The sequence below is a fragment of the Dermacentor albipictus genome, chromosome 8, assembly GCF_038994185.2.
Source record: "Dermacentor albipictus isolate Rhodes 1998 colony chromosome 8, USDA_Dalb.pri_finalv2, whole genome shotgun sequence".
NCBI lineage: Eukaryota > Metazoa > Arthropoda > Arachnida > Ixodida > Ixodidae > Dermacentor > Dermacentor albipictus.
This window is the reverse complement of record NC_091828.1, coordinates 97,362,385-97,504,090: the sequence shown is the minus strand read 5'-3', so window position 1 is coordinate 97,504,090 and position 141,706 is coordinate 97,362,385. Positions and strand designations below refer to the sequence as shown.

At 45.0% G+C, this 141,706-nt stretch overlaps 8 protein-coding genes across 12 annotated transcripts; 4 read left to right on the top strand and 4 right to left on the bottom strand.

Moving 5' to 3' along the window:
- The first annotated feature begins 2,449 nt into the window (after positions 1-2,449).
- Positions 2,450-4,968, top strand: aft (cap methyltransferase 2). Its single transcript, XM_065445535.1, has one exon. It carries the CDS (start codon positions 2,637-2,639, stop codon positions 4,635-4,637), a length of 2,001 nt encoding a protein of 666 aa, XP_065301607.1. The 5' UTR covers positions 2,450-2,636; the 3' UTR covers positions 4,638-4,968.
- Positions 4,969-6,025: 1,057 nt separating this feature from the next.
- Positions 6,026-22,951, bottom strand: Blm (Bloom syndrome helicase). Its single transcript, XM_065445534.1, has 7 exons — positions 21,086-22,951; positions 20,234-20,875; positions 17,559-17,855; positions 16,307-16,489; positions 12,421-12,570; positions 9,045-9,413; positions 6,026-6,725 (listed from the first exon to the last, which is right to left on the bottom strand). The coding sequence occupies exons 1-7, from the start codon at positions 22,802-22,804 to the stop codon at positions 6,264-6,266; spliced, it is 3,822 nt and encodes a 1,273-aa protein (XP_065301606.1). The 5' UTR covers positions 22,805-22,951; the 3' UTR covers positions 6,026-6,263.
- A 1,431-nt stretch (positions 22,952-24,382) lies between these two features.
- On the top strand, positions 24,383-36,828 carry frj (membrane bound O-acyltransferase domain containing farjavit). Of its 3 annotated transcripts, none has more exons than XM_065445538.1 (8): positions 24,383-24,487; positions 26,558-26,811; positions 27,891-28,017; positions 29,270-29,417; positions 30,805-30,956; positions 32,319-32,527; positions 33,354-33,539; positions 36,392-36,828. In XM_065445538.1, exons 2-8 carry the CDS (start codon positions 26,594-26,596, stop codon positions 36,738-36,740), a joined length of 1,389 nt encoding a protein of 462 aa, XP_065301610.1. In that variant the 5' UTR covers positions 24,383-24,487; positions 26,558-26,593; the 3' UTR covers positions 36,741-36,828. The 3 variants fall into 3 exon arrangements, with proteins under 3 accessions (XP_065301610.1, XP_065301609.1, XP_065301608.1); XM_065445537.2 differs by lacking the exon at positions 24,383-24,487 and adding an exon at positions 24,533-24,730; XM_065445536.2 differs by lacking the exon at positions 24,383-24,487 and adding an exon at positions 25,294-25,437.
- Positions 36,829-42,603: 5,775 nt separating this feature from the next.
- On the bottom strand, positions 42,604-56,151 carry Hap40 (Huntingtin-associated protein 40 kDa). Its single transcript, XM_065445539.1, has 11 exons — positions 56,002-56,151; positions 55,780-55,826; positions 55,586-55,658; positions 54,707-54,998; positions 52,738-52,795; positions 50,000-50,059; positions 49,782-49,870; positions 47,178-47,265; positions 45,184-45,230; positions 45,038-45,093; positions 42,604-43,331 (listed from the first exon to the last, which is right to left on the bottom strand). Exons 1-11 carry the CDS (start codon positions 56,061-56,063, stop codon positions 43,268-43,270), a joined length of 936 nt encoding a protein of 311 aa, XP_065301611.1. The 5' UTR covers positions 56,064-56,151; the 3' UTR covers positions 42,604-43,267.
- A 1,093-nt stretch (positions 56,152-57,244) lies between these two features.
- Positions 57,245-64,986, bottom strand: LOC135912924 (centrosomal protein 20). Its single transcript, XM_065445533.1, has 4 exons — positions 64,792-64,986; positions 64,453-64,653; positions 57,536-57,620; positions 57,245-57,420 (listed from the first exon to the last, which is right to left on the bottom strand). Exons 1-4 carry the CDS (start codon positions 64,817-64,819, stop codon positions 57,339-57,341), a joined length of 396 nt encoding a protein of 131 aa, XP_065301605.1. The 5' UTR covers positions 64,820-64,986; the 3' UTR covers positions 57,245-57,338.
- A 162-nt stretch (positions 64,987-65,148) lies between these two features.
- On the top strand, positions 65,149-78,128 carry LOC135912922 (uncharacterized). Its single transcript, XM_065445532.2, has 4 exons — positions 65,149-66,050; positions 67,241-67,564; positions 71,256-71,420; positions 73,163-78,128. Exons 1-4 carry the CDS (start codon positions 65,352-65,354, stop codon positions 73,643-73,645), a joined length of 1,671 nt encoding a protein of 556 aa, XP_065301604.1. The 5' UTR covers positions 65,149-65,351; the 3' UTR covers positions 73,646-78,128.
- A 3,419-nt stretch (positions 78,129-81,547) lies between these two features.
- Positions 81,548-110,458, bottom strand: LOC135912920 (acyl-coenzyme A synthetase ACSM3, mitochondrial-like). 2 transcript variants are annotated; one of them, XR_010567830.1, is made up of 17 exons: positions 110,055-110,458; positions 109,828-109,927; positions 109,386-109,489; positions 106,707-106,819; positions 104,330-104,448; positions 102,797-102,855; positions 95,315-95,366; positions 94,590-94,708; positions 93,387-93,540; positions 92,215-92,343; positions 88,024-88,098; positions 87,374-87,454; positions 86,460-86,561; positions 85,217-85,344; positions 83,857-84,076; positions 83,223-83,442; positions 81,548-82,708 (listed from the first exon to the last, which is right to left on the bottom strand). XR_010567830.1 is itself a non-coding variant. In XM_065445530.1 (16 exons), exons 1-16 carry the CDS (start codon positions 110,180-110,182, stop codon positions 83,347-83,349), a joined length of 1,779 nt encoding a protein of 592 aa, XP_065301602.1. In that variant the 5' UTR covers positions 110,183-110,458; the 3' UTR covers positions 81,548-83,346. The 2 variants fall into 2 exon arrangements, 1 of the variants encoding a protein (XP_065301602.1); XM_065445530.1 differs by having other exon boundaries at positions 81,548-83,442.
- Positions 110,459-110,724: 266 nt separating this feature from the next.
- Positions 110,725-141,446, top strand: Hrs (Hepatocyte growth factor regulated tyrosine kinase substrate). Of its 2 annotated transcripts, XM_065445528.1 has the most exons (15): positions 110,725-110,953; positions 111,498-111,582; positions 111,698-111,773; positions 111,914-112,006; positions 113,657-113,780; positions 114,518-114,639; positions 117,111-117,235; positions 120,230-120,311; positions 123,389-123,490; positions 127,632-127,712; positions 129,767-129,988; positions 131,478-131,694; positions 136,194-136,366; positions 137,340-138,114; positions 139,925-141,446. In XM_065445528.1, exons 1-15 carry the CDS (start codon positions 110,914-110,916, stop codon positions 140,095-140,097), a joined length of 2,490 nt encoding a protein of 829 aa, XP_065301600.1. In that variant the 5' UTR covers positions 110,725-110,913; the 3' UTR covers positions 140,098-141,446. The 2 variants fall into 2 exon arrangements, with proteins under 2 accessions (XP_065301600.1, XP_065301601.1); XM_065445529.1 differs by lacking the exon at positions 123,389-123,490.
- Positions 141,447-141,706: the final 260 nt, after the last annotated feature.

Here is a 141,706-nt window from a genome sequence, read left to right as displayed (position 1 = left end):
AAAAATGGATTGGATCGCATACGGCAGACATTGCCAGCTCCTGACTTGAAGCTTACCATTATCATTGAAAAGGAAGGTGTAGAATCAGTGCATTTTACCAGTGCTGACATATGGAGCAGAGACTTGGACACTGACAAAGAAGCTTGAGAACAAGTACCGCGCAAGGAGCGATGGAAGGAAGATTGCTAGGCATAACGTTAAGAGACAGAAAGAGAGCGGTTTGGATCAGAGAGCAAACGGGTACGTATAGACGACATTCTAATCGACATCAAGAGAAAAAAATGGAGCCGGGCAGGTCACGTAATGCGCCGGTTAGGTAACCGTTGGACCATTAGGGTTACAGAATGGGTACCAAGAGAAGGGAAACGCAATCGAGGACGACAGAAGACTAAGTGGAGCGATGAAATTAGGAAATTCGCGGACGCTAGTTGGAATCGGTTGGCGCAGGACGAGGGTAATCGGAGATCGCAGGGAGAGGCCTTCGTCCTGCAGTGGACATAAAGTAGGCTGATGACGATTATTATTATTATTATTATTATTATTATTATTATTATTATTATTATTATTATTGTTGTTGTTGTTATTATTATTATTATTATTATTATTATTATTATTATTATTATTATTTCACGGTGTCCAGTACTGATATACATCAACACCTGTCCTGCTCTTTCTCCCCTCTAAACGCCGTCCTTTGGCGCTCTGAATTCAGTTCGGCGAAAATAACTTCGGTCTTCCCGTGGATTTCGCCTCGCGTTCCGAGTGCGCCACAAGAAATCAGCAAGCACGAAGTATGGCCTTCGAGATCACTGCGCACTGCACTTCGGTGGCCGTAGTAACAGCACAGTGCTCACATCGCAGTATCCGTCCAAAGCTCATTGAGAGGAAATAAGCCTACTCGCCCTCGTAGCAGGCATGAGAATGGCGGCGGAAGTCCGCGGAATAACTTCGACCACCTGGGGTTCTTCAACGTGCACCTAAATCTAGGTCCACGGGTATTTTTCGGCATTTCGCCCCCGTGGAAATGCGGCCGCCGTGGCAGGGATTTCATCTCGCGGCCTCGTGCTTAGCAGCCCAAACACCATAACCACTAAGCAACCAAGGCTTACAAGTGAGCCATTTGTCGCAGAAATTCGACGGTTGCTCAGCTATGGTATAGTGAACTAGAATTCTAGTACACTGTAGCTATATGGTGTCCCCGCTTTCCACGCGTATAGTTCAGGAGTGGCAGGAATTAAGCGACTCGTGCAGCAAGACGGAAGGATGCCGATTCGCGTCCACTACCTTTGACCACGGCGGGCCCGCTACGGATAGGGATCGAGGTAGCACGACTTCAAGGTTTGACCTCAGCATCGAATAAATTGTATTTGGTGTACTACACTCTTTAAAAAGTTTGCGCCCTTGGAGGCTTATCTTGTCCCACAACGATATGATCGTCATCTGCCTTGCTTGCGTTTCCTTCCTTGAAAACTCTGCGCTCGCTACTTTCCTGTCGAGAATGCTACGTCACGCTGATGACGGGCGCCATACATATGTCGTTCATGGACTTCAAAACATCGGGCGCGCAGCGTTAAAGAAGGGAAATGATAGCACAGAACGCCTATGATGCGGTCGAGACAAGCCGCCATTATCGCTGTGGGACTAGGTAAGATCCAAAGGGTGTCGTTTTTTTTTTTTTTTTAGCCCCCAAAGGTATGTGCAAATCTTTTTAAGAGCGTCCGGCCTATACACCTTAGCAGCATGCACAAGACGTTTCACGTACCCCACTGTGGCTGCGTTCCTGGTGCAGTGTACCCGATTTTTTATTATTATTATTATTTTGTCCTGAATTCAAATCGGTTCGGAGTTCGTGGGAGCTGAGTATCAGGCAACGTTCGTCTCCTATAGTAAACGATTTGAGGCCTTCCATTGCATGTATAATAACGAAACAGAGGTAAAGGTGTAGTTTGTAACAAAAAAAGACGTGCTAAGTTATCGTAGAACTATTTACGGCGCAGTAACAATGCGTAACTAGGGAGAAAAGGGTCGAAATGAAACTCAGATTCGTTCGTTCAAGCTGCGCGCGCCTAACGACGGAACCGGAAGTGTTGGACAAAAGCGTAAACGACAAAAGTAAACGAAAGAAAAGAAGTAAGGGGTTCTATGTAAGAGTACAGTGTGTAGAAGGAAGAAAATCTTCTATAACACTGTAGTAAGAGCAAGATAGTGTTACGTATAGGTAACAGTGGCAGAACAGGAAACGTGCGTCTCGCCCTTTCGTCTGCTGTGCCCCGATAGCACCAGTCACGGCCTTTCTAAACTTAGCGGCCTCTTAACTTCTGTGAAAAGACGTTGACATTACCAATAAATAGGCCGACTTTAACCACACTAACTTAAGCTAGACGCATTAGTAAAAAATCTATACTTTCAGTTTAATTTTCCGATGCGAGCATTACCGCATGCGGCTTGGCTGAATCGATAAGAGGCTGAGCTTGTTTACGGTACATTTCTGGCATGCGCACAAGTTGAAAAGCTACGAGATGCAGGAGGCGTAAGTCGCCAGAAACTGTCCTTTCATTTCGCTTTAAGCTTTAAAGGTTTCGATGTAGCCCTGCGCCGCGGTCGGCACCAACTGCTCGACGCCCCAAGAGCGAGCAATGTCCGTCTACGAAGAAGCCGATCAGCTCTTTTACCGGCAGTTCACTTTCCAAGCTTCGTCTGCATGGCGGCCGCCCGACCCGAGCCGCGTCTGCGCCGACGCGGACGCCAACTGGTCGCTGCCGGTGCTGCAGCAGGAGAAGCGAAACCTGAACGCCACCAAGAGCCTGCTGAACGACATGGAGCCCATAGCTTGGCGACGCCACACGACGTGGACCAATCGCGCCGGAAACGTGATGAACCGCGTACGCCAGAGCGCCGCGCCCGAGCTGCTCACGCAGGCGTGGTGCAAGTTCTTCCAGCTCCTCCACGACTACGACCTGGCGGGCCCCGTCCCGCTACGCTCCTTCCACCTGTGCGAGGCGCCCGGCGCTTTCATACTCGCCCTGCAGCATTACCTGCGCTCGGCGGCCGCGGACGCCGACGAGGACGACCGCGCCGGAACCGACAGCTGGACGTGGTTCGCCAACACGTTGAACCCGTACTACGAGGGCAACGACTTCAAGTCGACCGTCACCGACGACCGGCTCATCTTCATGACGCTCGACCGGTGGTACTTCGGCCAGGACCAGACGGGCGACGTGATGTCGCCCGAGTTCAGGGTCGAGCGCTTTCTCGAGACCTTCTCCCCCGAAGGAGGTGGTGTCGACGCCGGCGGCTTCCACCTGGTCACGGCAGACGGCAGTGTCGACTGCCAGGACGACCCCGCTGAGCAGGAGTCGACCGTGGCTCCTTTGCACGCGGCGGAAGTCGTGGCGGCTCTCAAGCTGCTCGCCGAGGGCGGCCACCTCGTCCTGAAGATGTTCACCTTCTTCGAGCGGCCGTCCGTCACGCTGCTGTACCTGCTCAACTGCGTCTTTCGGCAGGTGCACGTCAAGAAGCCCGTGTGTAGCAAGCCCGGCAACTCCGAGGTGTACGTCGTCTGCAAGTCCTTCCGCAAGGAGGCGCTCGCGGGCGATCACGTGGCTGCCCTGACGAAACTGGTCGCGCAGAGGCGGGCCTTCTGCGTGTCCAGCGTCGAAGACCTGCCTGCCAGCTTCGTGGGCCAGGTCGAAAAGTGCGCGCGATACTTCAAGGACCTCCAGGAGCGGACCATCCGCGAGAACATCCGCTGGTTTCAAAACGACATGGACCAACCTAGCTGTCTGAGACTGCAGAGCGTGAAGGACACGGTGGCCTCGCTCTACATTGAACGTTACGAATGCAAACATGTCGACCAGCCGCCCCTGCCTCTGTTGCAGGGCGGAAGTGCATTCCTCTTACGATGCCGCGGCTGGAACGTAGCTAGCTTTAGTGAGCGAAATGGACGCAGCGACTGGTGGAAGAAGCATGTTGATGAACTGCAGAAAATGCTCGACACCATACCCCTCGCGAATGTCTCCCACAAACCAACCTTCCGCAGAGCGCTGTCAGACAGGATTGCTCCACAAGCGTCTTGGATCCGCACCGGCCAGAAGTACGGGAAAGTTCCGGGTCTCTCCAAGTTCTGCTCATCTGCATTGCTCGACATGGCTCTTATGCTCGGGCTCTCCGACTCCATCGACGCTGCCAATGATCTGGTTGAGAGAGTGGATACCTCAAACGTGTCTCTTGTGGATTGCGGCAAGGACAACGCAAGGACGGCCGCAGACATTGCAAATGCAGTGTCCCAGTTGGAGTTTGGGACCCAGCTGGCGGTCAGGTTCCGAGAGACGCTGAGCCGGTTTTCGGCCGGTGTGCTCTATCTCCTCACCAGTCTCTTCAAGACCGCGACGGTGACCTTTTCAGATGTCCCGGGAACATGGCCCCTGTGGACGTTCTCGGACGTCGACCTCGATTGTGCAGACACACTGCTCGAGTACTTTGCGAGAATTACGGCCGTGGAAGTTGATGCCGCTTCGACGGTACTGGAGGTCGTTCCCTTGCCCATGCTGTGTGACACAAAGTTAACCAAGTTTCTCAGGTCCGTCAATGACAGCATACTGCATGAGTTCGTGTCTGTTGTTCTCGCCACTGCTTGACAGTTGCCAAATGCCGTGTGACTAGTTAGGTATATGCGTATGCGCTTTTGTGTGTGCCTGTGAACTAAATGCACAGGATGTGTGTGTGTCACGCATGCGCTGTACCGACTGTGTTCAGCATCCCTGTAGTAGTACCTGTCGGGACACACTGGACATACGGCTCGTTGTACCAGTAACATACACACAACATACAAAATATATATTAGGCAGTGTGGCAATGTCTTAGCCAACAGGCCTAACAATTTTTTAAAAGCAGCTCGTCACTGGGAACATATAAACAAGTCATTGGTGTGCATCCTTTTGTCGTTAATAAATGGTGTACAGAATCGTCCTTGGGCATCTTGGAGTACTTCACTGTGAAGATTGCAAACTTATCCGTAGCAGGATTGTAGAAGCTAAGCAGCAGTTCTAATCTCTGTGAACAATCGTATGTATTGAGAATTGATCACTTTCAGCTATTGCCATAAATATTTACAATAATTGCAATGATTATTGATATGTGGGGAAGTTTGGTGCATTCATGTGCTTAGAATTTGAAATTTTGAAAAATAGTGCAGCAAGAACGTTTGATGCCACAAGCATGAAGATTAGACAAATTGATCATCTTCATGGTAGCTGAACAATTGATTATGATGATATTTGGTTCTATTGGCGCAAGAGCCAGAGAAGCTGAACAAATGCAGCACTAGAGCACCCTCTAGAAATTTCAGTAGGAAACTCTATGGGTGTAGCAGCCAGCAAAGGTTCAACCATACGCATGCAATTTTCAAATGCATACGTGTACCAACTAGCTCAGTAGCAAACTTGCCAAAAGCAACAAGTTTGGCCTACACAGACCTGTTGCAGAAGGTGACACCTGTCACCCAGACTTATTTGAGCCCAAGATGCTACATGAGAACCAGCGGCACTAGAGCATGTAACGTTAGCAATGTTGAGCATTTTTTCACTGGCGATGAAAATATATTAAAGCTGGACCTAGCACACCCTTTTTGAAACGTTGGTCTAGTGTCACATGTACAATTTTATTTAAGAGCCTATGACTGCTCTTCATCAGGTAACTATAAAAAATGTTCGCTACTTTTTTTTTATGTTGTGTCCATCCCAATGCGGCAGAGTCTGCCCATCGCATTGCTTGAATATCTTGTGCGTGTGGTTGCCTCTTAATGCTGCAGTTAAACACAATGCAACAACACAGACACGTTTAAAAGCTATGGTTAAAACTTTTAAAAACACTGGCAGTATGTTACAGATGGTTATTGTTTAAGATAACAAAGCATTGGCAGTTTCGGAGCAAAGCGGGGCTAATTCCCCCGCTGCAAAGAAAACTAGGCAATTCTTGATAATATAGTTGCTCAAGTCTTTTGTCCACATAACACACTGCTTTGGCCTCACAGAAAATTACTCTTGCTGTAAGAGTTATTTATTCAACTCTGTCCTTAAATATGCCATAACTATACCACACCAATAGTCCTTGTACAAAAAGAGAAACACTTCAACAAAAACACAGAGCAAGAATTGTGGATATGTACACAAAGCAATACCATAGTATTTACAAACAATGTTGAGGTACTTGTAGCTTGCCTTGTAGAGTTTCAGTGGGAGCTTCACATACCAACGACCAAGGGCTTATATTTCTACAACACGCGGTTTGGCAAGAAACGAACGGCTTTTCGTGATGCCCGACATCGGCTTTGGCATGGCGAGTGCTCCGAATCCACTCAGCGAGCCTTGAAAAGACGAACTACCAGCCGACCTTCCTGCCGCCTTGGCCGTTGACTTCCCGGCTCCCTTTCCGGCCGTCTTTCGCTTTCCTTGCCGGCCGTACTTGTTCTGCGACTTGGCACCGAAACCCGTCTTCCTTTTGTAGAAAGTGCGAGCACGCTTTCCTGGCGAACCACCGCCACCTCCGGACCACGTTTTGCGCTTTCGCGACGAGCTGGGCGAGGCGCTTGTTGTGGTAAAGTCCGACGGCGGTTGCGGATGCAAGAAATCGCTTTGGGCTTCGTTCTCGGCGTCGGCCATCTCTGCCTCGATGACCATCTTTTCGGCTGCATAGCGTTCTGTGACCTCAAGCAGCTGGGCCCCGTACTAGAATGAAGAAGGAGCGCAGGAAACGTTCAATATGGTTGTCGAGTAGACACAGCAAAACGTCATTTTCAGTTGAATGAGTTATCCGAAATGCACTATCTGAGGCAAAACACACTAAAGAGCTGTAAAAGATGCCGTGAAATAGCTAGCACCCATGACGTGAGAACATGAGTAACTGAACGTGAGTAAAACCCGTGTCTCACAGGCACAGAAAATGACATAACTTGCTATTGCCTTAAATTTTAATGCCATTTGCGGGATGCCACACAGAAATGCTTAGTGGCATTAAAACTTCAATGCCATTTGTGGCGCAGTGCGTACTCGTAACCCACTTGGCCATCAAATGCGTACTCTCATTCCCAATGTGAAAACGATTATGATGTATTCTTCACTTTCTTTTGAAAAGAGCTCTTTTTTCACGGCATAGTGCATTCTCAGGATCATCACAACTCACTAGACTGTGAACGAATCGAAAGCTTGGCTTCAAACAGCTTGTGGCTAGGTGCAAAAATGACGTGCATGAAGTTAACTAAATAAAATACGCCTATTAACGTTTTTCATGCCATTTCTTAAACGCTTGCTCCCTAAATAATTTTGTTATTGTATTACAATTGGCAAGCCACTTTAACTGTTCCACTGCAGCTATTGCCATCGCAATGTTTAATGTTAATATGCTCGTATGCCGGCGGTCGAAATATAATGGCATCAAGATATTTGCTCAAGGCCTTACGCTTTTAACGGCATTAATCTCATCCATGTGGCATACATATGAGCTCAGGCAGATTCGCGTATTATATAACCATCATTCTCATGCTGCGTAAACTGCGATATTTGCCGCTCCTGCCGACACTAGAGCCAGATTTCCCCCTGGCAACTTCTGTAGTAAACTCGATGCTTGCAAGGACGTGGAAGGCACAGTTTCCCACTAACATTACTATAGGGAATTGAGGTGCCGCCATCATTCAGCCACTGCGGAAAATGGTGGTTAGTACAGCAGAACCTCGTTGATGTGATCCTGTTTTGTGCGATTTTCGAGCGCCAAGGTTCGCGATCGGGAACACAAAAAATGACCCACTACAGCTGCACTTCTTTTTTTATTGGTTCATAAGTTCCCGGAAAACACAAGCTTTTGACACCAACGCTCGGTAAGACGACAAAGTGCGACAGTATAATACGTTTTCCGGCTGCTAAATTCCGTGTGAACAGGAAAAGGAGCGAGCCATGTGTGATCAAGAGCGGTGGACACTAGCCATGGTAGCTTACCCGCAGTACTAGACCGCACGCACTCAGTTTTCTCTTCCATTACCAGCAAATCGCCTTGCGGGTCATCACAAGTTGCATTCATGGCTATCGTCGCGAACCCAAGTGCAGTAAGCGTCGCCACCTACAGTGCGTGTGGCGTAGTGCCGCTGTAAGCGTACTACAAGTGCCACCATTCCTTGCGGCAGGTAGCGCAAAGTGAGTGTCGTGTTTCACTCTGACGGCATCGTACTCTGGTGCTGCCCATTAGCACTATTTCATTTATGTATGAAAACTACAAAGTGCATCTCGGGCTGCTTGGTCCCCATTAGCTCGACGTCTCGTGCTGAAACACCTCGCACAAAGCTTCGCCTTAGGTGGATGTTAACTACAGTTGAGTCTGCTGAATATTTTAGTGACTTCGGATAGTACGTTTTCTCGGTTAGCGCATCTTTTCTCGCATTCTTTTTCACAAATGTCTGAACAAGATTCTACTGATCCTGTCTGAAGATTAGTCTGATCTTCATGCTCATGGCTTCAAACGTTCTAGCGTCTTTGCTCACTTTGCTTTATTTACCTTTATCATCTTAAATTTCGAAGCAGTTCAAGATTTTTAGATGCAGAAGGCAATCAGACTTTTTTACGCATATGCAGGATTATTGCAAATCGTTGTATTCATGAGGTAGTTATTCAATTGAAATTTTAATTTGCAGAGCCACAAAGCCATTTGAAGTGAGATGAAGTTTAAACAAATTCGTGCACTAAGCATTTCTATGTACTGGTGAAACGACCATGCTTGCAGCAACCATAGACACTAGCACCTGAGTTCCCTGTAATTAATTTCTGCAGAAAACTCTACGGTGGCAAGTATACTTGCCACAACATACTAGTACTCAATGAGGACTACTTAACCGTACATTCCTTGTACGACCCAAAAAGCAGACACTGCAAAGCAAGCATGACACACACAAGCGTCATACATGTTGTGCGATGTCTGCTTTTCATAGACAGAATGTACGAAGAAGAACATGCAGTAAACAGCACCAACTTGCCCAACAACAAGTCCTTTCAAAGGCCTACCTTGTCAACCAGAGCCTTGGTCATGTGCGGGACCTGCAACATGGCCTCCGCAGTCGTTGGTAGGTTCTCGGCGATGCCGTGCAGTGCGTCGATGTGAATCACGTTGCTGTAGTGCGTGTTCTTGGCCAGTGCCAGCGCCTTGACAATGGACACCAGCTCCAGGTGGCATGCCTCGGTGAGCTTCACAATCTCTGGATTGAGGCGGCTCGGCTCAGTTGCAGCTTCCTCGGCACGCGAAGCCGTCTCGGAAGGCCGCGACTTCTTCTCAATAGAGAGCATCACTCGTGCCGAGCCGGACAGAAGCTGGGGTAGCTTGGTGCCGGGCCGCAGGTAGGACACGGCCATCTCAAGGTAGTTCATGGTGATGACCTAGAGGGTTAATCAAACCGTGTTTGGAGAACAGCATCACCGTGTACTAGCATCAGCAGTTTTTTTCAGTTTTCCTTCTCATCATTATTGCCGCACTGGTTGTGTGCACAAAATACAACCGAGCGGTGCCATTGATCAAACGACGCTTTAACTAAAGCTTTAATCACGCTTCGTTTTCTACAGCCACACTGGTGTGGTCGCATTTGGTAGCACAGCCAGAAGTGGCATAGCCAGAAGGGACACGCTGGGTGTGCTCCACCCCCTTTTTCTTTGAATATTCAATACATTCGGTGCAGAAACTCGCACGGTGCCACATGTTATGTGTGCCACCACAGATCGACACAGATCTGTTTGCAGCAGCTGCGCGACACTGAGAAAGCCGATGAATGGCCTCCTAAACGAAAGCGAGCACACGAGATGGCAACAAAAATGTACACAGCCACCATCTTTGTGCCACGGCATACGGCGGCCTCTCATTCCCGACGCCATTTGTAGACGCACATCAGTCTCTCTTTGTAGCTTCGAGCAACGCATCGCAGGACTATAGCTTTGTATTTACGCAGCAGGCATGAAAGTGGCGTGACCAGGTTGCACGCATTTGAATGCACAGCGGATGAACGAAGAGTGGGAATGAGTGCTGCTGAATTTGCTGGGGCCCTGCAGATTTCAGAATCGCTGACAGGCGGCAGACCACATCGAACCTGACAATAAGGCACTGACGGCACCTACTCTTTACCGTCAGTGCCGGTTACGTGTGGAGCAGTGATCGAGTCGTGTGATGCACGGTCCTTTCGTCGGTCGTGCAGACTGGCATTACGATAACCAACCTGCTGTAAAAATGGCATCGGTCTTCTGTATTTTTGGAGAAACACTGGAAAGCAAAACTTTCTATACAATAAATAAATTATTTCCACGAAACACAAGTCCACTATTAAACTGAGGGAACCTCACTGGTATTCAGCACAACAGAACGTCACAAATTCATCAGTTTCAAAGAAAAAAAGAGCACTTGATTCTGCTGAACAGAAATCCTATTGCTAAAAAAAATATTTTCCAGATCTTCGTCTACTAAAACTGAGCTGTAATCAGTGGTGGCATACTACTTTGGTGTTCTCTTTAATAACTGAGTAGACCTTACCATGTAACTTGATTTCCATGTACCTAAGTTACTGATAGCTTGCTACATTCTTGCTATGCAATGCTAGGAGACTCCCGAGCATGTACAGCACCATATCTTCTTGCACAAAATTTGTATGCATTAAATTTTGTGAAAAACGATCTTCTATTCGATTACATAGTCACCTTTCTTCTTCCTTGATTTAATGTGATATTCGATTGTATATCTACTACTCGGTATTTGCACACCCCTAATATTTACACGTCTCACCGTACATTCCAGATTAACAAATGATTCTCGAATACATTCGAGCACCTACAACACATTGTGATAAGCACACGGCCTGGTCAGAGACATCTCCTTCGGCATAACATTAGCAACATCGTTCAAAAACTTCAACGATGTTGCTAATTTTATGCACTGAGCAACTTGGTAACAGTGATAACGTGGCAAAAGGAAACACCAGGAAAAGGTTAAAACAATGGCGCACAGCAATATGCAGGTAAATGAATGAGTGAAGACAACTGAGTTATCAGCTCAGCCAGCAATCATTAAAAATATAAAAAATTTAACTAAAGGCCAGCCTTTTCAGAATGTGTCCAATGCTATCAATGCTACCTTTGCAATGAACTCAGTCAGTAGTGCACTCCGTGACTGAACGGAACTGTTCCATGCCAAGTTGTATCTCTCTCAATAACTACTAGCTTTCTTAAATAAAACTCTTTTAACATTATTGTAATAGTACCTTTGCTTAGCATTTCATTTGCACATTAATGACATTCCTTCTACATATCATTGTGCCCTCAGTGATGCTCACTGAGAAATGCTGGACAACTAGTCAATAAAGTTGAACCTCGTTATAATGAACTCACAACCATCACGAAATTAGCAAGTACTATTTACTTGTGTGAGGCCCGCGCTTGTGTTTCCCGATTTTTTGCACAGGCTGTGGGCCTTACAAAAGACAGGCTTATGGCTATTCACGGAAACCTCAAGCTATTCTCAGACTTCTGGCCAGAATAGACAACCATAAGCAGCCAACCATGAGCGCACACTTATACAGTCATTGATGTCACTTCTGCCATTTTCGTTTGACAAGCTCACCTCGTTGGCGCTCTCCCAAAGCCAGTTGTCCTGTGTACTGTCACACGAGCAACGCTAAACTACAATAAACAGGCACTACCGTTGATACGCAGCCATGCGCTCGATGCAATCACACAGGATCGGCACACTAACTTGCCGACTGCAGGCCAGGCAAGCCAAAGCTGCGGGCCAAGACGCAAGGGCACATCCAGAACGTGCCCCATCAAGTTTCTCTTGTAGCGCATTTGAGAATTTTGCTACCACAATAAATATATTGAGCTGCTGCAAGCAGTTTAATGGAGCCAAAGTTAAATATAATGAACACTGAGATAACAAATTATTGTATATAAAGAAGTAAACTTAATATGTTTCAGTGATTATCAAGAATAACAAAGGAGAATAATGAGATCCAAGGGGCTTAATTTTTTCTAACCGTATGAAGACAGACAAAGCAAAGGGGAAGTAATAGTTATGTTTAAGGTAAATGTAGAAATAATTAGGCACACAGAAATTAAAGCAAACAGAAAGATAACTGAAGATACAATGAACGCACTTTTGTGCCGAATGCAACTCTGTTATAATGGAGCCGAACCATGTTCTTCACTGTAATAGCTATTGTCCCAAACCTTGCTTTTACAGTTAAAGAAAGGCCAACTAAAACAGCTAAAATAACAGCCAACCAAGATTCTGGCTTACTTTGTTAGATCAGATAATTTGCTATGTACATGTTCACTATATTGATGTTTAACAGTACATTATTGTATCGCGGGAATGATGGCAAAGGAAGACAAAATGAGAGACAAGCACCTCCTTGAGGTAGCCATCGAGGACCAGTCGGCGGACCAACCGGTTGGCGTCGTTACGTTGGTAGCTCTTTCCCCGGCCATGGAGCGGAAGGGCATCCAGCTTCTGGAGTTTCATCTTCTTGTTCGCTGCGCCCTTGAAGATGTCCACGAGCTGTGCGAAAAGTACAATGGGAAGGGATGTACGGCCTCCATTACACTTGTGGGGACGCTCGACTCTCACGTGTCCCGCGATAACGTTTTCCCTGCATGCCTCCCGCGTCTGCTGTAATCTGGCTTGGCCACTCTCCCACCACAGGCGGTGGGAGAGTGGTGGGAGAGTGGCCAAGCTATCTTGTGCTATCTCTCGTGGTGTAGTTGCACAACACCACGAGAGATAGCACAAGCATTGAGCTGCCAACGCCACCTAACACTGGGGTTACTCTGTCCAAAAGGGAGTAGCCTCTACCTCTTTGGCTTGGGGTCGCCTGAGTGTACGGACACCTGTCGCGTGCCTGTAGGCCCGTCCTGTGGGACCGTCTCGCGAGACTTCAGGGTGGGGCAACGGCATGGACAAACACGATCCTTCGAAATCATCTGGTGTCCAGCAGGGGGGCAAACGTATTCACTCTATACCCTGTCACGGTGAGCTGGATTTCCTTGAATTCTCGCATGCTCATCGGCATGTTCCATTCGTAGTAATTCAGCCAGTTGACCTTACTGTATAAAAGGCATAATAAATGCCCTTGCAATTGTTTGCTCAACTGTGTTGTCGTTCCTTTGTCCCAAGAGCACGATTGAGACACCACACACTTAACCCAAGCACGCCACAAATGACTCTGGTTGGTGTGCATTGAAGCCGCTAGCTTAATACATCTCCCTTCAAAAGCCTTCTGCCTGCTGCTTACAGCCTACGTTTGTAAGAATTAAGCTGCTAGACGTGGACTTTGGTCGTTCAGGTTAAGTCTGACACAAGGAGATTTTAAAATAATATCGCTGGAGTGGCAACCATCGCAGCCTTCTAACTAGTACTTGCACATGCTTCACCTCTGATAGAGAACCACGAGTCCACTTATAGTTAGAATGTTCTTGCTCTACGAGTGCAAATTCTAGAATAATAAAAAAATAAAAGCTCGCCGTTTCTTGATCAACTACAGTAGACTTCCGTTAATTCAACTACGGTTAATTCGAGCCAGACCACAGGTCCTGGTCGGTGTCCATGCATTTCTACAGACCCAAACGTTCATTATTTCAATACTAAAACTGACCTTCACCAGATAATTAGAACTTGGCCAGTCAGCATGCATGTGCACGACACCTGCGCTGACCACAGTAGCGACCCTTTTAGTGGCAGTGCCTGCCTTGGCGAAGCTTGGAGGACAGTGAATCCGCTGGACACACGTCACCTCTCCCGTCAAAAACAGCTATTTTCGGCCTGACCAAGGAAGATTTTCAAACAGTAACTGTAGCTCACAATGTCTAATTACGGCATTTATGCTATTCTAACGCATGAACGGTTCTTTTTTTTTTCAGGAAAATTGGGCCGGAAGCTGCCTGCGCGGTGTAATTGATGAATACGAAACCCAAACCACCTTCGCAGCATTCGTAGTAGGCTTTACCGTTAAACAACAGTGTATTGCGGCTAAGCTGACTTTAAGAAACCGGCCGCCATTGTGCGGCACATATTTGCTGAAAAAATCAGTTGCGCATTCGCTTTCTACTTTGTTCAAAAGCTTTAATGTAATTTATACGTTCAGATGCTGATAAAGTGGGCACGCGTTTGATTCGGGGGCGTGTTAGACTCTGGCAAACATGCTGCCAAATGAACCGGTAGTGTGTTTTGACATGTTCTTTATGTATCTCCTTTAATTCGTCCCGCTGTACAATTAAATCAATTTTGTCCATCCTGTTGGCATCGATTTAATGCAAGTTGACTGCGTTACCTTTTACTGAATACTTATACAGTCGGCTCCCATTCATTCGACCTTGGTTAATCAGTTTTTTTGTTTGTTTGTTTTTTTAATGCACAGGAAAGCCCCAGTGATAAACCATACTTTAAGAAGGAAGGAAACTCGTTTAATTTGAAAGTGAAATTGTGCTGCTTCAGTTAATTCGACCCCCCACCAGGTGCCCCCTTATGCATGTAGTGATTACTGAAAGCTTGAAAACACGAGAAATTTAGCAGGCAGCCCTATTGTTTCTCCAGGCATGAAGCTGTCTTACTACAATTTTGTTTTTGTGGTTGACGCAGCTTTCACAGAAGAGACATCTGCTCCCACTTGTTTTGTGACATGTCACACACCCATATTCCACAGTCCGATTTGTCAGTTCAGAACAGCATCACGTGGCAATTATATGGCACTGTCTATCAAGGTCAAACATTCTTTTCTTTAAGATCTCTTTATTGAACTTGAAAAAGATTTGAATTCTTTCATTTTGCCACCTGTTGCTGATTCAACGTTTGGGATAGTTAGATATCATGGCCCCTGTAGGTGCTGTAGGTAGAATGTGTCCTGTAGGTCACACTCGGTGACAATACCAAAGTTCAAGTCTGCCTGTATCATCTCAATAGCATCAAAGAAGGGCCCTCTTTTAGCCTTAAGCGTACATAGTCAGAGAAACAAGAAACACCATCCGAAGCTAAGTGAGACAACTTAGGTGACAGCAGGATGACGACACTAATATTGTTTTCAGTCAAACAGCCCACACAAGGCCCACAGGGTTATGTCAGCATGCACCACAACACATCGATTTGTGTTCATAACCATCGACAATAAATTAAACCTTTTTGTCATGTCAAATTGTCCATGCCCCACAACAAGAGCTCAGGCCCTTTTGCTGCACAAATCATTGCTCTGTAACAGTAGCAGCCAAGCTCCGAACTTCCCTTCACAACAATAAATTTGTAAATATCGATCAGCTGTACCTTTCTTTTAGAGTCAGTCTTTGTCCAATTTGTTGGGCTACATATGGAACATGGGCATTAGTGGCAGGAACACAACTGTCACAACGGAGTTGCATCCATGGACTTATCTGCTACGATTATTGCTGACGCCGCTGCATAAAAGAACCTGTTGCACTTGCACGCACACTCTGAAATCGAGTTCACTTCTACAGCTAGCTAGTTCTTTGAGGTAGCATTAGCTGAATGAAACACACAGGCAATTTTGAAGGCCTGACGATGTTACAGAGAATCGCAGCCAAGCAACCTGCAACTGTTTAGTCCAGTCACGTAGTCAGAATATACTGGTATTTGTATGCAGATGCCTGATATGTCACGGCAGGTACCATGGCAGGCATCATGGCAAATATACGTAAGGTACAGCCTCCATCATATTTACCTGAACATGCCTTAAGCGCCATTTAAATTTTTAAGCTGGTATTGCTGGAGATTTCTGGCTGTGCCTAATGTGCCTTCCTTCCAAGGCCTGTAGTGCTTGTTCCTTACAGGTGGCATTAGTTAGAATTAAGCTTTTAGGTATGGATCTTGATCATTCATGTTCTCTCACAGGGTTATACCTGAGAGCATAAATGAAAACTTTCAATAAGAATAAAAAATTCTGCACCATTGGAAGGAAGAAAACCCACATGGCAGGTTGAATAAATCCAAATTACTTTGTTAGTCATAAAGTTCTAGCTAAAAAACTGTTGCATGATGTGTCTGACATTATATGATATAGCATGTTTTTCTGGTTGCCGTTTTGCATGGCAAAACATTAAAAAATTCATCTTTCACTATAGCAAAAACTAGCTGCTACTTCGTGACCTCAAAAGCAAGAACTTTAAAGCTTTCTAGACTTTTGGTTGTGTATTTGCACTGTACTTGTGATTTATGAACTGCACTTCTGAAATAAATGAATGAAATAAAGGAAATGAAGATGAACAGCAGAAGCACATTTCTACATTCATACCTGATTCACTGTGACATTGACACGTCTCTCGTTCAAGGTTTCCACACATCGAGCCACTTCTCGCGCGTCCTCTGTGACGTCTGTCGTGACCCAGCGTGTCTCCGCCAGGCAGTTGTCACAGGCAAAACGGCGGTTCTGCCGGCAGAACTGTCGGTCAAAATTTTCCCCAAAGTAATGCAGAACCTGCGAAGACAAGATGTGCGCAAGGTAGACACGGTTAACCGCTGAAACTTCAGACAAGAAAAAACAAATGACAAAGAATGACGCGTCCCACAATTTCTGCATAATGTCTAGGCTTGTGAGCCAGAAACTTGATTGAGCAGTACATGCTAGGATGCAGCCTGTATGGAATGCCAGGGGGACGGAAAGGTACAAATCAAGGGGACCTCAGTATAACAGCAAAACGAGTCCACCCCGACTCTGTGTCCTCCTGAGAATGGTCACAGCCGACAAACACAACAAACACTCCACAAGCGGAAGCAGGTCCCTTTGCGACCAGTCCAGAGCCACCCCAGATTTCCTGTTTCCCATCAAACAACAATGCAGCAGTGTAGACATGCTATATAGCAATTTTGTTTCTGTATAAATGTAGTTGCAACTGCAGCAGCTGTTGGCCCGTTTCTCTTCTTTGCATTCTTTATGCAGCCACGTTTCACCAACTAGACAAACTAATGACTCTATCGACTGCCCCTTTCTTTAGAAGCATGCATACAGCCGGTAAAAAAATATCCATCACAAATGTACGCCCATCTGAGCGACTGACACATCAAAGACAGCAAAGCCATATCTCCAAGTTTTCACAGCCTTCATCGGAGGTACATAGGGTCTATTTGCTGGATGTTCTTAGAGATGATTCATCACCGACGTCACCTGTGCATTGTCACCGACACTCTGGTCAAACAGCTGCTTTTTGCCACCACAGCTGTACAAACTCCTTGCTGACGTCGAACACGGAGGTGGTAAAAGCCAAAGTAAGAAGCAGATTACTGGCTAAGAAAAGGCACGCAAGAAAGATGCTGTCTATTCGTGCAAGGTGTATGCAAGGTAATTTTGTAATTGTTTTCAAAGCGAAAATTCATGTCTCTCACACAAGTTACACGGTCGATTGGTACTGAGCACGCGGCTACATGCCGGCCTTTTCCACACAAAAATGGCTGCACAACTCTCCTAAACAGCTTCACTGTAAAACCGAATTTCACAAGCTCCATAAGGTGCAGAAGACACATGCGCTCAACCTAACCAACAAACACACCTGTGCCCTTCGGCAGTCGGTGCGGTTCTCGCAGAAGTTGACCATGTGCCACAGGTTGGCAATGTGCGTCTGCTTGGCCGACGCATTGGCCGCGGCATCCTTGTCGATCATGGAGCGGATGCGGTGCATGTCGTGGAAGTTGTAGTAGAGGAGGCAGGAGGCACGCTGGCCGTCCCGCCCCGCACGGCCGGACTCCTGGTAGTAGCCCTCGATGGACTTGGGCAGCGTGTGGTGAATGACGAACCGGACGTCCGGTTTGTCGACCCCCATGCCAAAGGCGATGGTGGCGCACACGACCTGCAACGTGGGTTCCAATGGCGCCGGTTCGAGCACGAAGGTAGACCAAATTCTTTATTTGTTATTCCCATCTAGCAACCACAGAGGAGTCATTTGCCGGTGTTTTGGACGACGACGCTTCTACCCGGGGAGGGCGAATGTGAAATGGAACACACGAGTTGCATTCAAGGTAACTTCTGTCCTTGCTTTGGCACACAAATAAAAGAACTGCTTAGGTGAAGAAAGATACAGTTCCTATCTAGACACGTGGAAAGGGCGAAACCATTTTGTTCAGCATCCACTGCACCAAATTTGATGAGGTTTGTAGCATTTAAGAGAGAATTCCAACATCTACCAACTGCGGGGAAGCAGATATATTATTTAGGTTGTCACTGTTTTGAACAAAAAAAAATTTTAAATATCACAAAATAAAAAAACAAAAAAACTTTAGACATCAAGTTTGCAACTCGGAGCAATAAACTATGTTATCCCAATTGCGTAAGCAGCACCCATTTAGACATTGAAAACATACAAAATTGACGTATTATACACCAGCCTGAAATATAGCTCACCAATTTGCGAGCAGGGCTTTCACGACACCTTCGTGAACTTTGTACCAATTTCATGTAACTTGTGAACTCATACATCAACTATGTCAGCTTCATGTGCTCTAGCAGACGCAGTTTTAGAGTTTTGTAGTTCACGCTTCAATTTTCTTTTTTAATTACTGACTTTCTGTGCTTTTTGTAACAAATATGAGACCTTTGATGAAAATTCAATCTAGGATCCTACATTCTGTGTAATCCAGCTTTCATAAATGTGACATACCTAATTAAAATCATTAGAGAAATATTCTAATGAGAGCAGCGTTGCGTGTTAGATGTATTTGAATATAGAAATCGGAATTGGCTCCAAGCTAAAGCCTCTTCTTAATATAACATAACCACAGTGACCACATAATTCTCTTTAGTTGTCTGCTGTGTGTCTTGTTCCAAAGTGCCACTTCTTCTTCACCCAGGTATGCGCCAACTGCCCTAAATTGGGACTTTACAAGAAATCCGTACAAATGAGAAAATTGCGACAGAAGAGCCGCTTAAAAAATTAACAAGCCGGGTCACAGTTCATGCTACTGCCAGTAACGAATGCTTAGCATGTTCACTGCTGCCGCACTTAAGTCCCAATTCCAGTGCCTGATGACCCACCAGTGAGTCACTTGTCCCATGCCTCTGGTGTGTCGTGACCTACCAATGACCCACCAAGATGTGAAGAAGTTGTGATCCCTTGAAACTTCCTAAAGATGCAGAGAGATGGCACCATGTATGATGTTGCATCAAATCAGAAGCAACAAGAATTTTCCCTCTCCACTGATTTCCAGCAAAGACATAACTTACACACTACAGGAAGGTCCTGCTTAGTCACAAAGCAGGAATAAATGTCATGACCTATTGGTGACCAGTGTAGCAGTGAACATGTTAAATAAAAGACTCTGTGTTCCCTTCTCCACTGGCACACTCAAATGCACTTCTTGCTCTTGCCATAACACTGTCTGCATCCGTTTAACTGACTACAAAGACAATGCCTCTTGTATGGGGCACCAACTTTTGTTGGGCCTTTCCCCGGGTTTTTAGTGGGTTCACCTTGATATCCAATAAATTGATTCCACTTCATTGTTAGGCTGGTGCCATTTGTTGCAATGTGGCACCCAATTCTGCCAATGAGCTTCTGAGTTATGGTGCGGCTTTTGAGTTGCCGAATCATGAGAATGGAACACAGAATGACCACGGGTGGCCACAGCCTCATATATGTACAATGCCGGCCCAGTCGCTCTGCAATGCATGCTAGCCAGTGGTCCACTATGTGGTACTTCCCATCATCACATTCCCAGATATTTTATGCCTATCGTTGTTAGAGCAAGAACAATTTGCGGCAGGCACTGCTGCTGCTCCATGCCTGCTCCATATTGTGTGAACATGACAAGCGATGAAAGAAATTTGAAATTACCCTAACTCTGCCCAAAGAACCCCTGTGCCCTCTACTGGCCCCTTGTTTTGGAGTCATTGGACAGGCACTGAAAAATTTTAGAAGGCTTTGTTTCCGCATGATGAACTTACACATGGCACATACAATAGGCCCCAGTCACAAATCCAGTCAATCATTAAATGGCTCCTAAACACTTGCAAAGCACTGCACAAAGAAAAAGAAAGGCAAGCTCAGCACAACAATGCAGGCTCTGCTGCATATGTTCTGAACCACAGATCGCATCTGTGCACATGCTTCACATGCATCACACTCTAACGATGCAGACATGACGATCACATTAATTACAATTAAACACAGAGAGGAGAGATTACAAATTATGCATGCCGCTGTAAAAAAGGCTCTGATGAGACCAAATTTACCTGAACCTTGTCATCAATCCATTGACGCTGGACATCGTTTCGCCTGTTGTCGGTGAGCCCTGCGTGGTACGGCACAGACGCAATCCCTTCCTTGCAGAGATCGTCCGCGAGCTGGTCACACTCCTTTCGCGAGAAGCAGTACACAATGCCGCTCTGGCGCTTGAACTTCTTCTTGATGACCTCGACAATGTCATTGACAACCGACTTGCCCGTCTTGGGACAGACCTCGTAGCAGAGATTCGGACGGTTGAAGCTCTGCAGGAACCACTTGGGGTCCCGCATTCCAAGCTGGTGGAGAATGTCCATGCGGACCCGAGGCGTCGCCGTCGCAGTCAGAGCCATCATGGGAACACCGGGGAACTTCTCACGCAGCACGCTCAGCCGCTTGTAGTCGGGGCGGAAATCGTGCCCCCACTGGCTGACACAGTGGGCCTCGTCAATGACGAACCTCGTCAGGTGTTTGTTGGCGTGCAGTCGTTGCAGAGCTTCGAGTAAGCGAGTGCTGGCACTGACCTTCTCGGGCGTGACGTAGAGCAACCGCAGCTGGGGCTGCAGTGACCTCAGGTCAGCGTACACGCTGGCGTTGTCGCTTTCGCCGGACAGGTGGTTTGCCGGCACGTCGAGCGATGTCAGTTTTTGGACCTGAAAGCAGTGACGGAGAGAAGGTAAACTCGCGATAACTCAAAGTTGCAGATTGTTCAAGCAAACCTGAGCATTTTTGGTTCACCCTATAACTTTAACTTCAGTTATAAGCCACTAGACTTTCAAGCTGCCAAAACAGAACTCTTGATTTGAAGCAACTAAACTTTCAACCACCAAAAACAATCTGAGCACGCCTCACCAACCACTGACCTGATCTTGAATGAGAGACTTTAGTGGGGATATGACGATGGTCACACCATCGCTCATGACCGCAGGAAGCTGGTAGCAGAGGCTCTTTCCACCTCCTGTTGGCATTAGTATGAAGCAATCCTCTCCTAACAGCGCCGCGTTGATGGCTTCCAGCTGGTTCAGGCGAAACAGCTTCAATCCAAACACGGATGCAAACTTTGCTCTCAGCTCAGCAGAGTGAGGAAACCCAAAGCCCTTGAACTTTGCCAATGTACCGTCATTTCGATACTGGCCAATAAATTTCCCCGTCGTGCCAGTGTTGTTGCCAGAGTCCTTCTGCGCCTGTGTTTGGGCTTCAACGATCCCGATGTCCACATCTTCGGTATCAAAGTCATGGATCAACTCCGTGTCCGAGAGCGCGGCTGCCTTGCTCGTCGAGGGTTTTGAGCCAAAGTAGGGCGAATGCGATGCATTCTTGAAGGACGAATCTGCCGATCGCGCGTTCTGAAGTTTCGGACTCGTTGAAAATGACGACGGTTTGTGAAAGGTTTCTTCGCCTAGTCTTTTCAGTCTGTGAGAGAGTGACATTTCGTAAGAAGGGCTGTCGGAAAACGTGCTGGAAGAATTTGCGGGCTTCGACGACAGGTCACTGACGTTTCCCAAGCTCGCGGAGAGAGCCGGGAACGATCTGTCGCTAGCCGGAGGCTTTTCCAACCGACTGCCCAGAGAACCTCTGCCAAACGAAGTTGCCGCAAAGCTGGCCTTGGACTTCACCGGCGAGGCGCCGCTGCAGGATGCCTTCCGGAACTGACGGAACACCCTCTGGCGCAGATCGAGCAGCGACAGCACGTCGTTCGAAAGCTGCCTGTCTTCGCCGAGCACCGAGCAAATGTGGGACGACAGTTTGTAGTCGTACTCTTGCAGCAGCGAGGCCGCTGCCCGCGCGTCGCTCGAGCCGGCCTGGAAGTTCGGTTTGGACAGCAACGCGCTTCGCTCGATTTCCCGAAGTTCGGAGGCTTCGAGCTTGCCGCTGGGCGAGAGCAGACACGTCGATGCAGTTGACAGTCGCGCTTTGCTCGGGGACGTCCTCTTCAAGGCAAGCGCAGAAGGCGAGCGTCGCGCTGGGGGAACAAAGACGTCGTCGTCGTCGTCCCAGTCGCCGTTCCGAAGGCCGTTTTCCGTCGTCCGGTCTTCCGGGGGTGTAGACTGGGACGGAATGTGGATGAACTCGGGTTCGTCGGCGTCGGACCAGTTGAACTCGGGACTGCTCGGCGGGAACTGGGTCTCCGAAACCTGCTGCACCTCCGACTGCTGCAACACGTCGGAAACCTTCCTGGGAGACTTGAAAGCGCCGTTGGGCCGCTGCTTACGAGGCGACTGTCCCGCAGTCTTTCGGGCGGCGACGCTGCTGCCCAGGGCAGCGCGTCGCGGGGGCTTGAACTCGTGTGCCGCCGCATCGCCGCCACGGCTGAAGTCCTCGTCGTGCCGCACGTCATTGTGGATCGCACTCGAAGCCGGTCGCTTGGAGGGACTCGCCTTGAAGTTGCGCGACGACGGATTCTCGTAAGGTGTCACGCACTCCGCGACGAGATCGACCAACTTTCGGAGGTCGTAAAAGCTGAATCCGGCGCTTTTCGCAGCGGTGGTCGCCGACCTTCCGCTGGCGACCGACTTGGCGCGGAGTTCCTGAAACCGTCGCTTGCAATCTTCTAGGTTATTCTCCGGCAAACTCGTAGACATTTCCGCGAGACAATCGCGAGCATTATGTATTTCAAGTCACAACACAAACAAAACTTTTATAACGACCAGTCCACAAGTTTATTCACAGCTGACATGTTAGAACCGCCGTAGTTTAGTTCACCAGGCGTGCCCGCCAAACAACGTTTAAATTTGACAGTTAGTGAGGACGCTGCATTCTGCTCCACGTGTTTGCTCTCTATGGAAGTTTTACAGTAATAAAACTGCTGTATCTTTACAAACGCATGCAAGAAAAAGTTATTTCAAAGAGTAATATTATTTAATTAACAATTAAAATGTACGTCTGCTTATGTTTTTGTAATGTTTTGGCATTGTGTGGCTACAGGCACTGCAGCAGCGCGAGTGCCTGTAGGAAGGCAACAATTTAGGTTTGAAATTTAGTGTTAGAAAATCAGGTGTTATTGTATTCAATGAAAACAGTGAACAGACAGTGGAGATACAGGGCCAAGAAATACCTCGGGTAACAGAATATAAATACCTTGGTATATGGATAAACGAAGGCAACGGATATATCTAAGATATATCTAATCCTAAGCGCACAAGGACAGAGCGCTATGGGGATGCAATAGGTACGAGGTCCTCCGAGGTATGTGGAAAGGGGTAATGGTTCCAGGACTTACTTTTGCAAATGCGGTTGTTTGCTTTAAATCAGGGGTACAATCAGGACTCGACGGGAACCAAAGGTCAGTGGGTCGCCTCGCATTGGGCGCTCACGGGAAGACTACAAATGAAGCTGTGCAAGGGGATATGGGCTGGACTAGTTTTGAAGTGAGGGAAGCTCGCAGTAAAATTGAGTATGAAGAACGGCTGAGGAATATGGAGGAAAGTAAATGGGCTGGGAGAGTGTTCAGGTATCTGTACAGGCAAAACATTGATTCACAGTGGAGGAAAAGAACTAGGAAGCTTACCAGCAAGTATGCGGCCTGTGGGGTGGGCAACACAGCAACAAAGAAGGTCAAGCGGAAAGTCAGAGAGGCTGAATTAATCTCATGGGTGGCGGCAATGGAAAAGAAACCTGCCATGAGTAACTACTTAAGGGGAAAAAACGAAATTAGGAAAGAAACCATTTATGATAACTCAAAGGGAAGCTCATTACTTTTCGAAGCGAGATCGGGATGCCTTAGAACACGCACGTATAAAGCGAGATATAAGAAGGAAGAAGAAGCATGTGCTTGCTGCGGTAAAGCTAGGGAAACGACGGAGCATATTTTATTAGAATGTGAAGACATCTATCCAGCGGTCGATTTAGGCACCACTGGCCTCCTTGAAGCCCTTGGGTTCAGCGGGAGCAGTGGAAAAGCAAACAGGTCCGCAATAGACATCAGTAAGAGGCGATTGGAGGATTGGTGGAAGAAAAGTAGGGAAACGACAAAGGACGGAGACGTACAAAAGCACAGTTCGCAATAGGGTATCAGAAAATTTGGACGTGGTAGTTCATAGTGTGTTTTTTTTTTCTCATGGGTTAACCTAGGTAGGATATTAGGCAGCATAGTAGCAAGAGCTTGGTGGCGCAAGCCACCGCCCCGTTCCAAAGGGGACGCTCATAACATCCATCCATCCATCCATCCATCCTCTTAACTGAAAGCTAGCGAGGAACAAGAGAAATTCGTTTCTAAAAACGACAGCGATTGTGTGAAATGGGAACTGCTTAACATCGCAACGGAGGTGAGTCATACCTCCGCTTCCTCTACTGCGCGGCGACGCAGATCGTGCGTACACCAAAGTGACACGGCCGCGACCCAACAGCTGCACGATCAAAGAAAGACGACGCATTCGCTCGAGGCGTCGCTTCCAAGCTCGAGGAATCCAGCTGCTGCTTCGGTCAGGTTGCGCCGACTCAAATTTGTTCTACGATATCTGTGCGAGCTTTAACGCAGCGGCAACGTCGCCTGATTGAAATCGAAACAAGTGAGTCGGAAAGCGCGCCGTCCTAAAGTGCACCTTGAATGATTGCTTCTCCGCAAGCACGGAAGCTTAACAGGAAACGCGGATTTCCGTTTGCGAAGCGTACCCGTTTGAACGGCAAGATTGTTCCGGGTTAAACTGTGGCCTTGGCCGCCCTGATCCACAGACTGCTCCAATCATTCTACTGGAATTGGTTTTCCCCGTAGTGTGCCTCTCTCTATGTAGATTGGATGAAAATGCGAAGGCGTTTACAAAGACTACGATCGACATGTGTTCCGAGTTCCACGCGACGCGAACCGTATCGAAGTGTGGTGAAAAAACGTGAAGAGGAAATGTTTCGCCGTAGGGAACGTGCAATTATTGTATGCAAATGTCCAGCACGAGATTGGTCGCACTTTATACACCTGCGCACCATACGCCAAACCGTCGTTGCAGCTTTTGCACATCGCACCGATCTGATGCGTGTTGTTAAATTTTATATGTAGTCTGGCAGTGCGACGTACGCGCCTGAACTGGATGTCACTTATTTTTAAGCGTACATTTGAAGCCTCTATTGTTCGCTTATGCGGTTATGTTTGTAAGCATAGGAGCGTAAACAAGCTAGGTATTGCAGGAGTTATTATATAGCGTACGTCGAGCTTTCAGAAATAGCTTTTGATAACTGCATGCTTATTGCAAAGTGCCACTGAATGCCATCCTCAATATTTCTGGTGAGTGATTTTTCTTTTTTTACACTCGATGCAATTTATACTGGTGCATTGAGCGCAAACAAAAAGTTAAGTCTTTTTGACAGATATGCCTTCTCCAAAAGTAGTTTTCTCACAAGAGTGAGCAGTACAAATGGAGTTCTTACAAAAGAGTTCCGGAGAACGGAATCTAATAATGAATTATACTGAGCACCATTCTGAACAGTACATCGAAAAAGACTAATAACTGGCAAACAAAGCATAAGATTAATGCTCTTATATAATGGTGACATGTTTATGTACCATAAAATCAGCTGCTCGTTTGATGGATACTTCATTTAAAGGTGTTTTTAGTATTGAAAAATACGAGTGGCACTTTCCAAAGCTGTGCTAATGCAACATGTTCCTATGGGTGGGCAGCGCAACCCGGACGAAGGACAAAAGGAAGTACGCGATTGCAGTTTCAATTCAGGTTAATGCAACATATGCCGGAAACTGAACTAAATATTTTAGTAAAAACAATGGCAGTGTTTCAGTTGTTGCCTCGGCCACTGGACAATGTCACAATACACCGTTCTCCAAAGGTGTCCATAGAAGTTCTGTTGTGTATAGAACGCATGTCTAGAAGAGATCAAACACAAGCCGTACTGCAGACGTTTATGCTATGCTTGATCAAGCGTTGTCTCAGATGTCTACACGCAGTAACTGAAGGTACTCACCTAAGATACATAATTGTAAGTCATGTTATAAATGTCTAGGTCGTTACTCGTTCTATCACTAGCTACTGGTGGAGATAGAAACAAATTAAATACGAAGGACAACAACAGACAGCACACGAAAGAAACAACAGGTCAAGGTACTTTGTCCTGTTGTTTCTTACATGTGCTAATGGCTTGTCCTGCCATTTCTTTTGTGTGTTGTAGGACACTTGAATCTGTCACATTTCAGAGGCTGTGGCTGCATGAAGCCTGCTCGTGAGAGAAGGACAAAACCTTAAGTCATTGTCCTTTTCCTCTACGAGTGCTTTGTACTGTTGCAGTGCAACTACAGCATATCCTGTTCAACAATGGCAATGACCCATAGTCCTTGATATAGCTTTTGCGAATGCTCACTGTTCTAATGCGTTAATTCTGTCTTGTTATAGCAAATTCTGAGGCGTCCTGGTTCACCAGCGGCCACCATGACAGTCGCCATTACAGACGTCGCGTACGTCAGCCTGCTTCTCATCTCAGTCGTAGCAGGCAACTTTGTGCACCGCATCAAGGAGGTGCGACACCGCCGGGTCTACTGCACCGCCCTGGGAGCCTTTCTGGTTCTGATAGTGTCCGGCCGCCATGCGGTGCACCCCTGCATCGTCAGCGTTGTCAACGCCTTCATCGTCACCACCTGCTCCCTCAAGTAGGCAACATTGTTTGTACTTCCAGTGTAGAGGCATCCACATTTTTCTCGTAGAACACGTAGGCTGGTATGCAGCAAAGTAAAAAAGAAAACCAATTTTTTCGTGTTGCTGGCTCAGTTTGAAAGACAACGCATGTGAGAAGCCACAACCACAAATAAATGGGAGCCACATAGTATATTCGTCGGTACCATCAACCTTACAGCTGCTCTGTTACCTGCACTGTGCTCGAGTGTTCTAGAGAGCAGCGTAGGTGTCTGTATACTTGCAGCGAGCACATCTGTAACAGGCTTCGAGGTAGGTAGAATTTGGCAAGATAATTAAATGTACCAAATGTATATTTTTTGTACTCTCTGGCAAGTAGCACAATTTCGTTCCTTGAGCATGGGTAGCTTGAACAGGCGGGCAATACTTGCATGAGAAATTTAAATGCGTGATTGACTACAATCAACAAAAGTACACAAGCGAAGCATATACTCACAGTCAATTTCATTCAGACTGCACAGCTGACTTAATTGGGAGAGAGAGAGAAATAAACTTTATTGTGAGACCAGGTTTCTTGAGCCCAAAGGTGGGTGGCCTCCTCAGTCCAGGTAGCCATGGCTCGCTGCCGCCGCCCGAGCCCTGTTCACCAACCGCAGCTGGCTGTCAGGGTCTTGCGTCACCAGCAGAGCCTCCCACTGGTCTTCTAATTCTTCTTCTGAATCTGCCTCTTTCTGCATGTTATCGCCTGGTGGCGATGATGGGAGACATGCTAATCTGATTGGCTGACAGGGTGTAGGCAGCATGTTGCCTCAAAGCAACGTATAGGGCCTATCAGCGAATCTGTGCTAAAGATTGCTCCAGATTGATTTGTGACTATACGTGCCTGGGTCTTTTTAAGCATACACATGTGTGTTTTTGCATTCCACCTACCTTGCTGTTCAACAGCTATAGCCAGGGGCTGATCCCATGGCACCATTCTCTGCAGCAAAATGACACATGTGAATGCAGAATGCATGAATGCCTTCCTCAGGCATTCAAGATACCTCTTGCAATGGATAACTCAGATTTGCCCTTCCCCCCTTCTTCCTTTCTGCAGATATCGGGCAAAGGCAAGCTTTGTGTTCTGCTTCGGGTACCTTGCATTCTTCAAGTATCTGAAGTTGTGGAGCACTAACCCACCGCCAGGCATCACCAACCTTGTCCAGATGATGCTCACACTACGAGTAAGTGAATAAATTACCGGGAAACGTGTGAAAGTGAAAAAAAGACATTGAATGTGAAATGTACCAAGGATTGATTACACAATAGACTTCTTAGCAAGGCGAGCGTAAAGGGAGCTTTTCACTTTGTTTGTATGGTGGAGAGTTTACTTTGACATAAGCACACAAAAAATGAATTGGGAACTATAAACAAAGCTCTGAGGGTGCAGACCTGAGGAATTTTTACAGCAACATAATATATCACTAAGGTTAGACTCATTATTTGCATTTCTGTTCCTTCAGAAAAAGGCCTAATGTATAGGTTATTTGCACAAGTAAAATGTGCACTAGTTATGTTTCGAAGAAAAAAAAAAGGTTTGTTAAATGGGAAACACTTAGGTTCGTGGCATATCACAAAATTTAGCTTTTACAAGCTTTGTCCTAAAAGGACGTTGAAGACACAGCGTCCTTTTAGTCAAAGTCAAAGCGTAAATTTGCTGATTAGTGCTGTGAAACACGAAAAGCAAGATATCAACAGTGGGCGAACAGATAGAAGCCTCAGCCTGGAGCCAATGTTTCTACAAGCCGAAATGTTGAACCCTTTTACTGTACTGTGTTGTCCTTTCTTTCTTTTTTTTCCCCCCAGAAGTGTTGTATCATGATTCAAGTAAGCTTGACTAAATTTGTACAGCAGTGATCTGCATCTACCCAACGTGGCAACTCCTGTCGAAGTGTGTACTAGGTGAAATACAGGGTTGGTGGCAGTCTTCTTTTGTTGGGAGAGAGAAGGGGGTTGGAGAGCAGAGCAAGATTCTTCATTTTTTTGGGGGGGGGGGGGGGGTGCGGGAAGACACTTCATCCTGATGGCAAGAGGGAGGCAATGTGGCCGCAGGACGAAATTTTGGGGGCAGTCAGCCTTCCCCTGTAGAGCTGCCCCTGAATAAAATATAGTACATGGAAGCGAGTGCAAATTAAACTTGAAAGGCGGGTGGGATTCAAAGCAACAATGTAGCCATGAGAGGTGCCATAGTTCGGGGAGCAAGCAAACCAGCCCAGCATCAGTGTGCCTGTACTAATAGCTTCTTCTTGTTAATCAGCCAGTTTTTATGCACGATTTAACTCTAATTTTACCTAACCTTACGTAAATCACCCAGTATTTTCAAGCACTCAAGCAAAGCTTGGCTGGCAAGTGAGTGCAAGATTGAGGTTTGAGGAAGGGACAGTGTAAACGAGTGAGTATGAACAGTTTCAGTGTAGTGTATTCCAATGCACACAGATGGCAGGACTGGCCATGGAACAGCAGATCCTCCACGAGCAGCATGAGGAAAAGAAGACTGAGAAGCAGACATACGAAGAGGGCGACATGAAGCCTGGCTTTTGGGACGTCATTGACTATGCCTTCTGCTACATAGGCGTGCTCGTCGGTAAGTGCATCTTCTCACAGGCTCGTTATCTTCTCTTAGATAAGCTCGTTTATTTTTTTTAAAGCATGTACCCCTCACCGGGCCTCATCTGACACCGTAAAGCGCTGTCCAAAAAGCTTCTACCACAATAATTAATTTTTTAAAGGAAGGGTCTAATACTGGCGAAGATAGAAGCAAATGAAATATGAACCACAACGATAGACAGTACATGAAAGAAACAGCAGGACAAGGTACTTTGTCCTGTTGTTTTTTACATGTAGTACTCTCTTTTACTTCCATTTCTTTTGTGTACTGTCTATCAGTGCACTTAAAAAGCTTTAAAAATGACCTTCATTTGTTGTGAGGCTTTAGCCACACCACCATGCCATACATATGGCAACAGGTGATCGTGAAGATGCCATTGGTGAGGTGTGCGGTGTAGCCCCTTGAATGTAGAGGATGTGGGGCAGCAGGCAAGGCCAGAGCACTGGCCGAGTGCCCTGTACGGGCCAATGTGCAACTTTACAGAGTAGCGATAGGTGGTCAGGACTTGAGAGCAAGGCAATGAACTTGAACATGCAGCATATCATCAGCGCAGCATAATTTGTCCCCCACAAATCTGCTCCAGGACGCCACTTCCGTCCACATCACTCTGAAGGATTGGTTATTATTTAATAAGCAATCACTCTTTCATTAACATTTAGCTCAAATTTAAGAGATGGATGCATGACCGACTTTGAAGATATGTACAGTCGCGGACAGAATATTATGGACCATGAAATCTAAGAAAAAGCTGAATATCTCCGCAACCTCACAACGCAATCTGGTATTTGCATTTTGCACCTCGGCTAGAATATGCTAACAACGTTGGGGTGGGCAGTTTTACTGGTTACTGCTACAGGCTGCTCGGGAATTGAACGTTTTCGGAGATCCCGTGGTCTATTTTATTCTGTCCGCGGCTGTACATCTGCGGTGGCCAGCAAATCACATAGTGTCTAAATGCTCTCCATGTTTTGTAGCACCTTGAAATGACAGGCTATGGTATTTCATTACTATGAGTGCATTGGAAATATCGTTCAACGTTGCGATTATATGTATTTCATTTGACTTGATCATGATTGGTGCATCTGAGTGTTCTCCACCTACTGTAGTACTTGAGTTCTTGAAAAAGCTGTTTCCACTTTTGATGTGTGCAATATATTTTTTTTAATTTATTGATTACTGCTAGACATCTTAATGATCGCCTGATTGGCCAACAAGTGCTTTGCGCTTAGACCAATCGATAGAATGTCAGTTGTAGCCTAGCCAGTAAAGGTCGATTTTATTATTTTTTTTATGTTGTTTCATCCTTCAAGCTCGTAAGTGATACTGAAGCTTGTTCATGCAATGGGACAATGTGCGGACGCAGGCCCGTACTACCGGTATCGGACATACCGTGACTTCCTGAACGCCCCCTACTTGGATTCGGTCAACCGCAAGGGCATGTGCCTGAACCGTGTCAAGGTGGTGCCAATATATGCGCTGCTTTGGCTGCTCTTCGTGCAGTTCTTCCCACCTGATGTAAGTCGCAGCCTCTCTCATGGGAATGCTCGCTCAAGTTTGACAGAGAAAACATACACCCTCGATCGGGATAAAGTGTACAGAGCAACACAGTGATACTGACACAATGAAAAAGGAACGAATGGCTTAAAACGCTCTGTGTATGTTGTTCCTTAATGTGCCCACGTCCTCGTGCTGCTCTGTATACTTTATTTCGATTCGACGTGACAAGCCACTAAGCCCGTATTGCCACTCTTGTCGAGTAACGTCACAAGTGAGGACAATACATATGCTGCACCTGAAGTGAAAAATGGAAAAAAAATTGCACGGAAGGGCAAATCAACCGTTAAGAATCCTATCTAAGGAACCAATACACCAAGACACACCAACAGGATAACTGCACAAATTATACCGTCATGGATTCTGCCACAAAGACTTTGCAACCCTTCATAGTAAGTCAGCGGTTATGGCATTGCGCTGCTAAGGAGAAGGTCAGGGGTTAATTCGATCCCGGCTGTGGCGGCCGCATTCCGATGGGGGCAGAATGAAAAAGCACTTGTGTACTGCGCATTGGACAAACGTTAAAGAACCCCACGTGGTCAAAATCATCCAGAGTCCCCTACTACAGCATGCCCCATAATCAGACTGTGGTTTTGGCCATGAACCCCACAATATAATATTTTTTGAGTGCTATTAATTCTCACTGAGTCGAAGGTCTATAGAATTCCTATTGTTTCATTTTGTCACGTTGTTGATACGACATTTTTGTCAAGTTGTTGATACCACACACAAAATAGCAGAGTACCATAGCCTACCATTGCACACTGGCACAGCAACCAGCAGTACTAAACTTGGACAGTTTGGTCATGCTGTTAGTTGGCAATTTGATCTTTTTCTTTTTGTTCTTTTTATCAGTGGTCATGTCTATGGCTTTGTCATATCTCCAGCGTTGTGTTCTATAACTTGAGTGGTCCTCGATTGCAGAGTCATACCATTTGTTTATTTTCATCATCTCTGTGTCATCTGTCTGTCGTCTGCACGTATGCATTGTACAGCATCTACAAGTTAGCCACAGGCCCACCATGACATTTTAGTTGGACATATAGCAATACTAGTGTGCGTTGGTGACCTGACATAAGCATAGAAGATTCAAACACTACATTTCATAGACCGGTTATAGACTCGATGAGCGACTATCGCTAACAAGTTCCAACCTAAACGCGTTACATAAATTGTCTGCTACTACAACTATGTAACTATTCCCAGATGAAATGCTAGTAGTAGCAGATGATAGAAAATGAAAATGTTGCATCAGCCTTATTCTTATCAAACATAAAATGCAAGCTAGCATCGTATAACGAGCACCTTTTTTCGTTTCTTCAGTACTTTGGCTCCGAGGACTTCTACCAACACGGACTGCTATACAAGTTGCTGTACCTGACGCCCATGTTCATCATCTTCCGGCTACGGATTTACATCGGTTTCGTGCTTGGCGAGTGTGTCTGCATCATGGCTGGTCTTGGCATCTACCCGACCGAATCAAAGGCAGCACCTGGGGTCGGCCCCACCGACATCGACGCCCTGCTCAGTGTGTCTGTATCCCTCTTCAGCAGTAGAACCTTGCAAAACGGTGCATGATTATCTGATCGATAACAACGTCACACAATTTATTTGCTGCGATCACATGTACATCACGAGAACTTTGTGAAAAATTTCATGGCTACCTAGATAACTATTGATAGAAGCGCACAATTATTTGTACACAAAGATGATAAAGTTTGGTATGCTGCACATTTGCAAGCTATCAAGTGGGACTTTCTTAATATGTTCTTGATTAATGTAATTTCTCAGTTTATAAGCTTGTGCTGGAAACAACTAGAAATTTCCTATACAGATTGTACTGTTAGTTTATTACGATTTTCCAGGTAATATGCTAATTACTAGTGCTCCCAAGTTATGTTCCTGGTTTATGAAACTTATTGGCTTATACAGTTGTGATGAAAATCGTTAGAATTCCGGGCATAGACTTATGATTGGTTTGATATAGTGTAATTCTTGCGTACTATGTTTTTATGCCTTTAAACGCTTGTCAGTGAGCTTTTCTTGTAATCATCCCGGTTGAAAAGTACAAGTACCACTGTCTTTGATTACTAGTACAATATTAGAAGACAAAACAAACCTCACCGAGTGACCCAACGTTCGAACGTCAGCATGCACTAAGCGAGAACTTTGTTGACATTGTATATATAAGCACAGCAACATTGTGCCAATCAGAGTTTGCTGTGCAATGGCAAAACACTCTTTTTTAGCTTTGCAACGTCCTTCTAAGCCGTTTTTGAGGAAGTGTCTTTGTTTAAGCTTTTCCAGTCAACAAAGTTTTAAAGGAATAAAAACAAAAGTTTCGCTTCACCCCTCCAGGTGGCAGGGCAGAAGTGGCGACTGGGCGAAGCAGGAGTTCGACTTCGAGACCGTACACAACATTGACGAGGCACAGGCCGAACTGAGCACCACCATGCGCATGGGCATCCGCAGCTGGAACCGCACCGTCCAGTACTGGCTGGCCGTCTACTTCTACAAGCGGCTGCTGCTGCCCAAACCACTCAGGTGAGTGTCCCGCATGCACCGCTTCTTCACTCAAGTTGTCAACAGTATTTTCGGTCATCATCATTGTCACAAGTTCTGGGGTAAAGGCCTTTCTGAGCTCTTTTTGACTCTTACTGAATGGCCAGAACACTGCCAGTTCCGTCTGCTTCAGTGCCATGTTAAACTAGAGTTCGTTTTATCTGGCATTCACTCTTCAGTTTAATATTCTTCCACGCTGCTCATACCCTATCCAAAAACTTTCCATTCAGCTTGAACCAGAATACTATTCTGTGTTACCCACAACGCCCACAGCTTCTTCATCCTCACTGAACTCGTTGTTCTATGCGGGCAAGCACCACCAACAGCACACAGGTTTGTAGCTCAAAAGCAGTGCATCCATAGGTACATTGGGAAAATATACATAGGCAGCTAGTTTAAGACAACTTGCTTTGAGCATGCGTCACCAGCTGACCACTATACTACTTGTGCATTCAACTGTATGCAACTGTTTTTCACTGCTCCATATTTATCAATTATGCTACTGCACCATGCCAGGCAAGCCTCAGTAGTCAACATGACACAAAAGCAAGTCTGTGCCCGGTCACTCGGGACGACATGATTTTGTGCTTACCACTGCGCCGTCCTTTCTGAAATTGTGCAGAAAGATTGCATCTTGTGGTCAGAGTCGTTTAAAGTGACACTTGGCACCGTTGCTTGTCTGGCTTTTACAATTAAACAAAATGCGAAGCTCATCAACTGGGAAGCTAGCTGCGGCGAAGGCGGAAGTACTGAAGATGACACCAACAGGTGTCCCCACCTGGTGGCAGCTGTGGAAAGCAGCCGTTCTGGAAGTGTTTATGCCCGTTCCAGAGGAGCAGGTAACATGCTGCAACCTCCCCAAAATGGCTGCTTTCTGCAGCTGCTGACAGGTGGCGACACAAGATTACGCGACTAGTGCCGCCTTCGCAACCGCTAGCTTCCCCATAAAGAAAGACAACTTAGACTTCTTTTTTTTAAATCTGTGCCAAGTGCTACACTGAACGATCCTGATCACAAGATTCAATCTTCCCGCACAATTTCAGTAAGGACAGAGTAGCAGTAAACACAAAAATCAGTAATCTACAAATTTAACAGAAAGACCCAGATCTGTGTACGCATGACATTAGAGTCTGGCTCTCTCTCTCTTACTTATTACACATCCCGTTCAGATTTAGGAGCTCAGGTCCAGTAGGTGGCCAAACCATGGCAGCAGCCGAGGAGAAGAGAAAGGAACTCTCTACTGCTCGGAATTATGTGTCTTTGAATTGTGGTAGGAACGAGAAGATTGTGCGTCGTGTGACGTAAACAAGCGTGCTTGTATTCAATAATCAGGGAAATATATTTTTAATTTGGCTCTGAGTGTTGTGCAAGAATGGATGTACAGTGCCACTCGACAGTGAAACAGTGCCACTGATTCTTGCACCATCACGCAACCAAAAAATGCCGTGTAGGGGAGAGTTATTTTGCTTGTGTACGATACCTACAGCAGAATCTTGTCAATTGGAACTCCAAGGGGGGACCGGAAATTTATATGAATAAAACGGTGTTCGAACTAAGGACAGCCCCCTTTAAATGTAGCACCCGATCAGCTATGTGGTATAGCACACATAACCAAAACCATCACAGAACCCGCATTGAAAAAGTCTTACATTTCCTCCGTCATCGCGCTACCACATGTGCCAGAAGAAGCCTAGGTGCCGTTATAAAGCCCAAGTGCGAGAAGATCGCACCTAGAGCGCCGTTTGCTGTGGGTTCGAGGGAGAACATGCTAGGGCGAGTCAAGAAGGCTGGTGACTTGATGTGCGCTGTCCTCTCTCGTGCTCACTGTTGGAGATGCCGTGACCGAGAGTGCGCTAAGAGGAACAGGGGGCATAGGTGAGCATGTAGTAACGTCGTGAAGTGTGCACCTTGAGGGGTCAGTGGGGGTGTTGAGGGAGGTGGTAACGTGATCAAGCGTGCTATGCGGCTCTTTCATGCTTCTTTTAAGCTGGATGGCGACGGAGTGCATGTGGTGCTCCATTTGCTCCATTTGGTCTCGGCTCCCCATTCTCTTTTCTCGTCATTTTTACAGCACACGACATTAGGGCAGCTAGCAACATATCAAACTTTTGCCTGTGGCTTTGGTTTGTCTGACAGGTAGTCCATAAGAGCAAGAAATTTCGTTCGAAATAACCGTTGTGCCGTTTTGTAGTGTGAATTTGCTGGAGTTCTTCTCCATTCAGAGACTTTGCCGGGACTAACGAAGCGATTCGAATTATCCGTCAATTCGAATTAAGGGGTAATCGTGATTTCATGCCTGAAATTGTATTTTATGCTCTTCTGCCAACGTTTCTTTGCATGAAAAAGTAATTTCCTTCGTTTCTAGCTAGCACATGTTGAAAAGTGGCGCCGCCTTGTGCAAACAAATGAAGTCACAGTGAATGGAATGGAATGGTGCATTGATGCATGGCCTATGAGACTGTCATCGCGTCCACTAATCAGTGTTGTCAGTGTCCGTACACAGCTTTAATGGACTTACACTAGTAGAAAAATTATGTTTTAAATATTTCTACTCGCTTTCCACAGAAACCACTACACATTTAGGCAATTCAAATGACAGGCTTTCTATTGAGCTACAAAATGGAAGATTTTCATCAAGGTGCATCATCTCTCGACAGCCTCATGTGGTCATCTAATGCATGTGATGCTACTGTCTGTAGAGTTTTTGACGAGTTTGACAAGTTGTTGTGTGCTCACATAGACACACAACAGGCCAGCGAGCATAACAGTGACACCCAAACGGAGCCTCTCATTGGAAACACAATGAAAACTCCCAACGGCCATTGACTGTGCAGGACAATGCTGACGATGACCCTCAGCGCCATCTGGCACGGACTCGAGCCGGGCTACTTCCTGTGCCTGGTCACCTCAACTGCTTACATAGTGGGCGAGGAGCAGGTAGAAGTGCTGGTGGAGCGCCGGCGCTCCCTGGTGGCACGCCTCATGGGGCGTCTCGTCCTCTGGTTCTGCAAGATGCAGTCCTTCACGTACATGCTGGCCGCTTTCCTCCTGCTCGACATCCAGCGCACCTGGCAGTACTACCACTCCGTCTACTTCGTGGGCCACGCTTACGTCGCCGTGCTCCTGCTGTGGCGGTTCGTGGCACCGCTCCACCGGATGCCGAGTGCCAAGCTCAAGCAGTAGGAAGCGCTGGCTCAAAGAGGATGGTGCAGTGCACAGACTAACGGAGAGTTATAGCCAATGAGTAATTTATAATAGTTATTTAATCCCATCTCATGGTCAAACGTTTCCCGAGCTTTTGATAGTCTTCCTTGTCACACATCGTGGTCACAAATTGCTGTGACGTAGTCATGTTAAAAACAAAATATTCTCTGGTTTGGCATGCAGGCGTACTTCGCTCGTAAGCAGGAAGCATGGGGGAGAGAAGAACAGGCCTCCAATAGGTTTCATTGCACGTTGGTGGCGTAGCACCACATTTTACGTACTATAGTCCACATCTGGTGTTAATGTCACAAAGACAAAATATGCCGTTTCTTAGTTTACAACAGCAATGCAGTTCGCAAGGACGAACTAAGGCCGAAAATATGATCTTCTTCGTAGATTGCCTACAAATAGAATACACTCAGTAAGCAAAATATTTATTAATCAGTAAGACCCTTGGTCTTTTATTAGACTGCACATTATTAAACATTCCCAGCTGGTTTTGCTACGTGATTTAGCACGGTAAAAGGCTCCCGGCACAGCCCGGCCACATTTTTCTTATAATGAGTCTATGATCTCAAAGAACTAAATAATGCCACACAAATTTTCAACATCTCGAGGCGTAGTCTGCGAATGCCAGTCCAGTAAACATGGTACACTGGTTCATCCCCATCACAATGTCTTTGGTCCCGTACGAGGAACATTGTTCTTCAGCAAGGCATGACCAAGTCACATCGCTAATGCTCCAAGTGAGTCGTGCCCCTGTGCATCAATTTTATCAGTTTTATTAGTGTAGTGCAGTAATAAAAGGCAACAAACCTCTCTTTGGCCCATCGTGGCAGTTGCCATGGTGACAAAGCATGCCTGAGCTCCACACCACAGGATGTCACCGATCATCTTTGCTTGGCTACATGCTTGCTCTGCTTTGAAGTATTGTTTTAAGCACATTGTGCAGACCTAACTCCCCGAAACAGCGGGCTCCTCTAGCTGTTGCATAAAACTCAATTTCAACACTTCACTTGCATGCGCTGCAGGTTGTCCAAGCTGGGCTTTGCACTAAATATTCAAGGCACCGCCACCATCAAGACTCAATAATGTGCAGTCATCAATATTCTACGATTAAATTAAATAGGAAATGATTATGATAGTGTGTTATAATGTCAGTATATGCGACTCACTTTAAGGAGGAAATCTATCATGCTATCATTTCATTTAATATGGCTTGAATTTGAGCACAGCACTTTTCCGTACGCTTGGTGCATCGCCAAATTAAGTCCTTATGTCACAATCATAGAAACACTGATCACATCGTTCACTTCAGCTTTAATCGTAATGCATTTGAAGTTTGGTACGGTGTGACAGGCAGTACATAATTTGGTTCACGTGTTTGCCAAAGGAAGCTGGAAAACAGGTTAGAATGAATTGGGTGTGCCTCAGCGAATGGCGCAAGGTGATTGAGGAATTAACTGAACAATTAGTGTGTTAGCAACCTGTCTGGTTCTTTTACAAGCCAGCTTGTAAAGCATACTACAAGAAAATACAATGGCACAGGTTCATTCAGCATAGTGAACATTTGTATATATGTGTGCTCCCAATGTAATATAGATGAATATGTATTCAAATACAGTGAAATAAATGTATTCAAAAACAGTGAAACATTGATATAAAGAACAAGAATATATAACAAATTATTCGAAGAGACTAAGTAAATCTAAAATAAAGTTGGCCATGCTTTAATTTAATGAGCATTCTACTGCTACCATGAAATTGAGTATTCCGGATTCGTCGCGGTGTTGGTTACAGCAAATTTCTGTTTGCACGTGGCTCGAATTGACATGAGTCAAAAAGGAGATGGAGCTCATATCAGACAGAAGCTTGGCCTGGCCTGGCTTTGCACAATTTCGTAGAAGGGCCCCAAATGTGGGTGTGTTGGCGCCAATCTTTGTCTGTTCTTCCACAATGATTGTTGGGTGCATAGAAACAAATTTTGCCCCGAATGGTACTTCGTTCCATTGAGGCTCAAGTGTACAAACACACCTGGTGCTTACGACGAAGCAAATGTTGTGCTAGATTGCTCTGTCCTTGCACAAACTGCCGAGTATGCCAATAGATGGCGTGCCGATTCTGAGCAACACCCCATTTCCTGTGACTTGGTTTTCAAGTTTGATACCAGTGTAAGTACCAGTACCAGTGCAAGTACCAGTACTAGTGCAAGCAAGTGCACTACCTCCCATATACTAGCCAGAAATAGCCTCATCCGATCCGGCCGAGTGTAGTTTCTTGTTCGCTTTTAGCCGACCGCCGTCATAGTAGACCATTTCCACAGCAGCTCACTTGTGACAATACCAAATATATCGGTAACTATTTGTGACTTGGTTTTGCGATATAGCTAATATCGAAATAATTTTCAAGCTCTTTTATTGCTGTATAGATTTGCTGCACTGAATGAGTAATTAGTTATCGTAAGATTTTATTGGTCATGCTTTATTTCAATAGGAGTTAGTACTGCCTACATGGAAGGGATACTGCATTCCCCAATGTATCGTTGATTCTAATGAATGAAAGTTTTGCTCGTCCGGAGCTCCCAGCTTTAACTGCTAGATGCAAAAGCACTACGTGTTACTAGTATACACACAGAAACTAACGCCAGCCCCAATTGCATGCCAACGCACCAAATGCCTTGAATTTCTTTGAATTTTAGATTCACCTCATCAGACTCCTTTCTGGAGCCTTTGAAGAATCTTAGTGTGAAGGGTAAAAAGGATAAATGCTGATAACACACATTGGGTCTCTAAAGAGCCCGTTTTTGTATCTCAGTACTGTGTGTTTGACGTCATCTCACACAAGCATGTATGTACTTATTTGCACAAATTTATGTGTATAGCTCCTTATACCGGGAACTCCATGGGTATAAGAAACATGCTCTCACTCCTGATGTTGCCTTATTACAAGTCCGGTAGTGTTTGCGCATTTAGTGTTTGGGGGGGGGGGGGGGGAGGGGGGCGTTCTGCAACACATATTTAGAAATGTGTCAAATTCATCTGGTTTCAAAAATCATTACCTCACACATCTTTTCCGACAATGTTTTTGAATGTGCCTCATGTGAGTGGAGTCATTGGCAATCAAATGGTGCTCCCATTCCACTTTCCGGGTTTTTCTTTGTGGTTGGTCGTTCCTACTGTGCTTGAAGCTCTGTAGCGGTGACGACGGAGCAATGTCCACAGTGCTCTCTGCCCATCATTGTGCTAAGCTCTGGTGCAACACATGGCCTTCAAGACTAGTCCCATGCACCAGTAAATCTCCGAGGCCATGCTTTTTGGCTAAGTGGTACTGCTCCCTTCCACTAGATGGCGTCAAGCGCCGTATTAAAACTTTCTCACTTTTGTTGTCGCCAGAGAGACTGCTTAGTCACAGCGACTAAAGAAATCCAATCCGTGGCCATCATGCTCATTTGTGCACAGAAAAGCGACTAGAATTTCGGAAAGCTGAAAGATGTGGTAGGCAGCTTTTCCAGTGATATTGCAGACTTTTTTGTTGTATGTACTGTTATGGTTGGATCAGGTGTTTAAGAAAGTTTTGTCCAATGCTGGGCTTCCCAAACTGGTTTCTGCAAACAGCATTTTGGAGTTCTGCGAGTGGCCAAAACGAATCCAACTCCATTTATCCTTCAGTGTATTTTTATGCTAGAGTATGATTTGAGTATATAACAATTAAAACCACTACATTGCCTCCCCCCCCCCCCCAAAAGAAAATAAAGGGCGGGGTAGGGTGTAGCACTCTAGGAAGGCAGGCACAGGTTCTCCCAAGGACTAGGCAGTTTCGCTTATCGTGCTCAAGAAGTGTTGCAGGGCCCCTTTAGATCACACTTGTTCTGGCATGAACTTCACACTGTTGTAGTGAAAGCCTAGTCCTTGCCAAATGCATAAATAACTACTGTAATATTTTCTAGGTAACTGCAACTGCGTAGCATTAGCTGCAATCATTCACAGCGTCATCTTCTGTTGACAGGAGAAGATGGCAGCACTGTCATTCTCCGGGCTTTCATTATCCTCCTACCCTCACTGTGCTTTGAGCTACAGAGCCTTTATTTTGATAATGCGTTGCCAATCGACATGTAGTGTAGCAACCACATGCTTTAAGCAATTAGTTGGCCTCGGGCAAAGCTATCCGAGGACAGTTAAAGAAGACGAGTAAATTGAGCTATAGTGGTAGACGCAACCTCTGGAATGCCAGCCTCTATCAATAATTAGGCTTGGAATGCCGAGGAAGCGGCATAATAGCGAAAGATAGGTTACAAGCCATTTTTCTGTGGCATCGTAAATAGTGGCCTTACCAAACCGGGGCTAATTATTTCAAAGTGAAAAGCACCCAAAGAAAAAAAATGCGCAGCAATCTGGGATGTCGCATCAATCAAGCGAGTTCGGCACAATATTTGAAGCACAAAATTCGGGCGCAATATTTTTTTAAAGCCCAAGTTACACGGGGTGAACTATCGATGGCCAGGTGACGAACTTTGTCCAGCGGCAATCGCCAGGCGCCCAGTTTCAGAAAAGTTAATATCTGCCCAGGCCGATCTGAGCCAACTAAGAACTATGTGAATTCGTGCAAAGAAGTGCTGCTGCCAACATGCCTTGATTTCCGGTTCGTCCGCTTGCACAGGCAGACAACTTGCACGACGACGGGAACAGAAATTCCTGAATACATACCAAATATGCACGTCGTGCCTGTTATGGTGTTCTTGAAAAAGTGCTTCCTCATCCCAGGCTGGTGCAACTATACTTGAATGTGGCGTCGTGAATAAAGAAGAAAAAAAAAAATGTGGTGCTGGGTGACACGCTACAACAGCTAGAGCTTTAAGCGAAGTGGTATCAGACGTCGTGCTTTCTTGCACGTGTAAAAAAAAAGAAGAAAAAAAAAACTTGCGGCCATGTTAAGTACGTAGCTTGAACAGTTCTCAACAGGCAGTTGCATATCGTGTAGTTGCATCTCAAAGCAAGTATACGTCACACTGGTAGTGGGTGCTGCATCGAACGAACGGCGGTGTTCAGCTTTTCTTTTTTTCATTCCTTGTAGCGCCAGCCAGCAAACGTTCTGCCCCTTGCTCCTTTTTCTGACGCACAAAGTTTGACCTGAAAGTTCACTCCGTGTACCTTGGGCTTAGGACGTCCACCTTTCATGCAAAAACAAATGCGGAGTATTCTCTGAAACGGGAGTCCACCAACACGGGACCGATTTTGTCTATCCCTTGAGTGTACCTTTAAACAACCACATCTGCACGATTCTTTCATGTCCAAATGAGTATATTCCACATCACCTACGCATACATTTGTGTTGGGAGATTCTCTAGGGTGCTAATATTACTGATCTCCATACTGCACGTATGCTTACAACACGCTCTGATCTCCCCACAAGGTGCGCATGTCTGCATGCATAACGAGAAACTTGGAAAGAAAATAAAGTGTCATTTGATGTAACACCTATTTATATGTGCTAGTACTAACCTTGGGGTTGCACTTATGCTTACAAAATACTCTATTCACTTTTGTTACATGTCAATACACCCTCAAGAGGCAGTCAATGGAAAGCTAACAGTTTTTCGGACAGGTGTTTCTATGGCCAATATATCCATTGTGAAAAAAAAAATGAAATGCGTAGGGCTTGTTGTCACTTTTATTTTTGTGGTAATATTGATATCAAGGTTTCACAAACGCTCACAAGACACTCTGTTACAAACTTTTGCAACAAATTGATAATCTCTCAATTTTGTCAGTGAAAAATCTAGTTAGTCATTGTTCTATGTGCCAAGATTTGTCCATGCATTATGAAAAACAAAGAAAGGAGTGTGTCGGGTTCAATACAGCATTTATTCTTTTGCACAAGGGTGGATCACTCCATTTCTTGTAATACTGGCACGTGAATGGCTTTGATGACTAGTCACAATATCCACGTTTGATGCCCCACCGGTACTGCTGTCTGACAACTAGTCATTTTCTTCTGAAACGAGCTGTGTTTGGCAGTTAAAGCCCATCTCGTTCAGCTGTTGGTACTAGTCCAAAGTTTTTTTTGTGTGTGTGTATGTGTTAGTTTACACTTATGCCGACTTACTCAGTCTTCTATGCTGTACTTGCTCCCATGTTTAACACGGTGAGTAGGAATGATTGCCCACTGTCATTTTATCCTAGAATGGGTCGCGCACTCTCAATTTAGGAAATAAAGTGCACAGATTTTCTTTCAACCATTGCGACTTTCTGTGACTTTTTTCAACTTACAGGTACGCAGTTTTCAACAGCACAGACTTCATGAGAATTCTGACCCCATACAACGCAGCAGGCTACTGTGAATTCAAGAAAAACAAAGAGCATTCAACCATGAGCCTAAAATAATCACAGGTACCGCTGGCGTCGTCGGCAACGATGTTATATACAGGCAACAAAAGGTTGCACACAGCGATAGCTGCACACAGCGATAGCTGCACACAGCTGTTGCAGTGTTCAGGTCTTGTAGTGCAGTCACTTGCAAAGTCTGTCAACCGCTTCGTGGAGAAGTTCATTTTGGTCTGCCTTCAGCAAAGGCCTACAAGGAAAGGAAAAACAAAGTGTCAGTGATGCTGCGCTGGGTCTTTCTTGCAAACTACTATCACATGTGTGTATCTACAAAGCAAATGTGAAAACTCGAGTTGAAAAAAAAAAAAGGCTTGTAGTGCATCATAATGAATATCAAGAAAGCTGAAATGCCTGGTTGAAGAAGCATAAAGCTGGCCATTTAAGGGTGGTGTACTACTCAGCACACCCGATGAATACGTTTGTGTTGGGAGATTTAAAGGTGAGTGCTAATGTCATTGATTTAGCGTCAAACTTATGCTTACAGCTGCATGCCGACATTGAGTATTTCAGCTCCTTCAGCAGTTTCAACATACGAAAAAAAAAAAAAACTGTGTATATATGTGCACATGGGCAAATGAGCTGAAACAAGATTTGGCAAAGTGCTTTTCAAGAAATTAAAGCAACAAACACAAGCACTCGTAGAGTAGGTAAGGCTGTCCATTTCCCTCGTTGCTTCTGCAACACATCTGCTTCCACAAGCCATGTTAATTGCCTGCAACTGACAGCCTGTGTTAATAAACTTCCAAGATTAATTGGTGGCAAGCGATGTTAATTTCACACAATATGGACTCCATTCCCAGGATTGGTGCAAGGCGTATGTAGTAACAGAAATGAACAACAAGGAACATCAAATGCACCCACGCAGCACCGTGTAGCGCAGGTGCTGAAACTAGTTTGCACATTTGTCGACCGTTATCTAACGTGTATTGTCCTCTGGAACCTAAGAGTTGAGTTTGGCTTCCCTGAGCACCACCACTGCACAGCAGGTTTCACGTTCCATTGTCTCCTTTGATGGCTTAGACTTGAAAAACCAAGCCCAATATATATTTTAAAAAAGATGATGACCATATTATAACTGTACAATCATCCCAAATACAGTGTGTAACACTAGTCCTTGAACTGCAAAAAATGAAAGATTTTATTCACATGAATATGACAACCTTTATGGAATTCCGTGGCTGCAACCTGAACGTAGAATGATAATTCTGGCAATATCTCGAGATTTAAGATATATATATATATATATATATATATATATATATATATATATATCTTTTTCTTGAAAATCCTTTGCAGATGTATGCCAATCTGAGCAACTGAAACATCAAAGACATTGAAGCTTTATAAGCAACTTCTCATGCCCTTCATCTGAAGCACTTGAGGGAGGGAGGCTAGGGGCCCTAGCCAATCAGCAGCGGCCGAAATGGACAGTCCACTAGGTGGACTCTTACAGAATAAACAAGCACTCGAGGGAGGGAGGCTAGGGGCCCTAGCCAATCAGCAGCGGCCAAAATGGACAGTCCACTAGGTGGACTCTTACAGAATAAACACCCCCCCCCCGCAGCGCAGCCATACAAACTCTGCTGACCTCCAAAGCTGACCTCCAAAGTGGAGCCAGTGAAACACGATGCAAGAAACTAAAATTACAGCATACAGGCCAGAAAAACCACATGAAGAAGGTGTTACTTATTCGAGTGAGGTGTGCACAAGGTAACCTTTATGCCATATTCACTGATAATTATGTTTCGAAGCAGGAATTTGAGATGCTTTTGCTGGTTGACTTGCTGATCGATAATGAGCACGCTGCCATACACTTGACTTTGCCATGTTAAAATGGCTGTGAAACTAACCTAAGCAGCTTCGCTGTAAGGAAAAGTAAACAGGGGCGAGGCTTACCACAGATGGCTTTGAAGCAGTCTGACAGACTCTCGGTCCTTGCTTTCAAACGCCATCTATGGTGAGAAAGTGGCATTGCTGTGAGCGAAAAAGTATGTTGTAAGGCAAAAAAAAGAAATTAAAGAAAATATAGTAGTGATCCTCACCACTAGTGACTGCAGGAGCAGGAAGACATCCTCGTTCAGGTAGCTTGCTAAAGAAAATATCACAAAACCAAAAAAAATCAGACACATAATCAAACTATCAGTTTGAATCAAACATATTTCAACTGTAACACACTTCTTTCAGTCTTGAAGAGAGAGGCAGTGGTTGGACGCAGTTTGCTCAGACATGCAAGTCTCCTTGTCGAAATGTTGACTCTAACTTTGAGGCATTTCTCATTAGATTACTGTTGCTAACTTTAAGTGTCTATCTTTCACTCTCTATGTATCTTTCAGGCTTCACCTTTTAGGGAGGCTTATAACAAACACCCTACTGAGTTTGCTAGACAGGCCTTCTGGAATGTTTCCATCTCTGCCATGGTTAAATGTAATCTTGGCATTCTGACACATAAACTTGCAAATGCATTTGAACTCTGCCTTTCGCTGCAGCAGCTTGCATTCCACTAAACAAAGGCATCCTTGCATTTTTTTCTTAAAAACCAGGTAATTAACTGTGCCAAGTGTTACACTGAACGACATAGATGCCAAAACGTGATATTTCTCTGGAATTCGAGCAACAGCGCAGTGGTAAGCACTAAATCTTTTTTCTGATACTTCTACACGTGTACAAAATAGCAACTAGGTAAAAAATATCCACAGTTCACTTGTGAGCGACTTCCTCGAGACAGCTTGTCACCCGGCCCCGCACAAGGGCACAGTTCGGTCACATAGAGCAGCCAAGTGGCGAGTTTCGACTGCTCAAAGAAGTCACACGGTGTTCGTTTTGAAAGCTGCCTCCCTGCACGAGGGGGACCATGCGGTCGTAATAGCACCTTGGCGCTGTCAGGCAGCAGATCGACCCACCAAATCACATGTGATCACACTATCTTTAGGACTGGAACAGCTTTGGTTACACATCTCTGGAATCGGCCCAGTTTTCTGGGCCAAACCGGCGACTTTGTTTTGTTTTGCAGTGCTTGTTGTTAATAACATCTTGAAAATATTCAGTAAATGCATTCTCGTTGTTCATTGTGACATCTGAACACAAAATGAACTCATGCTTTAAATTTTAAAAAAGTTGGTCTTTTGTTGTAAGTGGATGTGCTGCATAAAGATGGCTGTTTATGAGCTGCTCCTGTCAAATGTTGCTAGTGGCCCAGTCAGGTGTCTTATTGTTGCCTTCAGCCTAGGCACCATGACAGTAATGTACTATTGTTAAAAAAAAAAGAGCAAAGTGGTAAGAAACGCCAAAGAAAGCTTTGCTTTAATAATCCTAAGCTGGAACAATGTCCACTTCCTGTACCGATACTGTTGTTATGAGGCTTTACAGCACAGCCCACCCTTAAATGGAACACCTAGCTGGCATTAAAGTCAACATATAATCAAAACACTTCTACTCTAATGGGAGGAGAAAATCTTGTTGCCAATGGTATGCCCATTAGCCCGGCATCTATGCATTAAAATATGGTGTGCCTGCCTTCATGCCTCATGAGAGTGGCTTGTTGGGCTAGTTGGTACATGGTTATGCTAGGAGAATGCCAGCAAACTTTTGAGTAGGAAAAAATCGAGAGGCAGACATAGACACCCCAGCCACCTTCCTGTCTCTTTGTCTATGTCTGCCTCTCGATTTTTTCCTACTCAAAAGTTTGCTGGCATTCTCCTAGCACAACCATGCCTTCATGCCCTTTAAGCTGTAATTGGTAGCCAAATACAGTCGAATCTTAAATGACGGGGACAAATAAAACAAATTATCAGATATAACAAAGCAAATGTAGAACTTTCCACACTGACAATTGGTATGTAACAAATAAAGGCTTCTAATGAATATTGAATATGACGAAGGTACTTTTGCACCAGAAATGGCTCTGTATACGACGAGGCTCAGCTGTACTAATTAAGCATTCCCCGTAATGGTGGGCCGAACTATGTGTCCATTTCTCGCCAAGGCTTGACAACCTCACAACGGCGTCGGAAGCCTAGAAACTGCAAATGATGCTCACGTTTGCTCGGCGTCGTCTCCTCCGGGCTGTCGTAGAGGTAACGGTCGAGAAGGGCAGCGTGCTCTGCAGGCATTTTCTGCGCGGATGGCTACGGAAAGAAAAAAGCAGAACGAAATGGTCAAACTCAAATTGTAAGGTTTAACTTACGTTCCAAACCAACAGTATGAGCGACACAATAGTACAGGGGGGGGGGGGGATCTCGAAATTAAGTTTCACCACCAGAGGTTCTTTCACGCGCACACAAATCTATATACAGGGGTGTTTTTCTTGCACCTTGTACCAATCTGAATGCAGTTACCAAGGTTAGGAATAGAGCCCACAACCACGGCAGCTACATACAGTTTTCCAAGTGCTACCTTCTTTAACTAGCAAGATATGATGATGATCAATATAGCCTTTCCCTTTGTATCATCCGATCTGTAAGAAGACAAGGCCCAGGTCTGACCTCTGATGTGACATTTTTTTTTTCTCGCCTTCCAGAGTTGTCAACATCTGTTCACTTTTGTGAATCCAAATGGCGTGTGGCACCCCTTTTGCTTGTCTGGCATCAACGCCGGTGAAAAAACAAATTGACGAGACTGTTCGCTTTCGAGAGCGAACGAAACGTGCCGGAAATGGCCGAGGGAAGCCCACCCGCTCTCTGTGAATGCATTTACATGGGCGTTCCACGACATGTTCATGACATATGCAATGCGCTGACGCTGCATTATGTTCTGCAGAGACTGCTCATGCCTTGACATTTCCTCTGACAAAGTGTTTTGGATTTTATTATTCATAGGAAGGTGGCTGCAGGCGCAAAAAAAGAATGTGCACGTTCAGCGCCACGCAATGCACCTTGCCGTTTGCAATGCCTGCTGTTATGCTGTTATGTTGCAGTTTTTAAACGCAACAGAATTGCACAAGCGGCTGTAGCCTGAACAGATGTTTATATAGCGCTGCAAGTGATACTGTGCTGTGCGGTGACAGTATGTGATGACAGTGACCTACTGTGATTGTATGTCCCTATGCTCCTTTCCTTTTTATCTCTACTTTATCACTTTACCTCCCCTCCCCTCTCTCCCCAGCATAGGGTAGCAAACCAGATCTTCCCCTCTGGTTAACCTCCCTGCCTTTCCCATTTCCTCTGTCTCTCTCTCTCTTTGCTGTTATGCATGTTATGTGTTGAGCCACATGACATGCTACTAGCACTCCGTCACTTTAATGAAACTGCTGCACGATAAATGCACTAGAATCTCGTGTTAATACGAACTGCAAAGAGACAGGAAATTGAATTTAATAAAATTAAGTTTGAATTAAGGAGAGCCCCTTTCAATATAGCGCTGAACCAATTGTGTGGTGCTGCGTGCAAAGTCAAAACCATCACCGGGCTGCTCTGCTCCCACTGGAAGTCTTTTCAGACGAAACTGCAACTTTGTTTCCTTTTTTTTCTCTTCCTGCTTCTTTAATCTGGATGGGAAAGGAGGACCTGGTTCGTCTTGGCTCCCTGCTCATCTTTCCTCACCATTTTTACGGCGCACACTGTGGTAGCTAACGTCGCACCAATCATTTGCGTTTGGCTCGGGTAGGTTAGAAAGGCAGTCCCCGTAAGAGTGAGGAAGTTGGTTAGAAATATCTGCTGCATGGCTTTTCGTGTTGAAATGCGGGCTTTTTTCCCTATTCAAATAGATGAAACTTTGCCAGTACTAACAAAGCTGTTCTAATTATCTGTCAATTCAAATTAAGATATTTCTCATTAGAGCCGTGTGCCTCTACAGCGAATGCCTCTACAAAAAAATAACCTGTATATGTAACGAAGGAATAATTTTATCCAGGTTCTATTGCAAGTAGTGTGGCGCACGACCTTTACAACGAAGTCATCTGTATACTGAAATAGTTCAGAGGCCCCAAGCACTTCGTTAATACGCCTATGACTGTACAGAGATTTCACTGTGGTTAGAGACCGGGCTCGCAACCAAACAATCTCGTTTTTAAACACCACAAGGAGCATGGATATTTTGTCCTCAAAAGTCTCTTTTTACGACAGCCCAACAGGAAAACTGTGCAAAAGAGTAATTCTTAGCCCACAGAATGAATGCTGCCATTGAAGAAAATGAAAGGCTGAACAAAAGGACGCAACAGCTAGATGAAATGCATATCATAGCAAGCAAACCAATCACGTGACATACGACGTACATCACGTCACTCAACAGCTAACATGCACACGTCAGGGTAGAAAAGCAGACGACAATGTCGTATAATCAATTAATACAGCCTAGCTCAGCTCTATGTAATTTTTTAATTCTTTAATTTTATCCTCCTTCTGCCTGGTTTCTGAGCTTGCAGTTTTTTTCTCTTAGCCACATCTTTATATGTTGTTGTGTGCAGAATAAAAATTTGTTGACGGTCAGTGTTTCGGCCATTTCATCTCATTTATTCTGTCCCATGCACTGTTAACAGTATTTGTCATTGACAATCCCCCAGCAATGATTTAGCGTCCTGCCCTACCGCAAATCGCTTCGTGGGGAACCCTGCGAGCACAGCAAGAACAGGTTACGCATTATCCCGTGGTACGCGATTTGCAAATCACAAATCCTGATTTGCTTCATCGCACAAATACAAATTTACCTGTAGCACTAGGAGCAAGAGAAGCCGCATGATCTCTGCCGATGCCAGTGTCGTTGCCATGGCACCCATCGAGCGACCGCCAAGCATGCCTACACAAGTACAACGCAAGCAAAACAGAAAAGTACGACAAAACAGTTCAAGCTACCTCAGTACAGCTTTTCACCTCGTCAACAGAATACTTCTATTTGAGGGAAAACATTTTAAACTTGGTTACTTACTCTTTTCCTGGGATATTGCGTAAACTTCAGTGAATGATGACAGGGCCCCAGAGTAGTCACCTAGAGCAGGCAAGCAACACAGAAGTAAAGAATTACTGCACGCCGTAGTGGACTCATCATAAACAATGCAAATAAAAAACAAGGACACAAAGCGAGGAAGGACAATGATGCAGAGCTCTCATGACTGAAGAAACATTTCGCCGCAGTTTTAGCATCTTCGGCATCGTTGAAAGCATGCCGTAGTGGAGCAGATTAAGAATTTTAATTTCTTCACCGAATTTTGTTGGACTCCCCGCCTAAAGTCTCTAGAAGATTGTCAACTCTTTTGTATGTATTATGCTCGGAAAACACCCCTTGTAGCCATTTCAAAGAATTTGCTTGATATGAAACAAAGTAGCAAACAAATGAAGTGAAGTCGATACATGACCATGAATTGTCGCCAGGAATAAACACCCCATCTACCTTCCAATACCTTTCACTTAAAAGACTGCACGCCAGTCAACTTTGAAGCAAAGATCCAGTGAGAAGTCCCTTAAATGGTGCATGAAACCTTTGGACCCTCTTTCAGCCAAATTTCATTTTTCAAGCAACAAATTTATGCTCTGCAACTGAATGAAAAAAGAAAGAGTGCGAGAATAAAATTACCAAAGCAGTTATTCATAATATGCAAGAGTTGCACGTCATAAATTTAGTATGCCGCACGAAGCTCGGAGTTTCAAGCTTTTGAATTTCAACCACAAAAGCATTTAACCCTTTCAGTGTTGGGTTCTTTCGGAGGTGACGCACCCCCAGCTTCGTTTTTTTTTTTTCCCTCGAATATTTTAAGGCGATTACAATGGTTGATTTTTGGTTGTGCATAAATTTTTAAAAATGATCCGGGTAATGACAAATGATTTCCTGGTGTAGTGCTCACATTCCTATCTGACAAAAGGAACGTCAAAGGGAGCATGGCGGGATAGAGACGTGGTAACGTACCGTTACGTCGGTGACGCTGAGAGGTTTAAAGCGTTTAACAGGTATGAATTATTCAAAGAACTCTTGTTATGTCATGCCTAAGACATTCTACGTACCTCACTTGGTAGACTCCAAGGACATGAAGATTGTGGGGTTTTACGTGCCAAAACCACTTTCTGATTATGAGGCACGCCGTAGTGGAGGACTCCGGAAATTTCGACCACCTGGGGTTCTTTAACGTGCACCTAAACCTAAGCACACGGGTGTTTTCGCATTTCGCCCCCATCGAAATGTGGCCGCCGTGGCCGGGATTCGATCCCGCGACCTCGTGCTCAGCAGCCCAACACCATAGCCACTGAGCAACCACGGCGGGTGACTCCAAGGACATCTCAGACATCCAATCTCTACATAATGCAATGTTCATACTAGTTTTTTTTTTTTTTCTAAGCTTGATCTGCAGTACCAAGTCTGTATAAATTATGTAATGAAAGTTCCTGGCACTTCTAATTTCTCAGGTTAGTTTGAGGATTTTGTTTTTCTCTGAGTCACAATATTCCTTATGAAGCATTATGGTTCCTGGTGGAATTACTGAACCAGAAATTGTTAAGGGCGAATGACTTCAGCAGTCCTTTTGCATTTGGGGTAATATTTTTCTGCATACAATTAAGCACACAGCGCCTGGCAGTGTTTATCAAAGCAAGAGGTATCTGAAAATGCCCGACTTTACTTTCTTTTGAAAAACAAAAGTGTAGCTGCCATAGTAGTACAAGAGAACACATATTTCACCAAGAGTTTATTTAATGAAATTTTGCTAACAGAATGACATTCTGTGGGAAGTAATTCCCACAGTATGAGTGATGTTTTCCTAGTGTTGCTTTGGCATTGAGATACATCATTGATATGCACACGTGTGTCCAGAAAAGAAAATTTGCCGTTGGAGGCATTGAAGTGGTCTAAATTCATTTTCAAAACGATACATTCTAAAGAAAATTACCATGCACTCTCAATAGACCACATGCAAAATTTTGCAAACGGTCTTCTCTATACAGCAAAGAAACTGCCACTAAGACAACTGATTTTGCATTCAAAGATGGCGTTATCACTTTCAGGAGGCTTTGTGGAGGCGTTTGAGCTGGGCAGAGAAAGCATGGCTGTGGAGTTCTGCATCTCCACTTGTTGCTTAAAGGCCAACTGCAACAAAATTTCGTTTTGGCTCAACTGGCCAAATATTAGTGGTATATAGGATTGAAACACTCTTGGCAAAGCTGCAAGGCTGGCAATCATTTTCATCTTATGATTAACGCCGCTTAAATAGCACCCAAGCATACGACACGTGCACTCAGTGGTTGGCAGATACGACGAAAATCATCACCTCCGAGACTTTCAACACGCTGCAGGCACCACCTGATCTTGGAGGTCGTGCCAAAGAGTTGCACCGGTTCTCCGTGTCGTGGGTCGTGCGTCATTTCCGGCAAGTGCTAATGGCAGCATTTTTAAAAGCTTCACTATATCAAGAATGTTTACTACTTCTAGCTTTTCGTGATGCATCCACTCGTATCTTAAGTTCGGAATTTTTGCACAAAGGCTGCCCTGTACAACACGACCTGAAAGGCCTTTTTACATGATACAACATTTCCTCACTGTTGGCCTTAAGGAGGAAGGACGCTTTATACCTAATTACAAGTCAGGGAAAGCATGCAGAATGTGCACACACTGCGATAAGATAGACTTGACAAATGCGACAAAGGAAAAGCTATGCCAGTCCGCTCATTGAGTGTGCTCACCGGTTTCAATTTGGCAGGTGGCCAGTTCTTGAAGTGCATCCACGTAGCCCATGGCACACTGCACACAAGATCGTTTACACACACACTGCTTGGCACTGTGCAATAGTTTGTCACAGGTGGCAACATACTATCTGTTTAGAATGATGGAAAGCCGAACAAGTTGGTGTGGATTTATGACAAGCCGTCAACGCCAGGCCGCTGCCGCCAAAGCTGTGATGTCGGTCTGGGGATGACGGCTCACCATACAACCGCACATTGTATGAAAAGGCAGATGTGTTAATGCACGGGGGCACAAAGAAGGCATTTTGTGTTGTTCCTCTGCATTCTTTTTATTTTGTGAGTGTGATCAAGACTTGCCTTAACGCATAACTTTTTTTACGTGTAGTATGTGTGCTGTAAAGGTATGTGTTGTGTATGAATTCAAGCAGTGTCTTGTGGCATCTGTCATCATCAACTAAGGTGCTAGATAACTTCGACGCCTCGGCACTGCCGAGAGGTGACCAAGCGGGTGTGAAAAATATTTCAATTCATCGGTACACTCTGTAAAAGAAAGCAGCCAGTGGCATTCACTGCAGTGACAAGCTAATCACACTGTGCTATCGAGCTTTCCCTTATCAGCAGGAGACACACAGTACAACACAGCATCTGATGTAACATGCAAACCATGGCTGGAAATGATGGCTGCTTCACGTTTTGGAGTCTGTTATAACATAATGGATCTTGTTGGGTGTTGTTGTTGGCATGAAAAGTTGCACATCGAATTTCACGTATAATCATACCACGTGTCTCCTGTTTTAGCCATAACTGTGCATGAGTACCTATCTGTCGGCAGTTTCATTACTGAGACAAAAGGCTCTCTTGCTAGTGCCTTAATTTCTGCACTAGTGCACGAGAAAATAGACAGACCACAGAAGCAAGAAAAGCACATTCTATGCCTCTTGGTCCAGAGAGAGACTTGTGTGTTTCTGTATTCTGTAAATAATGTTTTTCAGATAGCTGTCCCGCTCCTTTGTATAAATTTGGTGCGACATTTGGTTCGTTTAGCTTCGTGCTGTAGCCACACAATAATCGATCACCATCTAGCCCAAATCGTCACACTGCCTTGAATGCACAATGCTATGCACCTAATTACCAAACAAACGCACACACTTCTTCAGCCCTAATGTGGCATGCAGAAGAGTGTTCATAGGTCATGCTAACCCTAAAATAATGTGTCAACTTGTGCAGCAACGAGTACTCTCATAGACAAATAGCAAAAAAGTTTAAGGAACTACAAAGGGGGAAAAAATATCTGAGCTGTAAGTTACCCCTCTGCAATACAAAAAAAAAAAATCTTAAGAAAAAGGCCTTCACACCCCTTAGAGCAAGCTTTGTAAGCCAGAAACGATGCAAGAACAAAATACAGGTGGTGATTACACCTTGAAATGCCTGCACCAGCTAACCGGTGTCCGCTCGGTAGGGCCTAGTTAATTTTTTTTGTTGGTGAATATCAACTGCAGAGTATTCAAAATGAGCCAGAGTCTGAACTTGACAAATTTCAAGAACTTTTGCAGAACCACAATTACGCAAATATGAAAAAAATATATATATAAATTGAAATCTGTGACATCACATAGATGTGCTAGGGCTGGGCTTTCGGCATGAAATTTAAACGATGGAACTTTTGGCCATAACTAACGAAAATGCGTTGAGGATAATAAGCTAAACTGATTTAGTGTTTGTCTTTGGTGTCCCTTTAAAGCTAACGCATTATTTTGCTTTTGTCCTTCCGAGTAATGACAGCATGATTTCAGCATGCACATTCTGTTCTGGGCTCACACTGTCAATGACAACCTGACACGTAAGGTGCGAAGCCACACTCTAGTGTTCTTTGCTCGCGAGAAGTGTTTCGCGTCGCACATCTTTCGCTCAAGATACATTTCTCCCCGGCAGTACAGCAGTCGACGCAAGAATTCAGTGTTGTACAAACCTTGCTCTGCAACTGGACGGCGCGCTGCAGGAAAGACATCGCCAAGTGCGCCCGGTCGATGGATCGGAGACACTGGCCGGCTTCCGTGCACAATGCAGCTGCCAGGGACGGCTCCTGAAGTTGCACGTAGAGGTCGATGGCTCGCGAAAAGCAATGCACCGCGGCCGCCAAGTGTTCGTCGATCGACGGACACAGCAGAGTGTGGTAGTCTGCCTCGGCGTTGAAGAACTGCCGTGCCCCCTGTGCCAGTGCCTGGGCTTCGGCTGCGCTGTTTCCCATGGACTGCTCGCACCTGTGGTGTGACCAAAAAAAGATGTTCGCAACATTGTTTTTCCTGCTCTAGTCATGAACCAACCGACTCAAATACACATGATACAAGTGAACCGTTACTTTTTATTCTGACACAGTGCCTTAATAATATTTTATTATGTTTAACACATTGTACATCATGTAAACAGTTTTCTTCGTCCTAGTCGATCTTCTCTCTCCCTTTTCAACCACGCCGACGCTGCTAACTGCCGTTTCAGGTGTCAGCAGAGCAAGACAGTTACAGTGCTGTTAGCAGTAGTCTCCTTACTTTCGTTTTCTTCATCTTATGCAAAAATAAGCAACCAATTACTAATAAAGAAACCAATATTTCTGGAAGCGCTTGTCCTCCCTCGATCGTTCTTAAGGACACAATGCGGCACAAGGACAGAAACCACAATTAAAGACACACAGACAGACGTCGCAGACGCGCGTGTCTGTGAGTGATTCATCGTCGTGTCGTGAAGTTGCATTATATGCCCTTAAAGCAAGCACCATCTAGCCCAACAAGACGTCTTCCCGTTCATCTTCCACGTCTATTTCAGGTTAGATATAACAAAGGGAACGACTCACTTTGCGGCAGCGAGGCTACACATTCCAGCATAATGGGGGCAGTCTTGGTGCTGTAACTGCTTCCCAAGGGCAGCTGAAATCAAAAGAGCGAAAGTGGGCAATCAAGCGAAATGGTCGAACTGTACGCTGCTGCACGGGCCCAAATTCAGACGCATCGCGAAGGAATAACCACGAGAACACGATCGCTCGCTTACTGTATTGGTCGCTGACCTCGGCCAAATTTGGCTTGCGAAGAAATCTCCTGTAAGACAGGACACACATAAGTCAAGGAACGAACTAAGAAACTAGGCTCGGAGCACGTAAACGTGTTTCGGGCAGCGCAAGTCAGGAAGCAAGCACCGACGTCAACAAAAAATCACTTCGTACGGGTGAGTACTACAGGGCGCAACGGCCGAAGCAAGATCATAAGCGCTCACTTTTTGAGTTTCAGGGAAATTGTTTTGTACTGCTGCATAAAGTCATTCTTGCCGGCCTCCATGGTTTTTTTTACAGCGTAATAAAAAGCGCCTTTATTTGCACGTCTAATTTAGGTGGTTGCCAACATAGTCTTGTGCATGGCCGCTAAAGTAAGGCGAACGCCACGAACCCTTTTTGCCGTCACGCCGGTTTGGGCAATGGTTTGGGCCACGGAGCAAGAAACATATTCTTCCTCCGTGGTTTCGGCTCAAGGAAAAACTACGGCGACCCGTTGCAAATGGCACGGCGACAGTCACCATCACTTTACGCTCTCACTGTAACAAAGTAGCTGTACAAAGCAAAAAAAAAAAAACCATCTTGCTTTTGAGAATACTTTAAAGTACACCGTGTAGCACAGAAACAGACATTTACGAAAGACAAGGAAAACAAAAGATGCGAATAAATATTTATGCGTGGCTTATTTGAACGCCATCTCTTTGGAGTCTTTTCATGCTTTTCATTGCACACTTCACCTTTAGGTCCATCTTCCCAGGAATCCTTCTCTGGACGCAGGACTCAAGAAGCTCTAAAATCGCCAAGATGAGTAGCAGAAAAGTAACAATGGAACGGGCCAGTAGGCGATCCAATAAGGAGCAGTGTGGGGCAAGTTAATTAAGCACTCATGAAGAGTTGGTATATAAGTGTAATATGTTAATTTCACCAGAAAATTGTAAATATTTTAAATTTATTCGGCCAAGTGCATGTTGAAAGGTGGGTAAGCTGGAAGCGAACGAATAGTCTGTTGATGAAATCCAGGGTTTGACGGTATGTTGCCTGGCCGGAAAGAGGCATGATGAAAAAAAAGTGGACCAAGAAAAAATGCAAAAATTGATCTGTTTCGGCTCCCACATGGGAACCTCGTTCCAAATCTTGTTCACAAGATTGCGAACAAGGTTGTAACAAAGCTCTTGTGTGGGAGCCGAACATTCTTTAATTTTTCACTTAATGTCTTTTTCTTGGTCGGCATTTTATTTTTCATCACAGTCAGTTGGTGTGACCTAAATGAGTCATGTCATCACATTTACCATGTCCTGTATATTTTCCCTGTAAAAGTTCCATAAAAAAAAGCACTGCTAGGCCATATTCAACCCTCAAGCCATGTTGCTGACCTCACAATGTGCACAAACATATCTGTTACTTTGTCACTTGATAAAAAAGCAACACAGGTGTGCAGTATGGTAGTTGCAGACAAACACAGACAAATCATGTAATTATACGTTTAATAAAAATCAAGCAATAATTTACCAAGAAAAATCAGACCATCCTGACATCACAGTCTGATATTCTGGTTGATGCTTCAGGACGTCCTCTTCTCAACACTTGAAGTCTTAGTTTTCTCACCATTACGAAGAGTCTCTACGATAGAGTACAGTAGCGGCCTGGAAAATAAACATGCAATTAAAATTTATTACTCTGCTCATTTCTGCGCTTAAAATAATGCATGCTTCATTTTGCAACTCGAGACTAAAAGCAGCACGCATAAATATTTCTTACAGTTGAGAAGCATTCTCCGATAACGTAATGCGGAGTTCTTTCTCAAGGAATGCACGACCAACGCAGCTTTGCTGGTAGCCACTCTCTGTGAGATGAAAACAAGAACAAGAGAGATAAGATTTTATTAATATAGTAAATGAACACATGTTGAGGAAAGCAGCACTAAATTGAAACATTTATCCAGAATGAAAAGCAACACAGTGTCCAGTAATAACCCTAAATTGTTGGGCCATGACCGCATGCATCCCCAGCTGTATATTTCAGGAACTGAGAAAGGGAATGTCTCTTCATCAATTCAAAGATATGAAAAACTGGCCTGGCATAGTGCAACGGCCTTATTTCAATTCTATTCGTTTTTGCACTTTGTCAGTAGCGTGTGGAACTCTCCAGCCACATCTAACTGGGATCGGTCAATCTTGAACGATGGATGCTAAAAAAAGAATAACATCAAGCAGAAGGGATTACATTAATTACATTACTTTACATTAAAGCAGCATTGATGTTTGGTATTGCTAGTTGCTGAACAGATTTATGTTGCACTGAATTGTACAGAAGGAAGCAGACAGTATAAAACCAAGAAGGTTCTTGTTCTCTGTAGATCTTCTCTAGGCTGAGCAGCACAACGCATTTCTGTTGCACAAGGTGTAATGTGTGCCTCAACACAAACAGATACAGAAAACAAACAAACTAGTCATCAAGTGATACACACAGATATACTCACACTGGATTAAAGCTTGCAGCATCGAACACTTGCCTTATTGCGTGCAATATGCCAAGCATGTTTGATGAAGGCCCACATTGGTTCACTAATCAAAACAGGCAGATAGAATGTGTTTCATTATTTCAAGCAATTTCACGTTACATTTACCTACATGCTCTTGCCTCTTATGGGGGGTTCTGACGCCCTATACCACTACAGTAGTGCATCCCACATTGAGCTACATACCACTTGTTAGCAAAAAAAAAAATATATTGCAGTCGCTGAAAAGCCCAATGGTTTGAAGACTTGCCTGTTGAAAAAATGTGTTTCACAAGCAATGCACACTATATCAACGATTCAGGAAAATGATAACAGTGTTCAGTACTATGTATATGCAAGTGCAATCACATTGCCAGACGTATCGTCTAATGCCTTCACAAAGTCTGTTTTCTGTCTGTATGTATTTCTGCATTTCCAAACACATTTGCGGAGCAATTATCAGTTAATTTCTCTGGCAGAACGGGATACTGAAGGACGATGCCCATGCAAGAAAGAAATATATATATATACAGAGATTGGGCAGTGCAGCAGCGACGCCGGAATGTTGCTTAAACGCTGCTTGTTTTTCACGCAGTTCTTGGGATGCTTCCATGGATTCTTCTGCGGGGACGCTGCCTTATCTTCCGCGCTTCCTTTTCACCGGCACGTGGATGCGGTCGATGGTGTGCCCATGGACAGCCCTATCACTCCTGTTGGTGATAGCCCTGGCATGCCCCTTGGCTTTGCCGACGGCCTCCCACGTGATTCGCTTCTGGCTGTTGTCACCGTCGTTCTACCAATCACCGCTAAGCAGTGGTCAGCGACATCTACACCGGACCATATAAAGGACTTTGCAACGGCACCTTCCTTCAGTGGGCAGTGCAGCAGCGACGCCGGAATGTTGCTTAAACGCTGCTTGTTTTTCACGCAGTTCTTGGGATGCTTCCATGGATTCTTCTGCGGGGACGCTGCCTTATCTTCCGCGCTTCCTTTTCACCGGCACGTGGATGCGGTCGATGGTGTGCCCATGGACAGCCCTATCACTCCTGTTGGTGATAGCCCTGGCATGCCCCTTGGCTTTGCCGACGGCCTCCCACGTGATTCGCTTCTGGCTGTTGTCACCGTCGTTCTACCAATCACCGCTAAGCAGTGGTCAGCGACATCTACACCGGACCATATAAAGGACTTTGCAACGGCACCTTCCTTCAGTGGGCAGTGCAGCAGCGACGCCGGAATGTTGCTTAAACGCTGCTTGTTTTTCACGCAGGTATGTTATATCCAAGGTGCATATAGCTACCGTTCTGATGACCGCTTTTTGCTGCTGCTGTCCTGCCCGAACAGTGTTGTTACTTGCTGCTTTCGCATTTTGCACTGTTACGATAGCCTTCTCTTGAGTGGGGATATTGAACTTAACCCTGGACCTAGAGGTGTGCCTTCGGCAAGTACATCAAAGTCAAGCGAGGCTCATAACACCACTTCAAGTAGCAGTCAGTGCTCTACTAGTTCCCCTCCAGAGACGGCTAATCTTCTCGCTCAATTGTTGGCTGGTCAGAAACAAATTGCACTTGACATTGCCGATATCAAGGAATCTTTTAATTCCCGCTTCGAAGCCCTTGAAACACGTGTATCTTCGCTCGAATCTTCTACAGGAGCTGTTGACTGTAGTACAATGTATGACAAACTTAACTCCGAAATAGTCTCACTTAGGGAATCTATCGCTAAACTCGCTTCAAAATCCGATGAGGTGGAAAACCGGTCACGCCGGGACAATATCAGACCTTCATCAGACCTCTCAGACCTTCAAGCTAAAATTGACGACTTGGAAAATCGTTCCCGAAGGTCAAACGTAATATTCTATGGAATTGACGACGGGGAACAATTTGAAACATGGGAATCGTCCGAACGTCTTGTACGTGACTTCTGCAGGAACCGACTTGACTTTTCGATTTCGTCACTGGCCAGGGCTCACCACATAGGTCGTTTCTCCTCAGATAAAAAGCGCCCCATCATCGCTAAACTTTTTAATGACAAAGAAGTCGAAACTATTCTGAGCAAAGGCTTCAAACTAAAGAATACGCCCTTCAGTGTCGCACGGGACTATTCGGAGGCTGTGCGGGACAAACGCAGGAAGTTGTTGCAGTTTTCGAAAACACTAAGGAAGGAGGGTGATCGTGTACGTCTTATTTTTGACAGGCTGTGCCTAAATAACGTCACCTACACTTGGGACACAACTTCTAATTGCGCGGTGTGTGTACCCCGCACAGACGCACGCTCAGCAATGACTCCACCTACGTGACGTGCCCCTTCTAAGCGTCAAGCACATGTAACCACCCCATCTCGTTCAGATGGAAAGGTATCTTTCTTCTACACTAATATCAGAAGTGTTCTTCCTAAAAGTATTCAACTATCTTCTATTATCGACTCAAGTTCGCCTTCCATCATCGCACTAACAGAAACGTGGCTCAACGATACTGTTTCCGATAATAACATTCTTGTCAGTCAAGTAGATTTTAACTTTTTTCGCTGCGATAGAAAGGATCGAAGAGGCGGGGGTGTGCTTATTGGAATTTCTAAAGATTTCTTTGCTATACCTATCTTTGTCAACTCATTTCTTGAAAGCGTATTTGTGTCCCTGAAGCTTGGTTCCACTGACCTCATTGTTGGTATTTTTTATCGCCCCCCGGACATGAATGCGACCTTCGAAGGGGAATTTCATCGCGTTGTTGTTGACATATGCGGGAGGTTTCCAAATGCCGTTCTTTTAATCTTCGGAGACTTCAACTATCCAAATATTCAATGGTCTACACTATCTGTTTCAGCCAACGATACTCAGGCACAGGAATTTCTTGATTCTTGCCTTGATTTTTCGTTGTGCCAGCTTATCGAAAAACCTACACGTTGCTCGAGCACATGCGCAAATATTCTTGACCTAATTTTAACTTCTCGACCTGACCTGTTTACTGACATAGCCCATCTCGATGGTCTTTCTGATCATGACATAATTACTGGAAGCTTAACTTGTTCACTTAACCAAAAGACAGTTGCTGAAAAGTGTATAAGGTGCTATAAGCGAGCCAATTTTGATGCAATGTGTATCGAATTATCCCATTTCACGGACCCTTTTTTAGACGCCTACTTGTCACGTTCCATTGAAGATAACTGGAACCTTTTTAAACATACTCTCTTAAACTTAATTAACAAATACATTCCAGTTATGACTATCAAAACAAGCAACATTTCTCCATGGTTCAATCAGCAATTACGTCGACTTAATAATAAAAAGAAACGACTTTTTAGAATGGCAGACAAAAACAGACTATCAGCTTCATGGTGTCGCTATAAAAAGTGTGACAAGGAATATCAACAACTTTTAAAAACTACTCGTCGTCGCTTTTTCAGTCGTGATTTGCCATCTTTGCTAATAAATAACCCTCGGCGCTTTTGGCGCACAATAAATCCCAGCAACCACCCCGATGTAACTCTTGCTAATACCAATGGTTCTCCTGTTACTGAATCAGAATGTGCTAAGTTATTAAATGACTCATTCTCAACAGTTTTTACTCTTGAGGATATTACTACATGCCCTAGCATTGATGTTGTTTCCGGTATTAATATGACTGAAATAATTATTGATGAAGCTGGTATTTTATCTCTACTTGGAAAATTAAAAACGTCATCTGCATCTGATCATAATGGCTTCAACAACAAAATACTTAAACATATTTCTTCTGGTATCTATCGTTGCTTGGCAGCCATCTTCTCTCTATCAATGTCGTCAGGCACAATTCCTCAGGACTGGCTAACAGCAAAAGTAGTGCCCATATTTAAATTAGGGGATCGCTCGTCTCCACTTAACTACAGACCTATATCTTTAACTAGTACCATCTGTAAACTCTTGGAACACATTATACACTCACAAGTAATTACATATTTAGAGCAACACAATATCATCTTCAAATACCAGCACGGTTTTCGCAAGGGCTTCTCATGTGAAACACAACTTGCAGGATTTACTCAGGATTTACACTCATCATTGGACGCCGGCATCCAAATTGACGCCATATTCCTTGACTTCTCAAAAGCGTTCGATCGAGTTCCTCACCACCGGCTCTTACTAAAACTTAGACATCTTAATATTCACCCACTTGTTCTGGCATGGGTGCAAGCCTTCCTCTCTAATAGACAACAGTTCACGTCCGTCAACAACTTTGACTCTCCTTTCGTCCCAGTCTCATCCGGTGTTCCTCAAGGAAGTGTACTAGGTCCATTGCTTTTCCTAATTTATATAAATGACTTACCCTCGTCCCTCAAATCTAAAGTTAGGCTATTCGCTGATGATTGTGTTATTTACCGCAACATCTCTTCTGAAGCTGACCGCCAATCGCTACAATCTGACCTTGACTCCTTAACTTCATGGTGCACAACTTGGCTAATGACACTAAATCCTTCAAAAACTAAAGTGATGTCTTTCTCTAAAAAAGCTTCTCGAATTCCTACCTCTTACTTGCTAAATAATACTTCAGTGGAACTTACGACCACGTACAAATATCTTGGAGTTAACTTTCAGTCTGACCTGTCCTGGAATAACCATATTAACGTCACCCTAGCTTCAGCAAACCGCTCACTTGGGTTTCTTAAACGTAACATGAAACATACCCCATCGCACTTACGTAAACAGGCTTATATCACTTTAATCCGTCCTAAAATAGAATATGCCTCAGCCATTTGGGATCCCGATCAAGTCTACAATATTAAAAACATCGAAGCCCTGCAGAACCGTGCTGTGCGTTTTATTTTTTCGGATTATTCACGTCACACCAGCGTCACTTCATTGAAGAATCGTGCTGAACTGCAAGTATTATCATGTCGGCGTAAAATCGCTCGCTTATCACTTCTTCATAAGCTTTACCATCATGCATCACTTCGCGAGGACTTCTTTAGGCCACCCCCTGCCATCTTTCCCCGCCGTGATCACCCTTTTAAAATCGAACGCTTCACGTGTCGCACACTAACTTATGCCAGATCATTCATCCCGCGCACCATAACCGAGTGGAATAGCTTGCCATCACACATCGCAACCGTCACCGACATAAATGAATTTCAGAAACTTCTAATCCTTAATGAAAGTGCCTAAACCTTTCTTGTGTCATGTCCCACCCCCATTTTTTTTTTGTTAAGAATGATGTTAAAAGATCTTCTTGTCCTCTATGTAACATGCATATTGTTTTGGTTATTGTTCCTATTTTTATTGCGATGTTTTGCTTTTTTCTTTTAAGTTTACGTTTTGTATTGTTTACTGATTCGTTGTACATTAATGGTCTGAGTGCTTTCTATGACTCAAATTACCCACCATTTTTCGTGTGTTTGTGATACGTATTCTTCTTGTACACTTCTGATTATTTTTTACTAGCACAATAATCTTATTCCTTTTGTATTATTATCTTTTGTGGTTATTGTTTATTAGTTCCCAATTTTTGTTTTCAGCTTACTACTCACTTATTACATCTGTATGCGTTACTGCACCACCACCCCCTATGTAATACCCTCCTGCAAGAGGGCCTTTAGGGGTATTCTGAATAAATAAATAAATAAACTGCTTTAAATATCAGCGTAGTTTTGTAGCAAGGTTAAAGCTAGTTCACGGTGACCACACAAGCCAAGACAGAGGAACTTTAATGGCAAAAAAAAAAGAAGAAAAGAAAGCAGTTGAAGAAGGACACATGTCAGCTTCTTACAGTCCCCATATCAGAGGTCCTAATATAATGTGATCACTTGTTGAATGAAATCAATATTACCATAACAACTCTATCTGTACAAAGAGTTAGCTAAGCCGGCTCAATTTTTAGCAATATTGGCAGCTCAGAGGTATATATATGTATGCGTGTGACCGACAGACTGCTTACATTAAAGTGGGTAGATATGCAAATACAATGCAAAATACACGTCGTGTAATGAAAATAGGGCGCATGCAAAAAGATTTTTGGTTAGTTCAAACTTTTAACGCAGAAACCGTCATGGGGGCAGTAAAGTGCCCGAGGCGTTACTAGCACCGACATGTCCGCGAAAACGTTCAACTTGGGCCCGGTTCACTTTCTTTATGTTTCTTATATATACTCTCTCTCGTTAGCTGAAACGCAAGATCTCTGCAACAAAGTTCTGTTTCCATAATACTGCTTACCTGCTTCCAGTATAGACGCGGCTCGCTTGTAGTTGTTGAAGGCGAGGTACTCCAGTATGAGTTCGTTAATGAGACAGTTCTGTTGAGGCAGTTTAGGAGGCCTGCTGCTTCCCGGTTCCTCTAGAGCCTTCACGATTTCCAAGCGCAAGTTTGCGCGTAATGAAGGAAGCACTCCGTTGCTTTCCAAGATTTCTGTCAAAGCTGAACAAAAGAAAAAGAAAACGTTACAAGCCTCATTCTTCGTAAATTTCAGCCAGGGTTTAGCCAGAGTTTAGGAGAAAGCCGCGATATGTCGTAACGAAACTGGTGAACAAGCGTCAGATGCCGCCTAGCACTGACCTGTTTTCACGTCCTTTTCAGAGCTCATTGTCCAGCACCAGTTAAAGAAAGGTTCAGATCAAGAGGTCTGTAAACAAACAACAAAGACTACGGTATGCTGGAGGGTAAAAGCTGTCAACAGCAGTACACTTTTAACGTTAAACATGCTCCATGCGGCAGTACACGCATGCGGCAGTACTTTAAATAGGCGCCATTCGTGTACACGCCATGAGGCCAGCCACTTAGCAGCGGACAAACCGTCATTTCCGTAGCAAACAATAAAAACGCATGCAAGCAATGGTTTATTTAAAAAATAAACTAATATATTAAACTATCTTTTTTTAAACGTCTTTTAAAATTTATTCTCGCATACGCTGTAGGGCTGATAGCAGATTCGTAAATACGACCCTTTCGCTCAATATAAGCGTACAAATCAGTGCTCTCTATAAACAGTGCGATGCAGTGCGGTCGAAAATGAAAAGTCGGGAGCGGTGTTAAGTTTCTCGCGCCGCGAGCTCAACCGAAGTCGCTCGCGCTTAGATTTCTCTCCCCAAAGGTTTCAGCTGCCTTCGAGACGAGCCATGCGAGCGAGCTTCAGTTGCGTCAGCGTCCTGCTGCTGTCGTCTATCGTCGTCGGAACCGCGCGGGTTCAGTCCGAAACCGACGCGCCCGACGTCGAAGATTTCTACCGGAGTCGCTTCGGCGACGGCGACACGTCGCGAATGCGCGTCATTCTGGGCGACACCGAGGGCTGGGTGAACCCGCACGACATGATGGGCGTCGCGTCGAAGTCGTCCTCCGGCAAGCGAGCGCAGCAGCAGCAGCACCCCAAGTTGAAGAAGAGCTCGGGCGCGCGACCCGAACCCATTTCGGAGGACACCACGACACCCGAAGCGCGGGCGCAGATCTACAGCGACATCAGGGCCCGCGCTGCGGCCGAGACGTTCAGCCGATATCCGGCGGCGGCGGACGACGAAGTCGAAACGACGACGGCGAACGAAGAAGGCGAAACTGCGAAAGAAAGCGCCTCGTCGCCGACCGCTTGCAACGCCCAGCAGCGGGGTTGCGACTGCGACTGCAAGGCGATGCGACGCGAGGCGAAAAAGTGCGGCGAGCAGGTGAAGCAGCTGCGGCTCAGCCAGGTGCTTGCCGACGGTCAGCACGACCGGGAGTTCATCTACCTCCGACGGCTTGCGCTCAACGTCATCTACAGCGCCAAGTTCGGCGGAGACGAGATGCCGTCGAACGTCAAGTTCGAGATTCTTCTCTCGTCGGACGACGTGAGTGTTTTAACCATGGTTATAAGATTAGTGCAGTCGCTGCGAATACAGAGACGATTCCGTGTTATCGGACGCGGCCAGATGTTACCATGGCAACCAGTGCGTCGTGATAAATGTGTGTTGCCATGGCGACTAGCGCGCCGGCGCAGCCGAAGACCTCGATCGGTCTCGACTCTTATGGTAACGAACTGCTGATGCAAACACCCGATGATGATCACTTTAGAGAAAAGGACGAAAGCGGTCAATAACTGGAACACATTGCTGACGTATCTTTCACATGACAAAGCGAAATAAAGGTGAAGACTTGTATTGATCAGCAGTGAGCTAACAAGGAAAGCCTGCACCGAGGTGTGAATGATTTTACAAGGGGTCTTGTTATTATCATCAGCTGCTTTTCTGGGCAGATGTCATATAGCCCCCCCCCCCCCCACTCCACACCCACCTGCAAAGTGCAAGGAAAAGTTAGGTTGTAGTAAAGAATAAAGTGAAGTTAGGTGGAAATTTTCTAAAGGAGGCATTAGACAAGCTCCCTTGCAACGTTGGCTCTGGGCTGAGGCTTCCCCAGTTTGTCCACTGTTAATCAGTTTCTCCACTGTTAATCAGTTTCTCATAACTTTTGTGCCATTGTCTCATATTATCTGTTGTCTCGCACTAGGCTTCAGCAAACATGCAGGAAAGTCAGGGTGATAACCATGCAAATGCGTTTGTTCCTTTGTCGCCTGCGATCCTGTTGTAACAGAAAATGTCACAGTGAGCATAGCCTCTGGTGATTGGAGGGCGACTTGTTTGGGCATGCTTCCTTGCTTGGGGTTTTGCAGTAGGTGCAAGAGCTATCTGAATCTTAGAAGGTTAATATCTATGAACTTAGTTTAAACCACTGATGTAGTTCACTAATGTGGCTGCTTGGGCATGTTGGCTGCGCATGTGTTATCTGGAACAGGGTTTTGCCTATATATAGGGTTCTGTGCTAGGGTTCTTCCATGCATCTAATTTTCTTTTGTTCACCTATTAACTGTTATATTTTTTACTTCCCACTGGAAGAATTGGTTTGAGAATAGCACAGATGTCATGTCCCATTTTCTGCTGTCTTTTATCTTTCTTTTTGGAAAAAAGTCGCAGCATATTGCTTTGTCTAACCTTATCCACTGCTGCGGCATGCCGTAAGATCCCCCTTCAATGACTATCAACAGGTGGCGACGTTGGAGAAGCTCGCCACAGACGGCAACTCCAAGTCATCGCAGCTGGAGCAGAAGCTGTCCACCATCTTGTCCAGCTCGGTGGTGACGCCAGATGAGCTGCCGCATGGCGCCAATGCGCTCCTGGGGCGCCTGGCCCAGGCCTGGGGCCAGACCATGGGTCCCGTGGATGTGCGGCTCGCAGTTCCGGCCTGCGCCCTCCTGGGCGTCTTTCTCATCGTAATGATTCGGGGCCGCCCGTGGAAGGTGTTCATCTTCATGGGAGCCTTCTACTTCCTTCTGCTCAGCTTTGTCTGGCACTGGGCGCTCTGCTACCAGGTGATCAATCAATCAACTTCAATCAATCAGTTGATTTTCTTGATCTTCTAAAACGAAGGTAGAAAGTCTATGGCATTAGGACAAAAGGCTTCGGGTCAAAAGAAAGAGATGGACATTAACCAAAAAGACGTTAATAAGTTAGATGTGTTGGCTTCCATACAGAAGCCTTGTTATCTAATACTTATTACCTTTCTCTAATACTCATTAACAACATCTTTTTGGTTAGCATTCTTCTCTTTCTTTTGACATTAATTTACTACCTAACCAGACAAGATGTGGTCAAACCGTAGATTTTAAAAAAGGCTGCAAGTAGTACAGAGTGTTAAAAAAAAAAACTTTCTGATGAAACCTGCACCCGAGTTCCATGGAACTCAGTTTTGGGCCGCCTTGACATTTTCCGAAGCCATTAGCTAAAGCTTTGTCTTCAGAGGAAGCTTTAGCTCGGGGCTACTTACAATTTCGCTACTTGATAAACACATGTATATACAAGAATGCTCTCAAGTGTTGAACTGATTTGGCAGAAATTTGTTGAGTTCTGCGGACTCTGAAACAGTTTAGGATTTGGGGTCTCAGCTAAGTTCACAGCTGTAACTCTGCAATGAAAAACGGGTATGGCAACGCATCAAGCTGCATTAAGTGGGATGTCTAAGACTGCCGAAACTAGATGTACTGGATGGTTCTCTTGAATATAGGGCTAGCCCACGTGTAGTGGTAAGTTTGCAGCCCTTGTGTAAGCATTACAAGACATTACCACATTTGATACCAAATATTATGTGTGCCATGTGGTCATCTATTCTAAATAATTCAGCTTTGTATTTGCACTATACAAAATTCCACTATGACGCTTGTTACACATACAATTAAACCTCGACGATATTCACCAACAGATTTTTGTTACGTGATAGGTGCTCAAAATTTTCTACATTTAGGGCTATGGCAAAAAATTAAAGAAACTGTTTTGTTGAATTTGAGAGGCGGCGACCCGTTATATGGTTTCATGCCGTGTTGACAATATCTCCACATCGGCAGTACAAAGCATAGCCTGCAAAGCTTTTGTCTCCACTCCGCTGCGGTGGCTGTTAGTGTCACCGGCAGAGGGGGAGCAAATGCTTTGCCTCTTGCTTCGACGCATCTCTGAACCTCAAGGTTACGTGACCTCCAGCACTAAACGTGTGGTAATACAGCACAGATGCAGCCCCAGCCATCTCGTCTGGCCTGTCATTGCACCTGCCATAGATAGGATGTGCGGGCCGTGTATGCGCTCAGCTGCGTTGACGGCCACGCGCAGCCACGATCAGGCTAGAGGAGAAGATGCGTGCTCATTTGCCATAAGACCCCCGTTTTTAGGCACGGCAACTGGCTGGCTTTGGAAGCCTGTGGGTTAAATAATATTGCGTATTTGTCCGCTTTAGAGGCTTTAATTGATGCACTTTACATAATTGTGACGTTTTATTCTGGTATGAAGTTACAGATTGGCAAACTTTATGCTTCATTAAAAAAAGAAAGTCCTGTGTTTGGCAACTTTTTGTACTTCAAAACTCGCATTAGCAACACCACAGTTCCACATAAGCCATAAGCTGACATATATTTGTTTGGTTTAGACACTGATAGTAAATTCACTTCACAGACTCACTATATTAATTTTGGGGCAGGGTTACAGATTAGCAAACAGTATGTTTAATTAAAACCAAATGATTTATTATTTGGTAATTCTTGTAGAAGAATTGAAGGCCCAATTAAATGCATGCTGTGAACAGTCTCTGCATTCTCTTTCTCTTTTAAGTGTAACAAACCTCATTGAAATTGACCCAGCTGTTTCCACACAATATGAGGTCTTTGATCCTGTGTAACTATATAGGTGCTCTGAAGATAAATGCTTTTCTTAAGATGAAATGTCTGATAAGCTGAACTGTTCAGGGACGTCCAGTTTAGCTTCCCATAGATTGAGTGACGTTTGTGGAGTAGCCCAGGGTCTGAGCTTCGTGTTCCAAGCCATTCCTGTGCTTTCCTTCATCCTATTGGACACCTGCTTTCAATGCGTCAACTGAACTGGTGTGCGTCCCCCATGCTCCCTGTATGAATGAAGGAACCGCTGGTGTCAGACAAACAGCAGCTGTTCCACCAGACCTCACCGGCTGAGTTCTTTTTTGCTGGTACATTTGGTCACACACTGCAGCGCAGGTCAGATGCTTGGTCAGACACTGCAAGCCAAGTTCTTCTAGGCAAGCAGTAATTGTTCATTTTGCTAGCCCACAGGATGCTACACGTGCAATACCTTGCCAACCAAGTGCGTGAGCAAGACCCCACCCCTAAATGGCGCAGCTGTCATGAATGTTCATTCTTAGTTTCAGTGATTCCGATCACTTGCGGAAGGCGCACAGCTGCAGCCCGGCAAACTCACTCGCAGGCTTCACACAAGAGACAACGCATTCTTTAGATAAAGGACTACATTGTAGAGCTTTGTGGTATGGCACATTCAAGAAACCTCTGTGCGTGATTGGCCCCAGTTGGTAGAACCCGTCTCGGTCCCAACGCTTCCTTGGTGTTGTGCGTGGACAGCAAGTTGAAACAACTTGTCACTGGCATCCAAGGTCTGTATAGAGGGTAGTTCTTTCCAGTCCTACAGATAGGCGCCACCCACGACCCATATCAAAGACCCCGACCCTCTTCTACCGTGGTTGCCACTGCTGTTGGACCGAATCACACCCGTAATGATCGCCGCTCTGGCGTTCATGACCTTGCCGCTCGAAGACGCTTGCTGGCTGTGTTATGCAAATTCGCTGGCACTGGCACCATGCAGATTCCATCCTGATATAGTCAGGGCCCCTTGTTTGGTGCCAGTGCGGAGTAGTCCCTGGTTTGAGCCCTGAGCAACTGCTCCCCAACATTCCTGCCATCCCCTTCGTCCCGTTTCTTGGCTGGGGCGCTGTTGCTGGTCAGTGGGTCATGTGAATGAGCACGAGTTCCCAAAAGTTCACTTAAACTAAGGGTGTGTAAGTGTTCGAAATTTCGAATATGAATTGAGTAATCGTTGCTATTCGATTCCTATTCAATTCCTATTCAATTTAATCATTTAAGAAATTCATTTAAGAAATCAGCTCCCGAGTGACTGCACACAGAAAGGTACTCCTGCGCCATTGTTCCCCATAATTAAATTATGTCTTGCTTTAGAAAGCCTAGAAATTTGGTTTACACAATTTATTATTTGGCCGTTCCTAGCATGTTTGGACTCCTTTATGTACGATGCTGTACATAAAACTTTTCACCAGCTCTACGTGCATCTAAGAATGTGCTGTTACTTTATTTCATTACTCTCATTGTCATGGTGCACCAAGTGCTATAATCTCTTCTTTGTTTATCCTTTTGTTGTGGGACAGGCTACAGAACTTCTTGTACTTCAATTTGTTAAAAGATTAAAAGTATTCGGTAATCGATTTGATGTGTGAAAGTGGTCTATCTGGAATCGTATCTAAATATATTAGAAAATTTCGCCATTCAAATCTTTTTAGTTTAAACTGATTTTCTGGCAAGTCCAAAAGATTTTCTTTTTTTTTTTACAGCCCCTCACATTGATCACAAAGGGAGTGTACTGTTCTTGAGCATGTCTAGTGTTACTACTTGAAACAAACGATTCTGGCAAGCATAAGTGTAACTGCATGCTCACCGCTGTCTTGTCTCGTTTCGGGGACAGCTGGAGCATGCGCGAAGAGATGCATACATCTCGCGGAACGTGGTTCCACCTGAGCACTGCCAGCCGGGCTACAGCCCCGGCTGGATCCAGCGGATTCTTGGACGCGAAAGTGGCGCGGACTGTGACAAGTACTACGAAAGCCTGCACATTGACCCTGTGTGGCAGGTAAGATACTGAATTGAATTTTGTTAACCAACACAAGGTAAGCTAAAAGGAGCATCACATGACGGTCTGGACCTCTCGTTTGTCCCGTTAAATGAATGCCTTCAATCTTGAAACCCTAGTAAGAATACTTGTATGACTCAGAGCGCCCCGACTCATTTAGTTCATATCTTTTCCGCGAAACCATGTTTTGGTTTTATTTCCTAGGAGCTGCATATCTCGTGACGGAGAAGGCAGTCACTTGGAAGCAGAGTGTTGTGATGTATTGGCACTTGCTTCAACTTGCTCGGTTGTCCACCATGCTGCTACATCAAACCGTGCTATGGGTATTGCATAGCAGACGACTGGGTGAGCTAGAGTGAGTGCCAAAACAACATCATGCTCTGCTGCCACACGACCTCCTTCTGCACCATAATGTCGCAACACATGAATCAAAAACATGGCTCGCAGAGAAGCCATTATAGTACCTTATATTTTGTCACTTTGAGGCTTGCTATACTCACGGACAGCTTTCTGCGGCTATGGAGGGAAAGCTGCAGGTACTTCTGCACTTGTGTTACCGCGCCAAGTAGTCTGCCGGCGTTTGACGGTTCGTTTGGCTGCTCGGAACAGACGCTGAGTCGACCCAGCTTCCACGTGCGACGGTTTCGTGTTTGCCCAGAGGCGGAAGGGGAAAGGCGCAGAATAAGTAAACATTTACATTCATTGGTGTGTTTTATCTTATTTAACTGTTATTAATAAGGTGTTTATGTTTTCTCTTCCCCTACTTAAGCTAATGCGGATGAAAACACAGGACTCTTTTCAGAAGCGCTCTCACTTATGCGTGCTTTGCCTCTGTAGCTTTCCCTTCATTGCCACAGAAAGCTGTCCGTGAGTATAGTATGCTTTTTTAAGATTTCAAGGTCGGGGACTTTCAATTAATGCAATGATATTAAAAGTGATAAATGTTATGTCAGTACTCCTCCAAGAAATACATGAGCATTGACATTGTTTTGTGTATCTAGTTTTTGCAATACTATATATATATATATATATATATATATATATATATATATATATATATATATATACAAACAGCACTGCATTACAGTATTTTCACGGCCCTTGAAGCTGAAGGAGAGATGCTTGACTCTGATACTGATGCCATAGACTTAATAGTCGTTAATTACACATGGTTAGCAGCACTGCAGCAAATGTCAGTTCAAAGTGGTGCTATAGAAAAATTGCTAAATTAAGCGGTATTATTATATTGTTGTTCTGCGATGCCACTAAGGAAAATATTGATTTTGGTGCAACAGAATGATGGCGTTATTTGACACCACTACTGTTCAGTCAGACTCGCTTCACCATAGTGATGACAGATGGCACCACCGTTCCGTCACAGCAAAATTGACCCATTCAATGGCGTTACCACAGACTACACACACTTCTGCTTTATTGTGGTGGTTATTGCGATTTAAGACCACAATTGTGGTGTTAAAGTGCAATGTGCAATCTCCGCAAAATTTCAATGGAAACTCACCCGTGGTTTAACTGGAACAGGCACATAGTGTTGGTGCTTCTATTTGTGAAATGCTCAGTATTATGGCAAAAAACTATTGCTAAACAAAACCTTCATGTCAAAACTAAGTTGATCTGAGCCTTCATCTTGAAACTGGTCAGTCTCTTAATGCCAGTTTGGTGCTTCTCTTAATGGCCGACCACACTGTACACGCATTGCGGGCATGCCTTCACGTTCATCGCAGGTCAATCCACTGTTCGTGTTGATCGAGTTGTTGTCCAGGGCCCTCTTCAACCCGCTGTCCAACCTTGGCACGGCGCTCGGGCAGTTCTCGCGAAACTTCGCCGAGCACCAGACCTGGTGGAGCATGCTCAACAATGTCGTGAACCTCATCTGCATCGGTGTCCTAGGTCTGTTTGCAGCCATGATCTTCATGAAACTGTTCATCTTCTTCCTCACAACATTCTACTGGAACAGACCAGAGAAGCCGAGACGTCAGCGGGTCGAGGAGGTGTCAGAATCCGAGCTGAGCCGGTCGGCACCACTGCGCCATGATGTTAGACCACTGCAAGAGTCATTTCCCAGCCGCCAGGAGAAGGAGGCTGCGGAAGATGACGTTTCATACGAGGAAAGCAATGAAGAGGATGATGAAGAAGAAATTGATGGCGAGGCTGGAGGGGACAGTTGGCTCAAAGAGGAAGATGAGGCGAAGTTGGGTAAAACCTGACTTGTTGGAGAAGCAGCTAGATATGTGTGTGTGTGCCTTGGAAAATTTTTTTAGCATCTAGTTCAGAAATGAACAGCCTTTCGTGATAATGTTCAAATGTTCCTTTTTATCCCCATTCTCGACACATCATAGTGCATCTCTATCACCTTGGCTTCGCACCCATGCTCGAGCCCATTCTTGAATCTCTAATTTAAATGCTCTTCGCACATTGTGCCAACTATGTAGCCCCGTCTATAGATCCCAAATATTTTGTTCAGCCTTACACACCAAAGCTTGTATAACACCAACTTGTACACTACTTTCAACTGAAGTCAAAGACTGAATAGGCATGTAGCTGTTACTCATTCATGCCTTTCTTAAGTATAGGTGTAAAAGCAGCATAAAGTAGTTTTGAAACATGTGAAGGTAGTTGTTGGGGCTAAATGCTCAGTTGTGACAAGAAAGAAGTAACTGTGATGAACCATGGGTTTGCAGCAGTCCTCAAGAGGCGCCCCAGAGATCAGTCTCCGCTGCTGGTTGAAAGATACGTGGTTAAAATCAGCTTAGCTGCCTCCTTTTTTTCAGCCTTCTGTGTATATAATCTTGTTTTTCACTGGATGTCCCGGTGATCATCGCCGGTGATTTGGTAGGCCGACACCGCGAACGGAGGCTGAACGTTCCTGATAGCGCCTTTCGCAAACCATGAATAGCATTAACTGCGCAAGTCGATGTAGATTTCTGGAACGCTTTTGATGCACAAGTTGCAAAGCTGTGATGTCGCCCGTGTCGGTGTGGACAGTGTCAGTGCCTTGATCGCTGCTGGCAAAAGACTGCTCAAGTGAGACGAACAACGTCGAAAACTATGGAAACAGGAAGCCACTGACTATGTCATGAGAATGGCATTCTGACATGCCATGACATGCCCTGTACGTAGCATGTATTACAAGAGAGAAAGCCTACGTAATTCAAGTGATAAGCAAAGATGGTTGTGACTGTTCCACCATTGCCATGACCGATGTGTGTTATTCTGTGTGTCTGCACTTCCATTACAGGGAAGTGCGAATCAACTCCTCACTGACGCTAGTGGACAAGGTCCTCAACACCATCCACCCTACCTAAACTTGTGCTTTGACTTCCTCGGTGATTTTGTCTCGCTTTATGCCCCTCTGTAGTCACGTGAGCAGACTAGATCGTTCTTCTGTGTTGTGCGTGCACATGCATAGTCTGTGTGGCCGGCGCTAGTTTTCAGCTTTTTATCTTTTTGTTGCGATAGCAATGACGTAGAAACTCCAGGCGGGTTTTTGCCATCGGCATCGCCGCCACGGCGATGTTCCGTATAAAGTCCAAGGGCGATAGCACTATCGCCATATGCTGTGTGTGCAAGCGAAAGCATGCGAGGGGAGCCGACAATCGCGGCTCAATCTGGCACGCGAAAGGGAGGAGAGCCGAGAGGAAACGAGCTATCTTCCAACATGTGAAAGGCTGTGTGTGTGGAGAGCGGGAGGGTTGTTTTTCGGCAGCAACTGCGATTTCGCTACAGCGCACAAGGGAAACCGATGATCACGGCTCAATCTCGCATGCACAAGGGAGTACAGAGAGGGGAGGCAGCATGAAAAAGATAGGGGAGGGGTCCAACTCCGGCAGCAACTGCATACTTTGCGCAGCTGCGCGGGGTCGCGCACACCGTATCTTTAAAGCAATCGGCGAACGGCTCGTATTGTTGTGCGTGCTGTGCTCTCACCACCCAGTTTGCACTGAAAGGATAGACAGCACGAAGGTCACTTTGCTCTCTGCTGCTGCTGCGCTTAATGCTGCTGCGCTTAATGCTGCTGCGCTTTTGACAGCGAGTGTCCACGGTCATCAAGTGTGATGTGTCGATGTTTGCCAGGGCGCACTGACCACCATGCTTGTTAATTTAGTTAGTGAGCTAATGCTTCCAAGTTTGTAGAGCCAATAAATCTACTACCCTTACTCCGTATAGCTTGCTAATTTGCTATCGCAATCAGTGCATCGCCTTTTGGACGAAGCTGCAATTTTTCTGAGAGTGTGAAGTCGGCAGATGGCAACATTGTTTTCTTACATTAGACTTGCGTTAATTCGACTCTGGTTAATTCTATTCTGAGTGGCGGTCGCGGCTGGCAGCCGTTCATTTCTACGGGCAGAAACTTTCGCCATTTCGATCCTGAAACTGTCCTTTGCCGCACAGCTCGAACTTGACTGGTCAGCATGCCCCTAACCTCAATATTGGCCCTAATGGTGAGCCTAATTGTGACCTCAATAGTGGCAGTGTCTTCTCGGTAGTGCTTGGAAGGCAATGAATGCATCCAAGACACAGAATTTCCCACCGGAAAGGGCCATTTTCGAAGCGAAAATGGCAGTTCGAAACAGGGAGCTTTATAATAGCTTAACCATCTTACTGTTACCAATAGCGGCTGCCACGTGTGTGCACATGCATGGAGTTTACCGCGCTTCACTAAGATTACTGGGAAGCGCTAGGCTGCCTGCTTCAATGCTAATTTGCGCATGCTACTTCTTCTCTTTCGTATCAAGAAAAAATGGTAAAATAAGCCATCGATTAGTTTCACCTAGTGCACAACGTATCCGTGGTTGCTTAGTGGCTATATTGTTGGGCTGCTAAGCACAAGGTTGCAGGATCGAATCCCGGCCACTGTGGCCACATTTCGATGGAGGCGAAATGCGAAGACACCTGTGTACTTTAGGTGCATGTTAACGAACCCCAGGTCGTCCAAATTACCGGAGTACCCAACTCTGGCGTGCCTCATAATCAAATTGTGGTTTTGGCATGCAAAACCCCATAATTTAACTTTTTTTGTTTACAATGTATAAGCGATATGTTGTCATTATTGAGATCATTTGTTTGATTTGACACGGCTAGGCCTACAGGATTGGCACTGAGGTGGGAAAGCGAGTCGACACCTCCTTGCTCACTTCTCCAAGTAGGCCTAGAGCAATCATTTAAGTAAATTATTCTCTCTCTGTGTCGATTTCCACCTAGCAGGTGGAACCACAGCACTGTACAGCGGTGATCAATGCTGCATTTTGTGGCACCATCTGCATGGTGGAAACTTGTAGAAAGCTGGTTATTTGTGTCGTTGCAGTATAAATGCAGCCAGCAACAAAAGCTTTTGGAGTACGGAATTTGTGAGAAAAAAAATTATTTCTAGGACCTCACCACTCATCCTGAAGTTAGCTACACAATGTGGTGGTCGTATGGAGAAATAGTGCCCACTGCGCATTGCGATTTGAGGAAGAACGCATTGGCTGTAACGAGATTATTTTTTTTTAGGTCAGTGAACTAAAAAAAACATTTGCTACATGGTGAACCTACAGTGGCAGCTAGTTTACCCATCAAGCTTCAAGCACAACCTTTTTTGAACGTATACAGGCCACTGTATACGTTCACGTAAGTGAACGTACGTTCACATACGCGTATGTGAACCTTCACGTATGTGTATGTGCCACTTTCACGTATGTGTCGTCTGACTGTGTGGTATGGTTGCCGTGGCGCTCCTGATACCCTGGAGGTCTAGATGGCCAGCATGAGAGTTAATGTCGTTCACCAAGACGTTGGGACGTACGGCATACCACAGGAACTCTCTTAAAGGAGTACTGACATGATGACTCCGTAATTATGCTGTGAAGCCTCAATTACTCAGAAGCGCCACAGATTATTAATTGCAGCACCTCTTATATGACCTGTTTAAAACGTGCAGCTGGCGCGACGTGGCTTCGGATGTGAAGGAGACTCATCATGTCACCAAAAGTAGAGGTGGCGCTTTCACGGTATCACAAACAACTTGAGAGCCAGCTTGTTAGCCTGGTGCGTTCGTTGAGGGCTATACAATGTCCGCGTCGCTCAAAGACTTCAAATTGGTTCTTGAAATTGTTTGCTCCTCTTGGAAACGCAGGGGAAAATGCTCTCCTTGTCTTGCTGTCTGCTGAAAGGACTCTGCTTTTGGCAGCACGAATATAATGCGTATGTGTCGATGGTATATGGTACCACAAGACTGCTGCAGCAAGTTCCGATGACAAGATGAGTTTCTATAGCTGTGCTGCACCTAGTGCATGCTTTGAACTGGTCGCACTAAAAGGTCATGTAACTTTCTGTTGTGCTCTCGGGGAATCGAGGCAACATAGCATAGTTATTGACCCAACGGCTATCGAATAAAGCGATGAAAATGATAAAGATTTTCTGTCGGTGCTCCTCTAAACAGCCTGTAGCCAGCCTGATGGTCACAGGCAACATGGCTGGTATACTTTTGACCTACAGTGTACATTGCTATACCCAATTTTCTAAGGCAGCTGTTTGTAATATTCCGTAATAATGAAGACTGCAGAGAAGACCGCAGAAAATGGTGTCAACACCATGTGGAGGGCCTATCAAAAGCATGCAATGTAATGTGCACATTGTGGGGCTGTGATTGACCCACGACTATTGTACAAGTGGCAGCTACAGCTAAATAAAGAAATGCTTCCTGTCCTAGATTGGCTCTGTGATCATCTTGGCCAGCGGTTTAGTATAGACCAGAATTGGTCACTTTCGGCCACCTGTTTGGAGCGCCCCAGCTGTCAGCGCAGGCCGCACTGGGCTGCCACTTTGACGACAGAACAGCCAACGACAAAGCCATGGCGAGTGAACACTGGTGGCAAGCATGTGATAAGGACAAGCCGTGTGTTATTGTGGTTATTTTGTTCTTTCTGCCAGTTCTCACAGCCCTCGGCAAAAGATGTCGACCCCGTAGAAGCGTTGCAGGTTCTGTATAGCCCTCTTGTATACACACAATGGTTAAAAAAACTGTGTTGTCACAGTTCAGGTTTGTCGCACCTCTGATTAAATGGCACCGAAAGCTGTGACACTGCAGCTGTTCGTGTATTGTACAGACTTTGGAGGTGTTAACAACAACGCAGTCTGTGCTCACTCGCTCATTTATTTGTAATATACTAAAGACCAATTACCAAGCAGATGGGCAAAATTGATACAATCAATACATTTGAACAGTAGGCGAGGGTTCAAAATTTCGATAGGTGACAACTGTGCCGCAGTAACAGAAATGACTTGTGTGCTTATCACTAAAATACTAAATCTCGAAGTTGTTGAATAAAATGGTATGAGCTAAAGAAGAAATAATGCATTTGATACATTCGGACAAGCAGGCAAGGGCACAAGATTCTGATAGGTGACAACCATGTTACTGCGAACAGAAACGACTCTCATTTTTATCGGTACAACACGAAATGTAGAAGATGTTGCATTAAACTGCAGTGTTTGGTACAATAAGAGACTGTGAGCATGCGCCTGTATAAAAGTTCAAGTGTCGGCACATGCAACACGTTTATAAAAATCGGGAATACCACACGACGATGACGTTGGACCACATTGCATTCCACTAGCCGAATGTCCGCAGAAAGGTGTGTTTAAAGAGGTTGGTACTTGCAAAGTATGGTGCAAATGCCTCAATAGCCCAGCTGCCAAGGCACATTCAAGGTCAGCATGCATAACTGCTCCAAGTGCTAGTTAACAAATTAAAGAATGTCTGTATTGCCTGAAGGTTGAAGGACAGTGCTGGAAAGGTTTTGTGCTGTGCTTGAACTTTTTAGGTGGTGTTCAATAAAAAAATAATTGTGAAGAAACTACACATGGATGCTACACGTTGGCGTAATGTAACATGCAAGTAACTCCTGCTCGGCAACAGGCACCACCCCTTTCTCACCACACCAGCAGCACCAGATGGTTTCAACATATCCTAACCAAAAAACATATTTATGGGATGCTGTGTGATCTACACAGACACGGCAATTAACCCAAGAGGATAAATAGTTTTCTCAAGTCCAACACACCCCAAGATCCAGGGTAGCTGCAGCTATGCAATGGGTTTTTCAGATCCCTCATTATTTGAGCTGCAGGCTATGCACAATGCGACAGAAACCTTAGTCAGGTTGCTTAACGTCAACAAAGCCCACATCTATACTGACAGCCTCAGTGCAGCTCAAACAGGTAAAAATACTTAGTGTATTTGTGAGCAGATTCACAAAATTTACAAGGCTTTCGATGTCAAGGCTACTACTCTCTACTGGGTGCAGGTGCACGGTCGTGACCACTACAGTGACCTTGCTGATCGCAATGCTCACTCTTTCCCGACACCTGTAACTCCTCTCAGCTTTCCCTATGAACCCTGGTCAGGTCTCGCGGTCCGGAAATCTATCCTCCGGTCGGACACACATGCCCTCATCCCCTGGCATGTCTGCTCCCTTCCCAACAACCTTTCGAGTGAAGGAAATCTCTCTCGGGAGACTTAAGGCCGTTGCGACCCTTACATCAGCCATCACTTGTGCTCGGGATCAATCATGTGAGGACCAGGTCCAGTGCCCGAAGTGCTCCGCTCCCACGTCGGCAGCGGATGCCCGCCATCTACACTGAACCTCAGGACAAAGACCGTCCGCAGAAGAGTACTTAGGAGTGCGAAGTCGAGAACTGACCAAATATGAAAGACGGATTGTGGACAACACTTTCTTTAAGTCGCTTTTGTTGCATCTGCATGAAACTGGCCTTCATGGTATGAACTTTATTTAGGTGCTGAGGGATCGGTCTGGGACTGATGCAGGCTGCTCCCACGTTGGGACAGAGAGGCCGAGCCCCTTTGCCGTCACACGGGCCCTCTGGACAGCCCCGAGTTGGTCCGCCAGCGCTTCACTGTGCAGCATCCGCTGCCACCACTGTTCACCTCGAGAACCATCACCGGCCAACGCCAAGCAGTGCCAAAACATGTGTTCTAAATCGAGCAAACCCCCACACTTACACCAGACTGACACCCCGCAGTCCGATTAATTTTATTCATGACGACTGGCTTAGGGTACATTCTGCAGAAGCCTTAATGTAACTGCCTGTGCTTCATGCTTACATCTAATTTCATCCTAGAGTCAGGCCACGAAGCAACCCAAGCAGGAAAAGAAAAAAAATTTTCTCGCACTTCGATGGTGCATGGGATGAAATCGACGGGAAACCGCTGGTGTTAGTAGGCACCCGGTGAAATATTAGGCAGCATCAGGCTCAGACTGGAGCATACACATAGCTACTCAGCAGGAACATTGGTGTGCATGTATTTACGCTGACGTATGTAACACTTTAGCACAAGCAGTTTTTTTGTTGTTGTTTGCACGTTCAGTTATGTATTATGCAAATTATGTACTAACGTATTCCCACCCCTTATGTAATACCCCTATCAAGGGGTCTTCAAGGTAATGAAATGAAGTGTGTGCGTGTATGTGTGTGTGCACGCGCGCACATACAGCGCTCGTGCCAGAAGCAGAAGGCTTCTAGAACGCTGGCCTTTGCTCTGCTATGGAGGTGATCGAGCGCAGCGTCGACGGTGCGTCCGCTCCACTTTGTCGTTCTGCCAATCAAAATGCACTCTGCGTCTCTACAGAACCCTCCGACTTCCTGCGCGTGAACTGCACCGTCAGCGAGACAGTGGCGGCAGCGTGAATGTGTCTCGTGTGTCCGCATTATTGCCATCACAGTCACCACAACAAATTCGAGACAAGTCCATTTTTATTCCGCATATCATTTCTTCTGCTAATTAACACCACACTGCTTCAGAGATGAGATCATTAGGCAAACTTTCTATCGGGGTCAAGACAAATCCATGGCAGCTCGAGGGAGAGCCGTCGAACGTTTCTAGGCATGTCGCTGGTGGCAATGGATGAGTCGCATCATGGTGCAAGCTTGCGCTTGATTTGCCGACTTAAAAATTACCAGTTTGCATATCTTAGTCACTTCATTCTTCACGATATCTTAGTATGCCTTACATTAGTAGTATAATCACCTTCAGCTGCATTATACGCAATTTGTTGCACCTGTGAGGCTGTAGATGTATGCAAAAGTAAAGCTGAAGTCTTTGTGGGTAAACATCCACTTACTTATTCTGAAGAATAAAAAGAGAAGTACAAAAAAATCACTTTACCAGTTTGCACAACTTGTAAAAAAAAATTGTTGTAGGCTACCACATGTGTTTGCCACACAATTCACTGCTGCAACTGCCGCAAAGTTCATGCTTCCAGCTATAACAGCAAAAACATCCACGATAGAAAAAGGCTGATTTCTCTGACATTGGCTTTCAAAGCAATTGCAATGCATGGACACCGTGTACACACCCGATGCACATATACGCACATTGTATCGTGTAAGCTCCTTTCGAAATAATCTGGCTTTTTACCACAAAAGCCCAAAGCCACACAACAGAATTTATTATTATTGCTGTAAATTAGCTAAGCCACAATCAAGAGTGACCTTAATCAGTTAAGAATACAGGGCCTTTGTCTGCATGGGCCAAGCCAGAAATAAAGCAACAGTACATACAAACTGAAGTTGGTACCTGCTGCATTATCTATGTTTTCCTTTTCTGTTTTTCTCTGTGAAAACTACGACAATGCAAAAAAGGCGCTAGTGTGTGGAATAAATCGCCAAACAGCCTCGTTTATTAAAATATATCAAAATATGCTAACAAACTGCCAAACATCTATTAAAATATATTAAAATCTGCTTACGTGCACCATGAAGCCATATCACACAAAAAAATATAGAAGGAAAAAACTGTTCAAACTTCCAAATGACCCTTTCATTCCCTTTTAAATTTCCTAACCGGAAACAGTAGTTACGAGCTCCCATGTCTTTGATACCTTCCGGGACTCCTATATGAGCTTTGTACGTGATATCGCTTTAGATGTCGGTCAACAAGGTGTTTTCGTGCGGTCATAGTTAGAATGCCATCACTATTGCTGCTGTCCCATCTTTGTCGTTGCATCTTACAAGAAGTTGCTTCGTTCACGAGCTGGCATGGAGAGCGTGCGCACCCCTCCCCCCCCTCTTTCCCAACGATAAGTTTTTGCTTTTACCTGCAAATCAGGAATACTTCTTTAGCGCATTAAAGCCTTTAATTTCCCCACTGAAGGTGTTGGTCTCTTCAGTCATCATGCTGATGTCATCACACTGCATTCTTCGGCATCAGTCGTCGTCATCATACCATTACATCCTTGTTAAAGTCCTTCTCTTTCTTATATGTCATGCTGAAACCAAAGCACGGCAAAGTAACAAACAAGAATGGTCCATTTCTTAGCTCATAAGTACTGCTAACAGTAAACAAAAGGTCTCAGAGCCACATAAGCATTGCATGTCAGTCTTGAATTTCCAAAGCACTGGAACTCTGTGACCTCCTAGCTTATGCATTCATGAATGAACACCGGCACTTATGGTAAACTAAGTGTTTAAAAAACCCAAGTGATGAAAGACCACTGAGAAGAAAAAAGAAAATCAATGTTCTGTCAATAAAATGGCTAAAATCTCTTTTGCATAACAATTGACATAGTCATTCCCACTGAGGCACATCTGTAATCTCTTCTGAAAAACATTTCGTGCTTTAACTGCAAGTTGTGACTTAATCACAACTTGCTTTGCTATCTGCTTTGTCAGGGTAACAATGTTGATTGGCAGTGGTCAAACGAGGGATGTCTCAAGCTGAAGCCAATGTTTCAGCAAGAATCTCTGCTTAGGTGCTTATAAAAAAAAAAGTTAGACATTTACCAGCCTTGCAGCTTTGCTGAGGTTGCTTCAATAGCCTGTAATGTTACTCATTTATAAACGGTTTAGCTGAAGTGAAAAGTCGTTGCAGTCGGCCTCTAAAGTGCCGGTCCGGTGACAGCCACCTTCAGCACCGAACAGCAGCTGACTTTTCTCTCTCACGAAGCAGATGGCGCAGAATTTTGCCACTGATTGTCTTGGGAAGCTCATCCACAAACTCCACCTGTTCAGAGAGAAGTCGGTGTTACATTGAACAGGTGCTTTGAAAACTTTGTAAATGTTTAAATAAATAGTGCAGTACACATGAAGTTATTTTTCTAGCACTTCAATATTTGTGCAAGCAAAGAGCGAAAATCGTGGGGCAACCTTTGGTTAAACCTCTTCTTTAAAAACACTATTGAGAAACATTAACTTAGATTAATTTCTTTATGGCACATGTTGAAATAGTATAATTTAACCTAGTCAGTAGTGCTCAACTCATGTCCTTCCAATAAGGAAGCCCGAGACTGCCACCAAATTTCTTGACCCTTCTGAAGCTTTAAAAGGACCAGTGAAACAACAAATTAAAAAGCTTAACTAGTGAAATTTAGCTTAATGGCTAAATTGATTTTAAAAAATGCAAATGACCGTGGCTCACTTTGCGAGGGTACTTGTACGGTGCGGTGTGTTTCTTGACATGCTGCTGTAGCTCTTCGGCTAGACTGTTGGGGTCGTGCGATTTGTAGTCCGGATGCAGTACGACAAAGGCTTTCACAACTTCTCCACGATTAGGTTCCGGGCTGGCGACCACAGCACACTCCACAACCGCGGGGTGTTCTATGAGTACGCTCTCGACTTCGAAGGGCCCGATGCGATACCTGCGGGGTGCAAACAGAAGTGCAACAAAAATGGAGTTTTATCCCGCCCATGAACTATATTACCATTTATATAATACCCGAAATGTGAAATGCTGGTGCTTTAGGTTCTAGTTTAACCAGCATGCTCATTCAACTTCAATGCTCTAGTTCAACTAGAGCGCACACAACACTAAAACTGTGACAGCTGTGTTCTACTTGGCTGCTGGTGTAAAGGTGCTTGCAGCAACAACTGTTGACATATAGTAACTGTTTCATAGCCTTTTTTCCTTTCAGTGATGACAGTGACATGCAACACAAAACGTTCCCAAGATGTCAATGTTCAGCAAGTCATGAGATGTCTCTACCAGCATAGCTGCCATCTGGAGTTCCACTGTTTTGCAAACAGGCATATGCAGTACTATATCGACAGCTAAAGCACTCTAACGAACCACAAAAGCGACTGTTCACCATCCCAGCAAAGAAAGCTTTAACAAACGGTAGTGAAAGGAATTTACAAATGTTCAGCGTATTCCTCAGTCATCTCTCAACTGCTACACTACTTGCTTTAACTGTAATCTGCAAACTAGATTGGCATGGGTAGGGATTCTGAATTCCAAGAATAAAACAAGCCACACATGAACAATCTTCCAATGGTCAAAGTTTAGTGTGGCATGGAGTTTTGAAATCGAGGGTTCGACGGAAGCCCGTCTGGTCGGGATGAAGCATTCGCTACGGAAGCCATTGTGAACAAGGCTTCCGTAGCGAAGCCGAAACGTCTTTTAGATTTTTTCATTTTTTAGCACTTCTATGTTGGTCGGTGTCCTTCGTTTTACTTCTTCAAGGCATGGAGTTTTCAATAGATAATTAAGAGTTTTGAGAATAAAAACTTAGCACTGTAGTGGTGATGCATGAAATAGGCATTCCTTAACATCAACGAAGTGCACATTTATTTTGTTGTTGTTGACAGCTGAAGCACCCATGCTGTGGATTACACATGCTTTACATGATGGTCCAATAACTTTGCAAGTTGTTTCTGCCATATCATGGTTACGGTATTACTGGATTACTTAATCTAGATCTCTCTGAAACCTCCTTAGAGGCTTCAAAACGAAAATCATTGCTAGATTCTGTACTTTGGATGGATGGCCCTGGATGACCCACCCTGCTGAGATGATGACGTCATCGGCGCGGGAGTAAAACCAGAAGTACCCGTCGATGTCCATGGAAGCACGATCACCAGGGTAATAAAAACCATTTCGAAAGGCGATGGCGGTCCTCTCAGGGTCATCCTAGAAAGTACAGTGAGAAAAGGATGCTTCACAGTTGAAATAAACATCTTGGAGAGTATGGTCAAAGCTCTACGTAACAAACATGAGTATAACAAATTATCGAATATAATAAAGTAGACCTAAAAAAATGTAAACTCCGGTTAATTAGATTTTTCAGTTAATTCGATCCCGGCCAAAAGACCCGGCTGGTGCCCATGCATTTGTATGAGCCCAAAGTGCTGTTATTTTGATTGTAAAATTGGCCTTCGCCGGATAATTCAAACTTGACCAGTCAGCTTGCAAGCACCTGACCCCTATGGTGACCTCGATAGTGGCCCCTTTAGCAGCAGCGTCTGTCCTGGCGAAGCTTTGGGAACAACGAATGCACTGAACACATGCCATCTCTCGCCAAAAATGCTTTTCGACCCGCCCTAGAATTAATTTCAATCGATAACCGTAACTCACAATGTTTGATTACACGTTGTGCCCGATCCTAACGTGCGCTTTGCCGTCTGCCGCCAATTGGCAGCACGGTGCCACCGGACACAAAACCAAATCTGCCTTCGTGACATTCGCATGCCTTGCTACAAAACGCAAGTGTATTGTGGCGAAGCTGACTTTAAAAACAAAAACCATGTGGCGAAGCCGATTTTAGAAAAGCGGCTGCCATTGTGCAAATATTTTTCTTGCTAAAAATTCGAGTACGATCTAGGTTTCTACACTGTTTAGGAGCTTTAGTGTCATTTTTACGTCAATTTACTACTTTGGACACATAGAAAGCGGGTGTAAGTTTGACTCAGGGTCGTGTTTGAATCGGGCACATACTGCCAAATGAATCAGTGGTGTGTTCTGGCGTTTCTTTTTTTCATCTTGTTTCATTCGACCGGCCGGATAATTCAATAACTTTAGTTGGTCCCGTCAGAGTCGAAATAGCGGAGGTCAACGGTAATATAATAAAGTAGATGTCAAACGTTTATCAACGATATCAGCATCTAATAAATACCAAATATAAGAAGGTATTTGTGCATCACATGAAACTTCACTATAACGAGGCTCAGCTGTACTGCAATTAAAACCACCTTGCAAAAGTATCTCGCTTCAGTGTCGCTGACACAACATGCTTGCAAAGAGCTCACCCTGTATCCAGCAAAAAGCCCGAAGGGGCGCTTCTTGCTCACGTCTACGGCGATGAGGCCAGTCTCGCCGACAGCCACCTCTCTCCCTTTCTCGTCATGGATCTGAAATACCATGTGGCATCAGACGTTGCAGTCTTACGCTTAATGACGACAGTGGATGAAACTTGCGTGTCAAATATGCACTGTATGCAACTGCACTCGTTGCTGTTATAACCATCATGACATTTAATGTCATAAAAATGCATGTGTTACACTAACTTAGATGTTATGGCATCAAGCTTAAAGGTCGTCCACACATTTAGCAGCATTAACCTTGCCCATGTAGCAAGGGTATTTGCCTACGTGTGATGGAAGTGGCAGTTCATAAAGTTGCTGCATTGCTGAGGAGATCACAAAATATTTCAGATGCCTACCTACTGACGCAGAAATGTTGTTGCAAGCCAGTTTTCACAGTTGAGATTAGAACCGGAATTTTGTGAGAGATAAGCTCATACAGTAGGCTCCTCTTAAGGCAACAGTGAATTTTACAAATACTATACTGACCCAGTTCTAATGTGTCCCAAAATCTGACACATAAGCCTATACAGTAGACTTTCCTTAAGGCAGCACTGAATTTTACAAACACCATATTTTCCAGATTCTAATGTGCACCTAAATCTAACACATGCACAATTTTTGTGGGCTTAAAGAAAGAAAGAAAAGTGCACCTGAGTGTGACCAGCCACTGATTCACACACACGAAAAGATATAGCATGCCCCCTATGTTCACAATCAGAAAAAACAAACAGGGCCTAAACAGAGCCCATTCTAAACAGAGCCTTCTATACGAAAACAAAACTACCAGAAGCAAAGCAGAATCATGAATGATGATTGCCAAGCTTCTTGCATAACTTCAAGGTAGTAAAGGTACTTGCCTGTAGCAATATGTTTCGTGGCGGAATACCCATGGAACCAGGTTTGATTGGATGATGCCTCGGTGAAGCACATAACACCACCTGGAAGTTAAAGCTGTACATTAGGAAGCTCAATCAAGACTAAGAAACTACAGCTTTGTATTCAAGGATGTTTAGACCGAAACAAAACACAGCATACTTACGAACAAGTATTGCACTACACATTACTTTTTACAACTGTGCAGCAAAGTTGAATGCTAAGGCATCAGTTAAAAACAAAGTAAAATGTCAAGACAGTGTATATCTGCCCTTGTTTTACTAAATAACAAAGCAAACTCGGGGTGAGCTTTGACCATCGATGCTTCGAAAGAAGCATTCACTGGAGGGGTTGCACACAATTAGTCTGACTCTGTTACAGGTTGGATTCAACTTTGTGTTACAAATACAAAACATAAAGCTCAATACTGACAAATGTAATTCATTTATCTTGATCGTGCAGTGGTTAAACTAGTTTGTCCATGTGCAGCATGTATTGCTATTTAGCTCTTCTCGCAAAATTTTTGATGTGCGAATTGTAAAGACACTGCCAGATTGGTGGATACATGTCTAATGGATGTCTAATGGACATCTACAAGATGTCTACAATATTCTAAAAAATGAAAGACACGTACCGTTTCCGTCTGGCCATACACTTCCCTGATCTCAATTCCAGTTAAATTTTGCCACTTCAGCATCACCTCTGGGTTCTGCAGAAAAGAAGTTGTAGATTTGATGATGGATGCTGCTCCAACAAGCAAAAAACACGTGCACGAAAAGCACTCCTGCATTGGCATTTGCACAAATATAGTGCATCAACAAATATAACTTGAGTGGGTACTTGAGACTAGTTGGAACACTTAAGAAATAATAGTATGACACGAACCAACCATGCGTGATAGTGCTTTATCTGTGGGCTTTTAGTACAACAACAATGAGTGGTCCGTTGCCACAATTTGCACTTGCGAGGATGGATCACATATCACTGTAACTGCAATCAGCTTTTATAGTAACTCTGACAAGCAAGTAGAATGCCTAATGAGTATACCGTACACAACAGGAGGTCCCTGGGACTGAGACTGACTTGGGATCTCATATACATAATAACAGGAACTAGTAAACAAAGCAACAGCGAGAACAAGTAGAAGTTTCAAACGTAAAACCAACAGATAAACATCAAAAATGTTAAAATTATTGCAAATAAACTGGCACGGCAACAATGTGGCAAATGCTTAAATGAGACAGACAATCATCCCAAATTCAAAGCACTAAGATTTACAAGTATAAATGAATATAGCAAGCCTTGATGCAAGATGCAAAGGTGCAACACACTGAGGGATAAAAACTTGTAGACTTGCAAGAAAGGCTTGATACAATGTAAGACAGGGATTTCTTTGGAAGTGTCTGAAAGAAAATTCTTGAGTTCTCTCTGAAACTTGTCATTCTTACGGTGAGACGTCCTAACAAGAACGTGACTTACTGAATAATGCCATGAGGAAATGCAACGCTGCCATGGACTGGCCCAACAGTTTGACCGATTCATTCATTCGCGAGGTTCAGCGTCCCGAAGCAACACTGGCTGAGTGAGAGACACTGTAGCAGAGGATTCTAGATTAATTTGGCCAAATGGGGCTTTTAGACCCCTTAAGGGCTATATTTTTTTTTTCTTAGAGAAAACTACCTTGACAGCTTTCTTTCACTTCTCTCGCATTTTTTTCTTTTAATGTGATATGTCTAGATAACAGAACTATGTCTGCAAATATTGTGGGGAATCAAAATCAATAAATGTGATCATTAGAGGATGCCTACTGCCACCTACGTTGTGAGGAGGGCTTGTCTCAAGCCAAAGAGTGATGGTCACTCGTGTTGAGCCCATGTAGTCAAGGTCCCTTAAAGGGGCCCTGAATTACCCCGTGGGCTTAGTGAAAAAACGCAGTCCGCGGACACCATTTGCTGCTGTGAACATCTTGGCAATATCTTGCAGTTGTGTGCAGCACATGAAGCGCGCAAGCAGAGTGTGAAGCCACCTTTTTCTCATAAGCTCGCTTTTCAATAGATCCTTTTCGGCTGCCTTATTTTATACAATGCTGCTGTTGGCTAATAGGTTACATCAATCAAGAAAGGTGTTTGGATCAGTGTGCTTCTTCTTAACTGTTACTGTGCATATTTGCTGACGCAGTTTATTAAACAGGCTGAACTAAGAGAACTTCTGCTTTGGAACTTCAATAAAAAATACAAACTTCCTAAAGAAGCCGACTGTCGTCTGCTCGTGCTCAGCCATGGCTACCTGTGTAGGAACTAAACTTTGGCCAGACAAGCTGCTTATTGGTGTCGTAGGTATTGGGTCTCGCTAATTTCCCTTAGTTTTGAACACTCAACTAGCCTCAAACCATGCGAAAATTAAGGTGAGACCACACGCACGCTTGCCAGCCCATGCTCACTCCTGGCTAGACGCATTGGCAGACATCGCTTTGTATTGAGCTAATGACAGCGCTTCCAAATGCACAAGTTGGATCTGGCTACTATCCATCGATCAAGCTGATGCAGGAAAAAGCCAGTCCACACCATGCAGCACGGTCAGACTGGAGCATATGAGTGTGAACGCACATTTACGCCTCATCATGCACAAAGCAAATGCCGCACACACGCACTACAGTTGCATGTGGCTGTCGTCTGCTACATAGCGTAGATACTGTGGCCGCTGCAGGGTGCTGTGACAAGTCCACTGGTTTAGCCCACTGCGGCTCGCCGAAGACAACCGCGTCTGGTGCATCATAGCACCAAAATCAGAAATAGTGGCGTCTACATGAACATCCAAAATCAAATGTGAACCTCGCGCCACGGTGACGTTGAGCAGGCGGAGCATTGTAGGCATGCCCCGCTCCACCGCACTTTTTGCAGTGCAAATCATTGAAGAAGAAGCAGAAGCACCGCGAACAGTATGTTTGATTGCTAATAAATCCACTTCTGCTGCTCACCTGGTCGGTGAAATTATTGTGGCACAGTATTTTTGAAATAGTTTAATTTAACTTCAAATACACTTCTCCGCTTCGATGAAAACTGGTTCAGGGCCCCCTTAGTGGGGGAACTCCACTTCAAGGCCTAAAAATGGCCCAGAACTTGTATTTTCAGTTTTCTCAGTTTTGCGCTTCCAACACCTTTCATTTCCATAAGATTTTACAAGTTTTGTACCAATAAAGATGCTTTGGAATGTTTTCTCTTAATTTCTCAAAACAATTTTCATGCCCTCTTCATTGCAGGGGAGCAATATATTTTGTTCTACTTGGGCTATCGTTATAAATATTTTTCCCTAGAAAAATAAATAGATGCTGTGCGTTGTGAAGTAAATTTTGTTATAATACTTTGCAAGAAAATCCCAACCACGGCGGCCGCATTTCGATGGGGGCGAAATGCGAAAACACCCGTGTACTTACATTTCGGTGCACGTTAAAGAACCCCAGGTGGTCGAAATTTTCGGAGTCCTCCACTACGACGTGCCTCATAATCAGAAAGTGGTTTTGGCATGTAAAACCCCATAATTTATATTTTTTAAGGAAATTTTCAAAATTAACTTTTTTTCCAGTATCAAGGTGGGTATTATTTATGACTAAGTTTGACAACCAACACCTTCACTTCAAGGTGGCCTAAAACAACAACTGATAGCTTATGACACACTATGAGCATTCCAAATCTATTCCATGTGCTGTGTTTTACCATGCAAGTTGCTTATAATTAGCTAATTAGGCCCTATACAAACAACATCCTGTTTTGAACATCATCAAAGATATTTATCCTAGAAAGATAATTGAATTTCTTCAAATCAGCTGGTAAAAAAGTACACTATAGCTGTGCAAATTTCATACAAACTGTTTATAAAAAAATTTTTAAGTGTATTGTTCCCCCTTAAGAGCTTTAATGGGCAGGTAAATTTAACTACATAAGCATGTCTTTTTTTTTCTTTTTTTGAATTTTGCCTCACTGAAATGCTACAGCTGGGAATGAAGTACATGAATTCATGCTTGGCAGTAAAATTCCATACACTCCAAAAAAAGCGATTACACCCTCTTGGGCTCATTTTGTCCCCAAACAATTGATCATCATCAACCTCACGTGTCTTTCCTTGTTTTAATGCCACATGCGCTGTACTTCCATGTCAAGAACGGCATGCACATTACCAGTGTGAGATAGCATTCTTGACAGGGAAGTGAAGCAGCACAGAGTGTTCAAGAAAGCAGGCACAAGCCAGACAGACGATGATCATAGTGTTTGGGGACAAGACACAAAGCAACAAGCACAGAGTTTGCCACACGCCCCAAGACACAAGACACAGCCTAGAGACCAACCTCCAAGAAGCGAAAAAGTGACGAACTTTCGGCGTCCACCACTCGGCAACAGCCACCTGCAGCCCAAAGACCAGCTGTCCGCCACTGAACTATTCTCTCCAGACATCCACTGACCAACAAATGGCACCACCGGAAGTGGTTGCATGCACACCAATGAGATTGTAACACAACTGTTGGCTTCCATTGGTTGCCCGAGTCAAGCATCTCTGGCCAAACAATTTCTTGCAGGCTGCGTTGGCGGCACAGTCGGCAGCGTTCACCCACTCTTGCTTGTATGGATTGTAGGATGACGAATACGCAGCGGTGCTTTGCAATGAATTTTCCACCAGGGAAAATTTGTCGCGTAAGTTCGCTCCATGACCATAGGCCTTAAAGGTCATGAATGTTTTCTTTGAGAGTAGTCACTGAACCGCCGCCATTTTGGTAGGGCCGTTAGACAGCATACGAGACATGTGCGAATTTCGTACACTGCACATCGCTCACCATGGGCTCTCCTGCAGATATGCAGTCGACGAGGCTTTTAAACTTGAACTGGGAGGAGTCCTTCTGAAGCAAGGCCCGGTACACAGTTGGAGGGGCGCACAGCTTAGTGATGGGGTAGTCCCGCAGAACCTGCAAGACGCATTCAATGGCTGCGTTACAGTAACTGACAAAGAGCTTTAACGATTAACAGTCGCAGCAATGAAAAGTGGTAGTGAATTTCACCTGGTCATTATTTAAAGTCCTGCCAGGATGCCAAAAGGAGTTCGAGGGCAAAAAAGCTACAGCTAACGAAAGTCAAGAAAGGAGCAGCCACATTTGGTGGTGAAATGGAAGGGGCGTGCATAAAAAAACGTGCTGTCAAATTGTTGCCTGACTTTAAATCACTGAGCCTTTAGTTACTTGTATTTACATACTGTGTAGTGAGTAGCTGCAATTATTGCGTGTTTAATTCTGTTCGATTATGATATGCACCTAATTTTTTTTTTTCTGATAATGGCAAGCTCGTACACATGCAAAGGCGGGTCAAATGTTACAATATGCGAGTTTTAAATGAATGCTACTTCAATAAATAAGTCTGCCGTTTTTTTCCAGTTTTGGAAATGTTGTACTGTATTACGCCTTTTTAGATTTGAGCACTTGCTTTGTGGCCTAACTGAGTTAAATGCTTGGAGAATGAACTATAGGAGTCGGGGTAACTTGCTATGAATGCAGGTGCAATTGAGCAATTAGATAAAGCGACTGTTCAGAGAGCTAGAAAAAGCAATTTGACGCAAGTGGCAGTGCCTGACTGTGCATTAAGTGGCAACTTGAAAATCAGGTAATGTTAGCCCAGTCAGTCTGATTTGACACCAAGCACAATGCCTGCAACCAAGGCAAGAAGCATACCAGAACTGAAATATTTCTGCACAATTGACATGAATCACAGCTAGCGTGTGACTTCACGGTCTCGCAAGAGCAGGAACAAGAGTGTTGCATCATGAATGTGTGCCCAGTTGCTGTGGCAACAAGGGACACCATGCAATGTTCCCTCTCCAAACACCAGATGCCGCTAGAATGCTTTTGGCTCCAAGTATGCACAGTCACATTTTCCTGGGTGTGGAAGAGAGTGAAGTTTTGCCTTCTGCAGCTTCTTGCCCTGCGGGAAAGCACGGGGGGAAACTACATTGACTTACAGCGAGTGTTGTCGTGGACAGGAATTTGGGCATCTGTGCTTGGAAGAAACAGGCCCCCATGAGCCAAGTAGGGAACGTGCCCCATGCCGTCTTTGCCCAGCCAGGGTCCGCGATGCACCACACAACATCGTGCTGCTCAGGACTGTGCACGTGGCTGCGTTGAGAGACAGACCCAATAGCATGTCGAGACAGGCTTGGCGTCAATTCATACCGTACTTTTGCAGTTGCAGACGACATGAAGACGACACACAGATGACATATGATGCACAAACTAAAGCCCTTTCCTCGTGCCTACTGCTGCCTTTTTAGGCAGCGCTACTCTTCGAGGGGTCGCGACCACCTAGTTCCAGTTCCGCCTCCATCTTGTTTCAGTCAGGCTGCTTCCGAAAAAAAATTTTTGCAGTGCTGCCTTTGATCGTGGCCTTCTATGTTATTTCAGCACTCGTTAAGAACACACACGAGCAAGCAATATCCTCACTCATCCCTGTTTCCTGAGCTTTCTGGGGTTTTTCAGGGCATTACAAAGCTTCACTGAAGCAAAATTACGACTACCCTACAGCTTATGCTCATACCACTGGCAGCAGGGCCGTGGAGAAAGTGGCACGGCAACAGGCTGAATGGAAAAGCTGGCAGAAACATCATGCCGCCACAGCCACTTCTTTGGGTTGATGAAGAAGTATAAAAGGAAAGGAAGAGAGTGGGGTCGCCAGACGAGAGCAGTATGGGGAAGCTTTAGCACAGACGACACACATATGATGCACAGATAATATACCGATGAGATGTAGACGACATACAATGCATAGATGACATGCCAATGACAGAAAGGTGTAATACATGTGACGCACACATGATCCCGGCTGTAAGTGTCCACAACAATGCAGTGCCCACTGCCGATTCAACGGAAGGATCATACAAAGACAAGCAGCAAACAATGAGTAATCCCTTCTTGTTTTTTTCAAGCAGAAAAGTCAATTATCATTTGATTCACTGATAAGACCCACAGTTTTCACTAGTATCCGGCAACATTAAAGCTTTCACTAGGCTTCACATAACTGGCGAGATGGTGCAATCTAGATTTGTACCACACATCACCTGCAATAAAGATGAAAAAAATATGAGACTACTATCATAACGTCTAGTGTGCACGAGTTCACATGTGTGGCTATGCCATGAAGGACTGTTGGCCAAGTTGAAACCACGCACCATGCTGTAGACAAGTGGGCGAGAAAGTAGCCCTGTGTGTGCTCCACCATCTTGGGGGGACCGGTCGTGCCACTTGTGAAGAAGACTACGGCTGGGTCGTCCGTGGATGTTGCGTCGCCCTGCCAGTGATATGCAAATTAAGGCATTGAACAACGACTATAACAAACATTGCCAGTTATGACAGAAGGAGGTGGGGGAACCGACGTGGTCCCGATAAAGATGTCCGTCTCGTTAACATGCAGAAGACCCATGCAGATGAAACGAGGATGCCGAGATGATGGTCAGAGTGACAAAGAGGAAAGACATTGAGCTCGAAACGACTACATCCAAGGAACACTTGAAACCAAAGACTTTACAGCAAAAGTTTGGGAAGAAAGACTAGGATGGTTCTTGGCCACTCTCCGAGAAGAGATAAATAATTAAAGGCAGGCAATCAAATTATAAGCTTTTAACGTGCCAAAACCACAATCTGGTTAGGAGGCACACCTTAACGGGGAGACTCCGGCTTAATTTTGACCACTTAGGGTGCTTTAACATGCACCTGAATCTAGGTACACGAGTGTTTTTGCATATTGCCCCCATCGAAATGCGCCCAGCATGGCTGGAATCGAACCCATGTCTCGAGCTTACCAGTGCATTAGCATTCACTAAGTTGTCATGGTAGGTCAGAACACCTCTTTTAATCGCTATTATAATGTTATAATCGAGATGTAACTTAAACATACCTCATGCTCAGAAGAGTTTCGAAGCAACGAGTCAAACAACTTCCAGCCGTTCCTGTGGAGAAAATACGTAGGATAATTTTTTGTTAAACATTTTATCACAGTTTTGTCCAACATATGCAAAGCATTAGAAATGATAGCTATTGAAATAGTGTCAATGGTAAGACCTGACCTATCCTGCACAGTATCGGGAAATGAAAGACTTTGCATGGCAACTGATTGGTGTGCTGTATATAACATATTAATTTATATATTGCTTTGCCTTTGCATGTACCGTATTGTGGCTTGCCTTTGCTGCCTCTGCCTGGATAATACCACGTGGCGTTGTGGACAACGCTCTGCCGCATAGCAGAAGAAGGAACTTGTAGTATGGAATAAAGCACAGGCAAACATACACATTGTTGACCACATACTCTACTAATAATGTGAATAATTTTAGGCCATCTGTAACTGCGAAGAGTTTTATTTGTTTATTATACATACTCGTAAGTGCTGCAGAAAGGAATGGTACATATAGTGAAAAATATATGCAGAACAATGAAATACAAGATTAACAAATGGCATGGTAAACGGCAGCTTTGAAACTTCAAGCATCTGGAATAGTAGTGACCGGTGCAGGAGGGTAGTTCAAGTCATTGCATGTGCGAGGTAAAAACGAGCCTTAGTATGTCTTGGTACGACAAGATGGCACGAAAACTTATTGTAGGTGATCACTGTGGGATGAAAAGCAGAAAGGAGGTGCTAAAGGTTTTGCATTTAGAACCGGGTTCTGGTGGTAAGTCTTGTGGAAAAAGGCAGAAACGAATGTGTGTGCAACATATCAAAAGACCTGGTAAGTGAACTGTTTGCTTCACGAGTGCAGTGCTGGCATGACGAGAATGAATAGATAGAATGAAGCGGGCCGTGCGGTTCCGGAAGGTTTGAGGGAAAGGGTTAGCGATGCTTGATAACATTCCCAGATGGCCGAGGCATATTCTAATTTTGAGCGAACATGTGTTGTCCACTGAAGAATTCCTGAGACAGTTTGCAGCATATGGTGTTGACAATGGGTGGTATGCTTCTTTCACAGTATCCTGCTGACTGCATCACCCCAAGCTGTAACTACCATAATGCTAAATGCTCTTTGCGAGGACACAATCAAACACGAGTGCTTGTGCTACCATGTGAACTGTTTCATTGTGCAAGCTCTTGCACACTCAACTATAGTCATTATGAAGTCATGTAAAAAAGTGGCAGGCCCCTCGCTGTGCTGCAAAAAAAGTTTCCCATTTGACCCTTAACATCTAATGTAGTAATAAAATAGTTAGAAGGTGATTCAACCTCTAGTTGACGTTGATCAATGTCTTCCCGAGCGAGTTGAGAGTGAGAATCAGATGTTCTATAGTGTCACCAGTGACGCAATAGAGCAGCATCGGTAGAGCAGCGTCGGACTGCTTCATTTTTTATTTTTTACCGCACTGTCATTGAGATCAGCCCACATATTTAGGCTGCTCTACCTTTGGGATCAGCCCTAATTTTTTAAACTCCTGCACATACCCACGAGCATGACCTGTATTTTTAGACAGCACTATTTCTGGGATCGGCACACATATTTACCCTATTTACATGAAAATAAATTGACTCCTACATACCAAACTCACCGACATATAAAATATTATAATTTGAATAGAGGTCGACTCGCATCATTTAAGAAAACAAACTTTTTGAGCATGGCACACTTATTTGCCGTAAGCTCAGCTACTAAATCTCGCTAGTCGATGCCACAAGCTGCAGCCTTGTTGGAACTGCCGGAGGAGTCGTTCTCGTAGGATGCTTCGCAGGCGACCTTGGCATGCCAAACGATTTTGTCCTCGGTGCCATCGAGCGCGTTGGATATGCAGCATCTCTTAAAAGCCAGTCTGGAATATCCAGGATGGCTTTAAGAAATGCTGCATATCCAACGTTCCATACTGACTTTATGGCAGGTGCAACAGTAGTGCTCCATTAGCTCAGTACTTTTGCTAGCTTTGTTCACAAATATACGAATATAAATTGAGAATGTTTGGTCACGAGTATAGGTTAACTGCTCATTTTGCATAACGTTTTCTTAAAGAAAAGAAAAAAAAAGGTTGACCTATATTTGAATAAATGTGGCAGACTGTACATACCCACGGGATCGGCCAACACTTTTAGATTGCACTACTCCTGGGATTCAGTTAGAAATTCAGATACCCGATATGAAAAAGCAGGGGTAACTTGCTAAGAAAGACATTGCCTTTAAAGGGCCCCTCACCAGGTTTGGCCATTCTAAACAAACAGACATAGTGTATATACGGTGCGCTGACAGTTGTGTCTCCATAGTATTATGGTGCTGTGTACCACCGTAAGCATTTGAAGTTTCAAAGCAAACGCTGCGTGCCTTCCCTTTTGAAGACATCCACTCCCAGCCAGAGTCACAATCACACGCACCAAATGCCTCTTCGCAGCACATGTTTCACCATTCACCATGATTAGTCATCTAATGTGGAAGGCCCAATGGTGCAAATGAGGAAGGGAAGGGAACGAAATTCCCTGACCAGTATTACGATACTCCCTAATGCGAAATTTGAGCGCAGCTCTACACGTGAAAGAAGTATATGTGCCAATATTTTGTATTATGATTATTAGGTATACGGTTTATATTAGGAAGAGAACACTGCAAGTCGCATAAATGGTGAGTACAATCTGTCTCGTGTGGCACATTGCAAACAGAGCAAAGAGTGGTGTGACTGTCTCACTAATCGGGAGAGGCAGCGTGCGGGCAAGATTCACAGCAGCCGCCGCAGACAGACCTCCACTAATGCAGCGCTTGGTTTCCACATATCATATCAGTGGACACACGTGCCGCATTTCTTATCGATAGTGTCATGGGTGAACACACAACGGAGTGCTAGTCTGGCGCCATCTCGTAGCGGTCATCGCCGCAGAGCCCGTTTTGCGTGGCACTATACTTTTTTTTCTCACGCTTTCGCCGTACCCTCCTCCTTCACTTTTCTCCTTGCGCTCTCTTTGCTATCACAGTCTTTTATCCCCCGCTGCACTTCGCATTCATTCTTCACTGCGCTAGCTCGCTTGGTTACGCCAAGGACACCAACGCTCCACGCAGGAATGGCCGCCTAAGAGCAGCACTTTAAAAACGAGGCGGGGCTCGATGCCACAGCAGGTCCCTCAGTTCCAGTATTGGTAGAAGGCATGGATCGAATACTGCTCGGGAAAGCTGCTAGTGGCAGACGGAGTGAGCGTCTGTTGGCAGTAACACTCTCCCGTCTTGTCAGCACAGTAACAGGGCAGTTAATTTCTTCTATCTCCTCCAATAATGAACCGACTTGAAAGTGTTTGAGTGAAACGCTCCTTGGGCGGCATTCTACAGCTTCCAATGCACAACTGTGATAGGAAGATGTGGGCCCAGGCCTCAAACACACAGGGATGGCACAATGAACACAGAGAGGCTCACGGGGACGGGACTAGGATAACGTACACGATAACACACACACAGTTCCTTTCATGAATGTCTGTCGCTTAGGTATAGTCACGCTCAGCGTCAATGTAGGACGCCGTCCGATAGCGCGTCGGCATCACACACTCACGGCACGAAGAGGCGCAAAGATGAATCCGGAGCGGCGAGTGGCGCAGGCGCTGGAGGCCGGGGCGGATGCCCGACACACGACGAGCCACTCGCGCGACAGCTGGGTCGGGACGTCTGCCTGCCACACGGTAGACCGTTCAGACGGCTTAGCTACACCGGAACATGCCGGCGTCGGATGCTCGCCCAGCAGTGGAGCAGGCCGGTTGAAGCCCAAGGACAGTCCAGCCTGTTCTGCCAGCACACCCAGGAACACCGGCCTTGGGTAGACGAACTGCTCGGCTCGTTCGGAAGGCCAGTCCAAGCAGCTCAGGCAGATCGCATGGCTGCCGTCTCCGCCCAGACACCGGCCTTTTTCTTCCTCTTCGTCCGTCGCCACCGCACAGCAGTCACGCGCATTCGGCCGCGACATTCAAACAGTCCAAACTCCTATCACATTTCCCCCCAAGTTCAAGAAGTCGAGGAGGGTAGCCCTACGTAGTATCACAAGTCACACAGTTCAAAATATTACTCTCATGACACATTAGTCCGTGTCCGTAGCTATTCTACTTAGATAGTCTGCACCAACGTTATCACATCCACGAATATACTCCACATGAAAGTCATAATCCATAAGGAGTAAACTCCAACGTAGCACGCGACTGTTCACGTGCTTCGCCGAATTGAGGTATCGCAGTGGTTGGTGGTCAGACTGCAGAATGAACGGTTTACCATAAAGGTACACATGAAATTTCTGTACAGCCCACACTATAGCGAGGCACTCCCTCTCAATTGTGGAGTAGGCAGCTTCACGCGGCAAAAGCTTCTGGCTAGCGTAGGACACGGGATGAAAACGCCCGTCGTGTTCTTGCAAAAGAACTGCTCCGAGACTTCTCGACTTCCAATTTTGAATCGCTGATCCATAGTCAGTTGGTTCGAAATGGCGATGTCCTTTGATGTCTGCGTTCTGACGAGTGATGGGTAAAGCGATGTTGTCTCTCCAAGCTCTAGACCTGTCGCGTCATCTGTACCCAGTGGGGCGCGTCCGACTAAATGGCGCGGCACCGTTCGTTGACAGACGTCGCACGATTTAACAAACCGTTTCGTCTCCGATTGGACCCCTGGCCAGTAAAATTCAGCAACAATTCGATCCACCGTTCTCATCACACCCTGGTGACCGGCGAGGATCCGTTCATGAGCCAACTTCATCACCATCCCCCTGAGGTCTTTTGGCACCACTAGCTGATCTAGTATTTTCCCACCTGACACTGTGTGCTTTCTCTATAAAATGTCGTCCTGTAGGTAATACTCGCTTGCGCGGCCATCCGCGACCATCATCGTGCCGACCTTTTGGAAGCATCTCCTCAGAGACCCATCGTTCCTTTGTAAAGCTTTTAATTTACCTTGCTCTATTCCAGTGACTGCGGGTTGCAGGACAGGCAGTGTAGGCAGGGACCGTATCTTCATTTCCCTTGTTACAGCAACGAGCTCGGTACCAGATTCGTAGTCTTCTGTATGTCTCGAGGAGGCGGCTGCGTTTTTAGGTGTGAACAACGTTTGGCCCTCTACGTCTGGTAGCTCTGCATGAGCGGTGGATGACATCCTGTTGGCAGGGTAACTCGTCTTGTCACTGTTATGTTTCAGCGGAGGCCATGAATTGGCCAGGTCATCAGGTGCACGGGCACATTCAATGTTTCCCAAAATCACATCATACAGGGGGTCTCGCATACATTTAACTCGCGCGACGCCTGTAAAGAATGGACTGTCTAAGTAAACTATCGCTTCCGGTATGTAGTGAATTGTGCGGTCCAGCAACATTACTGGACTTTTTGTTCCTATCATTTTGTCCTCAGGTACCAAAGAGAGTCGCACGACTACGGTATTGCAGCCAGTGTCTCGTAAGACAGACACCGGTTGTGATTCCAGGAAGCCTCTCCCTACTGGCAGATTTCCACTGTCACATTTGGGGCCTTGTCGCATTAACGTCATGTTGACTATTGGGACCGTTTCGCCACCTTGAAGCACGACGTATCCGCCACCCTCTTCTGTCGGCTTTTCGGCTTGCGACGGAGCCAGAATACACGAAGCTTGTCCTTGCTTTTTCCTTCTTGAGGCTTCACCTCCTTGTCCCTTTCTGCAGGACCATCCGCGACCTGTAGAGTTCTCTTTAGTCCGGGACCAGCACTCCGAAGCTCGATGTCCTGCTTTATCACAAAGGAAACACCGATTAGTTGCACGCGGCATTGCTGTTGGAGGTTCAGTCTTGCGAGCAGTCTAACACGACCTCCTTGGATAACTTTTCTCTACCTAGATTGGTCAGGTTTTGTGTCTCTATAAAACAATCGGCATTCTTTGACAACATAGCGAGGGTCTTACAGTTCCTTTCTTTCAGGAACACTCGCAGCGACGCAGAACATCTTCTCAAAAACTGTTCAGCAATCATGGTGTCCCTGAGGGAGTCGAAGGTCCTCTCAATATGGGACATTTCAAGCCAGTGGTCAAAGTAGCCCGATATTCTACCTGCATATTATAGGCCAGTCTCATTGTCTTCGGGCCTTGCGTTTCGAAACTTTTCTCGGTATCCCTCCGCAGTGCACCGAAAGCGTTGAAGGAGAGTAGCCTTCAGCTGGTCGTAGTCTAGGGCTGCACTAGAATCAAGCCGTCCTATGACCGTCAACGCTTCTCCTGTCAGGCATAGGCTGAGGGAGAGTCCCCATTTTGCGCGGAGCCATTCCTGACTTGTCGCCACTCGCTCAAAACGTTGCAAGTAGGCGTCTAAATCATCCCGGGCTTCGTTAAACGGTGGGATCAACTTATGCGGACTGAATAGCTCAGGAGCCGCCCTGGTAACCGATTGTTCCGTAGTGCTGTCACTCTGTGCGCTTTGTGCGCCAGCAGTCTTTTCCTGGAACTCGATCTTGAGCTTTAGCACTCGTTCTTCCGCTTCTAATCGTAGACGCTCCTGTTCTGCCTGCGCTTTCAAGTCTTCCCGATGTTGGGCTTGCTGGTCGCGTTCCCTCACGATTTCTGTATCAATCCAACGTTTTAACTCCGCTTCTGTCATTCCTAGCTCTTTCCCTATGGCGTACAACCTCTCAATCTCCATCGCTCCTCCTGTGCGTTTGAAAATCCTGGCAGGCTCGCCAAAATTTGTGATAGGAAGATGTGGGCCCAGGCCTCAAACACACAGGGATGGCACAATGAACACAGAGAGGCTCACGGGGACGGGACTAGGATAACGTACACGATAACACACACACAGTTCCTTTCATGAATGTCTGTCGCTTAGGTATAGTCACGCTCAGCGTCAATGTAGGACGGCGTCCGATAGCGCGTCGGCATCACACACTCACGGCACGAAGAGGCGCAAAGATGAATCCGGAGCGGCGAGTGGCGCAGGCGCTGGAGGCCGGGACGGATGCCCGACACACGACGAGCCACTCGCGCGACAGCTGGGTCGGGACGTCTGCCTGCCACACGGTAGACCGTTCAGACGGCTTAGCTACACCGGAACATGCCGGCGTCGGATGCTCGCCCAGCAGTGGAGCAGGCCGGTTGAAGCCCAAGGACAGCCCGGCCTGTAATTCAGCCAGCACACCCAGGAACACCGGCCCTGGGTAGACGAACTTCTCGGCTCGTTCGGAAGGCCAGTCCAAGCAGCTCAGGCAGATCGCATGGCTGCCGTCTCCGCCCAGACACCGGCCTTTTTCTTCCTCTTCGTCCGTCGCCACCGCACAGCAGTCACGCGCATTCGGCCGCGACATTCAAACAGTCCAAACTCCTATCACAACAACCAAAATTTGCAATGGGGCCTGGTGAGGGACGCCTCAGAGGTAATGCATGCGATGCGACATCTCGTGACGCACGAAAAAGCAACAAAAAGCAAGTCGAGTGCAAATGACTACCTCGCTGGTTCTTTTGAGACGAGCACTTTGTGCTGCACGCAGTCGAAGCTCCGAACCACCTGCAAAGGTAAGAGTCCTTGATTTCACATTCCAAGTGGAGCATCAATTCTATTTGCTTTCTGTGAACGCGAATAGAATTCACAGCCTGTGATACAAGTGTTGTGAATGGCAATACAAGCTTTTCCAACTTTGCTCAGAAACATACAAAAAATTCTAAATTGCAGAGATAATGTTCTGCACAACAGCAGACATAAACACATGACATCAAAAATAATTAATTTACGTTAGAAGCTGAAATGTGACCCATTGTAATGTAAAAGAAGACTGTTGGAGAAAAAGCTTTCACATGTTATGCGAACAAAGTAGGATTGCACAGAATGTTTGCTAGGCTACAAAGCAGCCTGCCTCAAGTTTGTGCAGTTGGATAATAATGCCTTTACACTTGCTGTAGGAAAAACCAAAGCAATGTAATCAACACCCCAACCTCGCAACAACCTGAAATGCAATAAAATGCAATGCAATAAAATGCAACAATGAAATGCAATAGCGCAAATCATTTGCCAAGACTGAAGCACTGCATCTTCACATGTGTAACCTTCTCCTGCAATTAATGAATGCTCAATAACACCACCCAGAGAACAAAAAAAAGTACACATGTGCAACCTGCACAAACGACTGCACACAATCCAGATCTTTATGAAAGCAACACGCATCTAATACCTCTGAAAACAGTTGTTTTCTGTATGCTGAGTCATCATCGAATTCACGGCTGTTTTCTGTTGATGCCATAATTGGCTCCATGGCAGAGGGAATTTAGCTTTCAAGTGTGGCTTCACAACAAAGAGGAAAATGTTGCCACGAAGCCACGGCTGAAGCCAAACTTTGTGTATAACCCCTGCAGGCACCGATTATATTCTTTCCAGATTTCGTTTTGCCACATTTCTCGCATCTTCATAATCATGGTAACCGTATATAGCTGCTGAATGGATAAAGAATTTTATATTCTTCAGTGAGCTTTGTCAACAACTCTCTATAGGAATACTCAGTATGAGAACATTAACTATTTCTTGTCTAGCATACTTGAAAAGCATTCCATGAAGCCGCTTAAAAAAATCTGCCTGATGTAAAACATTGCAAAAAAGTAATGAAGGAAACGAACCCGCCATATGACAACATATTGACATTGAGAGCAGACACCTCGCTGTCTGCCTTCCAGCTCGTTTTACAAAAACACTTTACATGTAGGATTCAAACTTACACCATAGGTCCAATCAGAAGTGTTTCAAGCTGTATGCAGTGTGTTTTAAATATCATTATTGTCATCACTGCTTTTGCTGTTAATGCAAGTGCATAATTTGCATTCCCACTTGACCCTTTATAGTTCTTGCATTTTCGGCCCGAATTGTTCGTACGAACTCGCAGCGCCTACCAAGAAAAATACAAGCACTCCAAGAGAGACGATGGCAATCTTACGCAGACGAGTGGCACAAGCAAGCTTTAAGCAAACAAGCAAGTGGGCCTACATAGCAGGACCTCATCAACTGCAGCCATCTCATTCAATCCAGCTACGATGCAGTCGGGCTGAAACTTGGCCACCCGAAACTCGATGTCCTTAGCCGTAAGCATGGTGGTGCAGGTGGTGAGAGTTATGCCTGGAAAGCAGATGGCAGCTGATCACCAACATTGTTGACATACTACGAAAGAGCACAAACAAGACAGAGGACCGAGTCGCAGAAAGACGGGACTTGTAATGATCAAGAAAGGGCTGGACATGAAAAGCCTAAGCGTGAACCAAATGTTTCAACAAGGGCACTTGTCTTCGTTGTGGCGACAACCCCTCGTCGGAACAGTGGATCCAGGCTGAGGCTTTCCTTGGTCACCCAATGATGATCCTCATCATTACAAACATACATACGAAGACGCAAGAAATTATTGAACTCTGCAAAAACCTTGTATACATTCAGTCCAACTAATTGATTAAGACTTTAACATTAGTTTATGTGGCTACTGGTTCCGACTTGTTTTGCACTGTGTTTCTAGGTAAAACTTAGCTTCATCAGCTGCTCAAGATTCTATGATATGAGATTGGGTTGCTCTTTTGTCAAATGCTGTGGTTGTGGGCTTCGAGGGACGCTGTGGCGGAGATTTTCGGGCTAGACTCGTTCACCCGAGGGTCTATAACCAGCACCTTAAGAATTGGTGCAGTGGCATTTTTGATGATGCACCTCAGCGCCGTTTTCTTTCCGTAACGATGTACCAACCTGCCCAAGGCTGTACTTATGAGAATCTCAGAGGAATGCAGCCACTGTGGCCGGTATTCAGTCCTGCGACACACTGCTAGGCAGCAGAGTGCCATATAAACTGATCCGGTGCAGCAGAAAAGATTGATTGATTGACTGATTCTGTTTGACATTCCAAAGCTATATGGGATTATGAGAGACGTAACAGTGCAGTTTCTCCGAATTCTGACCACATGCGGTTTCCCGATGTGCTTTTCAGTTCAACTACACAATTTTCTTTTTGCCCTTGTCAAAACGCAGCTGCTGGAGCTGAGAGTCGCACCCACAACCTGACGCTCAGTGGCAGTTCGCCATTGCCAGTGAGCCAGCATGCAACTCACATGGATCACACCAAGCGTGCTTATGACAGAATGCAAAGAAATGGTCGAGTGCACCAGCTTTGCCTCGAGAAAGTCGATTCCACCATCCACCATAATAAACATAGCATCACCAACAGACGTGACGTAGAAATATAATTTTTTGGCCACAGCAGCCATGCCTGGCTATATATAATGTGCCAATTCAGCAGATATAGTTTGTGGATATTTGAGCGAAATGTTACTTGTTTGTAAAGTATGTAAAACATTGAGATCCTTAAGAAATTACATTAGGTTTGCAATCAAAATGTGCAGCACGATGAGACGAAGAAAAAGAAAGAAGACAACACGCAAGCAGTCATAGGTTGGCAAAATAAATTAAAGTTGCTCTCGTACTCACCAAAATTCAAGTCAGCTGGGCTCACTCAGAATTGTACTCAAGGGTTAGTTCGAGTCTGAGTGAGTTGGCTCATGAACCAGTTTGCCAACCTATGCGCACAGTGATTTCGCTTTTTCTGCCTTCACACGGTTGATCAGCATCCTTTAATCGTGAATACAAACCAGCTAGCCCACTCACACACGTTAATGAAGTACATTGGGTTAATTGTAATTGTAAGCAATTCTCCACAGTTGAGACTGCTCCACAAGCGTCAAAGACAAGACGGAGAAACCGAACAATACAACTGCTAGCGCTTGTGCTGTAGTAACGTCTGTTTCTCTGTCCCGTCTGTCAGCACTACTTTATACAGTTGAGCCCAGAGAGACCTTCTTTGCCCAAAATGTGTTCACTATATTAAAAGTTTGTTATAATTGGAGTTGACTTCAAAACTACTGACACAAAACTCAGCAGGGCGCAGACAGACCTTTTCCCCAGGTAGTGACGCAAGTTACATTTGGTGTCAAACTGGTGATTGAGCCCTGTTGGAGTAGTTTCCATCCAACATTGGTATTCTACAAGTTTGTCAAGCTGCCGAGATAGCTGTAAGTAAAGCCCATGGCACATACGCTATTCTTGAGTGAGATGTCAAGACCAATTGGAGCCAATCACTGGCTCTTCAAGATGCTTACAGGTATGGTTCATACTGCTCATTACAACCAAACTGAGCAGAGCTCTAGGCCGTTATATGTGGTCAGTTCTCTCGCAGATTCCCTGTGAAGCATTTTGGTTGTTGAGAAACTGTTCATAGTAGTCGAAAGTTCGCTCCAAGTGGGTTCACTACATGTGGGCTCGACTTTACTCCACAGTGCTACACCAACTGAGCTGTGCCTCGAGACCACTGAAGTCTATTTCAATTCCCTAGACCCCAGACTCACCGCATCTGATGGCTGCTAAGAGAACAAGCCAGAACTCTGGCGTCTTTGGCAGGATCACCAAAAGCCGGCTACCTTTGCCAAGGCCAAGGTCATGCTTGAAGAAGCCAGCCACCCTGCAATCAAAGTGCATGGCACAAAATGGCTGGCAGATACAATGTCATACCATGAACTCGCAATAACTCAAACACAGGTAAGTGAAGATTCTGGCTGATTCAAACTAGTCACAAAAGCTGCGATTGGCACACTATGCATCCAAGAGACATTAAAGAGGTTTAATTCAAGCAAGCTAAACAGTTTCCGCACATGGGAAACGTTAGTTTTGCAAAATAGTTGCAACAACCTTATACTGTAGTCTTATAACACCTGAAAGCAACTGCAGAGTGTTCCACGATGAGCTTCCCGGCTCTGTGTCCAGAGAAAATTCTACACATTTATTTATTTATTTGCATACCTGCATTCCCCCTGAGGCATTGCTAAAAATTTTCCCATTTCCAATCTAAGCGCCCCCCTACAAAACAAAGCAGAGTTGCAACTTGGAAAAAAATTAATGCATAGACAACACATGGGTACACATGATACTTAATATAGATGCACTGCATAGTGTAACTACAGCGGCATACAAAGAATCAATCTACACAGTTACAAGTCATGATAAGCTGTGCACAAGTTCGATAGTGACGGACACAAGATTATCAGGCAGGGCGTTGCACTTTGTAATTGTCTGTGTAAAAAAATGACGCCTGTAATGTAGATGCGCAGCATGAATACTCTTGGAATTTAGCCCCATTGTTCCTCCTTCAAGATATATATGTGGGGGGCTGAAGGTACCGATGCCGATCAACTGGCATCTCTCTACAGGCGATCTGTTTTAGGAATGAAGACCTAGAAATAGTGCTTTGGAAGATTCAGAGTGTCCCATCACACAAAGGGCCTTAAATTTGTAACACTGATATCGTAACAATAGGAATTAGTCACAAACCATATGGAACGATTTTGCATTGACTCCCATTTATTAATGCGGACTTTAGTGTTTGGATTCCAGACCAAAGAAGCATATTCGAGTATCAAATGCACGTTAGAAAAAATATAGAACTTGTTTGCTGCCAAGTGGAGCTTTATTAAAATTTATTTTAATAAAATTTAGGAAATGTCCTGTTTTTAAGGTACTCAACATGTTCGCTCTATTTAAGGTCTGATGAGAAAAAAACACCTAGGTATTTTGCATGATCTACCTTTTTGATTAGGATGTTTTCTAGACAGTAGTTGCAAAAAAATGTTAACTTGCTTTACGCTGAAGTGAATGTGATTATATTTTGCAGTGTTGACATTCATGTACCATTTCCAAAACCAATCAAGAATTTGGTCAAGGTCAGTCTGGAAAGGAGAAGCATCATAATAATTTTCTATGTGCCTATAAACGACAGAATCATTTGCATATAACCTAATGTGAGATGTTATGTTAGACTTATGTCATTGATATGTATGAGCAAATAAATGTAGCCCTAAAATGGACCCTTGTGGGACTTTCAAATTGACAGCCACAAAGTATGATTTTGAGCTGTTTATACCCACCTTCTGTGAGCGACCTGAAATATAATTACGCACCCTGAGCATATGCACCCAGCAATTATGCACCAAGAAGGCCAAGATTTTGAGGAGTAGCAGACAGTGAAGAACAGTGTCAGATGCTTTTTTAAAAATATAAGAGAATACATCTATTTGTTTACCAAGATCAAAACAAGAAAATAAGTCACAGGAAAATTCAAGCAGCTGTTTAAACAGCAAAAGCACGCCCAAAACCTTGTTGCGCACGGTTGAAAAAAATTGTTTATCTCTAAGTGGTGAAAAATGGTTGAGTAGAATACATGTTCCAATGTCTTGTGGCACCCACTAGTCAGGGATATAGGTCTGCACTTTTGTGCAAATTTACGAGGACCTATATATAACCTTATGAACTGGAGTGACATTTGCAGTCTTCCAGTCCCAAGGAAGCCCACTGGAACTAAGCGACAATGTAAAACTTTTATTTGACTTTGTCTGCCTTTGCCCGAGCAGGTTGTATTATTATTTACTAGCACCACCAGTGGGTCACCAGACAACAGAAGGTACGCTGAACAACCGCTGGTCTTTGATTGCCAAGTTGAACATGCATTATGGCTCCATGCTGCATCTAGTTTCGTTTTTTTTTTTCTCTACCTGTGCAATTTCTTTCCGCTTTCTAACACCGAGTTTCGCATCTAATCCAGCATCACGTATGTCGTCATCTGATCTTGTGCTAAAACGTCACGTATGTGCAAATAATAACATGGATGCTACCAGGGCTAGGCAGCCACAGTGGAGAAGGTAGCTGCTATTCTATGTCGTCTGCACAGACCAGAAAAACCTAGTTTGGTCATGGCCAGCTCCTATCTATAATTGGCTGATACCAAACAAGCATACGACCAAAAAGCTGCATCATGGTCACAACTTGTTGTTTTCTGTTTGGTTGCTCTGAACAGCTGCACAAGTGTTGTGACGTTACTTATTGTGGCAGATCTCACAGGTACAACTGTGATATGTAAACGCAATCATTCATTATAATAGCAGAATTATTCATGCTACATAGGGAATAATTGTGCCCAAAACGATGATGTCACATTTCTTGCGACTCAAATTGTGAATGAAATTTCAGTGCCTTACCTCCGGGAGAGGTTGCTGAGATCAGGAAATGTGTATTTGATATCTGGCTCACTGCTGCTATCCTTTGCAAACCAGAACGCAGGCATGCCGCCAATGCTCTTTTTCTGCAAAATGAAACATCGGTGACATTTGCTCGCTTTTGATTGTTTCTTTAATAACCGAAAATAAGTCAAATGTACAAACGTACGTGTGACAGCTACAGTTTGGCTTGTCTAGCATACTTTTATAATTCTAAATTATATAGCTGATCGTCATTAAATTTTACCGATGTGCGTGTACAACATATATATAAAGGCAAAGCGGTCGACTCCAAGATGGACCTCAGGAGATATATCTGAGGCCCATCAAGCTAGGATTTTAGAGGTAATCAAATTTAAGAAATAAAACAAACACAAAAACGCGACGTACATGCACAAAAGATATCTAATAAACGCAAACGTACCTGCTTCTCCGCCGCCCAGAAGTCGATGATGTCTCGAGAAAAGTTAAATTCTTTCGGCGGGTCATCAACAACATTCCAGCAGCCGTCAATGTTGTTGTTACTGCGAATGACAGCGAGAGACACATATGCGAAGCGATCAAAAGCCCACGATCGACAGGGAACTAACATATATGTCGACAATGATCGAGGCGCGCGCGCTGACAGAATTTCGGAATTACGACACTTACGAAAGGTGCTTGTGGAGACGACTGACAAACCTCACGTGTTCAGACCGCGGTTCAAACTTCGGGCGCCTTACGAATGTTGATGGCAGTAAACAACGGCGATGCAAAACAAAGCGGGCTGAGAGGCTCATCTTACACAGTCAACTCCGCCGCTATCGGGCACCCACAGTGCTCACGTACCCGCCGACTGCCGTTCATGTGTTATAAAATGCCACTGTTAAAAGATAAGGCCACTTGAAGCGCTTCACAAATCGCAAACATTTATCCTCGATAGCGCATTCCAACAGCCGGAAAAACATGCGAACGTGGTAAGTGACGTATAGGCGCGGAAAAAACGAACCGAAACCATCGTCAATAAAAGAAGACGAGTTAAAATATAACTATTATAAGGACACTTCAGCACAGGCTTCTTCAGCCTGCTACAAATCTTTATACTCTGTACTGCAGCAAACTTCGTGCGCGCATTACAAAAACGAAATCGGAACTAACTTTTTTTTTAACGTTCAGTTACACAGATTTGATATTTACCCTCACATGTGCATTTATATATACAAAACAAATGTGACTTTTTAAATTCAAGTGTACTAAATATAGTTTAGCTTTAGATTAACGTTGTAACTCGCTAGGTATCGCGTCGGTTTGTGGGAGGAGGAAACAGGAAAAAGCTCCGTGTTCCGGTTAGAGGCCATTTGCTGTCACCTGATTGCATTGCAGCCGCTTGCAGCGTCCTGCAAGCGAAGAAGTGTGACATTTATTCGGCACTTCGGGTCGCTTGGAGGCGAGCTCGGACTTGTAGAAAAAAGCACACTTCTACACTCTTGCGTCGAGCCGCCCAACCATTAGCGCCCGCGAAATCGGCGATATGTTCAGCTGGTCCACAGCGGCGTTCGACAAGCTGTTGGGTAAGTTCGCCTGTGGCTTCGCTTTACAGTTACATGCTTTGTGTTTTCCTTTTCTTTGTGTCGTTCTCCCTCAACCACCCTGTCACAGTGCGATGACGTCATACGTCCAGAGCTGCTAGTTCAGTACGATCTATCCTCTCTGTCGCGAAGACGCAGCCAAGCCTTCGGTTTATCGGTGTTTGCGCTTTGGGGCCGTCATCGCTGACATTTTTTGATCACTGCGGAACACCCCCGTGTCTCCGTTCATTCGCAGTGTTACGACCACTCGCAGTGTTACGACCACGTCTTGCCTCCCTTAATTCGTGTCCTGTTGGCGTCTGCATCGTTGGGGTGTAGTTGCACTTCATGCGCATTGACGCACTGACGTCATTCTGATGTGATCGCATCCTATGCTATCGCAAGCGCATAGTGTCGGAAGCTTTGCAGTGTTTGTTGACGATAGCGCGGTCCTTGCAGCACGAACGAAGCTAGCGGCCGGTCGAATAGCTTGCATGCAACAAGTTGCACATAGTTAAGCGATTAGTTGTTGTCATCTTGCTTCCAGACAAGGCGACTAGCCATCTGCTGTTGGAACCTGACTGGCCTTCTATCATCCAGATCTGCGACTGCATTCGTCAGGGTGACGTGCAGTAAGTTTTCACAGGTTGTTGTGCTGGTTGGAGAGATTGGCAGTGTTTTGTCTGAAATGCAAACACGAAACACGGTCTTCGTTGCAAACTCACGTTGGCATTGTTTTCGTTGCAGACCTAAGTACGCTGTTAGTGCAATCAAGAAAAGACTTTACACCCGAAACCCACACGTGACGCTATTTGCCCTGCAGGTGATTTGTGGCTCGTTGCCCAAACTTCCTCCGCATATATAGTTTGCTGCATGCCAGATTGTTTTTGTTTCCCGATGTCGCTGTCTCCTTCCACAGCTGCATTAGGCGTGACGTTGCTGTCTTGTGTGTCTCGCTTGCAGGTTCTAGAGTCCTGTGTCAAGAACTGTGGGGCTCTCGTTCACAATGAAATCGCTACCAAGCCTTTCATGGAAGAGCTGAGAGATCTTGTAAAGGTAAATGTGGGAATAACTTTCTTAAAAGTATTGTGCCATTTGCATTCTCCTGAATTTTACGGAAGCTTATGTCTGGGAATGAAACCCCAGTGTGCAGCAGTTAACACAAGTGAACAAAATGCAGACGATCAAGTCATGGATCAAATAGGCAAGTTTGTGGACGTTACTCATGATGAGTTTGGGCAAGAAAACGTCGCATTCAAAGCAGGGTGTTGCAAATTTTTTTGTTATGGTGGAAACATACTGACTTTGAGAAAGTAGCGAAGCACTCCCGTGTTTGCCCCTGGCTTAGCGTGACGAAATGAACACGGACTGATGTTCTCGGCATTGAACGTCCGTATCCAACACACAAATTTTAACAGTGATGTAAACTTTATTACCCAGGAATGTGAATCGAAATATCACAAACATTTCTGTGAGACAAGAAAGCTGTTGGTAGCATCGCGGTTGCCATCGAGAAAGATTGGTGGAGGAGTTGCACATTGATGTCGTTGCTTGTAGAACAGAAAATAATGATTACAAACATCTTGTCTTTTAATCTTGGTGATGCCAAGCGTATGTGTTTGAGATGCTGCGCCACAATATTTCTTAGAGATTTAGCATTTCATGCCCTTATGATATTGGGGGCAATAATGGAAATACAGGTGGAAAGACATTCCGCATATCCTTAGCTCTTCATTTGATGTCGCACGATCATCCACTCATTCTGCTCTTTTTAATGGAAAAATGGGGGGAAGCACACGCTATTTGTTAGACATGAAGCCCGTAATTTATCTTTTTTTTCTGTCTCTCTGGTGAGGTGGGCTGCTTGAGTGCTTGCAGCTACTACGGGGCCCAGTGGCTATGGCGTTGCATGGTGGATCTCGGAAGATGTGGGTCCGAACCCAACCGCAGCAGTCACACTTCGATGGGGGTGAAATGGAAAAAAAGAAACGCTCGTGTATTTAGATTTAGGTGCACATTAAAGGGGTGCCGATACAACATTTTTTTGTCTTCTTTTTGTTATTATTTATTATTATTATTTTTTTGCTTTAAGTGAAGGTCTCGTACAAATAAACCCCAGGAAAATTATGGTCAAGCCTCGCAGCATCCTAAATAATTCGATGTAATAGCCTTGCGACCGTCAGTTTTGGTTTTGTTCCTACTGTGTTGTGACGTCGTGGCTCTGTAGTACGCAGTAACATGGAAGCAGAACGTTGAAATGTTTTGATACTTGCTCCGGCTCGCTCGGGTCATCCACTATGCTGCTACATCAGCCCTCGCAGCGAGTAGCAGCATACGAGTTGACTAAGCGAGCCGGAGCTAGTGTCAAAACATTGCAATGAGCTGGTCTCACGTGACCGCATACTACCAAGTCACAGCAGAGCAGAAAAGAAGCCTAAATTGACTCTAGAAAAGCTAATATATTAAATTGCTTACTATGCTCTGAGGCCTGTGACTTATGTTTTTCTAGGGTTTAGAGGTCCAAGACTTTCATTTAATGGCAAAAAATAGCCAAAAGTATCATGCCAGTGCCCAAGTGGTCAAGAGTAATCCAAGGTTCCCTCTCTACTGTGTGCCCGATAGTCATATTGGAGTTTCCGCACCTAAATTAAGAACTTAATTTTCTTTTTTCAAAGTATTTTCCTCGCTTGCCTTGATGTGTTGCAGGCAAACACCAACGAGGCTGTGCGTGACAAGGTGCTGGAGCTGGTTCAGGCCTGGGCCCACGCGTTTCGCAACGATCCCAACTACAGGGCTGTGCAGGACACGTTGAACCTGATGAAAATGGAAGGTGAGGCAGTGACACAAAATTGCTGTGCTTGCTTTGCCGAATCATTTGCTTTTCGTTTGCTTAGTGCAGAATTCATTTTTATTTTGTACTTTAGAAGTGGTTCAGCAAATAACTTTGGAGGGTTACTTGGCTTCAGAGAAATAAGACAGCGAAAGTTTTCTTCTTTTCTTTAGCTTTCATTTTTTAATAATCAGAATACTATGAAAATATGGGCTTTAAGCACCGTATATCAAATATTTTACTGTTTATCCATTAGTAAAAAGACCAGCGAGGAGAGAAAAGCTAGTTGAGGAAGCTAAGAGGAGAATTATTACGAGGTATTTGTTGAAAACTGGGTAGCTTGTAAAAGAAATTGTGAAAGCTCTCCACATTTCCCTTGTTCTTGGTTGGCTTACGATTTGGCATTTGAAGCAGTAGGCTGAATTAATTGTAATAACCCTGCACATCTGGATGTAAGGACATAATTGGATTGGAAAAAATCGAATTTTGTTGTTGGAGCATCCAATTTGCAAAAAATTTCACACATTCACACACTCCTAGAGGTAGCCTTGGATCTTCTTGATGTCTGTGCATAGTTAGTGTCTGTGTAATTCAGAAATGATTTAGGTTAGCCAAGTAGTATGTTCTGGTTACTGGCAGGTTATTGCCATGGCGAAACTTGACCTGCAATCTGCGTGCTTGCACTGCGAAGCACCATTTAGCAAACAATAAATTTTATCATCTTGTTTTTCATCCAGGGTACAAGTTCCCGTACTTGAAAGAGAGCGATGCCATGTTCCTGGCTGACCAGGCGCCAGAGTGGGCTGATGGTGACTGCTGTCATCGGTGCCGCGTTCAGTTCTCACTTGTCCAGAGAAAGGTGCTTAATTATTATATCACTCATTGTCTTGACCAACTGCACTTGCATACTTGCGAACCCTCGTACATTTTTTTTTTAAGTTTACGGATTTAGGAGGGTGCTACAATTGTACAACTGTTGCATCAAATTTGTCAATAAACAAAATGAATTGTTAGAAAAAGGTTCGAAGGTGTTGGAAGATGGTGCCAGCACAAGAAGGTTGCAAAATATCCCTGCAAGCAAGAAGTTGTAACGGTACAGGTTCGACCACTGTTAGAGGGTACACGTGAGCATGTGGCCAGTGCTCCGCAAGGCGCTGACTGCTAGTGCCTGGTGGAGAGGGCCGCTGGGGCGGTACACTCCGTGCGTCGTCTGCTACTGCCAGGTGTTGGGCCAAACGCTGGGCACTGCAGAACCAGACGAAACGGGGAGTGAACCACCCTAATGGCTCTCTGCACCAGGTACTGGCAGTTGGTGCTTCACCTAGCACCGGCCATACGCTTGCGTATTACCTCAATCAACTTTGAGAGCCTGTACCTGCAAAATTAGCAACACCAATTTAGTTGGAGGCGTGACTGTGATCTAAAAACAGTGTGCTGCTTGTCACTGTGCGTCGTTTCAAGTTTACTGTGTCTTAAGCTATGTCGTTCGCAGTTTCATAGTTATGCACTTGCTACTTGTCAACCAATTGGCTTCCTAAGCTGGCAAATTGTCGGGCATTAGAACAGGGGCTATATTGCTAAAGATGGCAATTCACCAGTTAGGTGGTATTGTTAGTTCAAAGAGCCATTCGTAGATGGTGTGACATCTAATGTATGCTGGATAACTTTCTAATTGCTATCAATAAATGGCGCTAGGGCGTCCACTTCGGGTTGGCTACATTTAAAAAATTTTTTGTTGAGATTTGTGAAGTGTTTGTACGTGCGTAGCACATTTCGACACTTACATGCATGAAAGCAGAACAGTGGGCGCATTTCCCACTTGCTATTCAAATGAATCGTTGCAAACAATATCCATCATGGCAGTTCGAAGTGTGCCATGCAAAAAGGATGGGGGAAAAAAAAGCAACAAGTGAGAGCGTCAGACGGACGGTGCTTCTCCCCATAAGATCAAGTGTTTCAAGCTTCTCCACGCAAAAAGGAATCCGTGACTGGCAGTTAGGTTTCGATTTGAAAAATGCTGCTTGGTATTGTAAATAATACATTTATTTGCAATTTTGCAGCGTTAATTACTACACAGTATTACGTCATGAGCACAACAACAGAAGTTTGTGTAGCACGCATATGGGGCACAAAGCATTATGGAGGGTCATGCAGCATGCGTCTTATTTAGTAGCCTAACCGAATTGGTTATAGTGTGTAGTGACGGGTCATTATGGCAACAGTACGAGTATCAAAGGAAAGGACATTGTGTGTGAGAATGCGACAGGATTTGACAGGGCAAAAGAGATGAAGGAAACCTGGAGGCGTAGGAAGGGGCGTTTGGCTGACTCAGTATGAAAGTAATTGCAGATCTCTAGGAGAGGCCTTTGTCCTGCAGTGAACTTTAATGGGCTAACGATGGTGGTGACAACCTGCTGCTTCCTCATGATTGTGCCGGGAACACATGTGTCATGCTAGCGAGGATGGCAGGTCCAGGGGCAGGGATAGGCCTTAGGGCAACATGAACGTGAACGCTGCAAGTAATTGCGACCCATTGCCATGCATGGCAACTTTCGGCGTGTCTGGTAAAATTGTTTAATTTTGGGATCTAATAATTTGCAATAAGCTTTTTGAAAAGTAAATTCTTCTTGCAAAAACATTTTAAAAGTGTTGATAGATGTGGTGGCGCAAGATCGTAGAGAACGCATGTAAAAGAGGAATTGTGATTGCAGCTGTGCAACTGCCCTATTGTGACAATTTAAGACACCATATGCTAGAGGGGTATGCGTTCTGAGCACATTTATTCACAGCGAATTGGCAACGGCAAAGCTGCTGCAAAAGTCTCTCTGATCTGAAAACAATGCATTACTTGTTAGTCTCTGCTTTTCTATGTTTGCTGCTACTTGTGTGGTGCGTCCAAAGGTAGACCATCATTCATGAATGCTTACGTATTTCTGAAAAGGTGTGCGCTTGAAGCAAACTTCAAAATAATGAATGCTGGGCCCCCCTTTGTTGTGCCTGCAGTATTCTTTTGATTAAGTTAATGTTCACAGTTTAACAGGCATGCATTGCCGTGGCTTGTCGTGAATTCATTCTGGTGGCTGTACTTAGCAGCGGCTGAACACGAGAACATTGTCTGCAAGCACGTTAACAGAATTTGAGGTGGTCAGAACCTTCAATGGCTATTTGGGCTCATTATGCAGATTTTGGGACACAAAGCCCCTCAAACGATAAATGTTGAATGCAAAGGGCTAACCTGTGAGAGGTTGTGTTGCTCCTTCTTTGTGTTTCTTCGGTGTGTGCCCTGTTGAAACCATTGGCGCTAAACTGGCATCTCCATTTCTTCCGCAGCACCACTGCCGCAACTGTGGCCAGATCTTCTGCCAGAAGTGTTCCTCGCAAAACGCGCCCATCCCTCGGTTCGGCATCGAGAAAGAAGTGCGCGTCTGCGAGGCCTGCTTTGAGAAGCTGTCTGCGTGAGTGCCGTCTTCCTTTTGTTGGGGGTGGGCTTTTTTTTTTTGTTTTTGTTTCTTTTCCACGTGCTTCACTGCTGGGCCAATTTATGATCATGCAAACTGGTCTATCCGAGCGTTCCTGCAACTTGGGACACAATGGGGCCATCGGAGCATGCATACAACTTAGACACAGTTGGGCCGAGATAGCTATAACCGCGCGAAGCCAACAGGTAATGAAGCCAGGGGAAAGCATAACGAAACTAACCAGTTTGTTTAGCTGATATCTGACTCGTATAACGAGCAAAAAGGAAGCAAAAGTTTGCGAAGATACACCTTGCAGCCAGTGGGAGCTCAACCTATGTCTCCCGCGTTAATCACACCCCGGCTCCCACCCTCTCCACTTTCTTGGGTGTTTTGCGCACACGTACAAGACCAGCCCTGGCAGTTGTTATCCATCGCCACTGGTGGCTTTGGCAGCAGATGTGGAACACCCCTTTCACCACAGGTGTTGCGTGGTACGCGAGCTTGGGAGCAGGAGACTGGCCAATAAAGCCTCATATGTTACCTTATGGCACCAAGGCTGCCAAAGTCAACTAAAATTGTTATCACTTGGTCAGCTTCTCGCTCATTGAGCCAAGGTGGTGAGCAGGAGACTGGTGCATTGGATCTAGTGGCCATGGGAGTTGCACTATTTGGTGCAAAGTCCTTAGTTTTGCACCTGACTGGCGACGCCCCTTGCGTTCTTGGTTGGTTCAGGATGCCACACACCTGCGCGTTGTCATTTCGGCATTAAAGGGGGTGCCCTGTGACAATTTTACTTCAAAACTGAGAATGCATTGAAGTTAGTGTGATGCCTTTCATTGTATATGTACGTTCACTTTGAAACTTTGGGAACGATCCTAATAATGGCGGAGGCGTTGTGTCGAGCTGGCAAGTCTAATCGTGTGCATGCAACCTGTAGGAAGCATCTCCAACCAAAACCAAACAGCTATACTCCTTTGTTTGTTAGTGGCGCATGCTATATGTATACAGATGAGAGTGCCACCTGTGGCATCGTGCAGGAACCAGACAAGAATTCGTAACACAGCAGGAGATATAAAGAGCAGAATGTTTGCTTTCCCCCATTCCCCTTTAGTGCAATTTAGTGCCAGGAAGAGGGGGCAGTTCTACTCTGGCTGCTGCTGCTGCTGCTGTTGCTTAGGGCATGGCTGCATAAGCACCATATCTTGAAAGCGATCTGTATTGTGGACAAAGTGCGTGCCCGTTGTATCTTGAAAGCAATCTGGGATGTGGACAAAGTGCACCCAGAGCCAGTAGCTTCGTATGCGCTGTGCTTATGACGTTTAGTTCACGTTGAAGCGAGAGACCGCAAGAAGGTTAGTTCACTCGCTGCTACTACTGCACTGCTGCACTCCTATGTTTTGACAGCAACTTTCTGCAATCATCGAGTGGTATGTGTTCATGTTTACCCATGTGTGTGGGACACTGTACTTGTTAATTTAGTTAGTAAGCGAATGTTTACAACTTTATACGGCCGATAAAATTATTATCCTTACTTCACATAGCTGTTTACTAATATGCTATCGCAATCGATGCTTCGTCTCTGTAGTGAAACTGCGACTTTTTTTTATGCTTTCTTACTTTGAATGTTTGTCAGTCACTTTTTGCATTAACTTTGTTGCACATCACAACCAAAGCTTCGGAAGTGAGGCGTTTAGGATATTACAGACTTCAGATAACACGGGCCATTTTTTGTCATATTGTCGGGGTCTGTTGTAACGAGAGTCAGCTGTATTTGGCTTGCAGGCCTCGTGGCAGGTGTCGTCTGGGGATTGCGAACATTCTTCTTAACTGCGCTAAAAAGAAAAGAGGTCTTGCAGTGCCCCTTTGAAAGAGCACTGGGTAATCCAAGATCAGTTGCGTCCATTGCCGTCATGCAACCAGTTGTGATCGTTGGGTGCCTTATGTAACAAACGGCCCAGCACCATTCTTATTGTGACATTTGTGTACAGCCACTGTAGCATCTCTTGATGCAAGTATGTACACCCTTGCAATTTTTTAACAATAACGCGCGAGCGCCGACCACACGACGTGTCAGTGGCCTTGCAGCGGTGAGGGGCACTCCTGAAGCGAACAGTGCAGCAGTACACATTCGAACTAGAGTTTGCCTTGCACGACCGCACGTTAAGTTGCCAATCCCGCCGTCCCTGGCCACTCCAAGGCCGCGGACACGCCTTACCGTCGGCGCTCGCACGTTATTGTTAAAAAATTGCAAGGTTGTACCTGCCACAATGTCTCAGTAGATATGGAATCTGTGGCAGAGCACGAGGCTGTGCGTACAATTTCTGGCCATGGCAGCCATGTTTCGATGGGGGTGCATTGCAAAAAAACACTTGTGCACTTAGATGCATGTTGGATAAACTCAGTTGGTTGAAATTAATCATTAATTTAAAGTTAAATCAAAATTTTAAAAAATATTGTTTTGTAGTACTGAGGACATTGTTAAGAAGACATGGAAACTGAATGAGGATTGTTATTCTAAAAAGTTCGGGATTCTGAAGTTCGTAGTCCTGAACCTATGCTTACATTGAAAGTATAAGCAATCAACACGGGGATTTCTGAAAAGTTTGTTAATGTCGTGCTCTTAGTAACAAGGCTTCACTGCATTGTTTTGGTACTTGTTCCCATTATGTGCTTTCTTAGAGCATGGAACATACATCGCTTATAGATAGCCGAACCTCAATATAAAGAATTATCGCACGCATGTACTAACTTAGCAAACTTAAAATGTTTCGTGTCAGTATCAGCAGGCAGCTGATATAGTGTGCCAATAGTGACTGCTGGATATAGCAAACGTTCTTCCATGTTTTAATGTTATAACACAAAACGATTTATGTTGCAACGAAAAAACGATTTATGTTACAACGAAATCTTCTTTTATAATGAGCATCAACTGGTACTCTTATGTTTTATCCCTAAATCGTGTTTCATGGATCCCTCTGCTCTTCCCCACAGCGCAAGCAAGAATCAGCCAGCTAAGGTATCCCAAAAAGGAAGCGGTTCCGAGCAGTCCTCGCCGAGCCAGACCTCCTCCGCGGTAAGTGGCACTCTAGTCTCGGCAACACATTCCCTAAAGGGGACCAACTTCTAGGATAGTTCTAATGTAGTTGCAAAATGTCTTGGCTGCAAAGTGTTATTGCTGTGTAAATAACCTGCTGCAACATATATCCCAAACACATTTAGGCGTTGACTGAGGGATAAAGTGTGAAGACCTTCACTGCTTGGTGACACCAGATGGTGTAGTGCCAAGGTCGACACAGACTTAGGAAGACACTCGCACATCACTTACTTACAACTGGATCCTCATGATGATAATGTAAAAGGGTTTTATGTACAAAAGTATGACAGAAAATCAAAGTGAAAACCGCAAAAGCAGTCTTAACTGCAGAACAACAGCATCAAGAGTGACCAAAGTGCCCTCTGCGAACAAGTAGAGTGACGATTTGATGGTTAGTTTCAGTAGTTGCCATCTCTTCTTTCTGTTCTTTCTGCATTGCAAGATGCATGCCTCTGCCAGCATGCCGCGATGCTCTGCGTAGCAGCAGATGATCGTGTCACACTTCCTTCTGCATTCTTTCTTTTTTTTTTCTTTTGTTCTCAATGGGCTCAAACTGGCTATAGCCAGCTTCAGGTTCGTGACCTTCTGTACATGCTCAGTTTGTGTTTATGTATCGCACCCCATATCCACCGTGGTTTCTGCAACATATGGTGTTTAGTATGCGAGTGTCAGGTTGTTGTTAGGGATGTGCAAATAATAGCATATTGAAACTGAATCGGATGCAGTAGAACCTCGTTCATGCATTCTGGGGGAAAAATGACAAAATGCATACTAATTGGAAAAATGTACGAACGGAAGTCACTGAAATAGTTCACAGACTCGGCTGTGGTAGACATCTATGTGATGCAAAGTGTTGCACGAATCAATGCAGCACGACACTCACTCGGGTAATGGAGCCCGAGCGGTCAGAGATGTGCATTGTTTTTCTATTGGGGGCGAGCTCCACCATTGGAAAAGCTGGCGCCCCCGTTGGCGTGACGTGGTATGTGGGACCACGTGGACGCAGCAGCTGCATTGGCTGCTTCGGAAGCGCCGAAGCGAGCCGAAAATGAAAGTTTAAAGTCCCACTTTGGGTTTGTACCTGACAATACTATGAAAGGCCTATAATAGGTAGTGGCTGCCTTTGAAGGCGTCCAACATGGTAGGCTGCTGCTCAGTGCCGCAGTGCTGGACGTACACAACAGAGCCAGGTGTCAGCCTTCATCCGTCCCTGCAGGACAAGCTGCGTGAGGCTTGGATCGCGAAACTTAGAACCGGCAAGCAGCCATCGGCTACAACTCGGGTGTGCAGCAAGCACTTCTGAGAGAAATATCTGATACAGCGTCCAAGCTGCGATGTTCGGTGAGCAGCAGAAAATGCGCACTGAGGCGCTTGCCCACTCGTACTGCCTGGATAATGTCATGAAGCTTTGGTCTATGATCTTCTTGATGCTAGTTATGGGCAAGTTCACTGGAATGGAAAGGGAATGGTAAAAAGCGCATTAAAAAAAGGCATGGCACATGCTCATGCTTGTGTAGCACCAAACTCTGAAATTACTCGCTGAGAAGACCCATAAGCATGCAGTGCGATGCAACTTGAGAAATAATTATATTGAAACGTCTAAGAAGAAGAAAAAACATTGAATTGTCACGACGGGACATCACAAGTCGCCGTCGTAGGTGTCAAAGTCTCTAGTTATAACGAAATTATTTTTTGATAGCTCTGACAGTGCCCATGCAGCAATGGTTGCTTGTGTGCTGTCAAGTGCTCATATGCTGCGGCCTAAAGCACACGGCACGGTACGAAAGGGAAACATTGTGCTCAGACGTGCTTGCAGGCGCGCAGTATGTCATTGCAAAGCCGTGCGATCGCTGCCTTGAAGCTTCATTGTTATACTCCATTTGGTTATGCAGACAGCCCGCTATAAGAAAATATTTCACATAGTTCACTCTCTGTGATTGCCTACCTCTCGCGCAAGAAGTCGGTTCGGGTGACTCCATTGCGGCGTCGCACGCGCTGTGAAACAGGCAGGTGACGATTCTTGTCACGGTAGGGTTGGCAGCAATAGCTGTGATTGCGACGTGAGATGACCCCGCAGGGAGGTTTGCTGGTACCAGAAGAGTGAGTGCATACCAGCGTATTCCAGTGACATAGGTGGGCATCTACTGCTCTCCATCACTTGTGCCTCAGGTCTTTTCTTGGTCGTATGAGACCTAGCGGCCACAAGACATATCATACAATTGCAGTTTGGCAATGTAATGAATGTAGGGGCCAAAAGTGTTTTCCCGGGACATATAAACTGGTAAAAAAAAAAAGAAGTGTAATTGTATTGGGTCATCTTTTGTGTTCTCAGTCGCAAACATTGGTGCCGGGAAATCGCACAAAACAGGGTTGTGCTAACAAAGTTCTGCTGTATGAATTGAATAGTGCCAGAGTAGTGAGCAGCCACTTTCACGTTTAATACAAAGCAATCTTCACACCTTAGTATTTATAAAATTAGCAAGTATCTGTCATTACAGTATGTGTTATGAAGCATTGTTATTTTATTAGAAGCACAAATGGACAATTTGGAAAACATAAGCAGCTCATACGCAAGATTTTTTGTAGAAGTAAAATAAACGCTGTATAGCTGGTAAAAGGTCAGGCTCCATAAGCCACATAGCCTGCTCCACTACCTAAGTTCTCGTGTTTTATGCCTTACTGTGCCTGTGGGGATGAAATTTGTCGTCCTATTGGTCCAATTTTATATCTTATTGTGCACAGTTGATGTTGAGAATGATACAAAACTATATAAAAAATATTCGTATTTACGAATATTCGAAGACTGAATTGAATAGGGCACTATTCGATTTGTTATTCAAAAGTTTTGAATATTCGCACAGACATCTAGCTCTCCTTTCTTTTTTCTTCTCTTGCTGGCGTCATTTTACTCATTTATTGTACGCCTAGGTCACATATCAGTTTTAACGGAAGGTGCTTTGGCCGCCAGGACATGTTTTTCGCAAACAGTCTGTGCTGGGGCCCTCGGATCTCCTCGGCAATAAAGTAAGCCGAGCTCTTTCTTTTATATGCCGCAGCCTGCCGGTGGCAAATCTGAGCAGGAATTGCAGGAGGAGGAAGAGCTCCAGCTGGCGCTGGCACTCTCCAAGAGTGAAGTGGAAACCAACCAGCGTTCCACTGTAAGTAGTTGCGGCAGCAGCAATAGGACATGTGGTGGTGGTGGTGGTAGTAGCAGTATAGTCGTGAAAGAACGCTAGGAGCAGGAGTTGGCTGTAGTGGCAGCAGCAAGGTGTAAAAGTACTGGGTAAGTTAATTGTGGAAGCAGAAGCAGTAGGAGGGGAGGGGGGGTGGCTACTAGCAGTTCTGTAGCAGGAGTTGGGTGTAGGAAGTGGTTGGAGTAATGGGCGAGCAGAATGATAAAGTGTTGTGGGATTGTGCTGTGCTAGTTGCGGGACTGGGAATAGTTACGGATGGGGTTGGAGTGCCGGAGCAGTAGTAGTAGTAGTATGAGTGGGAGTAGCACGAGGTAATCATGGTGGCAGTAATATAGCATTAAGGGGTAAGCAGTACTAAGAGCAGAGTCGTAGTACTAGTATCAGCTGTAAATAGTTAGTAGTAGAAGTACCAACAGGTCATCAATGTAGTAGTACAGTAACAAGCCGTACTTGCAGGAGTGTCAGGAGATGGTAGGAGCAAGAACAAGTAGTAATCAAAAATGGGGGTTACGCTACTTGGGGACACTGAAGGGTTTTCTTAAGGGGGAAGACTTCTGCATACATGTGTGACAGCCTCCACGACCCTAATACCTGAATATTACAGCGGCATGACGAGATCGCTGTTGCTAAATAATAATAATAATAATAATAATAATAATAATCCCAAAACCCCTGCAAGTCGAAGGCCTTTCCCAAGAATCTCCAACTATTCCTGTCATGTATCAACCGAACTCATCTTATGCCTGCCGATTTTTTTTTTTTTTTACTGTCATGCCGTCTGATCATCTGCTGTCCAACTGCATTTTCCTTCCTCTGGCACCTGTTTTCCTACCCTGGTGGATGATTATCTCTTCTGCACATTGCATGCACTGCCCATATCTACTTGTTGCTCTAATCTCACCTAGAACATCACTTACCTGCATTTGAACCATACCTTCTACTACCATATCTCTGTCCCTCAATCTTACGCACATTCAACCGAATGGCTTGTTTTACTTGTGTGTGCGCTTTCTGTGGTGTAGGAAATAAGAGTGGTTGGCAAAAAGAAAAAGAAAGAAAGAAAGAAAGAAAGAAAGAAAGAAAGAAAGAAAGAAAGAAAGTGACACTCGCATATTTACCATCCTCAGATTTAGAGTAGTGAAATTCATTTTTGGCAGCTCTGCCAAGATATCTGTGCCAGAAAAGAGCAGGCCTTATTAGTCGCAATGTCAATGACTGGGAGGGAAGGGGGTTTATAGGACAGACGTAAATGTTGAAAATAGCTTGCGGACTGCCTTCTTTCTTTCTTTTTTTTTTTAACTCGGAGCTGCACAATGCCTGAGTAGCCTTTAGCGGGTTGTTTTTTTTTGTTTATTTATTTATTTATTTATTTTACACTGGAAAGGTGTGCTTCAGCTATGAAATGTAATGGATATTGGCAGATAAAAAGTACATATTGCATTTAATGCCATGCCAACTAGCCCACTGGCCTGTTCTTTTGAAAGAGCGTGAGTTTGGGCATGTTGGCATTCCATAACTTTGCTGTTTTTAGCTCACGAAAAGGGATGAGAGACAGAGGTACGACGTGGACACAGCGATGTTTTTGCTTCTTGAAGTGTGCTCCAGCTAGCCTGTGTTCAGTCCGTGTTAAGTATCCTGCCTATACTCGTGGCCAGCTTTTCTTGGCTACGAAGCGCAGGCTACGGAACCAAAGTGTGCATGCTTTACTGCTCCCGCAATTTCGTTCCAAGTTTTCGAACATGCATTGTAGAGTACATAGTTGTTTTGTTTTATAGAGCATGTAGACCTATTTTCAAGGTGCTATTACCCAGTCGGGTAGCATTGTTGCAATCCATGCGTAAGCATGATGATGATGGCTGGTTAGACCAGAAGCAGAAGAGAAGACGACAAGGTGGACATCAACAGCTTGGCTTGCTACTCTTTCACTTGTCCTGGCGGCTGAAATAAGCACCCCTGTACTTGTAAACAGAGTGGTAGAGGTTGCAATGTAAGTGCTTACGACGATGGACCCATTGTTGCTACAGTTTCGTTGAAGCCGTCAAGTTGCCGGCCTTCCTCTGTCGCGCGTACCGAATATGTTGCCGTCTTTCTCACGCATGGATTGCTACAGTATTTTTATTTCATTGCTTTGTTTGCACTTTGGAATTCTTGCACAAACGAGGCCGTTGCACATTGTACGCATTGCTTTCGCAAAGCAAAATACCGTCCATGCTTTCTGGTGAGTGTTCTTTGTCTGCTGGGCTGCTTGTCTGCGCTCATCCGAGATCGATGGGGAACTTCTGCAACAAGTGGCGGTCAAAGCAGACGAAACAAATTGTGTGCGATGTATAAGCGGAAAACAGATAAACTCATCCATAACTCACAACCGTCGCCTTCACTAAAGTAGAAGCTATGCAGGTTCGGAGAAACCAAACCAGTGTAAAACTCACCTGGTCTACTTTGTATAAGAATACGTGCACAGGGCTCCACCCCCGCCACTTTTGCGTCATGTTATGAAAAGTTGACCGCGGGTATGGATGTGCCAAAAGCATTCCCTGTGCAACACATGGCAGGAAAATATATATATTGTATATATTTTTGAAGGCTGTTATCTGCTTTTTTAAGTGTTGTATTTCCGACTTTTGCTATGCATTACGGTATTATCAATGTACAATCTTGCGAGTCTAATTTCTTTTCTCTTAGTGCGGTACTGCTAATTTTTATCGTCAGATTTCGACAAGCTGTATTGGCATTGTTTGTGCTGAGACAACAAGCTTTAGTCAACTGGCCCACCCTCTCATGAGGCAGTTGAATGTTGCTTACAACAGTTCCCAGTATGGACTGTTCTTTTTTTTTAACTTATCTCTCTACTTACTACGGCAGTTAAACGTGAGTCATGGATGACCCATGAACCTCCACGCCCAATTTCTAGGCTTCTGGTGACCTTACGGACTTGCTGTGCCATCTGCATTCTAGTCTAAGGAGCAGACTCGCTTTCTGAGTAAATTTCTTGTTGTGGGTAGACGGCAGGCATTCTGATAGTGGAGTGCTGAGCCTTCATGGGAGACCAACATTATTGTCCTGATTCTGCTGCGTCTCTCGGATAATTGTTTGGATGCTACCAGTAGCAGTAAGTCTGAGGATGGTGTCAAATCGTTGGAGGCTATTTTAGGAGACGGAGACTCTCAAAACCTATTCGGCAGCTGTTCGGCCGTGAGTGCTGTCTTCGCAGCCTACTAAATTTTAGATTTAGATTTGTATAGATGTTAAAATTTAGATGTTGTATAGGTAATGGCAATGTTGTATCTCCTATATGAAGTGTTTTTGCTGGATATCGTGGAGATTTGCTGCCCCCAGCCCAGCAGAGTGTGATGTTTTGCCCTGGTATTTGTAGGACCCCTACCAGAAAGAGGCAGCTTCCACCGGGCAGAAAATATTTCTGTTGCACACGTCGCTTATGAATCAGAATATTGAAACTTCCATGGGCTGGAGGACATTGAAGTAAAAAAAAAAATTGTGTATTTCAGAATATTGTCTTGTTTTCATTATCTTTGTGTTAGCTGCACAACGTTGTAAACATATGCTATACTTTTCAATAAAGTTCGTTATTCTGAAGTTCAAATAAAAACTTCGCAGTCAAAGGGTTAATGGCTCATGTCGATGGCAGGTGATGTGTCCAGTCTGAAAGCATGTGAAGCAGGTTGACCGGATATTGCGCCTTAAGATTAGTTTTTCATGTTTCTCTCTTTAAAAAGTATGTTTCCTTAACTCTCTAATGATATATAGCACATTATTGTTACCGTGATGGTGTTCAATAAGAATATCCTTACTGGAGCCGTCTAAAAAGGCCCATTTCTTTCCATGGTTAGGAAAGAGTAAAGGCAGTCCCTTGCTTCAAGTGCGTTTGTGTTGTCCAGCGTGAACTGTTCTTCTCTTTCTTCATTGTGTGAAGGGAAAAATTGGAAGGGCATATTGACTGATTGTTTCGGGATAGTGGCATAGTCTTCCTAGAAAACGTGTCATGTAGCAGACACTTCACTTAAAATGACAGCGGAACATAACATGTTACGCTGTATCAAGGCCAAGTGCTAAGCGTGCTTGTTCATATTTTTTTTTTCCTCACCAGCGGAGGTCATGGCAACCTCCCAGCACTGGGCAGAATACGACCACGACCAATGCGGGAAGCCCTCCTCTGTCTGCTACCGACGTGAGTTTCGCGCTGCACGCAGACCAACTACAACACAATTCCTGGCTGTGTAAAAAGCTAGCTTAAATCTTGTGACGAAACACGTGAACATTTCATTCATTTTTGTGCTTTAATGCATAAAGCAGCAGTTTGTTAAAAAGTAGAGTGGAACAATAATGGGAAAATGCCAAGTATCGTGGTGCATACCTTAAACATGTGCAATCCCTAGCATTCGAAGGGAATATGCCTTGCAAAGTCGTTATTTTGTACTGTTTTGCTATATGAGGCAGAGTGGCTAAACAAAATGAACAAAAAATTCTTGTTGTTCAAACACAAGCAATACGTCTGATTGCCAATGTACCATGGTACACACGCACTAACTCATACTTCACTGCTTTTCATGTCCTCAAAGTCAACAAGCGGTATTCCTTCAAGTTGTTGAGCATGTACCAAATTGCAGTTCTGGGTAATAATGACAGACTCTTGCCCTTGTTCAAGCTAAACTGTTCCATACCTGCTTACGACACCCGACTTTCTATCCAGTGGTGCCAACCTTTGTGTCACACTACATATCGCCAACAGTCTCCATCATATGTTTTACCTAGGCACCTTAATATTCTCAATGCAAATAACATTTCTCTTTACCATATCCCAGAGGGCATGCTGATTAACCAACTATGCATATCTCAAAATGTTTAGTAATTCATCTTACCTGTTCTAGCTGATCAGTGTTATAAATCTCATTTCTTTATTTATCTGTACAAAATACTTGTAATATTGACCTACTATGTTTTACAGAAGTGTCTATGTTACATAAGTGCTTTATGTTATATTTACTTTGCTTCTGTTTTTGACTGATGAAAGTAAGTCGGTTTCAGTGAACTTGAAATATTTGCCTTAACCAATTGCTGGTGTTGCTGTTTCTCCATTTTGTGTGTATGCAATGCATTGGTCCAAAGGACGTGTGACCTATGGGCACAGGGCATTTCTCGAGCTGCAGAAAGCGGCTTATTGCTCAACGTCCACTCCTTGTGGTGTTTAAACTCTACCACAAAGAGAATTAAATTTGTATTGTAAAGCCCCTATCCATACACTTGAAATACATGCCGGATGTAAAACATTGTGAAAACAACGAAAGATTGGAACCTGCTACATGAAGTCAAAATGACACAGAAGGCAAAGATCCAGCTGTCCATATCCCAACTCGTTTTACTAAAACATTTTACGTGTATTATTCAAATTTGTAGTACAGGTCCAGGCGGAGGTGTTTCTAGATGTTCGTGATGCATTTTAAATATCGAACCTTTAATCGGTGCTTTTTTGAAAATTGCGCATGTAGCACCTGAAGGGGATATACAAAATTAAACAAACAATAAGCATAGCGGAGCAGATTGTCATAGCTGTACAAAACAAATTGCTGTTTGTCAATCAATGTAAGAAAAAAAATGCAAATACGTTTGAAAGCAATGTCATGAATGGGGATGCATTTCTGAATGTGGCACTCAATCTGGTGTCACTGTTTGCTCAAAAACCAGCTGCAAAAATGGAAGCGGGACGAAGTGCTAATGTTGTAGCGACATTCACTATTTGAAATAAGAATTTCACTCGGGAAACACAGTTTCGCACTTGAACGGAAGGTGATCCACTTCACCTCATTAGCTCTGTTATAGAAGTTTGACTGTAAGAATTAATAATAAATTGGACCTGAACTGCAGTACCAGTATGTTAGAATAACATCGCACATTTCAAAGCATCGCACCGCATCTGGGTTATCATTACGATTGGTGACCTCGGTCAGCGACAATGAGTGATTCTTTGTCCACTGTGTCTTTGACGCACTTAGTTTCAGTTCTTTAAATGAAAGCAAATCACTATTTCTCTCTTGCACTATGAAAGTGTGTTGTGTTTTACGTGTTTCTTTGAAGTAATTAAATCTCACTGCATGGTGCAATCACGGGCTGGTTAGAATAGAGTCATTACGGTAAATTCCTAGCCGTCCATGCATGGAACTAATAATTGAAAATAGTAAAAACGTGACAAAATAAAGTAGTTTCATTTCCCAAACACGGATGCAGGCTGGTGACAAAGCTGCAGACAAGACACGGCGCAAGGACCTGGCAGATGGGGACCCCGAATTGGCTCGCTATCTCAACCGTGCTTACTGGGAGCAGCGGCAGCAACAGCAGCAGCAACAGGACACCAACGCCGTTGATGGGCTGCCGTCGCGACAGAGCCCGATTCCCAGTGCACCAACCTCTGCGGGATCACCGTACACTGTTCCACCTAAGAATGCAGAGGTGAGCTAGATAGATGACTGGGTGAGTTCGTGTGGAGTCACTTTAAAGACAAGGTCGTCTATGCTGACTTTTCACAGGTTTTGCGTATCTGGGTATCTTGTAACTATTTCTAAAGAAAAAAAAAACTTCAAAAAGCCTCCGGAGCATCGTAGCAAGTTACAAAAGCTATCAAAATGTTGATCTCAGTGCAACAAAATTTGAGAATGAGTCGCAGAGTATGTAAAGTTAACGGTAGGGGCGAAAGTGGAGCCAATATAGTTAAAAATTAACTGCATTGCGCCATAGACTGCACTCTTTGGGATCTGCCTACCTCGCCTGTTGGTCAACGCAGTCATTAACAGCTCTGGCAGAAGTGAATCATGACTGAGAATGTGCGGCTCTTCGGCCCGATCTTGGGGATAAGACGGGGCCTGCGGTGCGTTAACAAACCTGGGAGGCGACGTGCTGGGACTTGTGTCATACCCAATAAGGACCAGGAGTGTGGGCTATCGGCTTGGGTGCTGTTTAACACGAGGTTACGGGAACACGAGATTACGGGAACACAAGATTACTAGAACGTGATATTACGGGAACACCGGTCCTTGCTAACCTAAGATAGTGGGAACAGAGCAGCGTGGGTGCACGAAATGCACACGCACACATGTAATGCAGGAGCGCGCATTTTTCACCTTGCATTTAAAATGTGTGCATTTGTCCACTATTTTCTACTCGCCCTTTGTCGCGCTGTGTTTCCTTGTAGGTTAGGCTGGCATAAGGCTTTCGTGGTGCTCTTTGGAAGGTGGATGGGTTCCTTGGTGTCAAGGAGTTCAGGAACTCTTGCTATGATGGGGCCCTTGCAATTAACATTGCTGCACCGATTTTAGATGCTGTAGTGTTATGTCAACAGCATAGCTATGCTGGTGTTCCATTAGGGATTTTCGAAACCAAATCGAATATTAATCGAACAATGCCAGAAGTAAATTGGATAGAATATTGAATAGTTTTGGAATAATGAGCACGCAGCCATCTTCATCATTAACATATATAGAAAACAATGTTCACCTCCTGGCATATGCACAAACTTAGCTAGTTTCTGTTGTTAAATAGAACTTTATGAAATCTGGTTTATTGAAATGGATCATAAGGAGCGAATAAGCAGCTGATTCGCATACTTTGGAGTCGCTAGAGAGTGCATATAATGGTGGTTTAGCTGAAAAAGTCTGAATCCCTGAGTGCCTTAATTTGCTTTGCTGCATAACTTCTCGTGTTTTATGTCAACTATAGTGACTAGGGATTAAATTTGTCTCACATATGCTCCAATTTCATGCCTGATTGCACACAGATGGCGAATTGAAAGACAAGAAAGCTCTTCGAAAAAATATTAGAAGACGTAGATACGAATATAGTGGCTGTTCAATTCGAAGGCCGAATTAATTGGGCCAATATTTGATTCGTTGTTCGAAAGTTTCAAATATTGGTGCCCCCCCCCACCTACTTCCTGTTCTTCCAGAAAGTGGACGGCATTATTGGTGAGGCAGACTCCCAGCTCGAAGAGTTTGTCGCCCAGCTGCGCTCGACGCTGGAGGTGTTCGTCAACCGGCTGCAGAGCAACGCGGCACGCGGAAGGCACGTGGCCAACGACTCCTACGTGCAGAGCCTGTTCATGAGCGTCAGCAACATGCACTCGCAGCTGCTGCACCACCTTCAGCAGCAGGAGGATTTCCGCGGTGAGTGAAAAGGCCGTTTCCTGTGGCGTGGTTTTTCGCTCGGCGACACGGCGATTTCCATTGCTCCGCAACCGCGCCAGCCGTCGCGCGCTCTCTGCAACTGGTTTTCTCAAGTTGGTCATGCTGTCGACGAATTGTAGTGATTGGCGCGACTGTCGGTGGTGTTGGGTGCCGGCAAGCGCAGTGAAAGTAGGGGCTTTCCTGCCGTTGTCATTTAATTTTAACTTTACATTTTTTTATCACGTGTTGCCGTGCCAGCACCTTTTTTGTATGCTGCATAACGTTTCGTTCACCACAGCTGCAGACTAACCCATCTCAACAGTTCAGTGCGTCAGGGACTGAGTAAATTTTTATCATACCCATTTTCTTTTTACTATTATTGAAAGCTTACCAGTCAGTATCCAATCGTACACTGGTGATGCAAAAATCACCATGAAATAATTCTTATAGGAATTTTTTTAATCTGCAGTCAGAATGTAGTCGTACAGTAAAAACATGCTGGAAATAGTGATAGGTGAGTGCGATAACAATTACCGTATTTACACGATTGTAAGTCGACCCCTTTTTTTAAATTTGAAAGTCTGAAGTTGGGGGGTCGACTTACAATCGAAACCAAAACATGGCGCCGCCAAAAAAACGATACCAACGGGAGCTACAATGTAGTTACAATTTTATGGTTCCTCTATGGCCCTACCCGTATCTTTTCGCTATCCCGCGTGTTTGTTCGCTTTTCGGAAGGGTTTTTCAACATTTTTGAGAGTTTTACTGTGCATGCAACAATGATGGGTGAGGGGGTGTCGATAGTTGATGGAAGCGCCGCTGTTCCCATTTGCGGCGGCACCCTCAGAACGGCGGCGCTTGCGGGGAGCATCGGTAGTTCATGGAAGAGCAGACAGCGCTTGCGGGTTTCTCTTTTCTGTTAAAAGGCTAGACGCGTTCCACTTGACTGCCGGCTACGTGCTACTTCTATGCTTCCCCAGTAGTCATGAGTGCTCCAGGCCCACTAATCGTTCGGGACTCGTTCACAGCAGCGTTCAAGAGGGCTGCCATCCTTTACGCCGAAGAAACAAATCGCTGCGCAGCGGGCCGCAATTTCGATGTTTCTAAACGGGTGGTGCGAGAGTGGCGACTGCAGCGAAGCGAAATTTTCACCTGTGACGGCAAGTGAGAAATTTCCCACGTGCCGAAGTCTGGACGCTTTCCGGAGCTGTATGCTAAGCTCGCGGCGTACGTCGCTGAAATGCATGATCGGTCCCTGCCAGTGAAGTGCGACGTGGTCATGAAACAAGCCCGGACCTTCGCCTTAATTTTAAGGTTCTGCTCCGCCGTGAGTACAACGAGTGGCTGGCGGCAGAAGACTGCGAAATTACGCTAACCGGACCTGTCAAAAGAGCCTCCCTGACGGCTGCGTGTGGTTAGGTGCATTTGGCGTGGGCTGCTGTTCTGCAAGATGTTTGCCAAATTTGAAATTTCGCTGGACCACGATGCGCTGTGGGACCGCAGCAACGATGACGATGGCAGCACTAGTGAAGACGAGTAGTCCAATGAGCATGTCAGCTACTAATAAATTTTCGTTATCGAATGCGCCCTCGGGTATGCACTCTTATTTTTTTTTTTTCGGTCACGCGATATGGGGGGGTCGACTTACATTCGAGTCGACTTACAATCGTGTAAATACGGTATATACACCGGTATTGTTGGGAGGCAGACAAGTGCAGTCATAGCTGTAAGAAAGTAAAAAAAGAATCGCAGTTTCGCCCGAATGATGAAGTATCAATTGCGGTAGCAATTTCAACAGACAGCTATATGAAGTAAGGATAGTAGTTTTATGAGCTGTATAAGCTTGTAAGCATTCGCTTATTAACTAAATTAACAAGCATGGTGTCATACATGATCAAGCAAGCATGAACACATCTCGCTTGATGTCTGCAGAAACTCTCTGCTAACGCTATAAATCATGGTATTTTAATTTCTACCAACATCTCGCAACACGTTATGGCCGGTTGATAATCTCTTTAAAGACTGCAAAGTCTGATATTTATTCCACTAAAAGGAATATAACAAAAATGCAAACATTTCACTAGTTTCCATGTTTCTACGGCTACAATACAGGCGTGCGTGAATGCTTTGTGAGCAGGGGGCAACCTTGGGCGTGCTCTGACAAAAATTGCACCCTTTCGGTGGGAATTGCTGTGTGACGCATGTGACTGCAGTGGAATTTATTATTATTATTATTATTATTATCTTTTTTGGCCATACCAGTTGCTGCATGTGAAGCAGCTTTAATACTTTTGCCAGCATGTCACTGACAGTTCAAGCGTGAGTGATAAGTTCTAAGCATAAAAAAGTTTATTCACGGAAGTTGTCCTCTGTTCCTTATCTGGGGCCACACATGCCTGGCACACGTTCAATTATTGCTGGGTGGGGACACTCCAAAATGAAGAGAATGCGATAGCTTTCTAGGACCATCCTACATTTTAATAGCATATGATTGTAGGAGAGGAGATTGTTCTTCCTCATTTTACTAATTCAACTTGCATTTTATCCATGATTACTCTTTGGTGAAGAACCATTGGGTCCCACGTGTAAAAAAATAAATTAAAAGAAAATCAGTTTAACAAATCAGTACATCGCCTACTTACATAAGCTATAATGCGGCATGCGTTGACTTACCTTTACTAGCATTTCTTTTTATACTACCAACACAAAAATTTTGTGTCCTGCTCTTATTGCTCTTTTTTTTTTACTTGGCTGTAGGCTCCATACTTACAGTACAAAGCCTCAATTTGTCGAGAGCACCACAAATAATTGATTGCAGCACCTTTTATATGACCCGTTTAATGTGTGCATCAAGCAAAGTACGGCTTTGGACATAACAAATATCAGTCAAGTCTTGGGTGACAGTCATGTGGTATCACAAACAACTCAAGAGCCTGGCACTTCAGCCTGGTGTGGTGGTCGAAGGACATGCAGTGACTGCGTCCCCAAAAGCTGCCAAATTGGCCCTCCCGATTGTGCGCTTCTCTTGGAAGAGCAAAGGGGGGTGCACACTACTATTTTGTCTTAGCGGGCGAACGCTGAGTGGTCGTGGCTTTTGGCAGCACAACCACAGTGCGTGTGTGTGGTGTCTGTTAGTAGTACCACAAGACCGCCACAACTGGTTTCGATTCCACAATGAGCCTCCTTTTTCATGTCCAAAGCCTTGCTGCACTTGTGCACGTTTTGAAATGATTGTGGCAAAATGTAGCATAATGAATCATTTGCTGCGCTTTAAGAGAATTGAATCTCTATAGCGCAGCTGAGCCGACAATTTTATGTCAGCAGTTATTTGAACAACCTGTATTTAGACTACATTCATAGACTGCCAATTTAAAGAACGTTTCTCACTTACATAGGAACACATTACGGTTGGTGCATTATACCCATCACTGGCAAAACAAAAATTTAACTTCGTCGTCAATGACTTGAGCGGCCACTTGGCAGTTGAATTATCCTTGCTTGCAAGAGGTGGAGAGTGACGCAGTTACCGGCTGTGTCAGAGAGAGGCGTTCAGGTGAAGATAAATCCCAAGCATAGCTTCTGTAAGCATTGGATCAGTTGTATGACTGAGGCTGGTAGTTCATGCATCCAAGTCCATGCTCTCATTGCACGAACTGCATGCTGTTTCGTGCAGTCATTGACTTGTGGCTGCACAGTCTGTGTGCATTTTTTCTACTACTGCTCACAGAAATGGCCGAGCAAAGTGCAAGTTTGCGAACGAGTTGGTAGTGGTGATTAATTTTAGCGTTTTTGTGCATGAAGTCAGGTGAGTAACGTGGCAGGACAGACACAAGCACAAGCTTTCACCCGAGTTTATTTGATGAAGACCCTTTTGTTTTAATAGACCTTCTTCTTAGGTGTGTTGGTGGGATTTACTGAACATCGCTTTTGTGCGTTATATGGGACATACAAAAAGAAGGACACATACACATAAGACAGTGCTTAGCAAGCTCTTTTATTGCAGTATAAATCTTGGAAAGGGCTGCAGATATCCGGATACCTTGTCGACGCGCTTTTTGTACTGGAACACTTGTGAATGCTGTTGTCAATTGGATAGCGAGGTGGGCCTGTCACAAGGTTGTACGCACATTATGATTACAGCAGTATGTATATCCCATCGAACTAGTATCATCAATACCAACTGTTCTGCTGCGTACAATGACATGTTTAAATAGAAAACGCAATTGAGCAGCACAACTTGATTCTACAATCGTGCTGGCCGCTGTCGTTGTCAGTTAAGTGTTTCCTCACTCCCTTGGCCTAAGTTTGCCCAGTAAAAAAAGTTCGGTTGTTTTATTCACTCTTTTGTGCTGCTGTCCTTTGTCTATCGTATTGTCTTGCTGCCTCTGCTCACTGTTGCCACCTCTCGAGGTTATCTGCAGCAGCGCTACATCCTTTGCTGCGGAATGTGCATTTTCTCGGGTTACGTGACAATGTCCTCGTCTACCTGTGCCACGCAGAGTACTATGAAGGCCTGCAGGACAAGCTGGCCCAGATCAGAGACGCCCGTGCGGCCCTCGATGCGCTGAGGGACGAGCATCGCGATCAACTGCGCCGGGAGGCAGATGAAGCGGAGAGGCAGCGGCAGATCCAGATGGCCCAAAAGCTGCACATCATGAGGCAGAAGAAACAAGTGAGGCCACTTAACTTACTTATTAGGTGCAGCAGGGCTTGGACAAAGTGTCCAAGTGGGCAGACAAAAAGGGATTTAAAATCAATCCCCCACAAAATTTTCCCTGCGCTCTTTTCTCAAGAAAGAGGGGCCTGGTTCCAGATCCTTGTATAGAACTGTGTGGACAACAAATACCTCTCAACATAGAGCACAAATATCTAGGTACTGTACATAACTCCAGGCTTAATTATTAACTACTTATTTATGTATACTTATTATGCCATCCTGACTGAGATATTTGCATAGTGAAGTAACATTTGCGCAATTTCTCTAGCTTCAATAAGGCTTCAACCTAGGCTAGTTGGTAGGACAACTTCTGGTTTATTGCGTTGCACAAAAGTCAGAAGTAATGGTACATTCGACTGGTTGCTTTTGTGTGCTCTAGAGCGTTCTGGCGGCATGCTTTACTGCATATCATATTGACCGCAAATAAAGACGGGGACAGCAGAAGAGAACACAAAAACGCAGCCCGTGCTTTTTTTTTTTTGTTCTCTTCTGCTGTCCCCGTCTTTATTTGCGGTCAGTATGATATACAGTAAACACCAACTAGGCCAACCTGAAGTTCTTCTGAGGCATGCTTTACATTTGGCTAATTGAAATCGAGCACTCGGAATGCATTCACCTCGCTCGATCAAAGCTTCTCAGAAGTGCTCTCACCTTTGAGATGGGAGCGCAGTTCGAATGCGAGAGAATTCCAGTCACGTGGCATTTCCGATTTCTCCGGGAGGAGCAGCATTCGACTTGAACAATACCTTGAAATGCTTGAAAAATACCTTGATAGTACCCAGGCGGTCAATATCAATCCGAAGCCTTCCACTAAGGTGTCCCTCATAATCCACTGTGCAGTCTTGTGACGTTAAACTCCATAATATAAGTAACACTTCTTTGCGAAAGGTTGCTGGCTAGTAGTTAAACACCTCGCCAATTGCTGCAGGAGTACCTGCAGTACCAGCATCAACTTGCGCTCCAGCGGATGCAAGAGCAGGAACGGGAGCTGCAGATGCGGCACGAGCTGCAGAAACAGTACCACCACAGCGGTGCCGGATTCCCGAACCAGCCGCCCGGATTACCACCACCACCACAGGGCATGCCACCGCACTCAATGCCTCCACAGCAGCCTCCACCGGTCAACATGGGGGCACCGCAAGACCACTCCCAGATGCACCTGCCACCACAACTCCAGGGCGGGCCCATGCCGCCAGCGCCACCGGGTCAGATGATGTCACCGCGAGGCCATACAATTCAACAGGGAATGCCTCCGCAAGGACATCCCATTCCACCACAAGGACAACAGCACGTAATGACGACGCAAGGACACACAATCATGCCTCCCCAGGGTCACTCTGTACCACCACCAGGAACGCCCGGGACGGCACCAGGGCAGCACTCGGTTCCACCACAGGGACACCAGATGCCGCCACCGCAGGGACACCTCTCGATGCACTCCCTGCCGCCCCACTCGGCACCAATGCCAATGCCCTCTCAAATGCCACCCCAGCAGCAGGCGAGGCCTCCCATGCACATGCCCACAATGCCGCCGGCCTACCGGTCCCCAACGCACCCGGCTGCCGGTGCACCAGGTATGCCGTACATGATGGGGACGGCACCGCCACACGCCACCATGATGGTGCAGACCCAGTATGGCCCCGTGAGCATGCCCGCTCCCATGGGGCTCCCCATGGACTACCAGGCGTACAGCATGCAGCAGGGTAAGCTCACTCGCTTCAGGTGCCTGTCGCCTGCTTACAAGTATGCGGCATGGCTTATCTGTTCAGTGGTGCGCAAACACAGTTGCAACCCTCTAGATGGTAAACACGGATATAACGAGCTATCCGATGTGACAGTGACTAACCAACCAGTGTGTCTCAGAATCACGTTGCTGTTGCTTCTTTGCGTTCCAAGTTGCATTTGTTTGCCCGGGTACCTACTTCTTCTGTACGATAATGGAATTTACTCATGTAGGACCCGCACCCCCTACTTTAAAGGTTAATTTTAAAATATCGCCAAGGTTATTTGCTACAATGCAAACAACTGCACGACAACCATTTTTGGGAGCGCACTGATGAAGTAGTAAGCTTCGGTCACAATGTGAGTGACATCGCCAATAGCAGCATTGAAGAAGGAAGCGGAAATTTGATCATTCGCGTTGATTGTTGGACTGACATGTGTCTACTGTGTAGCCATTGTTTGCATTGTTTTTCGCATAATTCGTATTGTCATCCACGGGTATAGCAGTTTAGTCATATGCTGGATTCTTGCGAAAGCCACACCCTGTCAAGATTCCATCCTACAAAAGTAAAGAAAGGTGCGGATCTTACATGAATAAACGTGGTATCTTGTTACTATACCTATACCGCAGAGATAATGATACGATAAGTAGCAGTGTGAACAGGTATGGTAAGAGATAAATGGGTTAAAGAAATATTAGTAAAGGCTAGTCATATTTTCTCGTTGCATCACTTCTGTCAGTTTTGTCAGTTACTTCAATTTCAGTATTGTGTTTGTCAGTGACAAGCTTTACTGTGTTTTTGCATGTATAACCCCTGCCAAATTTTTAAAAATCTGCATATAATCCGCAAAGTATTATCCGCACTGGGGGTGCAGATTATATGTCAATTTTGTCATGAAGTGTGGCTTCACGGCAGCGTGGTGCACGCTGCCGTGGGTTTCACAACAGCGTGCACTACGCTGCCGTGAAGCCTCAACTCAAGGCAAGGTTCTTCGCCATTGAAACTTTCATTGTCTTCTAGGGAACCCCACCTCCTCGGCACCCCTGCATGTTGAAGCCCCCTTCTTCCCACTTTCACGGTCGCCCCTTCTCCTCCGCTTTATGGGTTGCCATATTGCGTTCAGTAGATAGCGAATAGCGCACGCAACGCCGGCAAACTCGTATCTCACCCGTTTCCGCGGCGCTCCCTCAGTCTGCGCGAAGTGCTTTGCGATGCAGCACTAAGCCAAATCACCGTTGGTATTTTCGGCTGTCGCATTTGCTCCGTTGCCATTGCGAGGGCTTCTCCGTCCACACTGTCATCTGCTTTAGTCCGAGTGCTAGCTGCATAGTGATCCGATTCACGTAAAATATCATGCGACTGATTCGTTCGCGATAACGTCCAGCGTGTGAATCCAGCTTTGTCAGCATCGCCAAAAAATGGAAGAACAGAGCCCCTGTGGCTGAAGATGCGACATAGACAAGTCGTGCATCCACGAATGGAGACTATTTTTGCAGAGATTTGAGCATTGTTGTATGCAGTTACTTCCGTGAATTATGCAAGTGGATATTTTTTTTTTCTTTTCGCCCTGTTGTAATTGGAGTGCAGATTACACGCAGTGGCGGGTTATACATGCAAAAATACGGGATCATTGCTATATTATACACTACAAGATAAAGAGATATATAATGAGACATGTAGCCTGAACAGTCCGATAACTTCACTGGAGGTGACGTAACGTTCATGCTGGCTTCCGTCAGAGAAGCTGCGCTCCTCTTTAGCTGTAGTTTCCCTGTTGCATGTTTTGCAGCGATGCCGATGGGCGTGCCCATGATGCAAAGCATGCCGCACCAGGAAAACCCGGCGGCCTCTCCGCCGCAGCACCATCGGCCGCCGACCAGCAACCCGTCTTTCGAGTCCGCCACGGGCGCACCAGCCGGAGCTCCTCCTGTGCAAGAGGCTGCCCTTATAAGCTTCGACTGAGCTCTCTCTCTTTCGCTACGGGCCCGGAGTCTTCAACGAACTTGGTTGCTCTCGGTCAAGGTCGTCCTTTCCGTCATCAGAACACTCGCCTGGCCCGCTTGAAGCCAGTGTACAGTCTTGGCATTGTAGGATGACTCTATCACACGCTCAGCCTCGAGTTCTACCCACCTGAGAACTACCAATGCTTTTTGTTCTTTGTCCTCTGCGAGGTGATGCGAACAACTACTGGTCACGCTTTTTGTTTTTGTTGCTTTACTCTTCAGCAAAGTGGGATGGTCAACTAACTTGGTCAGTGATTGCACCAGTAGGAGGGGAGGAGGTTAGTGCAGGCAAAAACAAATTGTCTCGAGGTGACCTTACAGCAGCTTTATATCAAAGCGAGGTAACATGCATAAACGAAAGACCAATGTTTTTTAATGCACTACCACTCGTTAAGACAGCAACCCCAGGACGTTAGTGCAGAGGCACGAAATGTACGGGCTGCTCAGTTGCGGCGGGCGTGGGAGCGTCGAGGCGGTCCGAATGCGGCGACTCAACTGACGTTGCTCTCCCGCTGGCACACGTTGCAGCAGGCTTGCCCGAACAGAACGTGCGGTACGTCTGCAGTGACACTTAATCGGGGCTTTTCATCAAGGCAGCGTGTTGAGCAGAGATTTCCAAAAGTTTGTCCCTCGGCTGCATTGCCATTTTAGTTTCAGGCAGTCGACTTCATTTTACAAGCACATGCAAAGCGTTCGTCGCATGTTAGTGACGACTGTGTGGGCTTTGCGAGGTGCCACTTTTAATGCTTAATACTTTTACGCGACGTCGATTCCTTTATTTGCCCTTTTTTTTTTCTTACAGGGGTAAACGAAAGTCAGAATTGTAGACTTTATTTAATACAGTCATGGTAATATTGAACGCAGTATTGTACATGCTGTATAAAAGCTTGTGGGGGGCGGAATTGCAGCATTAAAACAGCGTGCACGTACTATTTTTCAGCAGTCTCTACAAAACCACGGGGGAAGAAAATCGTACGTCTGATTAATTACATATAAAAGTATGGTCAGCCTTTCCAAGAGTGCAGCTTTTGCGATGACCAAGTTGAGTACTGTAATGCCCAATTATCATGTTCTTGTCACTCTGAAGCACGGCTGGTCCTTTGTGGTTGTCATCATTTTTGTGTTTGTGTCTGAAGAGGCTATAGTAGGTTTTTGATGCTTGTGGAAACATTCTATACGTACGAAAAAGCAATTAAGCGGCATGATGGCAATGTTTTGTAAGTATAGCGTGAGTGTAAACTGGAGCTGCTTTGTTTCCTGTGTACATTGATATGGCTCTCATATTAAAGGCTTCTTTCTTTATGCTAACCCACATGTGTTCTGTGACCTTAACCTGCGAAAAACGTATTTGTTCCGATGCAAATATGTTAGTGCTGTGGACCAGAAGGCCTTCCACTTTATTGAAAAGCTGAAATGGTAATGATTTCTTTTGTTTCCAAACTGGCGCTTTGCCCATTATGGTGGATTGGCCAGAAACCAGGTAGTTTTCTAAAAGTGTGTGCGCGTGTGTTAATGAGCTATCCCATCTGGAATCTGACAGGTGGAAATGCTGTCTGACAGCCGACATT

Bases quoted from the DNA above. Each gene is read 5' to 3' on its own strand.
- aft (XM_065445535.1), top strand. From the start codon at position 2,637: ATGTCCGTCTACGAAGAAGCCGATCAGCTCTTTTACCGGCAGTTCACT.
- Blm (XM_065445534.1), bottom strand. From the start codon at position 22,804: ATGTCTACGAGTTTGCCGGAGAATAACCTAGAAGATTGCAAGCGACGG. The intron at 16,490-17,558 runs GTGTGTTTGTTG...TTGTCTTCGCAG, and splicing joins CCGACTGCCGAAGGGCACAG to GTTCTGCATTACTTTGGGGA. The intron at 9,414-12,420 runs GTGCTTGTCTCT...TTAACCCTCTAG, and splicing joins TCGATGGCTACCTCAAGGAG to GTCATCACCATGAACTACCT.
- frj (XM_065445536.2), top strand. From the start codon at position 25,417: ATGCCATCCTCAATATTTCTG. The intron at 29,418-30,804 runs GTAAGTGCATCT...GTGCGGACGCAG, and splicing joins CTACATAGGCGTGCTCGTCG to GCCCGTACTACCGGTATCGG. The intron at 30,957-32,318 runs GTAAGTCGCAGC...TCGTTTCTTCAG, and splicing joins TGCAGTTCTTCCCACCTGAT to TACTTTGGCTCCGAGGACTT.
- Hap40 (XM_065445539.1), bottom strand. From the start codon at position 56,063: ATGGAGGCCGGCAAGAATGACTTTATGCAGCAGTACAAAACAATTTCC. The intron at 54,999-55,585 runs GTGAGTCGTTCC...GTCACACCACAG, and splicing joins TGTAGCCTCGCTGCCGCAAA to GTGCGAGCAGTCCATGGGAA. The intron at 47,266-49,781 runs GTAAATTTGTAT...TTCTTTCCGTAG, and splicing joins TCTTGCTCCTAGTGCTACAG to CCATCCGCGCAGAAAATGCC.
- LOC135912924 (XM_065445533.1), bottom strand. From the start codon at position 64,819: ATGAGCTCTGAAAAGGACGTGAAAACAG. The intron at 64,654-64,791 runs GTCAGTGCTAGG...TCTTTTGTTCAG, and splicing joins TGAAAAGGACGTGAAAACAG to CTTTGACAGAAATCTTGGAA. The intron at 57,621-64,452 runs GTAAGCAGTATT...TTCATCTCACAG, and splicing joins CGCGTCTATACTGGAAGCAG to AGAGTGGCTACCAGCAAAGC.
- LOC135912922 (XM_065445532.2), top strand. From the start codon at position 65,352: ATGCGAGCGAGCTTCAGTTGCGTCAGCGTCCTGCTGCTGTCGTCTATC. The intron at 67,565-71,255 runs GTGATCAATCAA...TTTCGGGGACAG, and splicing joins ACTGGGCGCTCTGCTACCAG to CTGGAGCATGCGCGAAGAGA. The intron at 71,421-73,162 runs GTAAGATACTGA...CGTTCATCGCAG, and splicing joins ACATTGACCCTGTGTGGCAG to GTCAATCCACTGTTCGTGTT.
- LOC135912920 (XM_065445530.1), bottom strand. From the start codon at position 110,182: ATGAGCCTCTCAGCCCGCTTTGTTTTGCATCGCCGTTGTTTACTGCCA. The intron at 104,449-106,706 runs GTGAGTCTGGGG...TCTGCTTTCCAG, and splicing joins CTTAGCAGCCATCAGATGCG to GCATAACTCTCACCACCTGC. The intron at 92,344-93,386 runs GTAAGTCAATGT...TGCGTCTTGCAG, and splicing joins TGTCCACGACAACACTCGCT to GTTCTGCGGGACTACCCCAT.
- Hrs (XM_065445528.1), top strand. From the start codon at position 110,914: ATGTTCAGCTGGTCCACAGCGGCGTTCGACAAGCTGTTGG. The intron at 113,781-114,517 runs GTGAGGCAGTGA...TTTTTCATCCAG, and splicing joins GAACCTGATGAAAATGGAAG to GGTACAAGTTCCCGTACTTG. The intron at 114,640-117,110 runs GTGCTTAATTAT...TTTCTTCCGCAG, and splicing joins TCTCACTTGTCCAGAGAAAG to CACCACTGCCGCAACTGTGG.